The sequence below is a fragment of the Drosophila serrata genome, unplaced genomic scaffold, assembly GCF_035046125.1.
Source record: "Drosophila serrata isolate PLE 108 unplaced genomic scaffold, ASM3504612v1 contig_208, whole genome shotgun sequence".
NCBI lineage: Eukaryota > Metazoa > Arthropoda > Insecta > Diptera > Drosophilidae > Drosophila > Drosophila serrata.
Window position 1 is genome coordinate 261,995 of NW_028257106.1, and position 144,179 is coordinate 406,173.

A 144,179-nucleotide genomic window follows, 5' to 3' on the forward strand; every position below is an offset into this window, starting at 1 on the left:
GCTGGTATACATCTTTGTTCTTGGCAGCGAGAATCGCTCGTCCACTGAGCCAATCGTGATTCCTATAATTTATTCGAATATCGGGGAACACTTTTTGGATACGTCCTTCCTTAGATATAACTAAATTACAGAAATTCTCGGGCAATACTATTTTTCTCGACGTCTCATTGACTGGCAGCTTTCCGTTCCCAATGTCCAGTAGCTGTCGTGAGAATACGTCGGCTGAGTCATCGTTCTGTAACTGGACACGCATATTCGTCTTCAACTGTAAAGTAAGTACATGTTGCCGCAATATAGAATATTTTAGGCAAGCATTTATCTCGTCACCTGGTGTCGATCGGGATATCACAGGCAACGTTTGCCTGAAATCCCTTGCGAGCAATATTAACGTATTCCCAAATGGTTAGACAGCTCCATGCAAATCCCGCAATGATCGATCGAGAGCCTCCAGCGATTTTTTGTGTGCCATTGTGCATTCATCCCAAATAATGATATATTCCCAAACGCAGATAAGCTATCAACATCAAAAGTGGACAATAACCGAGCTGGAACCTCAACGCATGTTGTGTCAAAATTTGGGCTTAAACGGTTCAGAACTTTTCAAGTCTATAAAGGAAGTAGACACGAACAGGGCATTTTTATATATATAGATTTATTTATTTATTGAGTTATTTAGTTACATATTTGTTGCATGTGCATTTATTTATGTTAGGTTATTTATGCTTACATATTTATTTATTTTGTGAATAAAGTCGGTAGCGGTTAGGAATTAAAGAATTTGATTATGGACAGGGATAGGGGAAATAATTACCAGCTCAGGTCGAAGGGTCCTTCAACCCAGGAAGAGGAGTTGTGGTCCACAGATGGGGAGGGTGCTGTCGGGCACGCGCCGCCGCGGGCCTTTATGAGGTCATCCCCTTCTCGGCGGCAAGACCACCTGCTGGAGAAGCCGGGAGAGCAAACAAAGACAAAATTGCTAGACTTCGAGGCGATCGGGGCCACAGCTGACCATCTGATTGAAATGGATCCCGCTCAGAGGGCAGTACATTTCCAGAGTCCGCCCGTATATTCCACAGCCAAGTCGGCGGTGAACCTCATCCTGGCTCAGACGACGGAAACATACCGCAAGACCCAAGAAGATGGGATCAGCCAGAGCTTGCGGGACGAGATGCGGGCCGGGTTTCTGGAAATGATGAAGCTGATTAATGAAGTTTTGAGACCCGCCACAAAGCAGCACTTACCTGGAGGGATCGAGAGTCAGCAGCAGCAATCGACAGCAACAGGATAACAACAGCGCCCACAGCAGCCACCACCTCCGTTTGGACGAGCGAGGGAGCCCGTGGACGACGCCCGCGGAGCGGTACCCAGGCATGAACAGACGTCCGCCGGTCATGCAACGAGGCCTACGCCTTCAGCCCCGTCGGTTCCACCGAGGTTGAGGAGACGCGTCGGGATGACAGCGTTGGTCGGAACTGGCGTGTCGAGGACCACCGCGCCGGCGGATTCCGTGACGAACGGACGTACGTCAACTGGGATGCAGGAGTCAGTCCCCAGGTCACAAGGGTGGACGAGCGGAACCACATCGAAGGCTTCCTGTTTCACTTGGAGTCCCTCCAGAGGCAATCGCGTTGCTCGTGGGCCGAGGTGATGAGAAATTTCCACACACTGCTAACGGATAGGGCCCTGGAGTGATTTTGGATCCACGTGCAGCAGCACCGACTGGACAGCTGCTAGATCGATTCCAGAGCCATGAGACGAAGCATCAGCGGATGCATCAGCTACTGCAGCGGGAGCAGCAACCAGGGGAGAGCGTAGATGATTACCAGCATGCGATGCAAACCTTTGCTTCTCGCCTGAGGAAGCCGATGCCGGAGCGTCACCTGGTTAAAGTGATGAAAAAAGGGTTAAGATAGGATCGCTCGTTTCATGTATGCGATGGAGCTACTCACTGTGGATGAGTTACGGCAGGAGAGCCTCGAGGTGGAGCGTACCTTCGGACGCAGAGCTCGGGCCCAATTCCCACCACCAACGCGCTACCAAGGGCCGGAACGGAACCGAGTCAGTGAGGCGTTTGCTCCAGAGCCAGAGGAGGATGCAGACGAGCAACCACTGCAAGTGCAGGAAGTCCGGGAGCGGCCTCAAAATCCTTTCCGGGCTGGCTGCTGAAATTGTGGAGCAATGGACCACGGTTTTCGGGATTGCGGGCAGGAGCTGAACAAAGTTTTTTGTTTCCGTTGCGGAAAGGCCGACACCGTCGCTCCGAAGTGCCCGAATTGTATGGGAAACGGACGGCGGGGCGATCCCAGAGCGGAAGAGGCTCGCCCAACGCGGAGTTCCGCGCAGTAGGAGACCCTAAAAATAACAAGATAGGCGTTAAGGATAATTCTAAAAATAATTTAAGATACTTACCCTATGAAGAGCGCATGCGACGGTATTTAGAGGTCAGGAACTGTATCTTCGAGGAGCATCAGCTGAGCGGCATGCGTGAGGTCTCCCGGACGGTTCGAAAGGTACGAGATCGGTTCCGAAAACGCCAGCGGAAGCGCCGAGAAGTCGTCGCGGCCGTCAAGCGGGGCGGCACCCAGGATCCCAGACCGTTGGCCCGAGTAACGATCTCAGGCCAGCAGCTGACTGGTTTGTTGGACACCGGGGCGAGCGTCAGTCTGCTCGGAAAAGGCTGCAGGGAACTGGTGGACGGGATGGGTGTGCCGGTGCAGAGGTACTTCTCGATGGTGCGAACTGCCACTGGAGAGGATCGGTCGATCATCGGCCGGATAGAGGTACCTGTGCAGTATGAGGGAAGGGTAGAAAACATTTATTTCTATCTGTGCCCTTATCTGGAACAGGCGGCATACCTCGGCGTCGACTTTTGGCGGGCGTTTGACCTGACTCCGGCCGTAGTTGGAGATATCCCGGTTCAAGGGGTGAAGAAGGCCGAAGAAGTCCACGTCAGGAAGATGGAGCACTGCGCCGACCAGGAAGATGACGACGAGGAAAAGACGGACCCCGAATCCTGGACATTATCTGGAGCCGAGAACCGAGAGTTAGAGGAAATCAAGCAGAGGTTCCTCACCTTCGAGAAGGATGGTTTGGGAACGACTGGCCTGGAGAAACACTCCATAGAGCTGGTGGAAGGCGCCAAAATTTTCAAAGACCGACCCTACCCGATGTCTCCAGCGAAGCAAAAGGTGGTCGAGGACGAAGTCGACAAAATGCTAGCTTTGGGAGTCATCGAGGAGAGCAAGAGCCCTTGGAGCAACCGGACGACGATGGTGTCGAAGCCTGGAAAGGATAGATTCTGTTTAGATGCCAGGAAACTAAATGACGTGACCGTCAATGACGCTTACCCCTTGCCTAGTATCGATGGAATCCTGTCCAGAATCGATCAAACGCATTTCATCTCCAGCGTGGATTTGAAATTTGCGTTCTGGCAGATCGAACTGAACGAGATGAGCAAGGAGTTGACGGCGTTCACAGTTCCTGGTCGGCCCCTCTACCAATTCAGGGTGATGTCTTTCGGGCTCTGTAATGCGGCACAGAGGCTGGTGAGACTCATGAATCGAGTAATCCCAGCCGAGATCCGATCCAACGTATTTGTATACTTGGACGATCTGCTCATTCTGGCCCCGGACATCGAGACGCACTTCCGATACCTACGACGAGTCGCCGAATGCCTAAGAGAAGCAGGATTAACCATCGACATGAATAAATCTAAATTCTGCTTCAAGTCTTTGACTTACTTGGGTTTCGTCGTGGGTGGAGGTCGTTTGAGCATGGATCCCGGTAGAGTGGCGGCAATCGATGCCGGAGCCGAGGTTGATGAAGGAGGTGCGCGTTTCTGGGAACAGCAGGCTGGTATCGGAGATTCGTTCGAAACTTCGCAACGCAAGCAGCGCCGTTGACTGAATCCCTCAAGAAAACTGGGAACAAGTTTTCCTTGAGTCCGGAAGCGCAGCTGGCAATTGAAGCCTTGAAGATGGCGCTAACCACGGCACCAGGCCTGGTGCACGCCGATTTCATGCGGCACTTTTATATTCAGTGTGACGCATCACACATCACCAGGTGAATTACACCGTCACCGAGAAAGAGTGCCTGGCAGCCCTCCTGGCGATCCGGAAGTTCCGACCATACGTGGAAGGCATGCCGTTTACGTGCATCACGAATCACGCCAGCTTGAAATGGTTGATGTCCATGAAAGATCTGTCGGGACGCCTGGCCAGGTGGTCTCTGCAGCTCCAGGGGTTCAACTTTACAATCGAACACCGTAAAGGCAGCGAGAACGTGGTGGCAGACCTAACAGAGTTGCTGGGTTTTGAGACCACCGAATTTGCTGGAAAGGAGTACCAGGAGTTAGTCCAAGAGATCCTGGGAAACAAGGATAACTTACCGGATCTTTAGATTGAGGACGGGCTCATCTTTAAGCGAACCTCCCCGGGAATTTTGGACGACGAGGTGGACGGATCAGCGTGGAAGCTCTGGATACCGCCGAGTCTGACCCACAGCCTGGTAGAGCGAGCCCATACGGAGCCAAAGGTAGCTCACGGCGGAATGGGGAAGACACTGGAGATCCTTCGGCGGCAGTTCTACTGGCCCGGGATGGTGCTGCAGGTTCGGGAATTTGTTCGAAGATGTCAGGTCTGCAAGGAGTCGAAGCCGCCGAATCACCGTATGATGGTCGGAATCAGTGAGCGAGTAAAGACTGAGCGGTCATTCCAGAAGCTGTACATCGACTTCCTTGGCAAGTACCCGAGGTCGAAGAAAGGGCATGCCTGGATCTTCATTGTGGTGGACACCTTTTCCAAATACACGTTCCTGAGGGCCATGAAGGAAGCGAAAGCCTCAAATGTTGTGGATTTCCTCATAAACGAGGTCTTCTACAAGTTCGGGGTCCCAGAGATCGTGCATTCGGACAATGGACGACAGTTTGTGTCGAAGATCTTCGAGGAAGCCATGGAGAGCTTTGGGATTCGGCACTTAAAAATTCCGATATACTCTCCACAGAGGAACGCAGCGGAACGAGTGAATCGGAGCGTTCTGCGTCCGAGGGTTCCTGGAGAACGATCATAGAGAATGGGATGCCTACCTTCCCGAGATCGAAGTGACGAAGCACCGTTTTTCACGCTGTTCGGACACCACATGTTCCTACATGGTTCCAGCTACCGATTGGCCAGGAAGCTGCAGTCTCTGTGCGACCACGAGATGGCCGGTATGCCAATAGCTGACAAGCTCCGAGTCGTGCAGGAGAAGGTGCGCAAGTGTCTGGAGCCCTCGTACGATCGTTGTCGCCAACGCTATAACCAGAGGGCCAGAGAGTTTGCCGCAAAGCCTGGCCAGGAGGTGTATCGCCGGAATTTCGTTCTCAGCGACTTCGGAAGGCAAGTTAACGCAAAGTTTGCCAAGAAGTTCCTCAAGGCCAGGGTGGTGAGGACGATAGGCAGCAACACGTACGAGCTCGAGGACATGCAGGGCCGGAGTTTGTGTGTATACCACGCCAAAGATATCCGCGTGGGACCTGGAAGAGGGATCATGAAGTACACATGGACCAGACACTGGATAAAGGGTACTTCCCGTAAGACGTGGGCCCCGCGTTGGGCACCTTACGGAACTGCGCTGGAGATACAGATCTAAATGCTCCCAATGATCCTGTCGAGCTGCTGGAAGCCGGGAGCAACACCCCATATCCTTGGGCGGTGTTGCATTTCGGGTGGGAACGGGCTGAAGGACTATCGATATATCGATAGGGATAGGTAGAATTGGTAGGACCAGGAGGGGGCGAGGAAAATAAGCAAACCGTGAAGTTCGAATGCGGCCTAAGAGAAAGGGTTCTTGCCCTTTCTCTCGGCAAGGGCAATGTAAAAGTAACGGCTGGAGTCTGGAACGGCGGAAAAGAACCGTGCTATAAAGGGAGGTGCGAGTGAAAAAAACGAGGAGAAAAATCTGAATTCATAACGAGGGATTTTTGTGCGGTTAAAATCGGAACGAGAAAAACGTGATCACGGAATCGAGGTGGACGACGTGACCGAACGCCACCCAGCGCCGTTGCTTGAGCCGTCGCCTCAGAGCCACCCAGTGCCGTTGTCGGAGCCGTCGCCTCAGAGCCACCCAGTGCCGTTGCCTGAGCCGTCGCCTCAGAGCTGCTGGCCACCGCGTCGCCGAATCCGCCAAAGCTGCTGGTCACCGCGTCGCTGAATCCGCCGCGGTCAGAACGACCACCGGCCAGAGTCGCCGCAACCCAGGACCGCCGGCCAGAGTGACCGGCGCAGCCAAGTCCGCCGGCCAAAGCAAACGTCGGAGCCGTCGCCGCCGCCGCAGCCCAAAGACGACCCCCAGATCCGCCGAGCCGCCGCCGCAGCACAGGTCCGCCATCCAGAGCAGCCGTCCCCGCCACTGCAGGAGATTCCCATCAGCTGCTACCATCCGGTGATACCGTTCCGGATGGGACGATTTAAAGGGCGGATTGCATATTAGTTCCTGCCCAGGCAGCTGCCGCCGACCTGCCGGCAGCCCTTACTAATCGGCGCCAAACCAGAGCGAGCCGGAATAGAGAAAAATTAGTTTGTTATTATTAGGTGAAAGATATTAGTGTGTTTGTCTCGCCCTCCGTTTGATCGTATCCTGGGTCCGGGATAGGTGCAACACATGCGCTGCGACCAATAGGGGAACGGGGAAGAAGCCAATTAGTAAGCTCTCGTTTTTTTTTGAGCCCCGACCCTAGTCTATTTCTCTTGGAGCTCCAGCAGGGATACTAGGTGAAAGTGAGGGAAAAATTTTTGTTAGCCAGTCGTATCCAAATTGCGGCCGAATAGCTTCTTCTCCGCAAGACCGACAACGTTTCCCGATAAAAGGCAGCGCAAGCGCATCCCTGGCTGAGGCCACGTTCTCGCCGTGGATGAGTTGGCGCCTAATAACTATATTTGTTGCCTTGTTAAACTTAAAAAATAAATCAATGAAATAAATCAAAAAAATAATCAATAGTCATTAAAGCTTGAAATGAAAATAGAGTAAGTTTTACCTGGGGGGGAGATGAGCCGGTTGCCAGACCGCCTGGAGTAAGTTCTGCCCGCCGGAGATGGGTGATGCCCCGAAATGTCGAGGAGGCATCACTGGATGGGTGGGCGCATCGTGGCGGGACCAACCAAGCCACAAATTCGAGCGTGTGTTCAAGTGTTTCTCTTTTCCGATCTCATTCACAAACACTTGCTACATATCGATAGGGGCGCTTCCCACACCCTATCGATGAAAATCCGCCAGAAAATATTCCTATTGGCCATTAAAACAATTGTATGAAATAATCATGCCACATGGCGTTAAGGTCATTAGGAAGCCAGTGTTTGTGAATGAGGTCGGAAAAGAGAAACACTTGAATTTTTTCAAAATCTAACGGTTAGATCATGTTAAGATTTAATTCGAAATTAGAGAATATTTTTCCCTAACTTTTGGGATACGGTGCAAGTTTGCACGCGTTCATTTAAGAGAGTAAGATTTTTGTAAAAGTTTGCGTCGATTTTGCTTGTCGGGGAGCGGCATAACATGCCGCCGTGGTATATACTAAAATAATGTAAAAATAACGAAATAGATAATTTTCCCTGATTTAGATGAAAATCACACTAAATTGTTATGAATGGCTTCTCTATTTATTGGGCAGTCACTCTTCTTAATATTTTATTCAACAAATTGCTATTTTTATTAAATTTAGTATTTTTTTTTAAACATGGTTCCATGGTCTGGTTCAGCGAGTGGTTCTCTGCAGATTCCCATCTGGTTCCATTTTCATAGCTCGCGCCTTGGATATCAGCCCAAATACACCACCCACTGTTAATCGATTTTCTCGAAATCTGACGGTTAAAACAATTGAAATTTTTACCAAATATTCCTTAATCTTTCCCTAGTAAGCCTATATACCGTGCATATGTGCACGCGTTCGTAAATCGAAGTTATATGCCTTACTATTTTTGATGCCCTATTTTGTATGGAGCCGACCCCGAGGTAAGATCACTGTTATGCGATTTGCTCAAAAACTGACGGTTTAAAAATTTAAACTTGGTACGGTAAAACTAAAATAAATGTCCTTTCTTTTGGCGCATCGGGTATTGCTGCACGCGTTCGATTAGCCGAGATATTAAGAAATCCGTCAAAACACGACTTTTCACATGTTCTTTTTTTAATATATCGAAATGTCAAATACTTTCAAACCCAGTATAAAAGAATAGTAAATTCAGTTTTTAGCATTTAGAAACTTTATTTTATTCCAATTAGTGCCTTCATTACAAAATTAATAAAAAATTAAAGATCCCCTCCGTGTTCACTTTTTCCCACGGTTCCATTTCGACGCTAATTTGACGGACATCATATTTCATCAGTATTCCTTTATTTATCCGTTGGTTTTATTTTTATATTTATCGATATTTCAACCATCGATAAGTGCCACCACAAATCCATCAGTATCGCGAAAAGGTAGCGTACTAATCTTACTCTCCGTTTTTCCTGATCATGCTTGAAAAAATATTGCATCAACAATTATTTTTCATAAACAAAAAAAATTCATAATATCTGTTGAGGTTGGCTATTTTAGGCTATTTTGGTTGGCTTTCCAACCATATATGACGACCGATAGTTGCCAACACTGACTGAACTAGTTCGTTTGCAATAATTGCATAGAAACTCTGCATCTGTGGTTGAAGCTTGTTGGTATTTACAATAAATTCTTAGAAATTATAAAATATATTTACTCTGCTAATATTAAATTTATGCAAATGAATTTTGTACTATGCCCACACTATATGTATATAAGTTTTAAATTATATATATACATGCATTTGTAAATATCAAATCAATATGTTTCTTACAGTAATAAATTTGGGAAAAATTAAAGAAGTTCATAAATTTGTATATATAATTATAACATTTATCCCAGTGCAGACATATGAAAAAGTATCTTTGAAATTGTTTTGATATATTTACTTCTTGATATACATATATGTATGTATGTACATGCATATATGCATAGGTATGTATGTGTATTTTTATGTTTGGATTGCTGTGGAGTTTAATTAAAGTTTAATACAAACAATACGACAAATATTAAATAATAATATACCAATAAGTTTTTTCTATACAGAAAGCACATTTGAGCTATTGTAACCACGGATTTATTGACAAGTGTCATGTTAAGGAGCTGCGGAAATTCGGAAGTACACATCGGGAAAATCGTTCATCTTAAAAGATTGGAAGTTCAGAAAATTATTGCAAATCTCATAACCATGCTGAGACAGGCAAAGTTGAGTTATAATATTGCGGCTCTGATTTCCATACACCTTGTGGTAAATAATTTATCGGGAATTATTAAGCTACCGAAAATTTCAATAAGACGGAAGATCGCCTAAGATAAATAATTCGTCAAAAGTGTGACTATTTATTTTTAATAATTCAAAGTCACATTAATTGATAGTTAAAACAAATACAAAAAAAGTTCTATATTCTGGGACCTGAATATTTCTGAAATTAATAAATATTTCAACAAAAAATGAAGTTATTAGAGAGCTCACGTTTCGAGGCAATCAACAATGCTCTTTCTATTCAAACAAGCGGTGTAACAATCTTCGGACGCATTGAAAGTTATTCATGGTACGTATAATCAATAGCATGAATAATGATTTTGTTTTTTTAATTTTGTTGGTTGAAATATCTGCCCTAATGTACATATGTACATATACAAAGGTAGTCAAAAGTATTTACACTTCGACCATTTTCATAGCCAAATTTCTTTTAGTATTTATTCTTGTTGCTGACCGTTTTCCTTGAAATTTTTTTTATTGCGTAGATTGATCTACACTGAACCGCATATCTCTGCGTACACCCAAAAAAAATGTCAAATTCAAACTTTAAACACAAACTGTTCAGTTAACATAACATACGTATTTTTTTTAGAATTATGAAGCAATGCTTTATATTTTATTTTTAATTTTAAACTTAACACTGTAAAAAATGACCCCGCTAAGGTCTGCGTACAGCTGACGAAAAACTATTTTAACTTAATAATATACTTATTTTAATATCTGGTATGGTATCTATTCCTGTGTACAACCTCCGTAAGGCGTCTCGGCATGGAATCCACCAGATTTTTGGCTCCTCGCCTGTTATTTTGATCCTTTCCTCCACAATGACATCCTTAAGCATTTTTTTCGACTTTATTGTATGTTTCCGGATCTTCCGCTCCAAGAGATGCCACAAATGCGCAATTGGGCTAAGATCTGGACTCTGTGGAGCTATTCGCCACTGATTTTTAACTTTTAATAGAAAGTTAAGCTTTGTATTATGTGCCGTGTGCTTCGGATCATTGTCCTCTTGAAACCAATATTCATGTTCCAACCCTAATTTTACAGGACTTTCTGGGAAATTGTCTACCAAAATTGGTATATAGATTCCATGCCGAGACGCCTTACGGAGGTTGTACACAGGAATAGATACCATACCAGATATTAAAATAAGTATATTATTAAGTTAAAATAGTTTTTCGTCAGCTGTACGCAGACTTTTGCGGGGTCATTTTTTTACAGTGTTAAGTTTAAAATTAAAAATAAAATATAAAGCATTGTTTCATAATTCTAAAAAAAATACGTCATTGAAGACAATTTAATAAAGAGTATGCTAGCAAAAAAAATTGTCTAAAACGTTAATGATTAACTGAACAGTTTGTGTTTAAAGTTTGAATTTGAAATTTTTTTGGGGTGTACGTAGAGATTTGCTGTTCAGTGTATGCAGAAGCGAGCCAAAAAGGAATTCGAAAGTTAACGGTTCTTAGAAAAGTATAAGTAAAAGAATAGATGCACCTACAGTGTAATATTTACACATAATTTGTTTTTTTTTTAATGCTATTAAAATTAAACATTTTTTTTTTGTGACAGTCTCATAAGTTACTTTATTAATAGTTAAAAAAATTTGTTTAGGTATCGATGAAGGCTTTAACTTGAGTTTATTAAGCTACATATATCCAAAATAAATAGACATATTTTCTTTTGTTTTTAATATTGGCCTATGAACCGTTATCTTTTGTTTTCGTTTTCTGCTTGTTTCTGAATATATCAATTTATGCAATAAAAAAAATGTAATGGAAATCGGTCAACAAAAACAAGAATAATAACAACAAGAAAGGAAGCTAACTTCGGAACGCCAAAGTTTATATACCCTTGCAGATAGAACTTCTATGACTAGGAATCCATACAATATAAATTATATATTTTTGTGTTAAAAACAATGAAGTAATACCTGGTTTCATTTCATTCACCTATACATATTATATTTGCAGTTTTACATTCACAGATTTGCATTTTTCTTCTACATCAAACGATCGTTTGTATGGCACCTATATGATATAGTTGTCCGATTTTCATGAAATTTGACACAAAATTGTAGAGTATAATAAAATGGCTATATTTTAAATTTGATCCAATTCTATTGAAAACTGGAAATGTTAAAAAAAATGTTGTAAAAATTTTCCGATCATTCCTATGGCAGCTATATGATATAGTCGTCCGATCCGACCCGTTCCGACATACACTTGGACGTTGATGCACTAAGGTCAGTACATACAAGTGGCACGTGCCTTTTTGGGTTAGGTGTTAGTAGGCGCGATGGAAAATATAGGACAGAATACGAGGAAAATTGACTACCGGCGTGCTGCCAGATTGTTAGCTTGCATGCTTACTAAGTGTGTTAGTATTAAAGATTTTAATTTGGGAAGGGTATCTACGTTAGAGATTAGTGTGTACAAATCATTATAATTTGCACATAGCACTCTAAAAGGTTCATGCAGTTCAAAGGAGGCAATACTAATGGGATATAGGATCTAAGGAATGTACCGAAAAGAAACTGCACACTTTCTTTCTACTATAACTTTCATGTTTTTGATTCGATTTCAATTTTTCTTTTTGTTCTTTTTATAGCAAAACTTAAACTTTCAATTTTTATAAACAGAATTTTAAAAAAATTAACTTCTTATTTTTAAGCGAATTTTTCGCTTAACTCCTCGCTGCACACCCTCCTTGGTGACCTTGCCGGCTGCACGCATCCATTTTTTTTTCATTTCTTTGTTATTTTGGGAGAGACTACCATTTTTTATTAAATTTCGCTTAACGATGGCCCAATATCTCTCAATGGGACGCAGCTCTGGGCAATTTGGTGGGTTCTCCTCTTTTGAAACAAACTTGATGTTCTCCGCCTCAAGGAGCGCTAATGTTGACCGGGCATAGTGCGCTGACGCTAAGTCTGGCCAAAATATTGTCGACACGTTGTGCTTTCTATAAAACGGTATTAAACGTTTTTTAATGCACTCTTTTTGGTAAACCTCTGCGTTTATTGTGCCATTTGTGAAAAATGGGCTGGTTTTTAGGCCACATGTGCAAATTGCCTGCTATATCAGGACTTTCTCCCCAAATTTGTCCACTTCTATTTTGGTGTCCGAGTCGCTAATTGATTCACCTTTGGCTTTTGTGTAAAATTGGGGGCCTGGTAATGTTTTTGAGTCTAATTTTACATATGTTTCGTCGTCCATTACGACGCATTCCACTGCATCAGTGAGCAAGCGATCATAAAGCTTGTGTACTCTCGTTTTGCCGACTTCTCGTTGGCGCAAACTTTTTTTTGACACTTTTTGTTTTTTATAAGTCTTTAGGCCATGCCGTTGTTTTATGCGCTGCACCACACTTACACTCGTTCGCGCTTTTTTGGCCAAATCTCGAACTGACGTCGTGGGATTTTTCTCAATTAAAGCTAGCACCTTCTTATCGACGCTGGCATCCCTTGGACCTTTTTTTCTGCCAGTTTTTGGCAAATCTTTTAGAGAACATGTCTTCCCAAATTTGATAATAATATTCTTAACACTATTAACGCTTACTTTATAGCGTTTGGCTAAGTTTCGGTACGAAACACCGTTTTCTGTGCAGTAATTGTGCACAATTTTTTGACGGACGTGTTCTTCAATACGAGGCATTGCGAAATGTGCAAAACAAATAGTGAAAAGAGAACATGCAAACAACGCAGAATTAATAGAGCTTTCTAACGGTGCACCGCATGGCATGATCGAAAGCTCCCACTGAGAGCTTTTCACAATTGAAAGTGTGCAGTTTCTTTTCGGTACATTCCTTAGTGGTTCTACATGGTACATGGAAATTAAGCTGACTCAACAAGTCAGCACTTTCCACATCACCATGGATAAGGTTAAAAATAAAGGTTATCCCTAGCATCGTTCTACGATTGGCTAAGGACGGCAAGTTTATTAATAGGAGTCTACTAGAGTAGGAAGGTAATCTTTGGTTTGCATCCCAATTTAAACCGCGTAGAGCGAGAAGTAAAAAGTTCTTTTGAACCGACTCAATGCGTTTACTATGGACGCCGTACTGAGGGCTCCAAACGCAGCATCCATATTCTAGGATAGCACGAACTAAGGAAGTATATAAGGATTTAGTAACATAGGGGTCATTGAATTCCTTCGACCACCGTTTAATAAATCCAAGCACACCCCTGGCTCTATTCACCATAGACGAAATACGATCAATAAAGTCAAGTTTTGGGTCCAAGCGGACGCCCAAATCGTCAACTGTATTAATTCTTTCCAAAGAGCAGCAGTTCAGCGTGTAAGTAGCAAGCTTAGGAGCGACACGACAGAATGTCATTAGCTTGCATTTCGAGCCATTTAAGTATAATAAGTTTACACGGCACCAAATTTGAAAATTATTAAGATCTGTTTGTAAATCCGACTGGCAGGCAACGTCATTGTATTGCACGCAAAGCTTGACGTCATCCGCGTACATAAGTACTATGGAGTTAGTCAAGACTTTGGGCAGGTCATTTATGAACAATGTAAACAATAAGGGTCCCAAATGGCTTCCTTGCGGGACACCAGATGTAACGCTTAGAACATTGGATAAATTATTCTTAAAGAGGACCTTCTGCGCCCTGCCATTCAAATAACTAGAGATCCAATTAAGAAGATCACTTGGAAAACCCATTGAATCGAGTTTTCTAACGAGGAGAGAATGGTTAACAGAGTCAAATGCTTTACTGAAATCAGTATAGATTACATCTGTCTGACAATTATTATGGAAGCCCTTTATAATATAGGAAGAGAACTCCAAAAGATTTGTTGTTGTTGATCTTCGCTTAATAAAACCATGTTGACATGGAGAAATAACCGATCTACAAAGGTGCTGTAAGTGAGGGGTGATAATGTTTTCAAATAATTTAGGGATGGCCGACAACTTAGAGATTCCTCTATAATTGCTGGCATCCAATTTGCTACCTTTTTTGTGGAGAGAAACAAAAAACGATTCCTTCCAAATAATGGGAAAGTGGGAGGTTTCTAAGGACAAGGTAAACAATTTCAGAAGGGGATAGCACAGGGCGTCGGCACAATACCTGAGCGCACAGCCAGGAATTCCGTCGGGACCTGGCGAATAAACTGGCTTGACACGATGAAGATCTAAAAGGAGAGAGCTTTCGTTTAGGCTAGGACAGAAAATTAAGTTCGATTTGGGTATGTCGTAGGAATAAGTCTGGTATATATACGAAGAGCTAGAATAGGTTGTTTGAAAAAACTGCGAAAATAGATCGGCTATTGCCTGATCATTATTTGCAGTAGTATTTTCAAATGAAAGCGAGGAAGGATTTGTTTTAGGTTTACGTTTAGTGTTAACGAAATTATAAAACTGTTTTGGGTCCTGTGAGAACTGGGCCCTACAACGATTTAAATAGTTTTTATAACACTGCGCGTTCAGCACGGTAAAGTTTGACCGAGCTGATAAATAAAATGAAAGGGCAGATTGAGAACCGGTGATTTTAAATTTAGCATACAGTCTAGATTTTTTATTTTTAAGTCGGCTAAACTCTTTAGTAAACCACGGCGGTTTATTCGAGCTTGGCGGATAATATAACGGAACACATTCAGTAAAAAATGAATTCATGGCACTGTAAAAAATATCCACGGCAACTGCCATGTCAGTGCACATGTATAGATCGGACCAATTGAACTCGTTTATAAAATTATTCAGCCGTTCAAAGTCCGTTTTGCGAAAACATAGGACTTTATTGGCTGGACGGTCAGAAATATTCTGTACGTCACACCCAATATCAAGAGTCACATCGAAAGTTGGATGATAAGGATCCTCGGGCTGCGTCAGAGGCGCCACCCTTGCTAAACTAACTCTCGCAGGATCAGAGACGAAGCAAAGATCGAGCAAGCGCTGTAAGGAATTTCGCACATGGTTGACTTGAGACAGCGAAATGTCAAACAAGCCAGTGATAAAGTCATGTTGTGTAGAAGTTAGAAGAGTATTGTTGGAATTATTTGACCACCAAAAAGCACCAGGGATATTAAAATCACCTAGGTCTACAAACTGGTCTCTATCCAAAAATCTACTGGAAACCATCTGAATAGCGGAAGGGTAGTTCCAATAATGTGGAAGTTCCAACAATGGAGATATGTAGGAATAGGTAATAAAAATGGAGCTACCTTTGATAGATAGCTTCAGACAAAGGAATTGAACATCGTTGCATTCCTCGAAGGTTAATAATTCTGACGTGAGTGAGGAGTCCACCGCTATAAGAACTCCACCCCCGCGTCTGATAGGGCGATCTAGCCGATATACCGTGAACACAGCTGGAAAAACTTCGGAGCTCAGAATCTCCGGCTTTAACCAGGTTCCTGTGAGCACAATAACCTGAGATGCAAACGAAAGGCTATCAGAATACAAGTTAGGAAGCTTACTACGTAAGCCTCTTGCATTCTGAGAGGAAATACCTAAGAAGTAGGTTGGTTTTTTGGGTCGGGATTGGAAGACGTAGAAGGCGCAGTGGTAACGTCAGGCCTGGGAAGAGTTATTCCTACAGGCCGCTTTTTCTTTTTCTTCGTCTCGAACTCCTTAACAACTATGTACTCTGGCCAGAAGTTGGGAGAGCAAATAGTGTTAAAGAGCTCGTTAGGGACATTTATTTTGAAAGATGAAATGTCCCTTGCGTAAGAAAATTTGAACTTTTCCACCTTTATCTTAATTTTTTCGGCTCTGGTTTTGCCTTGTATAAAGGCGAGAACATCTTCCGATGTTTGGTCAGGGGAGAGCCGCGAGACAAAAATATGTCTCATTGGTGGAACCGCTATAAGGGCTTTTGGCAAGGCAGATTGGTTATCTGCCGTGCCATTGTCGGCCGGTATTCCGGGCCTAACACCCTGGGCAGATATATTTGTGTGCACGGGACTTTGAGGGGTCAATATTTGCGACCCCCCAGGGGATAAAACAGAAATCACCGGCGGTACGGGCACTCCCGCTGCATATTCGGGTACCGAATCTTTCCTAGCGCTCGATCTCAGCACTCTTGGAATTAATGCTGAGGTCGAGGGCTGTGCCGAGGGAGGCTGCTGCTGAGAGCCCGTTGCAGGTAGTTGGGGTCCGTCTACATGCTGCCCACCAGTAGCAGTTTTTTTGCGCCTAGGAGACTTATTTAATAGCGTAAGGCTATTAAATTGGGTGTCCAGCGCCAAGAACATATCAAGAGTTTTATGAAAACTCATTAAAATGCCCTTAAAACCGCTTTTGGTTTGCCGCATGAAAGACGTCATCTCCCTTTCTACATCGCGACAGGCCTCACAACAGTAACGCAGGCCGATGTTTTTTCTTACATCGTCCACCGTCCGAGCTGCAACTTCAATACACTTGGCGTGCATGACGTTGTCGCACAGCCAGCAGCCGATTGTAAGGTCACCTGCAGCAATTGCCTTTTGGCAGGTTTTAACAAAACAGACAATGTTTCCGGACATTATGAGGACTTACCACTGTACTTGTACTTGGAAAAAAAATAACAACAGAGCTATAAAGAAAGAAGTGAAGAGTCACAGCGAGAGCGGGAGAGCGTATTAGATTAGATAAGAAAAGAAGTGCAGCGGCACAGCTAAAGCGAGAGAGTTGGAGAGCGTGGGAGATAAATAGATAAAACGTTTAGCTGTTGCGACGGCGCAAACAAAAGCTAGACGAAGAAGGCACAAAAAGGAATTCAAAATATGCAAAAGCTAGCACTAGCAGCACAACTAAATTGGAAAATAAAACCAATTATATACACAAAATTAGAAAAGCTGCATGCACACGCAAAGTGAACGGGAAGTTATTAACACAAATTAGAAAAATTAAGTTAACCCCGGTGGTTGATTCAAACTTTAATACAAAACGAGAGCGCAAGAAAAAAACACGTCCGTTCACTTGGAAAGATGAATGAATACACTCCTGTTCATAATTATACGACACCTATGAAATTTTTGTTTCAGCGGTCGTAGGAGAATGGAAACACACAGTAGATCAAAATAAAGTATGACGAATAATAATAGCACAATTTTTGCGGCTAAAGAGGAAGGTTTAGTGTTTATTGGTTTTTTTATAATTTTGTAAAATATTTTATTCATTTTTTAATAAAATGCCGCATGGTAGCTTTTTAAGCGAAGAAGAGAAGGGAAAAATTAAGGCGTATAACGAGTCTGGCCTTAATGTTAGCCAAATATCCCGACTGATGGGTCGAACACGCTATATTATTGCCAAATTTTTGAAAAATGTGGATGGGTACGGTGTCAGGCGTAGCTCTCGAAGAAAGCCGGAGCTATCTGATCGCGACAAACGTCGAGTATTTAACAATGCAAGCAATTTTTATTCATAGTGTGCCTCACTTTCTGCGTGTTGCAGTCGTCCTGTGTCCCGTAGGACTATCTGACGAACATTGCTAAGCTTCGAAAATATTGTAAGAGTAGTTTTTAAAAAAATTCCGATATTAAAAACGCAGCCCAAAAGAGCACGACTACAGTTTGCCGAAAACAATTTGGAAACAAACTGGACCTCGATATGGAATTTTAACTCAATTTTGGTTATAAAGGTTTTTGTCAATATTTCACATTTTAGATAATTTTTTCTGATGAGAAAAAATGTAATCTTGATGGCCCAGATGGGTTTCGTCCTAATTGGCTTGATTTGGGTAAGGATCCCCTTATGTTCCTAACATGCAATTTTGGAGGCGGATCAGTTAAGGCTTGGGGAGCCTTTCATGCGTCTGGTACGCTTGAACTGTGCTTTACAAGCTCAGAAATTAAAAGTCCCGACTACAAAAATGTGTTACAAGATCGTCCTCTCTCATTTTCGGATCAGAATAAGGACCAAAATTATGTCTTTATGCAGGATAATGCGAATGCAAAGAGACGCAACGGTTCGTCAATGACAATAAAATAAATGTTTTGGATTGGCCGGCTTGCTCGCCTAACCTTAAACCGATTGAAAACATCTGGGGTATCTTAGCCAGGCGAGTTTACGCCAACAACAACAAATTTCAGACTGTTAAAAGTCTCAAAAATGATATTTTAAGACAATGGTCTCTCTTGGACCAAAATATATTAAAAAACCTTAAAAATTCAATGCCTAAAAGAATTTTTGAAGTAGGAAAAGCACAAGGCGCCGTTATAAACTATTAATATTTAGTTATAAACAATTAAACCAATAAAATATTAGCTGTAAACAAAAATAATTGAAATGTGAAATAAAGGCGCGTGTCTTTTTTTACCGTTACTTGAAAACAAGTGATGCAAGCAAGGATAAGAATAGCGCATTTTGTGCACAACTCCTTGTGCTATTATTCGTCATACTTTATTTTGATCTACTGTGTGTTTCCATTCTCCTACGACCGCTGAAACAAAAATTTCATAGGTGTCGTATAATTATGAACAGGAGTGTATATGCGAGTGAGAGTGTATAGAAGACTAACTACAAAGTTTCAGATAGCTTTAAAACTGAGAGACTAGTTTGCGTAGAAACGGACAGAAGGACTAACGGACATGGCTAGATCGACTTGGCTGTTGATCCTGATCAAGAATATATATACTTTATATGGTCGGAGGTGCCTCCTTCACTGCGTTGCAAACTTCTGACTGAAATTATTATACCCTGCAAGGGTATAAAAATAAGTTTGGCGGTGAAAATAATTGTGAATTTGTGTAAATACTTTTGACTACCCCTGTATATGTACAGCCCTTCAAACCTATGTAGATATGTAATTAGAAGACTTCTATGATGGCTAAGCGGAAGCTTTTATGGACCAGTAATATGACTTATGTATATCATCTACAAATATAATTTTTTGGTAATAAGAATTAACAAAATATCTCGCCTCTTCTTTCTCCACCACCACCGATCCAACTAATTCGAGAAAATTTAGACTTGTATAAACATTTTTTGTTTTTCCTATTATTTTTCAACCATGTTGCATTCCTTTTATTAATTTCGGCATATATAATTAATATTAGCTAACGTTTGTTGCATACAATCTCCCAATCCTGTACAGGATTAGGTCAAGTATTTGAATTAATCGTCGGCTTGATGAGCTCTTTAGCAGATCTGAGGTGGAAACTGTTTTGCACTTAACAAATATTTTTAAGTGTTTTGGCGCCAACTTATATTAAAAAGCCATAATAGTTATTGGAATATGTACATAATTTTTTCGGAATTTTGATGAGTTAATTCATATTATATTATTATGGAATTTATACAAAGTCAGCTACCAAAACTACCACTAATTATAAATGGCAAAATAAATAAAAGTATACCAATATGGATAAATAATAGAACAACAAATTTTTAAACAAGTCTTGAATCTTAAAACAGTGAAATTATATGGAAAAAGTGGAATTATGGAGGTAACCGTGGAATTATAAGGAAAACAGTGGAATTAAGTTTCTTTATGGGAGAAAAAGCTAAAAGTTTAAATTGAAAATTACGAACTAAATTATACAATTCACAGCGAATTATATTTTTTAAGTGCAAAAAAAATGCCAAAACCGACCAAAAATGTTAATGAATCGAAGATTAATTGTTCGTGAATTTTTTGATGAATCATTGATTATTTGTTGATGACAGTATAGGACATGCCCATGTTAAATTTATCAGTAATTTGTTTGGACATTAATTGGTGATTTATCAATAACACTGCTTTGACTGATACTTCACTGCAAACCATAAATAAAAATCTAATTTTTAGTTTTCACATTTCGTTTTCCTCGTTCCACTTCTTTTCATATAACTTTAATATTTTCGCACTAAAGTCTTAGTTTAGTACCGCATTTTCCTTCGCAATGACCGTTGGAAGAAAACCTGCGGAGCGGGGATAAAAAACACAATTTCACTTCAACACAACTCTTCTTGTATCATTCTCATTATTGATGGCAATGGATGTGCTCATCTGAAGCAGCAATCCAGAGTTTTTGACGATTTCCGTTACAAGCGCTCTCAGACTTGGTATTCAATAATGTTGCCGAATCTTGTCGTCTTGTCGTGGATGCATCGCAATACTCTACTATCATATACGTTATTCATTAGAAAGATAATCAATCGGATGCTTCACGTTTACTTATAAGTTTTTAAAAGCTTTGATTTGACCTTTCATTGGCGAGAGTTTGAAAATAGGGTTTTCCAGATAGCTTTGCACTTTCCTTTCCGTATACAACGTATGTCACCTGCAAACGCTTTCTCTTGACTAGTCTTGAAAGCGTAATGGATTCCATCGGTACCGTATACTGACGCGTTTCCTCCTCATGGTATAGTAGTTGACAATCGGTACACATGGCGGCTCTAGGTAGCGATGGCACTGCGTCACGTCGTGTTTGACAGCTCTTACTACAAAGCTACGAACTACTAGCCCAAAACAATGATATGTTTGATGGTTTTAATGGAACCACTCTGCTTTTTGATGCTAGCTTCAACGAATATTTGCAACTGCGCACTTTAGATCACTCAACTTGTAAAGTAAGTCCTGCCAAGCCATCCAGTCATTCTTATCCGATTCCTGAATTGCGTCATCCTAGCTCTCTTCAAAACTCCATATATGTATCTTGTATACATTTTCTCCATTTCTTCATAAGAATTTCAGTCTATGTGATATCGCTGATCCCCTTTAAACAGAGCTGCTCTTCAGGCCTATCTAAGCCCTGTTTATTAGCTAACTTGCTCTCCATTAACTTACTGGATGATCCTACGAAAGAACGAAAACATCCACGGAGCCTGTCTTATTATGCTAAGTTATTGGTAAATATCGGATCCACGCCTTCTTTTTCGATTTGTCAAGAAAAAAGAAAAACAGATTCACTGGTTACTTTATCGCTTACATTCTTCGCCGGCTCGATCTCGTCCTCGATCGAGTGAGAGATCGCGACATTGAGAGTCTTCTTTACCCTGCAGCTCCGGGAAATATGATTTTTAAAGCAACAGAAGCATATTCGTTTTGCTTTTATTAGTTCCAGTTTAGACTTGATTGACATCCTCAAAAATTTTTAACAATTCTCTAATTGGTGGTCACCTTCGCATCCTAGGCACCATGATTCTTGTGCCTCCTGTAATTTCTGCTTGTCCTTTTGATCAACTTTCACCGATCCGACCGATTATCAAAGATGAAAAATTTCCGCCACCTGTTGCCAAGCGATGTTTGCCCCAACCTAGCTTCAGATCGTTTGACAGCTTATCTAAAAGCTCACTCAGCAGAGCAAATTCGTTTAAATATTCCTGTAGCACCACTGACAACATAGTTGCACCATTATTCTGCACCGCAAAATCAAACGTAATACCGATTCCAAGTTAAACGGTTATTCGACCGGTTCATCCATAAGTTTACATACAGCATTTTCAACGTTCCGAACGTATACGGCACCATATCTGGAACCATGAGTTTGGTTTGTGCAGAATTTAGAGCTGATCATATAAGGCACTTCTGAAGTGCGATGAGATTTTCGTTGTTGCTAAATCTGCATCTTTCCGTTGACTGCTCATAATGGCTTACAAATTACAGTCACGCTCCGGGCTTATCAGAGAAAACAAGATAATTCGCGCGAAATAAGTCGGCGTCAACATGACTACTTTCTGCATGCGGAAACTGTGGGCCGACAAACTGCGGCATATATCCACCTGCTTTCCAAGTATATATTAAGTCCAGCACTGTAAGGTTGAGAAACGCCCGCTGTGTTGGAGTTGAAATGTGGCCTGAAACCCAACCACCAAGCTGACCACGCAAATCCCGCTATGACCTCCATAAATGGCTGCGTGGTTTACCACGAATTTGACAGCAACCAGTAGGTTGCTTCGCACCAATTATAATAAATCCTGATGTGCCCCTTGGTTGTACGGCGTGTGCTCCGTTATTTGCCATGAATCCGGCCGTATTTCATTGTAAAATCGGCCGCGTTATACCACTTTGCAGAAGTATAGCACCGCCAATTGGGTGGTGGGGCTTGCTCTAAGTTATTACCTTGGACTTAAATAGAGGGACCAGAAGGATCTCCCTGATTCGTATAGGGAGCCGTGGTCCATTGTGTATTTCCGATTCCATCGTAAAAGCCTACGAATGGGCCTGTGAAGCTGCACTCTGGGCTTTTAAAAGAACCACTAAATTCGAATGGCTTGCGCGCTCTGATGGCCAATCTCGTAAACCATTACGTTATCCATGACTACTCTGTTCAGGCCAGGAATTCTCAACCCTTCTGGCCTTTACCGGCTAAAGACATCTAAATCTGGATTCCGATTGTCACTATCCTATGTATTCCTCACTCCTTCACACTCTTGGTAAGGGATGCTTTCCAAAAGCTGTGCACCCTTGGCACAGAATTTCCAAATCACAAAGTATTTGTAATGTTGGGGCGCCCATGGGTCCTAGTGCTTTTCACATAAATCGAGCCTCTTGTTACATATACTATATTTGTCTCGTTTTCGCATATCACTGTTAATTAAATATAAATAAGTATAACATAAGTTTAGTTCAAATTCAAACAAAACGGTTTTATTTACTGAAATTACCGTCTTTTTAAATTGGGGCAACTAACTCCTGGCAGCGTAACCTTCGCCAGCCACGTATCACCAATGTTGTTAAAGTTGTCTTTAAAGTTTATTGTGGTATACTATGGTTGATTTTTCAAATATAATTATATTTAATATATATGTGCATTTTTGTTTTAAAAGCCTTAAATTAATTTATTATCTATATATATAAAAATGCTCTGTTCGTGTCTACTTTCTTCATAGACTTGAAAAGTTCTGAACCGTTTAAGCCCAAATTTTTAGAGAACATGCGTTGAGGTTCCAGCTCGGTTATTGTCTACTTTTGATGTTGATAGCTTATCTGCATTTGCGAATATATCACTTTTTTTCGCGTTTCCCAATGCCCCTACTGCTGCGCCCTCTACAGGCAGCCAGCTGAATCAAAGCATTTCCTGTCAAACATTCAAAACATATTGAAAGAAGAAATTGGAGATAAAAATTTTGTTTTTTGTTCAGGTAAGTAAGAAACGAAGTCATACTCGCAATACAGAAGCAAACAGACGTAAGATTACGAATATGACTGACGAAGAACGGGCCTCCATCCGAGAGACTGAGCGGCTGAAAGCAATGCAGATGCACAACGAGGAATCAGCAGAAAGACGAGCAGATAGGCTTGAGAGAAAACGATTGAGAGTTAGGCAGTCGCGTTCTGCAGCAATCGATGTGATTCACTCTCAAAATAATGAACGCGACAGGGCAAGGGTAGCTGAAGCGCATTTACAGCTTGCAGCAGATCAAAACCTGCAATACAACCGTCTTGCATTCAGATATAATCCAACTGTTGATTACAGCTCGAATCGCAATGTCGTTATTGGCCGGATGCATCAGGTCTGCATATACTGTCAGGTTCCTTCGATTGAATCAGACGAAACTTCGGTCCGAGGAATATATCCATTTGCGGGATGCTGTGATGAATGACCGTAATACAACCAACGTTGGAAAGCTCACGATTTTGCCATCCTCATACATAGGTAGTCCACGCCACATGCATGAATATGCTCAAGATGCCATGGCATATGTTCGTTGCTACGGCCGTCCAGATTTATTTATCACCTTCACATGCAATCCAGTTGGGACGAGATAGTACAGCTGTTGTTTCCTGGACAATAATATAGGAATAGGCATGACATCACAACCCGTGTTTTCAGACAAAAGCTCAAGTCACTGATGGATTTCATTGTGAAACATGGAATTTTTGGATCTGTGCGGTGCTGGATGTATTCAGTAGAATGGCAGAAGAAAGGATTGCCGGATTTGCATGAAGTTGTCATCAAGAACATGATCCATGGCCCTTGTGGTACCCTCAACCCATGTTCACCATGAATGGTAGACGGGAAGTGTTCCAAGCGATATCCTCGAGCATTTACAGCCAACACCGTAACAGGGGACGATGGATATCCTCTGTATAGGAGACGGTCAACTGAAGATGGAGGGAATTCGGCAAATTTAAACATGAGAATTGGTGAGGTAGACAATCGTTGGGTGGTTCCATACTCACCACTATTGTCAAAATCATACAAAGCGCACATCAACGTAGAATATTGTAATTCCGTGAAATCGATTAAATATATCTGCAAGTACGTGAATAAAGGCAGCGATATGGCAGTTTTTGGTGTTCAGGCAGAAAATGGTGACAACAATGCAGTACGAGTTGTCGATGAAATATCTCAATACCAGGCTGGAAGATACATAAGCAGCAACGAGGCTGCATGGAGAACTTTTTCATTCCACATTCATGAACGCTATCCAGCTTTAGTTCACTTGGCAGTCCATTTGGAGAATGGTCAACGTGTCTATTTCACAGAAAGAAATGTGCAAGAAAGAGTCCTGAATCCGCCAGCGACAACTCTGACTGCCTTCTTCACCTTATGCCAGGAAGATGATTTTGCCGGAACCTTGATGTATTCAGAAGTGCCCTCTTAACCACAATATGCCATAGAGAAACGTGGCAGGGTACAGCTAGTTTATTATAATAATCTTTCGTTTGCTTATCAGGATATTATGTTCACAGAAACCTTGTTAAAGCCGGCCTATCTGATGTGGAGTCCTCATAGCGGTTGACCCCTCACTCACGTCAGAATTCTTAACTTTCAAGAAATGCAACGATGTTAAATTCCTCTATATTTTAATTGTAGCTCAATTTTTATTACCTTTTTCGTCTATTGTTGGAACTTTCTATTTATTGGAATCACCTTTCCGCTATTCAGATGGTTTCCATTAGACTTTTGTATAGGGATCATTTTGTAGTCCTAGGTGATTTTAATATCCCTGAGGCTATTTGGTCTTCATATAATTCCACTGACTTCTTCTGCTACCCGTAGATCCCTATAATATTACTTTCTATGTGACTCGGCATTGGGTGTGACTTACAGAGTATATCTGACCGTCCAGCCAAAAAAGGGAGCTGTTTCCGAAAAACATACTTTGAACGCAGAATAACTTTATTTATAATTATATTTTTTACAATGTCATGAATTTATTTTTTAATAAATGTGTTCCTTTACACTATTCGCCAATCTCAAATAAGCCTCCGTAGATTACTAAAGAGTTCAATTGCCTTAAAAGAAAAATAGGTTCTCAAACTGCCCTCTTCACTTTTTTAACATCTCGGTCAATTTTTAGCGTGCTGAACCCGCAGTCATTTGAAAATACTACCGTAAATAATGACCACGCAATAGACGATCTATTTTCGCAGTTTTTTTAAACAACTTAATCAAACTCTTCGGATTCAAATTATTTTTACTTCTTCAGCATGCCCAAATCGAACTTAATGTTCAGCCCTAGCTTAAACGAAATCTCAAGACAGTTTATTCACCAGGTCCCGACGGAATTCCTGGTGGTGTGCTCAGGTATTATGCCCCACACACCACAACAAATGTTTTGGATATCATTTCCTATAATCTAAAGGGCTTCCATAATAACTTTTAGTCATATGTAGTCTATACTGACTTCAGTAAAGTATTTGACACTATTAACCTTTCCCTTTTAATTAGAAAACTCGATTTCCCGTTGATCTTCTTAGTTGGGTCTCAAGTTATCTGAATGGCAAGACGCAAAAGGACCTCTTTAAAAATTATTTTTTCTAATGTTCTAAGGGGCACTTCTGTTAATTATGTTAGTTAATGATTTAGGCGTCGGCTTAGATCCTAAACTTGACTTTACCGATCATATTTGTATACAGTGAATAAAGCCATAGTAAACGCATCATATCGGTTAAAAAACAAAAACTAATTTTTCGTTGTACGCTTGTTGAATTCGGTTGCAAACCCAAGTTAGAGTTCTATACTAATAGACTCCTCCTAATTAACTTACCTTCCTTAGCCAACCGTATAACGAAAGACTATACAATTTACAAGATGCCTGCGACCATACATTCGTTTTGCAATATGATGCTAATTTTTTGATTCAAACGACAATGGCGCTCTCCCTGCTCTCTAAAAATAGAATGCGTTTGCATGTATGAGTAAACACAGAACGATGTTTCATCAACAAATTTCTCAACGGTCGGCCCATGGTACTGCCGACGACTGCCGTCTAGACAACCGCCGTATCTGTATCGTGGGCAGAGCGTCGTAGTAGAAGTCGCAGTCGGCAGAGCGTCGCCTCGGTAGAAATCGCAGTCGATGCGTTGATGGCACGCGGTACTGCAGGGAACAAACAAGTCCGTATGTGTGCGTGAATATGTGTGTGCTTCTGTTCGCATGCGCAACGACGAAAAATTTTAATTTTATATTTTGGGCTGCTGACCGCTTGTTGGGTAGAGAGGAGGACGAGAACGGCAGCAAAAACAGCTGATGTATATATGTGCATATTGATGTGTTTGTTTGTTTTGATTTTAGTTTTTTTACTTTTTTTTTAGTGCTTGAGTCCCTTTATATTGTTCTTTTTTTTTCTTTATTTATTTTATTTTTATAAGTAATGCAAAAAATATAAATACTTCGTTTAATTCCAATATTTAATTTAAAATCTATACGTTTTTATGTCACAATAATAATATTAAATAAAATAATAAAATATAAAGTTTATAATAAATATTGGTTTAAATCGTTTCCACACCACCATAGAGGTAGACTTTCTCGCGCGTTTTATTTATTGTGGTATCCCTAATAGGCCTAGTCCACATTCATTATCAAATCATCATCAAAATCGTTGCCGTTTATTATTTATGACATAAAATACTGAGTTTAGCTTGCTTCTTCTGCCTATCAGCTATCACAGTCCATTAACAATGCTTAAAAAGTAAAACTATTACAAGTTTATTTAAGAGATCTATCTTATGTACATAACATTCATTATTTATATCGAACTATAATGAGTAATCAATACTTTCATTTGTGCACTTAATGCATTGTTCCACAATAAATTTTATAATATTATTTTGTTGTTTATTATTTTTGAAAATATTTTCAAAAACCCTTATGTGGATTTTACAGACATTAAAAAATATATCAGATGGTGCTTTTAATTTTCCAAAGTCCGAGTCGCTCCAGTAGTTTTTTTCATGTATAAAAAGCTCGGATGGAGCTGTTAATTGCTCGTCTTCTTTAATCAGTAACGATCTGCAATTATCACAACTAGATGCCTTTGCAATATATCCACAAAAATATCTACTCGAAGTTAATTGAATGGGTACATTATTGCTCAAAAAATTCAATATTTTTGTCAAAGTACTTCTCATTGTCTTGGACAATTTCTAAATATGATACAGAATACTCTTGCTTCTGTATTTCTTTCTTTTCAATGCCAGGCTGATATATAATAAAACTCTAGTGGCAACATAACATCATCTGATTCGCAATTTGTCTTTTGGAAAAATTTAAAAATATGCATAGATATTAGTTTGGCAATTATTACATTAAATTCATTAACTGAAGAGTTTTTGCAGTTACCACCTTTTGCACGAACGCACGAAAATATATATAAGCGGATCCTGGTTAACTCGACTAGTTATGAAGAAAAAGTGATCCGTGTGGTCTTTAAAAAGATCTTTAACGAGTCCAAATATAGCCTCAGTAGCTTGGAGCAAGCCATTAAGACAATATATATTATTTCCTTGGTATTTAACGTTCTTTAGGTATTCCTGCATTTCCTTCAGTTTGTTTCAAACCATATTATCAATTTGAAGTGCACATTTCATGGGGTTTTTGTCAGTTAATACTGCTACATATTCAGGCAATCAGAGTAATCATTAACTCTTTGGACAAATGCAGTAGAGGCTGCCACTTCTAAACTATTTCGTTGGAGCTGCTTGTTTTGATTACAAGCTTTAATTGCCGCAGAAACAGTGTGACTAAATGTCTGTGTTGCTATCTATTTGGATTAACGTGACTTTTTTGTTAATTTAGTCATTCTCGTTACTGATCCCTGCTCTAATTCGTATACCTCTCGTATAACATCGAAATCAACTATTCCGTCAGGGGTTTCAAACTTATCTTTAGTAAGTTATTTCTTATTGATTTGAAAATTTGCGGAATGTCATATAACATATAATATTTCTGATTATTGAAGCTAAAGTAAGGTTTCTCAGTTGTGACTTCAATTAACCGAGGTACATTTTCTATTGTTACCTCCTTGATCATACACAACACCTCTTACTTTGAACCCAATATTTTCAGCAATATTAATGTTTTTATAAATAAGGCTTTTACGGCATTCTCCTTTAATGTTTGTTTCTGGCACAAAAAAAAATTCAATATAAATTGCCTTTTTTTTTAATATAAGAAATACGCAAATGTGGCTTCCCATTTTATTTGAGCGTTCAAGTAAATGCTTTAAGCCATCAATTACGTCAACTGGGGAATTGTATGTTACATTTTTTTTATTGCAACTTCATCACAACATATTATGCATTCTTTTTCAGATTCTGTTATTTCCTTGATAGTGTTTTTAAGGGCTGAGTACATAGATTCGATGTCTCCCGGCTGGCTCTAGAGCGCTCTCTCGCCGGCGTTTGAACGAAATGTGAGAGCCTGGAGCCAGTTTAAAAGCCAGCACGAAAAAATCGTGTGCAAAAAAATCGTATGGCGTTACGAATCTTCCACTCTATACACTCTTTGGTATAACTATTCTAGGCATAAGCTTTATTTATAACCTCATCTGTGGAGAAGTGGAAAGTGCTGACTTGTTGGTCAGCTCAATTTCCACGTACCAAGTAGATATCCTAGATCCTATATACCCTTAGTGTTGGGTCAGTGTATAACATCCTTGGAATTCCATGAACTTTATAATCTTTTGTGCAAATTATAATGATTTGTACACCATAATGTCCTAATTTAAAAACTTTATTGTAGGGTGTTACAAATAAAATAATAATAATAAATAATAATTAATAATAATAGATAAATTATAAATGGAAACTTCGACTTCTCTCTCTCGTTTTCAAGTAACGGTAAAAAAAGGAAACACGCTTTGATTTAGGCTACGCTGCAAGTGTTTCAAAATTATAGAGAGGCTTAGTGCTGATTAGTTTTTTTTTATAATTTTGTTAAATATTTTATAAATTTCTTAATAAAATGCCGCATGGTAGCTTATTAACCGAAAGAGAGAAGGGAAGGATTAATGCATATAACGAAGCTGGCTTTAATGTTAGCCCAATATCCCGACTGATAGGTCGAACACGCTGTGTTATTTCCAACTTTTTGAAAAATATGGATGGGTACGGTGTCAATCATAGCTCTGGAAGAAAGCCGAAGCCGCAGCACAAAAGAACACGACTTCAGTTTGCTGAAAACAATTTGGAAACAAATTGGGCCTGGGTAAGGAATTTTAACTTAATTTTGGTTATAAAGGGTTTTATACCCTTGCAGGGTATTATAATTTCAGTCAGAAGTTTGCAACGCAGTGAAGGTGGCACCTCCGAACATATAAAGTATATATTGGGTTGGCAAGAAAGTCATGTCGTTTTTTTTCAATATTTTCAAAGATGATTTATTTATATCAGGACTTATAATTAATCAATTATGTATTGGCCGTTTTGTTCGACCACTAATGACCATCTCTCGGGCAGCTGCATAATTCCGCGCTCGAAGAACTTTTGATCTTTTCCAGCAAAGAATCGAGACAAGTGGTTTTCGACAGCCTTATCTGAATCAAAGTTTTGACCATTCAAAGAGTTTTGAAGAGAGCGAAACAAATGTTAATCTGAAGGTGCTAAGTCCGGACTATAAGGTGGATGTGGAAGCACTTCCCAATTCAGCTCCGTTAATTTTTGCCGAGTGACCAAAGATGTGTGGGCCCTAGCGTTGTCATGGTAATTGCGATTAGCTAGTGCCGGCTCCTTTTCCTTAATTTTATCCGCCAAATTGGATAGCTGGCGACAGTACACATCTGAATTGATGGTTTCATTCTGTCCCAGTAGCTCAAAATGCACTACACCCTTCCAATTCCACCAAACAGACAGCATAACTTTCCTCTGATGGATATCGGCCTTTGATGTGGCTTGGGCTGGCTCATCTTTCTTGCTCCATGATCTTTTTTGTGGACATTATTGTAAACAACCCACTTTTCGTCGCCAGTAATGATCGGCTTCAAAAAAGGATCGTTTTTAATCCGTTGCAGCAGAGAATAGCAGATGTTGATACGCTTAGTTAGGTGAATTTCCTTTAAGTTATGCGAAACCCAAACATCGAGCTTGCTTACGTAGCCAAGTTTCTTCAAATGGTTTTCAACCGTTGTATGCGACACACTGAGCTTCTCTGACATCTCCCGCGTTGAATAACGCCGGTTTTTATCCAGCAAAGCCTGAATTTGTTCGTCAAAAACGGCCGATGGTCGACCAGAACGTGGGGCGTCTTTAACTCAAAAATCTCCAAGCCTGAATTTGGCAAACCAGCGCTGACATTGGCGGTCACTCATGGCATCTTTACCATACACTTCGCACAATTTTTCGCGAGCTTCAACCGCTTTTTTTCCTTTTCGGAAGTAAAAAAGCAAAATATGCCGAAAATGCTCACTTTGGTCCTCCATGTTTAATTTGCTATAGCTTCCACAAATGTTATCGAATAAATACCAATTTTCGTCAATAGTACCTAAGATAATAAGCTTTCAAACGATACTAAAAAGTGTGACCCTGGTGCTCGATTAGTCGTAAATACATTAGATTAAAAACGATTACTAAAAAAGACATGACTTTCTTGCCAACCCAATATATTCTTGATCAGGATTAACAGCCGAGTCGATCTAGCCATGTTCGTCTGTCCGTTTCTACGCCAACTAGTCTCTCAGTTTTGAAACAATCTGAATGAAACTTTGTAGTAAGTCTTCTATATACTCTCACTCGTATATATATCGGAACGGGCCGGATCGGACGACTATATCATATAGCTGCCATAGGAATGATCGAAAAATTTTTACAAAAAAAACATTTTCAGTTTTCAACAGAATCGTGAGATATAGAGGAAAAATGCAAATTTGTGAATGTAAAACTGCAAATATAATATGTATAGGTGAATGAAATGAAAGCAGGTATTACTTCATTGCTTTTTAACATAAATATGTTTAATTTATATTGTATGGATTCTTAGTCATCAAAGTTCTATCTGCAAGGGTATATAAACTTCGGCGTGCCGAAGTTAGCTTCCTTTCTTGTTATCAATATTTCACATTTAGATCATTTTTCTGATGAGAAAAAATTTAATCTTAATGGCCCTGATGGGTTTCGTCCCTATTGGAGTGATTTGAGTAAGGATCCCCTTATGATCTCAACATGCAATTTTGATGGCGGATCAGCTATGGCTTGGGAGCCTTTCATGCGTCTGGTACGCTTGAGCTGTGCTTTGCAAGCTCAAAAATGAAAATTGAAGACTGCAAAAATATGTTATAATATCGTCTTCTGCAATTTTTGGATGAAAATAAGGACAACAATTTTATTATTATTATTATTATTTGGGTAAAGTTCACAAGTTACATTAATAGACATTTTTTAAAACGGAAAACTTCGGCTTTCGCAACTGGACTGGCCTCTTTCAGGTATTTGCAACGACTGACTCGGAATTGAAAAAGAGGGTTTGATTTTTGAATGAGAGAAAGGGTGATGGCACGAACTCTGATTTTTGGAACGGGATAGCACTACTACGAAATCTAGATGATGCAATCTTGGGGTTTATGGTGAAATCCGAAACAGTGTATGCACTCCCAGTTTTCTAGGTTTCCAAGTAACCTAACTTCTCCCAATCTCACATACATTTAACTCGTGTGCGCAGTGCTTAATTATTGCCTCGTTAAATTATAGTTTTTTTTTTTTTTTTTTTTTTAATTTGATCATGTATCTGTAGATGAGATTCCACTAATTTTTGTTTTAGTTATAATTTTGGCAGCCATAAAATTTGTGGTGCTTCCTTTGATATGACAGTGCTTTGAGACCTACTGTCTATCGTCATTAGCTGATTTTACTTTAATTCTTGCTGTTGCAAGTAATGCCTAAGCTGAAGTGACGCAACTATTGACTTTTTCTCTTTTTTAATATTGTATCGTATGATGCCCATTCTTACACTGCGAACCTAAATATTCCCCTAAACATTTTAAATGGTTCATCGTATATGTCGGGTTTTCCTCAGATTGATTATTATCCATGTTGTTTAATTATTTTCGAACTGTGCCAATTCTTGCAAGTTCCCTGGCGTCTGTACGTGTTGCTCGCAAAATTACTACTGCCGCTTCTTATTTCACAATCTGACGATCTGCCTCTCTCATATTGCAAACATATATAGTCATCTCTCTCGCACTAACATCACCAGGGACCTCGCACAGCAACAGCTCTCATAGTTTCTCCTCTCAATGTTCTCTCTCCATACTAATTTCACACGACCAAAACAAGGATGAGGATAGAAAGCAATAGCAACTAATAAACATAGAGAACAAAGAGCAATGATGAAAGAGCGAATTTACAGTTAAACTACATTCCATGTCACGACACGGCCATTCTGACTAACACACGTCCTCGTGTAGTTTTTGAATTCATTTGATTTATAACAAGATTTTTTTCTTCTTTTCTTTAATTACATTTCAGCAAAATACTTTCAGACACATTCATTTTGTTACATAAATCTTACATTTGACTTATTATAAAATTAACTCAACTCATTTTTTTTTTATTATTTTATTTATTTATTTTTTTTTTTTTTACCGCAAATCGGTCTTCTGCCAATAAACCATTGTTTACATCAATTTCATCGTCTCTCTTAGACGGATAACCATTTCATCGTCAAATCTGTTTGATAACACGTCCCACAAAGACGGTTCATACTTCGCCTCACATGGACGGTTCATACTTCGCCTCACATGGACGGCTCACACATCGTCTTGTATAGACGGATCACACATCATCGCACTTTCTGTCCCAATTGGACTTTCTGGCAGGCTCAAATCAATTTCTTCAATATCTAATTCTCTGGGTATTTGCCCATCTGGCATTTTTCGAACATCATCATGACAATATTTATACAAACGATTATTTTTCAATGACTTCAATGTGTACCTGTCGCCATCCAATACTTCTACAACCAAGAACGGGCCCTTAAATTTCGGATCTAATTTAGTTTGATGCCTTTCTTCGCTTCTTAACAGCACATAATCACCCACATTGTGCTTAACAACAGTCGCTTTACTTCTATCAAACCTGATCTTATCATAAGTGGCCAAGGATTTCATATTTTCAGATGCACGAGCTCTAACACTCACCAAATCGACCTCACACTCAGTTTCACAAGGGGGAACTAATCCTTCTTGAGCTTCTTTTCCAATCAGCATTTCTAGCGGGCTTGCCTCGGTTGCGCGACTAATTGTACAGTTCAATGCGAGTTGTACCTCGCCAAGAGCATTTTGCCACGATTGACCACTTGATTCAACTGCAGTTAATAAATTCTTCAGCGTGCTCATCACGCGTTCAACTTGACCGTTCGCGCGGCTCGCTCCTGTTGCAATTAAGTGGAGCTTCATTTTTTGCGAAGAACAGAATTCCGAAAACTTGGAACTAGAGAAGCACCTGCCCTGGTCAGCTATAACACGAGTAGGTACCCCAAACAAGGAAATAGAAGACTTTATGGCTTTAATACTGCTTTCAGCATCTAACTTCAAAGTGTGATATAAATAAACGAATTTTGTGAAAGCATCAATTTGTACAATGACATACTCTTTCAGATCGCTTTTGCCACTTAGCTTTCCTGTTATGTCAATATGAACTGTATGCCAAGGTATATTAACTTTCGGAATAGGATGAAGTTCTGCTTGGATTTTTCCAGTAGGAGATTTGGCGGATCTGCAAGTTATGCAATTAGAAACAAATTTACGAACATACTTATTCATTTTGTCAAACCAATAATATTGATAAACCTTATCAAGTGTCTTTTGCCATCCCAAATGCATGATTGATTCGTGTACTTGGTTTATAACTGACCATTTAAATGCTCGCGGCACAACAGGGAGACAACGTGTTTTACCAGCTCTTTGTACTTTAGCCAAATCCTCAGAGAACTCGTTCGAATTTAGTTTATTTACAATTTCAACTATATCAGGATCTAAACGCTGTTCGGCAAGAAGCCAATCACTAGATATCTCAGCCAAGTTTATACGTTTTTCAGGGACTTTCTTTAATATCAAGTTGGAATCTGGCGATAACGGATTCCTTGATAAAAAATCAACATGGGCCATACGTTTTCCTTCTCTGTATTCAATCTCAAAATTGAATGATTGTAAGTAAGCCCACCAACGATGAACCCTGGGAGTCAAATCACTTTTAGTGCGCGAGGCTTTTAGCGAATTACAGTCGGTATAAACCACAAACTTACGCCCAAGTAAATAATGCCGAAAATGTTTCACGGACTCAACAACAGCTAAAGTCTCCAGTTCATATGAATGATATCTAGATTCTGCAGAGGAGGTTGTTTTACTGTAATATTCAACCACGTGGGGCATATTTTGAATTCGATGTAAAAGCATAGCACCATACCCAAGAGCACTTGCATCTGTGTGCAACTCGATTGGGTATTGTGGATCAAAAATTACTAAGACTGGCTCATTTGTCAGAATAGTCACAATATTCTTTCTGGCTTTCTCCAACTCATCCGTCCAGGTAATATTGCCTTTTCCTGAGGAAATAGAGTACAAGGGTCATTATCTGAGAGAAATTGGGAACAAATTTACGAAAATATGATGCCAGACCGACGAACTGTCGTACACCAGAAACTGTTTGCGGAGGGGGCAAAGAGCTCAACGCTATTATCTTGCGTGAATTTGGTCGAACTTCCCCAGCTCGAACCTCATATCCCAAATAATTGACAGATGTTTTTAAGAAACTACATTTAGTCAAATTAAATGAGAAACCAGCTTGAATAAGGACATCTAAAACTATTCTCAGTCTCTCGAAGCCCAACTCTTTTGTTGGTGATACTACCAAAATATCATCCATGTAGACTATGACATACGAGTGAGCCAAATCCCCAAGTGCTTTCATAACTGCTCGCTGGAACACCGATGGCGCATTTTTGAGCCCAAACGGCATAGTCAAAAACTCGAATTGGCCATCAGGAGTCACGAAAGCAGTGCATTCCACAGAGTCAGCATGTATAGGAATCTGATAGAACCCGCTTGCCATGTCCAAACATGTGAAATAATTAGCGCCACGAAGTCTATCTATTTGGTCGCTAATGAGCGGCAAAGCGTATTTATCTGAAATTGTATTGGAATTTAATTCTCGGTAATCGACACACAAACGATCCGAGCCGTTCTTCTTTTTGACAAGCAAAATTGGACTGACAAAAGGGGAACAACTAGGGCGAATAATATTACACTTCATTAACTCATTCAATTTGCCACTATTTCCCTTTCCTCAGGACTAAGCCTATAAGGACGCCTCTGAACTGTTTTGTTAGGGTCAACTAAACGAATTTTCATTTCTCCTGTTCTGACTCGGGTACACGGTGTCCCTTTAATAAATGCTGTAGAATATGTTTCAAGTAATTTAATTAAGTCATTTTTGCCATTGGCGTTTAAATCGGTATCAACATTGGTTAAACTGGCAGGCTCTTCAATTGTGGAGCAAACATTTACATTTTTTGATTTTACAATTTCAAACTTGTTTGATGATACAATAGCATTAAAGCCCTGATTGAGAATCTCTCGTCCAATTATTATATCGTCTTTCAAAATTTTATCTTGTACAACATGAAATAATATTTCAATAATGTTTTCGTTTATTAAAACTTCACTTAAAATTTGCAATGTGCTGCATATGCCAGCATCACCTATACCCTTTAACACTACAATATTATTGATGCGTTTACCTGCTAATTTCTTACTGATATTTTCGCTTATCAAAGAACACTCTGCTCCAGAGTCAAAACTAATTGGGTAGATCTCACCTCGTTGTACCATGTTTCCTTTTGGTTGCGACACAATACATTGGTTGACTGTCTTCTGTTGTTGGATCGCTCCTTGTTTGGATGTTGATCCATTGTTGGAACACTGGCTTGAAATATGCCCTGGTTGGCCGCATCGGTAACAAGTAACGCTCGACTTTTCACGTTGTGATTTCGTCTCGCCGCTGTGTCGCATTTTAATTCGGCATTCCGCAATTTTATGTCCCGCTTTTCCACAAAAATGACATATTACAGACAGAGTTCTTCTTCTTTTGTGGTCAGATCCAGATCCAGCAACATCATCGCGGCCGGTATGGCGCTTCTTATCAAATGTGAATGCCTTCAATTCCGATTGTAATTGGCTTCGTGTATGCACATTGGATGTAAAAATAACACGTTGCAAGCGATGATCTATATTTGCCATGTGCGCAAATACAACAGAGACAGCAATTTGCTCAGCATTCATATTTCGCCACTTCGAAGACAGGGCAGTAGACTGCATGACATTCGCCGTCAGTCGGGCGACTATTCAGAAAATTAAGGAGCATAGCCGCTGGCGTCTCGTCACTTGCGAAACGTTGTAGAAACAATTCTTGGAACTCCTTCCATTGCATGCCTGGGTACGAAATTTGTGTCAACCATTGCGAAGCAGTGCCATCCATGGAATTGCTAAGTGCCATAATTAGCTCACTGCCTTCCAAAGGCCGCTCCGATAATATTATGTTAGCGGTTGCACACCATTTCGAAGCGTCTGCGCCAGCAGTTTCAGGGTTGTATTTCGGCAAATTAACGCCACGTTTTTGCTGGTCGCGACCCACAGTATGCATAGTTTTTGCAAATTCCATCAAACTTCGGCTTTGCATTTCCAAGACAACGCGCCACTGCTCTTCCGAAAATGTAGGGGGTGGCACAGATCCCACTTCTGATGTCGGGTTTTCCTCAGATTGATTATTATCCATGTTGTTTAATTATTTTCGAACTGTGCCAATTCTTGCAAGTTCCCTGGCGTCTGTACGTGTTGCTCGCAAAATTACTACTGCCGCTTCTTATTTCACAATCTGACGATCTGCCTCTCTCATATTGCAAACATATATAGTCATCTCTCTCGCACTAACAGCACCAGGGACCTCGCACAGCAACAGCTCTCATAGTTTCTCCTCTCAATGTTCTCTCTCCATACTAATTTCACACGACCAAAACAAGGATGAGGATAGAAAGCAATAGCAACTAATAAACATAGAGAACAAAGAGCAATGATGAAAGAGCGAATTTACAATTAAACTACATTCCATGTCACGACATATACATCATTGTATCTTTTTTACGAAGTCTAGTCATTCTGTGGGATTTATCCCTTTTTATTTATGACATTGTGTTGTCGTGAGTCCCTTTACTTTACAAATAATGCATTTATCGTTTAAGTTTTGGAAATTAACAATTTTCCAAGAACTGCTAATTTTTATATATTTCCTCCTGTATCGAGTAAGTTATACCTAATCTCTACTGCAAAAAGTCCATTACATCCGACAGAGTCTAGACGTATTTGGTATTTTTTATAAAAATAATTGAAGAGTCTGAGAATTAAATCGGAAGTACTATGTGCGCAAATAAAGGTGGGTATATCTAGAATTTTACCTACACTCTCCGTATTTACTTCAACTTTCTCCTTCATCTTGTCTCTTATTTCAGATGAAGGGGTTAACTCAAAATCTACGCTTCTGGATCCTACTTTTCTCTTAATGTCAGCAATGTTTTGCCAGAGGAAAATAATTTTATTTTTCCCTAGTTCTTAAAGTTTATCGTTTCTCGTTCTAAATCTAAAATTAAAAATCTGTGCTCTTGATGACTGACTCATATGCTAAAAATTCAGTCTCGCATAAAAATGATTTGTTTTCTTTTGTTACCAATTCCTCACAGACCTTGTTTATCTCAGCTTGCCTTTTTAGCAGGCTTATTATCTCGGACATCTCGATAAATACTTTTCCTATTATAAAGTTGCCTTCGCTGCTGCTATAGTTGCTGCCGCTGATTGTGGGTGTAGACGTTCTAGATGCTGCTGCTGTTGAAGGTGCCGCTGATATCGTTGCTGCCGCTAAGCCAATGCTGTAGTCGTCCCACGGCTCAGAATTGTAATTTTCCCAAACACTTTTCTGGGCAGCTATTTTGTTTTATTTTTTTTTCAAACTTTTTCTTTTATGCCTATTGCTTCTGATTTAGGCACTTGGTCACTGTGAGCATTTAATTCTTCTCACTTCTTAGATTTTGAAATGTTATATTTTTATAATATTTTGATGTTTGCATACTCACTTCTGATGTTTTGGCCTCAGGACGCTTTACCATAAACATTAAAGAAAACAAGAAAGGAAGCTAACTTCGGCACGCCGAAGTATATATACCCTTAGAACATAGAACTTCGATGACTAGGAATCCATACAATATAAATTTTATATATTTATGTAAAAAAACAATGAAGTAATACCAACAATGAAATAATACAGATTTGCATTTTTGCTCCATATCTAACGATCGTTTATATGGCACCTATATGATATGGTCGTCCGATTTTCATAAAATTTGACACAAAATTTAAGACTGATATAAAATTGTTATATATAAATCTGCTGAAAACGGAAAACGTTATAATTTTTAATTGTATTAATTTCTCGATCGTTCCTATGGGAGCTATATGATATAATTGTCCGATTTTCATAAAATCTTACACGAAATTGTAGAATAATATAAATTGGCTAAAATTTTGGTCCTTATTTTCATCCAAAAATGGCAGAAGACGATATTGTAACATATTTTTGCAGTCTTCAATTTTCATTTTTGAGCTTGCAAAGCACAGCTCAAGCGTACCAGACGCATGAAAGGCTCCCAAGCCATAGCTGATCCGCCATCAAAATTGCATGTTGAGATCATAAGGGGATCCTTACTCAAATCACTCCAATAGGGACGAAACCCATCAGGGCCATTAAGATTAAATTTTTTCTCATCAGAAAAATGATCTAAATGTGAAATATTGATAACAAGAAAGGAAGCTAACTTCGGCACGCCGAAGTTTATATACCCTTGCAGATAGAACTTTGATGACTAAGAATCCATACAATATAAATTAAACATATTTATGTTAAAAAGCAATGAAGTAATACCTGCTTTCATTTCATTCACCTATACATATTATATTTGCAGTTTTACATTCACAAATTTGCATTTTTCCTCTATATCTAACGATCGTTTTTATGGCACTTGACACAAAATTTAAGTCTAATATAAAATGGCTATATCTCAAATTTGATGAAAATCTTTTGAAAACTGATCTCGATCGTTCCTATGGGAGTTATATGATATGATAGTAGTCCGATTTTCATAAAATTTTACACAAAATTGGGCTATAGCCCAAATTTGATTAAATTCTGTTGAAAACTGAAAATGTTATAATTTTTTTTGTACAAATATTCCGATAATTCTTATGGCAACTATATGATATAGTCGTCCGATCCGGCCCGTTCCGATATACTTATATAAGACTTACTACAAAGTTTCATTCAGATAGCTTAAAAACTGAGAGACTTGTTTGCGTAGAAACGGACAGACGGACATGGCTAGATTGACTCGGGTGTTGATCCTGATTAAGAATATATATATTTTATATAGTCGGAGGTGCCTCCTTCACTGCGTTGCAAACTTCTGACTGAAATGATAATACCCTGCAAGGGTATAAAAATTAAGGGATAAAAAAAATGTTAGAGATTTTTAAGTGGCTTTAAGAAAAATCATTATCGACAATTAAAAAAAAAACAAATTGTAGCTCTAAGTGTCTAGTTTTTGGGTTTAAGCTCGATAGTTTCCCAAGTAATTTTGAATAAATTCTGATACCAATTTTTTTATGTCTAGAGACAAAAAGGTTTTTTTCAAACAAACCCATAAAGTTATATGTATTGTTTTCTTGTTTATTATATTCTTTGTTCTCTTCCATGATTAAACGGAAACAAAAAAAACTCTGAACCTCTTTCCACATCACTATGTGGAATTTGACCCGTTTTCGTGGCCAAAATTAAAAATTTTGAAATTATTAACATTTTTCAATGCAGGTTTCTTATATAATGATGGTTATGGACTATAGGAAGCTATTTTAGAAAAGTGGGCCTCCACCCACAGAATCGAATATTTAAAGCAATTTTCAAGTTAGAGACCCCAATGATGATTTTCTTATTTTAAATGTGTCGTGTAAATTTGGTTCAGATCGGATAATAAATGTAGAAGTTATTTAAGAATAACATTATTTTTGGTTTTATTATTCTACATATTAATTATTAACTTCATCATTGTCATTAATTTCATTATTATTATAAAAAATATGTATTGTCGTCTTCTCTAACGTCGATATCAGTTTTAACGGTTAAGAAAACCTCATATTCTGCGGAGTTTGATTGTTCCACAATATATTTCCGGAGGAATTTAAACTCCCTTGCTTACGCCACACTACCAGCAGTTCAAAAAACGCACAATGAGCCTATATATTTTGAATTCAGAATTGACAAACCTACAACATGTATATGGACACTCACTGATACAATTTGAACCTTTTTTTAAAACCCTTTGGAAAGTTCAACTTTCTTTCCAAAAGTGACAAATGGACACCACTTGCTAAATGTACGAATTTTTAGAAAAATACGAATGCAACAAGCAACATATTAGTATCAACACATAGTTATAACCTGAAGAATTAATATTCAGTTTGAACTTGGTTATTTAATGATTTTTTGTCAGAGATATGCCAATTTGAAACTGCACCGCAAAGTCAACTTTTAAGACAGCCCGTGGTGTTTGCTTGCAACAGCTGACTTTAACAGCTGTTATTTTAACATTGAACTGTTAAGTTAACATTTTAGGTATGTAGCATTGCTTTGTGATATCAGTTCTTGTTTGCGGTTTTTGTCGAAGTTGGGCCAACAATACTTCGCTCTCCTGTATTGACTCATCCGTGATTGGCCTTGTTTTTGTAGTGTTTGTGGCTCGTCGACTGGTCGGCGTTTAGCTGTATTAATATCTCTTTACTGTTGCTGCGCCCAGCTGAGCCCTCTGTCATTGTGTCCTAGATCCAAGTTATTCTTACGTTATTATCTCGGGCAAGTTAATTTAGGAGTTCCTTGCATTCTGTCACTAACTGCGAGTTAGTTCTGACCACCTCTAGAGCTTTGATAGCCGCTTAGCAATCAGAGTAAATTCTCACCTTCGTATTTCTTAGGCTTTGCTGAATTGAGAGTCATGTTGCCTCCAATGTAGAAAGTACCTCGGCCTGGAAGACGGTCGCTGATGCTGGGAGGCTGAAAGTCGATTCAGCCCCCCAGCTCTCAGCGAAAATCACAACCCCCACACCGCAACTCACCCTAGAGCTCTTTCTCTAGTCTCTAGTCCATTCCCCTCGATGGGTAAGACCCCTTTTCGAATTTTATTGCAGTTATTTTGTAGTCTGTGTTTTCGTCTTCTAGTGATGTGACCTCATCAAGAATAGTGCGATACCCTATGCGGTAATTTCTCCAGCAATCGATCTCATTCAGCCTCACCGTAGGTGATTGCCATTTTTTCATTCATTTTCATTCATAACCGCTGCGCTTTGCTCGACCTGGAGAGCGCGGCGCGCCAGAGGGGTTGTGGGGCATTGGAGGAGTCGACAGTGACTTCGCCACAAATCATGTACATATTTTATTTCTAACTAGACCAACGCAATTGCAATGTTTCCCAGGAAGGGATGAACATTTCCAGATATATGTCTGCAGCGGATCAATAGTTTTATATCAAATGTCTTATACATAATATATTCGTGTTCATGTGTAAATTTTTGAATTTCTGGAATGTAGTAGGACTTCCAGCTCGGTGTTCCACTTTGAACTCGAATTCCTGCAATGACATGGCTCACCTTTGATCGTCTTTTTTAATGGTCATTGCAAAAGAGTTGCAATCATTGACTACTGTGAAAGATTTTTCCAACAAATACATTTTTTAATTTTTTTAATGCATACACAATGGCTAAAATCTCAAGTTTATAAATTCTGTTGGGTGAAATTACTCGCATCTGTGTGAATTTCCGTAATAGCCAAAGGATTGAACAGTTTGAGTATTAGCGCTGATACCAATAGATGTTTTAAGTGGTTGAATGAAGCGATACCTTTCCAGTCATCACAAGGTTTTTATCGTACTTCTGATTACCTTTCCTCCGAAGCATGTCACTCAAAGGTTTTGCTGCTTTTGATAAAGCGCCGCATATATGACGTTAAGCCCAAGTATCTCTGCAAAGGTTGTCTGCTCTGGAGAATTGGAAAATTAACGACAGATTTTATTTTCTCGTTAGTAGGGGACACGGTTCTGTTTTCAAGGGTATAAAAAATGTACCCCTTCAAAATCTTTGCCTTTTACAAAGCCTCGATTCCATCGTTTTCGTCCTTGCTTGGCACCATTATATCGTCCATGTATACTAAGATTATCTGATTTTGAATATGTTCTTGCAAGACTGCTGAGACGACCTAACACAGCCGGAGAATTTAAGATTTCAAATAAATCATGCGTAAACTGATACTATTTGTTATGAGTCAAAAATAATGTAAACTTTCTTGAATCTCTATCAAACGGTACATACAAAAATTCGTTCATTATGTCGAGAGTGGTAAAGATTTTACACCTCCCAACTATTCCAAAGCATTGTCAATTAGGCTCATTAGTAAGTTGTATTTCTTAATATTTTGGTTTAGTTTCGGAACAAAATCTTTTTGATCCATTCACTTTTGAAAGTCATGCATCTGCTTGTCTATGAAGCATTTGTTCTCGTAGAAAGTGCACCTTGGCCGTCTGGAACATCATCTTCTAATACGTCCTTTACAATAACAAGAGACACAATGGCTGCTTACTCCACCTTATTCTGTTTAACTACATGAAAAGTTGTGGTAAGAGATCAAAGCATTTAATCGGTTTAAACCTTTAAATCTTCTAAAAATTTGTTATAAACGTTAGTCAGTCACTGCAGATATTTGAACTACTTTAGTCTAGGTTTTATAATTTTTGGTAAAGTAATAATAATAGATAAATTATAAATGGAAACTTCGACCCATTTATAATTTAAATATTATTATTATATCTATTATTATTCTAAAAGTCAGTCAGTCGCTGCATTTGAACAAGGCCACTCGGGGCTACTTGATTTTTGGTAAAGTTATAATAATAGATAAATTATAGTGTTAAAGTGTTATTAAGTTTGATTGCGGGTAACATTCATACTTCATATTTGTACAGCCGGCTATCAGTATACCAAAATTTGTATGCATTCTAGCACTATACAGTGTCTTGATGCTCAATTTACTTTCTGTAAAGTGAAAGAAACTCTATGACAGGTATGTCATATCTTATAAGTTACTGCTATCGAAATTTTTGCTTATTAAATTTTTCGCAACCTAAAAACCTCTTCGGATACTGCACTGGGCACCGAAGCTGCAAATATTCACCAATTTTTTTTGGAAGTAAAGGAAAACACTTTGAAGACTCTGCTTTCGGCTATTGGTGTTTATGTAGCACTTCTGTTTGGTCAAATTCGATGTGCTTTTGTCCTATTTGTAAACGATTTTGTCAGCACTGCATCAATAGTCTCTATGCCGTTTTCATCAAAAACTTGAGAAAAGAACAAACACAGTAATTATGAATAGAACAGTCATTCTCATTATAATTAAGAACCCTAGAAATTTAGTGCTATCTTTTCTGAACTATAGAGTTTGTACAATTAAATGCGTGTACCAGAAGATTAGAAGGCTGAAGAACCGGAAGAGTCCTGTAGCGGATAAGATCTCTAATCGAATGGTGGAGCTGCTAGATTGAGCCGTCCGCCCCTCTTCGATGAAACAATGCAAAACTTGTCATGATCCATTAGATCGGGAGAGCTTACGTCCGATTAGCCTACTACCCGCATTCGGAAAGATCCTAGAGAGATGCCTGCTGGATCGGATACTAGTAAGCCGAGAGTCTAAGCGACGATACCAAATAACCAAATTTGGCTTCAGGAAGCGGCATGGGACCTCAGAGAAGCTGCACCGGGCCAATACATCCTGAACCGCTTTCAACGGAAGTAGAACGGTGGCTTCCTTGATAGGTAGCATCACCGAATCTGGCATCCTGGCCTGATGTCGAAGGTCAAGAGACTGCTGCACTTCCGCCTCTACGATATCACCAGCAATTTTTGAAGGGCAGGACATTCCAAGTGGATCAGGTTGGAATCAGCACCTCCTCCAGATTATAAGGTGTAAAGTTCCACAAGGCAGTGAGCTGGGACCTACGCTACAGCCTACGCACGACGCTACGTTGAAGAACTCGGAAGGCAGGAATTATGTTTGCATAGCCACCTAAAATACGCTAACGACACCGCCATGCTCTCCATATCCGAACGTGCGTTTGAGGCCACTGGCGCTCTTCAACAACTTCTGAACAAGAAAGTGGCTATTAGTCCCGAGAAGTGCGCAATGTTCACATACGAGCTAAGGAAAGAGACTAGCCCCGGAATCTTCTTTCATGGCCAGCCTCTTCTCGATCAAAAAAAAAAACAAGGGGCAACCTGGAGGAAGCTGGGAAGCGTGTACGATGGCTCACCAGTTCGAAAAGCAAACCTGACAAAGGATCTTCTTGTCCATCCTAGCTCCTACTTGGAAATATGGCCTACCAATTTACGGGTCAACGTCCAAAACAAACATGTAAAATATCAAAGCGTTCCAAGCTAAGTTCATGTGGCGAATTAACGGCGTGGAATGATACATCCGACATCCACACTCTTACATCCACTGAAAGCTGTTGATACCGATGGTCGGAGACAATCTTAACCAAGCAGCGAAGAGGCAATGAACATGGCTACAAAAACACCATAAGCCCCTGGCGAGACGCGAGTACGAACTATAGAACCCGCAGACTCAAGAAAATCACATTCGGGCAGCTGTTGGCCCGAAAAATATAATAAAAACGTGTTAATTAAAAAAAAAAAAAAACAAATTGCTAATAAATTGGTTTATTTATTAGCTTCTTTATATTTTAAACTACTTTTAATTTCCTAAAATCCTAGCTTATGTAGTTTCACATAATCCTATCTCTAAAAATACCAACGCAGTGGTCATATGTTCCCAAGCCATCTCTCTTACCCTTAAAAGACAAATGCTTGGCAGGGCACTGCTGCACCGGTTAAATTCTTTACTGAACAGTACTGTATTTACATTTTTGATCGATCAATAATCGAGTCGAGCTAGCCGTGTCCGTCTGTCCGTTTCTACGCAAACTAGTCTTGGTGTGAATGAAATCGAATCAGGCCAGATCAGACGACTAAACCATATAGGTGCAATTGGAACGGTTAGAAAATTTAAAAAAAAATATATATATACAAAGGTATTCAAAAGTATTTACACTTCGACCATTTTCATAGCCAAATTTCTTTTAGTTGTTAATCTTTTTGTTGTTGACCGTTTTCCCTCAAATTTTCTTTATTGTGTAGATTGATCTATGCAGAAACGAGCCAAAAAGGATATCGAAAGTTAACGGTTCATAGAAAACTGCTATACGTAAAATAATAGATGCATCTACAGTGTAATATTTACACGTAATTTGTTTTCGTCTTAATTTTAATGCTATTAAAATTAAATAATTTTTTTGTGACAATCTCATGTTACTTTATTAATAGTTAAAAAAATTTTCTTAGGTATCGATGAAGGCTTTTAATTGGTTGGAATTGTGTTTATTAAGCTATATCCAAAATAAATAGACATATATTCTTTTGCTTTTAATATTGTCCTATGAACCGTTATCTTTTGTTTTCGTTTTCTGCTTGCTTCTGAATAGATCAATTTATGCAATAAAAAAATTTCATGGAAATCGGTCAACAAAAACAATAATAACAACAATAACAATAGAATAATAACAAAAATAAGTTTGGCTGTGACAATAATTGTGAATTTGTGTAAATACTTTTGACTACCCCAGTATAACTTTTCCAATTTTTAACACCTTTCTTGAGATTGTGTCATTTTGTCTTAGAATTTCTTTTTTTTCCTCATTTTATGAAATCGGACTACTATATCATAAAGCTGGAATTGGAACGATCGGAAATTTAAAGAAAAAAATTCGTATTTGGTCGTTTTTCAACATTTTTTCATTTTCTCAGAGAAATATACATTTTCTAATGACAACTGTGACAGTTGTAGAAGCTAGAAACGAAATTAAATAATTTCGTCCAAATTAAAATAAAACAAGAAAGGAAGCTAACTTCGGCACGCCGAAATTTATATACCCTTGCAGATAGAACTTCTATGAATAGGAATTCATACAATATAAATTATATATATTTGTGTTAAAAAATAATGAAGTAATACCTGCTTTCATTTCATTCACCTATACATATTATATTTGCAGCTTTACATTCACATATTTGCATTTTTCTCCACATCTAACGATCGTTTGTATGGCACCTATATGATATAGTTGTCCGATTTTCATTAAATTTGACACAAAATTTAAGACTAATACAAAATGGCTATACCTCAAATTTAATGAAAAGCAGCTGAAAACTGAAAAAGTTATAAATTTAATTGTATTAATTTCTCGATCGTTCCTATGGGAGCTATATGATATAGTAGTCCGACTTTCATAAAATTTTATGCAAAATTGTAGAGTATAGTAAAATGGCTATATCTCAAATTTGATCCAATTTTATTAAAAACTGAAAAAGTTAAAAATTTTTTTGTAAAAATTTTCCGATCATTCCTATGGCAGCTATATGATATAGTCGTCCGATCCGGCCCGTTCCGACATATATACGAGTGAGAGTATATAGAAGGCTAACTACAAAGTTTCATTCAGATAGCTTTAAAACTGAGAGACTAGTTTGCGTAGAAACGGACATACGGACAGACGGACATGGCTAGATCAACTCGGCTGTTGATCCTGATCAAGAATATATATACTTTATATAGTCGGAGGTGCCTCCTTCACTGCGTTGCAAACTTCTGACTGAAATTATACTACCCTGCAAGGGTATAAAAATAGTGAAAACTGGAGCACCATCTATATTAAATTAAATAAAACAAAAAACAAATATTTTAGTCAACTGATAATGACATAAAAATTACTCAGTTTACATACCTTTATTGTTTTGAATATTTATTTAATTTGACGATTGGACACGATTTAAATTAAATTTATTTTGTGTAAGTTAAGCTATAAGCTGCGTTCACTGCCACCAAGGAAAGAGAACAAAAATGAAAATATATGTATAATAAAATCATTTTGACCTTTCCCCATTTTTCCAAAACAATGAATTAAAATAAATTAAATATTAAATATAAAGTTAAAACAAAAAAGAAGAAAGAAAGCTATCTTCGCAACCCCAAAGTTTATATACTCTTGCATATAGAACTTCGATCACTTGGAATTTATTCAATATAAATTAAAACATATATTTATCTTAAAAAACAATGTAGTTATGCCTGCTTTTGTTCATTCACCTATACATATTACATTTACAGTTTTACATTCACAGGTTTGCATTTTTGTCTATATCTAACGATCGTTTGTATAGCAGCTATATGATATAGTCATCCGATTTTCATAAAATTAAAACCGCGAAAGTTCCTATTGCAGCTATATTATATAGTAGTCCGATTTTTTATAAAATTTTAAACAAAATTGTAGAATAATTAGAAATTTATTGAAAAAGTTATACTTTTTAACGTATTTCGATCGTTCCTGTGGCAGCTATATGATACAAGGTGAGTTCCAAAGTAAACAGGACTTTTAAAAAAAGACAGAAAAAATAGTTTTTTCGGCAAAATCTATTTATTTTATTCAAAATAGTCTCCTTCTGCTTTATTACAGCGTTTTTCACGGCCCAACAGCGTTTTAGCTCGTTGCCCGGTATGGCCGCAAGTATGCCGGTGCAAGCCTTTTGAATAACCTCTACGTCTGCATAACGCTTTCCTTTCATCGGCAAATGCATTTTTCCGAAAAGGTAGAAGTCGTACGGTGCCATATCAAGTGAATACGGGGAGTGGTTGATGGTTTAAATGTGATTTTTGGTCAAATAGTCGAACACAAGCGTCGATCGATGAAAGGAAAGCGTTATGCAGACGTAGAGGCCATTCAAAAGGCTTACACCGGCATACTGTTTACTTTGGAACTCACCTTGTAAAGTCGTCCAATTCGGCCCGTTCCGACATATGTACGAGTGAGAGTATATAGAAGACTTACTGCATATAGCTTAAAAACTGAGAGACTAGTTTGAGTAGAAACGGACAGACGGACGGACGGATGGACATGGCTTGATCGACTCGGCTGTTGATGCTGATCAAGAATATAACATTAAATTTTTTTTTTTTGGAAAACAATGATTCGATTGTACTTATTTATTTTACGTACAACCTGTTACAAATCTTGCAGTCAAAACAGCAAAAAAAATTTTATTTTTAAATGTTCCGCATGCAAAATTTTAAAAAAGTTGTCCTAGTGTTCTATCAAATAGTTTTATTTAAATTTATGGAAAATATTTTTTGTTGTTTTAAATATGGTGTTATTCATCTGATAGCTAATGACAAGAAAGTATGGAAAAATTCGTAACTGAAAACTGAAACTGAGGCACCTCCGACTATATAAAGTATATATATTCTTGATCAGGATCAACTGCCGAGTCGATCTAGCCATGTCCGTCTGTCCGTCTGTCCGTTTCTACGCAAACTAGTCTCTCAGTTTTAAAGCTATCTGAATGAAACTTTGTAGTTAGCCTTCTGTATACTCTGACTCGTATATATGTCGGAACGGGCCGGATCGGACGACTATATCATATAGCTGCCATAGGAATGATCGGAAAATTTTTACAAAAAAAATTTTAGTTTTTTCAGTTTTCAATAGAATTGGATCAAATTTGAGATATAGCCATTTTACTATACTCTACAATTTTGCATAAAATTTTATGAAAATCGGACTACTATATCATATAGCTCCCATAGGAACGATCGAGAAATTAATACAATTAAATTTATAACTTTTTCAGTTTTCAGCTGCTTTTCATCAAATTTGAGGTATAGCCATTTTATATTAGTCTAAAATTTAATGTTAAATTTCATGAAAATCGGACAACTATATCATATAGGTGCCATATAAACGATCGTTTGATGTAGAGGAAAAATGCAAATCTGTGAATGTAAAACTGCAAATATAATATGTATAGGTGAATGAAATGAAAGCAGGTATTACTTCATTGTTTTTTAACACAAATATATATAATTTATATTGTATTGATTCCTATTCATAGAAGTTCTATCTGCAAGGGTATATAAACTTCGACGTGCCGAAGTTAGCTTCCTTTCTTGTTATAAATAAATTTAATTAACTGATAAAAGAGCAAGAAAAAAATAACTAACTAGAATTGAAACTGAATGCAACAATTCAAATTTGTATTTACTTATAGTAAAATGGTTGCTGCAGAAAAAGCTTTGTATAAGCGATTTACGGCTGAAACTCATGGACATGATCTTCAGGCACTCTCGCCTCCTCAAACTTTGACCGACTTTTCACCAAACTTCTGTCGAAACAACAGCCAATCGGGAGATGAGGGCAAAACTCTTTGTGATACCATCTCTAGAAAAACATTGTTTTATCTAATTGCAACTTTAAACGCATCATTTGAGCCGGATTATGACTTTACTGAAGCAAAGGTAAGAAATAATTAAGTTATTCATTCACATTAAATTTACTAATTTTTCATGGGGTAAACAAGGAGGAAAAATGTGGTTCAAAGCTATAAAATAATTAATGGACTTTAAAAAACGAATTTTTTTGGGGCATCAGTCCGTACAAAAAATAATATGTTAAAAATAATAACAAATCGTTGAATTTTGTTTATATAAGCTACGGTTTTCACGCAATTTTGCAATCGTTTTATCGAAATATTTTTTTTTCAGCTTTGATTGATTGTTTTTGTTAAAAAGCCTAGTAAAATATGTTTTAATTGTTAAATTGTTAGTCCAGAAGTAATGTAAAGATATGTAAAAGGGGCTGAGTACTTGATTGCAGTTTTAATTATATGCACTCGATTTATTTTTCCCGCGCTTTTATCATTTATTGAATTAAATAGTTTTTTTTTTATAAAAACAAAGGTACTTTTTTATATAAGGTTGTCAAAAAAAAGTCTTGCAGTATTTTCGCTAGTTGTCGCTGCAAGCGCGTAATTCTTGTTTTAATTGTCGGTTCTGGACATACTATACCTTTTTGGAAAGCTCTTTTCACACGGAAAATCGATTGATTGATTGTTAATTTTTTTGAGTAGTTCGATAGTTATAGCTTCGCAAACATGGAGCAAAATAAAGAGAAAATATGGAATATTTTACAGTACTACGATAAAGGCAAAAATGCATCTCAAGCCGCTTATAAAATTTGTGCAGTTTATGGACCTGACACAGTTTCCATTTCCACCGCACAACGATGGTTTCAACGTTTTCGTTCTGGTGTGGAGGTGGTCGAAGACGCACCACGCTCCGGAAGTCGTGTCGTGGAAAATGGCGATAAAAGCGCTGAATGGTCGAAAGAGATCAGCATAGTAGCAGCCGTAGCATTGGTGAAGCTTGGATTCACTAAGAAGCTCGATGTATGGGTGCCACACGAATTGACGCAAAAAACATTTTTGACCGTATCGATGCATGCGAATCGCCTCTGAATCGCAACAAAATCGACCCTTTTTTGAAGCGTATGGTGACTGGTGATGGAAAGTGGATCACTTACGACAACGTAAGGCGCAAACGGTCGAGGTCGAAAATCGGTGAAGCGTCCCAGACGGTGGTCAAGCCTGGATTGACGGCCAGGAAAGCTCTTCTGTGTGTTTGGTGGGATTGGTAGGGAATCATCCAATATGAGCTGCTCCCCTATTGCCAAACGCTCAATTCTGAGCTGTAATGCCAACAACTGGACCGCTTGAAGGCAGCACTTATGCAGAAGAGGCCATACTTGAGCAACAGAGGCCGAATTGTCTTCAATCAGGACAACGCCAGGCCACACACATCTTTGATGACGCGGCAGAAGCTCCGGGAGCTCGAATAGGAGGTTCTTTTGCATCCACCTTATGATATAGTTCGAATCTCGCACCTAGTGATTACCACCTATTTCTGTCCATGGCGAAAGCGCTTGGTAGCCTAAAGTTGGCCACCAGAGAGTCCTACGAAAATTGGCTCTGCGAGTTTTTTGCCCACAGGGGAGCGAGTTTTTAAGAAATAAACAGCTTAAGATATTTATTTAGTGCAAAGGTGAGCATTAAATTGAAAAATTTAATACTTTTTATAAATAAATTTAATTATCTGATAAAAGAGCAAGAAAAAAATAACTAAGACCACTGGAATTAAAACTTTATTTAACATCTAATGGTGTCCATCTATGTTGGCAGTATTCTCGGATGATTTTTTCTGTAACAAAGAGCAAATGCCTTGAAGAGTGTACATAGTGATGGTAGGTAGGCCCATTGCTGGGGCCTCCAATTAGAGCTAAGCTCCTTTTTGTTCCACTCCCTCTGTTTGTTGTTCACTATTAGTATCACCCAGAGTCAGTAAGGAAACCTAGGATTGCTGAAACTTTTAGCTTTCCTATACTTCCCAGTGACTCCATCTGGTAGTCACCAAAGTGGCGTTGGGCAGAAGCAGAGCAGATGTTCCGGTGTCTCTTGCTCTGTAGGTTGCTTACAGCTTCTACAGATTGCATTGTACGGCAGTCCCAACTTCATTGCGTGCGAACCGATCGCTCAATGTCCCGTTGTGAGTGCCGTGAACCTGCTAATATCCCGCTTGCTGTTGGATAGCAGTTCACTGGTTCGTTTCTTGTGGCAAACATTTTTTTGACCTTCTGTGCTCGGTCTTACTTAGCCATTCTTTGCTAGCTCTCGACTGCTTCCCTTATGGCTAGTGACTCAGCCTGAAAGAACGTCGCTGAGTTAGAGAGATTGAAAGTCTTTTCAATTCCCCAATTTTCAGCGAAGATCCCAGCCCCTGCGCCGCAGCTTATTTTTGAGCCATCGGTGTAGAGGGACACCTCCACTACTACTTTAACCCTACTCCAGTCTTCCCTTGATGGGTATGAGGTCGAGAATACGTTCCCGAATTTCATCTCCGCGATCATGTAGTCGGTCTTAACGTCAGTGTTAATGTCGCTGCTTCCAAGGATCTTACCGTGCCCGGCGTCGTAATCCCACCAGCAATTGCTTGCCTTCAGTCTTACTGCGCTCTGTGCTGCAATCTCCTTCACGAACAGCTCTATCGGCATTATATCTAGGATAGCGTTGAGAGCAGCCGCGGGGCATGAGCGCTTTGCACCCACGGCCCCCGCACTCGCCCGTTGTATCCGTGTCAGCTTTGTTCTGTTGTAAGCCCTAGTTAGTGCCGGCCACCATACTAGGGTTCCGTAAGTTAGTGTTGGCCGTACCACTGCTGAGTAAAGCCAATTGTTCCCAAACATTCTTCTGCAGGAGTAGAATGCAATGCGTTTATATTTGTAAGCCAAAGTAGGGGCGATAATACCCCGCCGTAGGTGTGCCTCTCTTCACAGTCCGCGTGAGGTGAGTGCCACTCAGTTCGGCTGTGATTGTCCTGCTCTTTAGCATGACCTCGATCCACTCTGATGCCTCTCTCAATACCTAACAAGTTGAGGGAGCCCAGGATAGAGTCGGGGTTCACGTTATTGAACGCGCCTTCGATGTCTAGGAAGCCGGCAATCGTTTATTGCTTGTGTTGTAATGTCTTCTCGACATGATGTAAAACTACGTGTAGCGCTGTTTCCGTAGATTTTCCCTTGCGGTACGCATGCTGCTCATCCGAGAGTTGATGTCCTTCTAGAGACTCCCGGATGTGGACGTCCAGGAGTCTCTCTAGTGTCTTCAGGGCGAAGGAGGTGAGACTTACCGTTCTATAATAAACCCCCTTCTTCCCGGTTTCGGTATAAAAATGACTTGCCTCCCTCCACAGGAGTGGGATGTGCGTCAGTCTTAAACAAGCTTCGTAAATGGCTTTTAGCCATTTGCAAATGGTATCCTTGGCTGATTGTAGCATTGCCGGTATTAAGAAGTCTGGGCCCGGGCTTTTGTACTTATCGAAAGAATCTATTGCCCACTGAATTCGCTCAGTGGTGATGATGTCTTTCGGAGGCGTATTCATTTGAGCGTTCGTTCCCTCCTCGGGTTCTGAGCTCACTCTTAGGCTTCCTGGGGGTTCTTCTTCTTAGTGGGTGTCAACTAGTAGCTCTAGTGACTCCTCAATTGTCGTCGTAGCAGAGCCGTCTGCTCTGTTGATCAGGGTAGGGCTTATGTGCCCTTTGGCGAGAAGTTTGCTTACTCTCGCCGTGTCCTTTATGCCTTCCAGTGACTCGCAGTAGTTTTGCCAGGACTCTTTCTTGGCCTTGTATACTGCCTTCTTGTAAATTTTTTGTTCTTTGTATGTTCCCCAATCCCGGGTTACATAGCTGTTGTTGAAGGACTTTCTCGCGCTCTTTCTGAGCTCGCTTAATTCCTTTGTCCACCACGGTGGGTATTGCTTCTTCGAGAATGTTAGCTTACAAGTCTTTTTGAAGGCGTTGTTCAGAATATTTCTTAGGTCCTCCACCTCTTTGTCGAGTGCCTTTGCAGTGGATATAGTCTTGATCCTCCTGCCGTTTACTTCAGATTGGAAAATTTCGCTGAAATTGTTACTGGTGTTTCTTCTTGGCACCTGTTTCTTAACTGGTGTCGTTATTTCAAAGAAAATGTATCTATGGTCTGAGAAGGAGTGTTCTGTCGATACCCTCCAGTTCTCGACCCTGTAATTATTCTGTTCTATATGTAAGGTGAGGTCTAATACCTCTTCCCAACCTTGAACATTTTCCGTGCTCGGAAAGATGAAGGTCGGCGTATTGCCCTTATTACATATTGTAACATTTCTACAAATAATATTGTCAAAGAGTGACTCACCTCTTTCGTTAGTCTCCGAACTCCCCCAGAGCGTGTGCCTCGCATTCGCCTCACACCCGAGCACCAGGGTCGTCTTCATCACTTCCACCCATTGCAGCAGCTTGACCTACCGGCTCAGGCGGGGCCGGCTCGTCATGGGCCATGTACGCCACTGCTAGGTCAGGTGTGCTGAGATTGGGACATAGGAAAGCATTAAAATGATTCTTAATTACTTTGCAAGCTCTCGACCTACCATTCGAGTTTGTGCACAGTAGTGTGTATCCTTGGATCCTTAGTCCAGCGATTTGCCCGTCCCTGGTCCAAGGTTCCTGTATAAAACCGATGCCAGCTGCGCTTCAGATTTTCGCCATCTCTGAGGTGGTGCCCAGCTGAGCCCCACCCGTGTGCTTAGATTGGGAAGTGCTTCGTCGGTCTCTGATGCAATGTGAGATGCAGCGACCAATCTCGGCCTCTGCATCTCCTTCTCGTCCTTCGTTGACAGTTTTTGGGGTTTATCCTCTCCCAAGAGTTTCGAAGCTCGGTTTGTGGAGGTCATCTCGATTCATGAACGCCCGCTTTGCTCTACCTGGCAAGCGCAGCGGGCCAGAGGGGGCTTGGGGCTTTGAAAACAGGTCGACCGCAGCTTCGTCCCAAAACTGCGGCAAGGCCACTTACGACCCAGGGTTGCCTGGCCCTGGGAAGGCTCCGTGCAGACACAGCTGGATTAACCCCTCAGCTGCGAACCTGGAAGTCAGTGTGCACAGGTCGCATAACACACCTGACTTGAGGGGAGGCTGACTAAAGACTTGCCTAAGTCCGCCCGACTAAAATTGGTCAGCATCCCCGGTCGAGCCTCGACTGGGGACCTGCTTCCAGCCGCCCTCGCTTGGAGAGTATAGTCGCACTACCGATGGTGTACACAGTTACGGCAGATGACACTGTCATCCGTTGATCCCCCTGTGCACCCTATCGGCTGACGGTCGTACATAGTGATAGAAGTGTAAAAAAGCTAATCAAATTAACTAAAAGTAGGCGTTTATATGAAGATGTTTAATATAATATATTTTTACATGTATTTCTCGGCGCATAAACAACGAAGACGACTTTCCAAAACGATAATTTGCCGTCAAAGTTTCAGTATTGAAATTGAACAGCGCTGACTTAGCGATACCGAATCACAAACAAAATAGGCTTATGATCGTTGTTAGTTGCTGGTATGTTCGGAAGCAATTTCGAAAAATTTGACCATTATATATTTTCATAATATTGATATGCCACATAAATAGTTGATTGGGTTGTATTTCCATAGAGAAGCGGATATAATGACTCTGGTGGATGCATCAAAACGGGCAAACTTTACTTTGCCAGCGGCGAAACGTAATCCATTGCAATGCTGACATATGACAGACAATGAACCAATAACAATGCATCTGAGATCTTTGTGGGAAAAAAAAAACTTCGGCGCCTTCCTATTTCAATTGTTTTTGCCATCTTCGTTTACATTTTTGCAATGAACGGTTAAATTTTCACCGACAAGAAGAACGGAAAACAAGACAGGAAGCTAAATTTGGCACGCAGATAGAATCTTACTAAGTGTATTCAAATAAACTAGAAATCTGAAAAAAAGCTGGTCCGGCGAACCTTGACTCGCCCCTAGTTGGAACTCGTGAGAGGAAATCCAAGACTCTTCTTTGAATTTACCCTTGATAATCGTTGCTGGAATTACATTGTTCAATATGTTATTGACGTACAACAGGGAGTTCAAAAATTCAATTGGTCACGCCGTCGACGGATTTGTTTGAATGCAGTTCTCCAACAATTTGACTTTGAATAATGGTTTTCAAACTATCGACGTCCTCATTATTCGCTGCTTGTATTGCTCGATCATTAATTGATTTTTTTTTATAATTTTGGGCAATGCCGGTAAAAACTTTGTTGATGAGTTCTTTCATTGATGACGTTAATTCATAAAAATTTACCGGGAACGAAGCATCAACAGGAATATTGATATTGATTCATTCATCTTGGCGTGGATGAACTGTAAATTTTTTTCCTAGGGCATCAGTCGAATACGCATAAGCGAAGCCAGCAACACCGTCACCTTTCCTCCAGCGTTGATATTCTTTCGATGCATATTTAATAGCGTGACATTTCAAAATAAAGTTTTTGAAAACGGATCGCTGTTGTATGTGGAAATGGAATACGAATGAAATGCTCTTTCCTCTGCATTTGCAATGTAAACTACACGCGCTAGTAGTTCTCCAAGTAAATCGATAAATGAATCGGAAATGAAAATAGCTGCCAAATAGCCTCACCAAAACTCACGTAACGTCCAATGTGAAATTTTGTCACCTTATTTTTGCCAAAATACCAAAAATCGCAATGTCGCTACCTTTGTTCTTATATTTGCATACGTATTTGATGGAGTTGCAGTAGTCAACATAGCAGTGAGCTGAAAAAGTTTTCAACAAAATTTAACAATATTGAATGGTCCAGCTATTTTAGACATGGTTTCCGTTGGTGACCGTGAGCTACCTGCCATTATCATTTCGAGAGTGACGCCGATAAAATGGATATCCGTCATGTACACTGATTTTGTAAACACAAATAGACGGGTAAAACGCTTTGTGCATTTTCCGCTTTCCATACTTTTTTTTGCCTCGAACTCAGCAAGGGACATGGATCATGTATTTTGACAGAAATAATTGCATCAATTTGGTCTGGTCGGATCTTGTCGAGCTTCCTCGCGTGTCCTTCAGCAATGGCTTCGCGCAAGTGTATGTATTTGTCTGATTGACACGAATAAAATTAAGACGCTCCGTTTCTACTTTCACGTACATGCCGACACAATACTGTTGAAAGTAACGGCGTTATCTCGACAAGTGATTGTCAACATTTTGCCGAATCATCAATCTATACGCATAAAAATTCATTGAGCTGATGTTATTCGTTTCATCTCCTGAAATATTAATTCAAACTTATTGTGGATCGAAAAATAAATGATGACTATTAAGCAAACCTTTCGTCAGATTGACCATCTTTATATTATTAATTGTTTATTATCTCGACGTTAAGAATAATATCCCGTGATTCCACATTTTCGGCAACAAGTACCACTGCCGCTTTATTGATTGTGGAAGCATTGAATTGTCTTGCATGGCTTCCAGCGGGTCTTTATATTATAATGCAATAGCCATCAGTATATCTCTATATTAATGGGAGAGCCATCTACTACAGAAAATCAATAGAAATTAAAGTGCATCATATGATCGATCGTTCTCGTTCACGCGATGCAATTGTTCACTATACCGAAGTTTAAGAATAATATCCCGTTATTCCACATTCCACAGCGGGTCTTTTATCTACTCTGATAATGATTTGGTGGTCATCTGCATGCATTGTATATAACGGGTTTTTAAACACTCTGATCGATTCATTATGTTCATGGAGAAGATTTTTCAATTCCTCAATAAATTGTCGTCTAGTTTCAGTAAAGATTGCTGATTTAGCTGTATCACCAACACAATACATCTGAAGGAATTTATGATCTTTGTTAGTTAATGATAATAAAGTGCACGCTCGATGGTGAATTTGTCCTTGAATCTGAATGTCTGGAAGCAATTTCGCAATTCGAAATTTTAATTAATGTATTTTATGTTTATTTTTTTTTATTATTATTATGTCTAAAGAATATTGTGCCAAAATTTCAAGTCAATTAACATAAAATTGACGAAGTTATGGGTATTTTTATACTTGCCGGATTTTCGTTTTACACTGGACTTTTTTGCACAGCTCACGTTTTCAAAGTCGGTGCCAATCATAAATTCAAAACTACTGCACCGGTCCTTTTGAAATTTTAAACGCTATTTCTGTACATATTTTGCGAGGTAACGCTGTCGAGTTTTTTTGTTCTTAAATCAGGCGGTTAAAAATAAAAAAAAAATCGAAAGCGTTACCTGGGGTATTCTATAATCTAACGAATGATTTCCGATGATCCAGCAGTTATGATTGGCATCGCAATTAAATTTTTTCGAGACACGTCCGGACAATTGCTACCATTGCCTTATTTTTTAATATTTCTTTATAAAAATTGTATAAGACATTTTTCGAATGTTATGCTTTAATGTACCATTCGTTAAATAAATACATTTTAACTGTATCATCGAGAAAAAATCACAAAAACATGACATTTTTTGCATTATTTGACCTATCACATAGCTTACTTTGATAGTTTTGATCTCCAATGCTACTGTGTACGTTAAAAGTGTGTTGCCAACATCTGTTGAGGCCCTAAAGAATTTTCGGGAGGGTTTTCCAAAATTTTTTAGCAACAAAAATTCGCTTGGCAAATTTTAAACAATTTAAAAAAAAAGAGGTTGCAAATCGGTTCAGCCGTTCTCAACTGATGTAAGAATACCAAAAATGTACTGTATTTTACAATTTAGGAAAGAGTATACCGAAGAAGACCGACATTTTTTTTGGGTCTACTTTTAACTTTTGCGCCTTCCTATTTCAATTGGTTCTGAAATCTTTGCTTATATTTTAGCATACAATGGTTAAATTTTCACCGACAAAAAGAATTTAGAGTTGCACAGAAAAATATCGCCCAATGATGAAAAAGAAAATTAGACTACAGACTTCTACGGATAGTGATTGAAAAATGAATTTCTGTGGGAAAATACTATAAAAGCAAAAAATAAAATTTTTTAAACATTTCGATAACAAACCGATTGCAAAAATTAAGTGAAAACAGGAGAAGATAAAACCGAAATCGTAAAATTTGCTAAAAATAATAATGAATATAACGTTTGATGATTTGTATTTTAGTAAAAAGCATGTAAAGTAATTTGAACGCACACTATTGTGTATAATATTCTTGTTTATCATCCAACAGATATTACATTAAAATGTTTGTCAAAATTGATGAACAACTGTAATAGGAAAAACAGGAAAGTGGCCTGTTTCAGTCTTTACTCGAAGTTTATAACATTATGAATTTTTCTTGAACAAATAGATTAAAGGGTATTTTATCCGATATAATATTCGGCTTCCGAAGTTTTTTTTCTTTTCTAGTTTCTTAGACGTTTTATACATTTTATTTAAAGTCGCATGAATTTAGCAAAGAGCCATCATTACAGTGGGTTATGAACTCAATCCATTCGAATTTATCGGCATTAGCTGGAGATCAGTACCAAGTTTTACGCCAGCCGTTATGGTCAGCTGTGGATGACGAAGTAAATTTATCAGATTGTGACATATACAGTTATAATCCGGATCTAAGCTCCGACCCATTTGGGGAGCCAGGCTGTTTATGGTCTTTTAATTATTTCTTTTACAATAAGAAATTAAAACGGATTGTGTTTTTTACAAGCAGAGCAGTAAAGTATGTACATTTGTTTGTAGTTTAAAAATTTAACTATTCTGAATATTCTCATTTCAGCTCACTTTATGCTAGTGAAACCTTGGATTTTTCGATGGAAGACGAAGTATATTAATTTATTGATTAGAATTGGTTAAAATTGTTTAATGTACTCGTGCTAATAAATATAATGTATTCTCTAAAAAAGAGCCAGGAAAAATATATTTAGAGTAAAATAAAGAATAAGAGAAAAATTAAAAAAAAAAAAAAATTATAAACATAAACATGCCTACCTCGGCCCAGCCCTTGACCTTAGCATTAATTTAAAGGGTGCTGAGATCGAGTGCTAGCAAAGATTCTGTGCCCAAATGTGCCGCGGGTGATATCTGTTTTGTCCCCTGGGGGGTCCCAAACACTGAACCCTCAAAAACCCGTAACTATAAAATATCCGACCAGGCCCGGACTACCGGCCGACAATGGTACGGCAGATAACCAATCTGCCTTGCCAAAGCTCTTAAAGCTGTTTCACCTATTAGTCATACATATATCTGTTTCGCGGCACTCCCCTGCACAAACATCGGAATATGTTTATCCAAGACAAAACTAGAGCCGAACGTCTCAAAATAAAGGTGGAAAAAATTAAAAAAAAAAAATTTTAATGCTAGAGACAATTAACCTTTTAAAATAAATGTCTTTCACTAACTTTTTGGCACAACTGGCTTTAACAAATTCTGGCCAAAAGACGTTTTTGTCAAGGAGTTCGAAGTTATGGAAAAGCGGACTGTAGAATTTACTCTTCCTAAGCCTGATCAGACCACTGCGCCTTCTACGTCTCCCAATCCTGATCCAAAAAACTAACCTCACTCAACCCCTCACTCACTCCAGAATTATTATCTTTCGAGGAATGCAACGATGTTGAATTCCTTCGTGTGAAGCTATCTATCAATGGTAGCTCCATTTTTATTACCTGTTCCTACATACCTACATTGTCGGAACTTCCTATTTATTGGAACCACCTTTCCGCTATTCAGATGGTTTCCAGTAGACTTTTGGATAGAGGCCAGTTAGTAGTCCTAGGTAATTTTAATCTCAAATAATTCCATCAATACTCCTAACTTCTACCACTAAGCAAGAAACACATAGAGGTGTCAAACAGTACCAAAAAGTACTATCACAAAAACGGCTGAGCCTGGAACCCCAGAGCACCCGAACGATATGTCTAGAACCCCAGAGTGCCTTCGGCTTTTTCGAGTTCGAAGCAGTCGTTCGAAACCGAGCACAACAAGAATTCACTTTTCAGTGGCAGATCGACCGTGGAAGGATGAGCAGGGGTGCGTTTCTTTGCGATGTGCTTTCGTTTCTGTGTATATGTGTATATGTGTACAAGCGCTCACACGTTTGCATGCGTGTTCAAATTTCAGCATGCAGAGTCTTTTTCAAAGATTTTGGACGACCACAGCCAGTGGGCCGAAGCGGTGGCTCACTTGCTTATGACGTCACAGCAATACTTAGCCTCTAGCGCTTGCATTGGGGGACAAATTATTTAAGTTATTTCACTATAATTACTACTTATTTTAATTTAAGTTTCTTTTCTGACTATATTTCCCAAAAGGCATTTTGTTCATGAATCATCGATGAATTGTTCATGAATTTGTTAATGAATTGTTGATGAATCATCGATGAATTGTTGATGAATGATCGATGAATTGTTGATGAATCATCGATGAATTGGTAATGAATTTTTATTGATGACAGCCTATGACATGCCCATGTTAAATTCATCAACAGTTTGTATGGCCTGTCATCGATGAATCATCAACAGCACACTTGACTGTTGATGAATTACTGATGACAGGTACTGCAGGGTATGTTGCTGTTGTCTATGCAAGTGATTTGCGCGTGTCACTTTTTGTTTTGTTTTGATTTTCTAAGATTCTTTGATTTGTTTTGATTATGCTTACATACATATGTATGTCAATATCTATGTATGTATTGATGTACAGATGTATGCATATTTGGGCGCGCTTTTTTTTTGGCGCACTTTTTTGTTGTTGCTTAGCAAATGAAAAAAAATTAAATTAAATAAATAAATACTTTAATAAAAATGCATTAACAATTCATCGATGATTCATGAACAAAATGCCTTTTGGGAAATATAGTCAGAAAAGAAACTTAAATTAAAATAAGTAGTAATTATAGTGAAATAACTTAAATAATTTGTCCCCCAATGCAAGCGCTAGAGGCTAAGTATTGCTGTGACGTCATAAGCAAGTGAGCCACCGCTTCGGCCCACTGGCTGTGGTCGTCCAAAATCTTTGAAAAAGACTCTGTATGCTGAAATTTGAACACGCATACAAACGTGTGAGCGCTTGTACACATATACACATATACACAGAAACGAGAGCACATCGCAAAGAAACGCACCCCTGCTCATCCTTCCACGGTCGATCTGCCACTGAAAAGTGAATTCTTGTTGTGCTCGGTTTCGAACGACTGCTTCGAACTCGAAAAAGCCGAAGGCACTCTGGGGTTCTAGACATATCGTTCGGGTGCTCTGGGGTTCCAGGCTCAGCCGTTTTTGTGATAGTACTTTTTGGTACTGTTTGACACCTCTATGTGTTTCTTGCTTAGTGCTTCTACACGACATGACTTTATAGCTGGATTCTTTGACATTTCGCTGTCTTAAGTCAACCAGGTACGAAATTCCTTACAGCGCTTGTTCGATCTTTGTTTTGTCACTGATCCGGCAAGAGTCAGTTTCATTCATTAATTTCTTCCCATAGTTCAATTGTTCTCATAGGTTACTTGCGCACAATAAAGTCAGCAGACAATCTCACTTGTCATTGGATATATGGGAATGTGGTAACGCTGTTAAAAACCCTTGCATCGTGGACTGCAGCTCCTATAGAGCCTGACTAGACTCTTGGAATATGGAACTCAAGTTAAAAAAGAGCTTGAGTTAGCTGTTGTATAGAAGTCGTTTATTTGGGAAACGGTCTTGAAGCGCTTACCACGCCGAAGTGAAATCGTAATTCGTAAGCGAGGCCGTTGGCTGGGTTGCGGTCGTTGGCTGGTCTGAGGATGCCATTTTCTTGCTAATTGCGCGTGTCACCCTTAGTAACTCATTTCCGAAAGTGGAGGGATTCTCTGGCTTTATTGCGAGCGAAGATTGGCCAGGTGCTTTCCCCAACGGTTGGGAAATGACAGTTCGAGGTGTGGTCTTCGGACTTGTCGATGGATCCCTTCCTTTAGGAGTGGAACGCTGAGGCAGTTTTTACTTTCGGACTTGCATGCTGGCTTAGCGCTAGACGATAGCGTAGTGGATTTGTTGGCTTTGGCTTCTTTTCCTGGCGCCTGTTTTCTACATTTTTTAATTTATTTATTCATTTAAAAAACTTTAAAATTTGTTCAATGATTACCACAATTTTTCTTAGCATAACTTTTTGCATTTCCCCTAAAAGTATGTTACGTGTCTTTCCTTCCGGCTGTTGCCTCGTCAATCTATAATTAAAATTCATATGTATACACATATGGATATTAGAATCAAATGGACAATATTAAATATATACCCCAATTAAGAAGAAAACAAATATTAAAAAAGAGTCCAGGTTCAAAAGCAATTCTGTAAATGAATTTATTAACTGAATACAAATAAGTCACTTAGCAATATTTAATAAATTACATTGGAAAACACTTGTGAATACTTCAGCTGTCATTAGAGCTGTGAAAAAATCGATTTCACTAACGAGACTATCGATTCTTTTTTTTTCGTTAAATAATATTTTTCATCATCTCAATCTAATTTCGGAACCACTGCTCCGAATTCCTTCAAAAACAACAATTAATTGTTTGGCAGTATTCGAATTTTCATTGCCTACTATGTTTCGGAGTTCTCTTACCGAAACCCATGAGATTTGTTTTTGTTTTTAGAGCAAGGCACCAGGAATCGGACAGGAAAGGAATTTTGGTACTAATGGGTATGTTCTGACTAGACGCACGGCACCGGTAACCGGTCTACTGGAACAATAATAGGGCCTCCAATTAGAGCTAAGCTCCTTTTTGTTCCACTCCCTCTGTTGTTGGTGGTCCTGATCACCATCAGTACTAGAAGGCAAGTTTAGGTTACAGTGGTGAGGCCCAATACTAGGGCCTCCAATTAGAGCTAAGCTCCTTTTTGTTCCACTTCCTCTGTTTTTTATTGGTGGTCCTGATCACCATCAGTACCAATCAGAGTCAGTAAGGAAACCCAGGATTGCCGAAACTTTCAGCTTTCCTATACTTCCCAGTGACTCCATCTGGTAGGCACCAAAGTGGCGAAGTCTGATATGATTAAGCGCTGGGCAGAAGCAGAGCAGATGTTCCGGTGTCTCTTGCTCTGTAGTTTGCTTGCAGCTTCTTCAGATTGTATTGTGTGGCAGTCTCATCTTCATTGCATGCAATCCGGTCGCCAAATGTCCCGTGGTGACTGCCGTGATCCTGCTGATATCCCGTTTGCTTTTGGATAGCAGTTCACTGGTTTGTTTTTTGTCGTACCTCGGCCAACATTCTTTTGACCTTCTGTGCTCACTCTTACTTAGCCATTCATTGTTAGCTATCTGCTTGAAGTGGTCATGGATCCTTGTCTGGATCGCGTTTAGGGAGATCGGTAATTCGAAGTCTGATCCCTGCCGAGCCTTGTCATTTCCCGGGACTTCGTTGTGTCCCGGTACCCAGGTTACTTGTACCTCATTAATATCAGCAAGCCGTGAGTTTTCTTCACGGCAGTTAGGGATTTTATAGCCGCGTGGCTATCCGAATAGATCCGCACTCTGGTGTCCCTGGGGTATTGTCTGAAGGAGAGTTCGACTGCTTCACTTATGGCTAGTAACTCAGCCTGAAAGACCGTCGCTGAGTTTGCGAGATTGAAAGCCTTTTTAATTCTCCCAATTCTCAGTGTAGATATGAGTTCGAGAATGCGTTCCCGTATTCGCCGTATTCCCTCCAGCAATTGCTTGCCTTCAGCTCTGTGCTGCAATGTCCTTCACGAACAGTTCTATCGGCATTATATTCAGGATAGCATTGAGGGCAGCCGCGGGACATGAGCGCATTGCACCCGCTCTCATGCTCGTTGTATCTGTGTCAGCTTCGTTCTGTTGTAAGCCCTAGTTAGTGCCGGCCACCATACTAGGGCTCCGTAAGTTAGTATTGGCCGTACCACTGCTGAGTAGAGCCAATTGTTCCCAAACATTTTCCTGCAGGAGTAGAATGCAATGCTTGCCTTACTCTTTCTGCAATGTTTTCTTTCCATGAGAGCTTTAACGTTTAGACAGTTTGCTCGCTCCGATAGTTTTGGTTCCATGCCGTTTACGCTGGTCATGTTGAAGGGTGGTATCTTCGTTCTTCTTGTGAAGGGAAGCAATAGTCATATTTATACCGAAACCGGGCAGAAGGGGGCACATCCAAGCAAAGGATTATGGACCACTAAGTCTCACCTCCTTCGTCCTGAAGACACTAGAGAGACCCCTGGACTTCACCTGGCACTCACCTCCCGCGGACTGTGAAGAGAGGCACACCTACGGCGGGGTCCTATCGCCCCTACTCTGGCTCAAAAATATGAACGTTATATTGACAGATCTCAATACGGGTGGAGTTAAAGCAGTTGCATACGCATACGACGTAGTACTGCTAGTATCAGGACCATAACCTGACGTTATTAGCGAAATAATGACAGATGCGCTGGGTCGCTTAAATAAATGGACAAAAACCTGCGGACTAGGTATCACTCCCACTAAGACGGAACTTATGCTCTTCAGACGAGAAGGCAAAGGCACTAGAAAATTCGAAAAGTGCGGCGCACATGCCTCAAGGAAACGCGGTTATAAGATTGTGACCAAGGTGCTTTACATATGACCAACAACGTAGCTTGACCTTTAACGGAAGTCAAGAATCTATTCCAAAGCATAGAAAACAGACAATTTCTCGATTCAAACAAAACTACTGGAAATTAGTTTCAATCCCTGCAGGCCATAGGTTTCACAACGGTGAACCAGCAGAACAGCCCAGCTGTAAATATATTCACACATCAGGTCATAGGTGTCGTCCCGCAGGGATTCCGATTTTGGCAGGCAGAAAATTTTGCAAATAAAGTGGATTTGGCGGTGGTTGACAAGAAGCTTTCCCGAATGGGACTGAAGCTGACGCTTCAGCGTAATTAGACCAGTGACGGCAGTGACAAAAACTATTTTGAGTACTCGAGTCCACGTACATACTCCCAAGGCTACAGAGCGATGATTTGTATTTGGCGTTGCGGCATACGTGGTCGGCGCTTCTGGCTTTAAGCTATGCTATATATTCTTACAAATTAGGCAGCCCGACCAAACTTTTGCTTCATCCTTATCCTAGAATAATGGATTGCCAGATTGCTTGCCTGCATATGTACTTAGTGGGTTAGAATTAAAGTTTTTAGTTTAGGAAGACCATCTACGTTACAGATTAGTGTGTACAAATCATTATATTTTGCACAAAATACTTAAAATGCTTTATTATTAAGTCAAAGGTGGTTCTACAGTGGCGCAACACTAAAGGTATATAGGATCTAGTATTTCTACTTGGTACGCGGAAATTGAGCTGACTCAGAAAGTCTGCACTTTCCACGTCACTATAAATGAGATTATAGATACAGGTTATGCTAAGCATAGTTCTACGGTTGGCTAACGATGTTAAGTTAATTAGGAGGAGTCTATTAGAGAAGAAGGTAATCTTTGGTTTGCATCCCAACTTAAACCGCGTAGAGCGAAAAGTAAAAAGTTCTTTTGAACCGATTTGATTCGTTTACTAAGATAGCACGAACTAAAGACAGATATAAGGATTTAGAAACATAGGGGTCATTGAATTAATACGACCTCCGTTTAACAACTCTCCCTGGCTCTATTTACCATAGACGAAATATGATCGACAAAGTCAAGCTTAAGGTAATAGATCTATTGTGTGTGATTGTCCTTTCGTCGTGCTGGTTTCATAATCTATCAAACATTTTGAGTTGTTAATAAGTCGACTTTGCTTTATCGTTATGCATTGAATGACTTAAGGCGCAACATACGGTGTGAATTTTTGGCCTTTGATGACCGGAAAATATAATTATTTGCCTAAAAGTCCAATAGAGACAAACACACACTTTATTTATGTAGTTCTAATATTGTTAATTAGCTCGGCTTATCTGCTTGAAGATTTGTAAGAGAAGACGGAAGCTAGGACTGAATAATGGAGAGCATGACAAAATTAACTTCAAGCTTAGTGAGGTTTTATTTATGTCAAATGCTGCGTTTATTTTACTCATCATTATTATACCCTTGCCTTGTATTATTATTTCAGTCAGAAGTTTGCAACGCATTGAAGGAGTCATCTCCGACCATATAAAGTATATATTCTTGATCAGCATCTACAGTTGATTCGATATAACCATGTCCATTCTACGCAAACTAGTCTCCCTCTTTTCAAGTTAGTATTCTATATTTCATTTTTTGCATTCCTTCTTGTGCCTTCTTCGTTATGCTTTTGTTTCCGCCGTCGCAACAGCTTAAGCTTTTTGTTATTTATCTAGCCAAGTGTATCGGTGTTGCAGCTCGGACGGTGGACGAAGTGAATAAAAAACAAAATGATGTCTTTCATGCGGCAAACCAAAAACGGTTTTAAGGTCATTTTAACGAGTTTTCGTAAAACGGTTGAAATGTTCTTAGCGCTGGACATCCAATTTAATAGCCTTACGGTATTAAACGAGTCTCCGAGGCGCAAAAAAAAACTGCTCTTGGTGGGCAGCACGTAGACGGACCCCAACTGCCTGCAACGGGCTTTAAGCAGCAGCCTCCCTCGGCACAGCCCTCGACCTCAGCATTAATTCCAAAAGTGCTGAGATCGAGCGCTAGGTTCGTTTCCCGAATGCGCCGCCGGAATGCCCGCACCGCCGCCTATTTCTGTTTTGTCCCCTGGAAGGTCGGAAATATTGACCCATCAAGGCCCCGTGAATACTGATACATCGTACCTGGGTGTTAGACCCAGAATACCAGTCGAAAATGGTTTCACCGACGAGACATATTTTTGTCTCGCGGCTCTCCCCTGATCAAACATCGGAAGATGTTCTCGCCTTTATACAAGGCAACACCAGAGCCGATAAATAAAGATAAAGGTGGAAAAGTTTAAATTTTCTTACGATAGGGATATTTCATCCTTCAAAATAAATGTCCCTAACAAGCTCTTTAACAATATTTGCTCCACCAACTTCTGGCCAGAGTACGTTAATGTTAAGGAATTCGAAGCGATGATAAAGAAAAAGCGGCCTGTAGGAATAACTCTTCCCAGGCCTGATCATACCACTGCGCCTTCTACGTCTTCCAATCCCGACCCAAAAAACTAACCTACTCCCTAGGTATTTCCTATCAGAATGGAAGAGGCTTACGTAGTAAGCTTCCTAAGTTGTATTCTGATAGCCTTTCTTTTGCATCTCAGGTTATTGTGCTCACAGAAACCTGGTTAAAGCCTGAGATTCGGAGCTCCGAAGTTTTTTAAGACGTGTTCACAGGGGGTGGAGTTCTTATAGCGGTGGATTCCTAAGTTACGTCAAAACTATTAACTTTCGAGGAATCCAACGATGTTGAACTAAAGCTATCTATGAAAGGTAGCTCCATTTTTATTACCTGTTTCTACATACCTCCATTGTCGAAATTTCCTATTTATTGGAATCACTTTTCCGCTATTCAGATGGTTTCCAGTAGACTCTTGGATAGAGACCAGTTGGTTGTCCTAGGTGATTTAAATATCTCTGGTGCTATTTGGTGCTTAAATAATTCCACCAATACTTTCCTAACTTCTACACAACATGACTTTATCGCTGGATTTTTCGATATTTCGCTGTCTCATGTCAACCATGTGCGAAATTCCTTACAGCGCTTGCTCGATCTTTGTTTCGTCTCTGATCCTTCGAGAGTCAGTTTAGCCAGGGTGGCGCCTCTGACGCAGCCCGAAGATCCGTATCATCCAACTTTCCATGTGACTCTTGATATTGGGTCTGACGTACAGAATATATCTGACCGTCCCGCCAAAAAAGTCCTATGTTTTCGGAAGACGGGCTTTGAACGGGTGAATTATTTTATATACGAATTCAATTGGTCAAATCTATACAATTGCACTTACATGGCAGTTGCCGTGGATATTTTGTACAATACCATGCATTCGTTTGAGTTGAGCTGACTAAAAAATAAAAAATTTGGCTGTATGCTAAATTTAAATTCACCGGCTCTCAATCTGCCATTTCATATTATTTATCAACTCGGTCAAACTTTACCGTGCTGAACGCGCAGTGCTATAAAAACTATTTAACTCGTTGTAGGGCCGAGTTCTCACAGGACCCAAACCATGATTATAATTTTGTTAACACTAAATGTAAGCCTAAAACAAATCCTTCCTCGCTGTCATTTAAAAATACTACCGCAAATAATGATCAGGTAATAGCCGATCTATTTTCGCTGTTTTTTCAAACTTATTCAAGCTCTTCGAATTTACACCAGACTTATTCTTACGACAATCCCAAATCAAACTTAATTTTCTGTCCTAGCCTAAACGACAGCTCTCTTCTTTTAGATCTTCGCCGTTTCAAGCCAGCTTATTCGCCAGGTCCCGACTGAATTCCAGGCTGTGTGCTCAGGTATTGTGCTGACGCCTTGTGCTATCCCCTTCTGAAATTGTTTACCTTATCCTTAGAAACCTCCCATTTCCCCATTATTTGGAAGGAATCGTTTATTATTCCTCTCCACTCTTGAAGCACCTTTGTAGATCAGTTATTTCTCCATTTCAACATGGTTTTATTAAGCGAAGATCAACAACAACAAATTTTTTGGAGCTCTCTTCCTGTATTATAAAGGGCTTCCATAAAAATTTTGAGACAGATGTAATCTATACTGATTTCGACTTTGTTAACGATTCTCTCCTCGTAAGAAAACTCGATCTAATGGGTTTTCCAAGTGACATTTTTAGTTGGATCTCAAGTTATTTGAATGGCAGGACGCAAAAGGTCCTCTTTAAGAATAATTTATCCAATGTTCTAAGGGTTACATCTGGCGTCCCGCAAGGAAGCCATTGGGTCCCAAATTATTGTTTACATTATTTATAAATGACCTGCCCAAAGTCTTGACTAACTTCAGAATGCTTATGTACGCGGATGACGTCTAGCTTTGCGTGCAATACAATGACGTTGTCTGCCAGTCGGATTTACAAACAGATCTTAATAATATTCAAACATGGTGCCGTGTAAACTTATTAAACTTAAACGGCTCGAAATGCAATCGATCCGTTTGGACCCAAAACTTGACTTGTCTATGGTGAATAGAGTCAGGGGTGTGCTTGGATTTATTAAACGGTGGTTCAAGGAATTCAATGACCCCTATGTTACTAAATCCTTATATACTTTTTTATTTAGTCCTATCTTAGAATATGGATGCTGCGTTTATACCCCTAGTACGGCGTCCATAGCAACCGCATCAAGTCGTTTCAAAAGAACATTTTACTTTTCGCTGTACGCGGTTTAAATTGGGATGCAAACCAAAGATTACCTTCCTACTGTAACAGACTCCTATTAATAAATTTACCGTCCTTAGACAATCTTAGAACGATGCTAGGAATAACCTTATCCATGGTGATGAGGAAAGTGCTGACTTGGTTAGTCCATTTAGAACTACTAGATCCTATATTCCATTAGTGTTGCGCCACTGTAGAACCTCCTTTGAACTGCATGAACCTTTTAGAGAGTTATGTGAAAATTATAATATTTAAATTGGGATGCAAACCAAAGATTACCTTCCAACTCTAGTAGACTCCTATTAATAAACTTGCCGTCTTTAGCCAATCGTAGAACGATGCTAGGGATAACCTTTATTTTTAACCTTATCCATGGTGATGTGGAAAGTGCTGACTTGTTGAGTCAGCTTAATTTCCATGTACCATGTAGTACTAGATCCTATATCCCATTAGTGTTGCGCCACTTTGGAACCTCGTTCGAGCTGCATGAACCTTTTAGAGTCTTATGTGCAAATTATAATGATTTGTACACACAAATCGCCAATGTAAATATCCTTCCCAAATTAAAATTTTTCATACTATCACATTTAGTAAACATGCAAGCAAACAACCTGGCAGCACGCTGATAGTCAATTTCCTCGTATTCTGTCCTATAATTGCCATCGGGTCTACTAACACCTAACCCAAACAGGCACGTGCCTGGTGTCATACGGGCCACTTGAATGTTCTGACCGTAGTGCATCAACGTCCATATCTCTCTCAAGTTCAAGTCAGATATATTCTTTTCTACGCTGGCTGCACCTGCTGCGCTCTTAGCTCTTCTCTTTGTTTATCTATTTCTCTCTCTCTCTTCTTCTGTCGCCTTATCTATGCTAAGCTACATTTTTAGATTATATATGTTGAAGTCAATAATTCGGTCGGTAGTTGCAGCTCCGACCAGAGAAGTGAAAACGAAAATATACACAGAATATAATAACCTATTCGTGCGTATTATTATTGCTTAAGGGTGGCAAATTCGTTGTCTTCCCCATAAACATTTTGGTGACCCCGACGTGATTCTTTGGTTCGGAGCCTGCAACCCGGTGTTCGTTGTTTAATATCGTTTAAACAAATCGCTTTGCTTCGCTGTCGCTTACTGGCATTCGGTCATAAGCACACAAGCAAACTCACATACACACATACCTTGTACATAACAAGCTGAGTGAATATAGCCGTCCGCTGATTTTCGGTTAAATCGCGCTGATAAACAAAAGCTGTGTTGTGCCAAATATTGTATAGAAAGGTCGCTCGCGCTTAAGCGTCGTTAATAGCGCCTACTGAACATATATATATACCTATGCATATATAGCATAGACGTGCGTGTGCCAAAACTCCGTTGTTTCGAGGCAGACAATTGCAACAACAACATTGTCGAGGTTCCGTTGCATCTCGGTGACGCTGATTAACCTCTAATTTGCGCGGTGAAAACTAAACGGGTTCCTATATACCGAAGCGGTCAGACATTTTCTCTTTATTAATTCTTTTCGCGTGAGAAAATAAAGATGTCTAACACGGAAAACTCGGTTCCGCATAAAAATGAGCCGCTAAGTGACGTGGACTTCTACCGAGCCAAGGCCCAATCCCTCGATGAATTATTATATAAATCCGGAGACTGTAGATCAGTTTGATGAAGCTGATTTACTGGCGCGACTGGAGTGGATTAATTCATTAAATTTGGCCTTTAATTCCGCACAGACTTCGCTGGAAAATTTGACTTTTCGGAGATAGCAAGCGACCATCGGATTGAGTTCTCCACGGCGTTCATGGATGTGAAGGCGAAGATAAATCGAGGTTTAGCGGCGCTTCGCAAATCTCAATTGCCGGCTGCAACCGCTGCAAATTCAACTTCCATAGACAATTTTAATCATCCGGATCTTTCTTTCCGATCTAGGAAGCCTCGGTTGCCAATTTTGGAGATAGCTCGGTTCCATGGATCCTACTCTGATTGGCCGGATTTTATTGCAACGTTCAGCACGGTCATTGGAAATGATGTAGAACTTAGTGATATTGAGAAATTACAATATCTAAGGTCAAGTTTAGGCGGTGCGGCTCTAGAGACCATACGTTCGCTTGAGCCCTCGAATGCCAATTATAAAAAGGCTTTGGATTTACTTACAAATCGATTTGATAATAAAGTTCTCCATTTTCAGGCACACGTACAGGCAATATTTGGGCTAAAAGGTGTCGAGAAGGGATCAGCCAAGGGTCTTCGTGAGTTAAGCGATTGCATGAATTCGCATCTGCGAGCAATCCGTACCCTGGCCACTACGCAACAAATCTTGGACGGATTGCTGATTCACATCGTCGCACGGAAGCTCGATCAGAGGACGCGGGAAAAATGGGAAGAGGATTTGTCCATCAACAACCTAGCTACGTGGGATTTTATGGAGTGAAAGGAGGTGTAGGATTATGGAAAATTCGGATCAAGCCTTGGTAACGCAAACACCAAGTCGGCAGGTGGGAAAAGCCCTGCATGGGTATAGCTTCATTGCTTCAGTTGGTAGCTCAAATCTTCCCCTATGTACGTTTTGTGATGCGAGGGATCATTATTTGCCAAAATGCTCTCGATTTCTAAATTTGAGCGCGAATCTTCGATTTAGAGAAGCATAGAAGTTGCATCTGTGCCTCAACTGTTTGCGCAAGGGGCATAGTTTGCAGCAATGCAAGTCAACGCACTGCAGATACTGACGAATGAAGCACCACTCATTGTTGCATTTTAATCAGGACCCATCTGTACCATCCACCACCTCATCTCTATCATCCGATCCATTTCCCAACTCTCAGCCATCAACATCATTTTCATCAGCATTAGCATCATCACATTCATCATCACATTTATCATCGCATTCATCATCGCATTCATCATTCCAACCTAATCACCGTTCATCGAACCCTCCACCAAGCCCCACAGATATTTTGCCTGTTGATTACGTGTTGCTTCCAACCGCGATCATATATTTGAGAAACAAGGCTGGAGAATTTATGCCTTTGCTAGCAATCTTAGACTCGGCGTCTCAACTAAACTTCATAACGTCTCGTCTAGCGAATCAACTAAATTTGAATTATCGAAAGTTGAAAACGCAAGTCTCTGGCATTGGGGAATCCTCTTTGAATTCTGATATGGCAGTCGACATTCTAGCGCAATCCCAGGATGCAAACTATCGTGCCTCATTCTCCGCGGTTGTGACTGACAGTATCGCTGATTATCAGCCTCATTTCAACATAAATGCCACATCATGGAAAATTCCGGAAAATATATCGCTCGCTGATCCTCACTTCAATCGATCAGATCGAATAGATCTCATAATTAATAATGGCTACGGGACAAATTCATTTGGGTAGCGCGTTGCCAACCCTTCAGAACACCAAACTTGGTTGGATCGTGTCTGGAGGGCTGCCGAGTGCGTCAACTCCTCAGTCTGTCTCAGCTGCCGTCGTCAAGGATCCTACGAATCATTTTGATGGTGACACACTTGCTGCCGTAGGAAAGCCAGCTGCCTTCTTGAAAAGTTGTTGGCCAATTGGAGGCCACAAAATCGCAAAGCTAGCCGTTCTGCCCCACGATGCCGATGAAGTTGAAACAGTACCTCTTCCAACGGGGGGAGTATGTTCGAAACAGACCGCTAGCGCCTAATCATGCGCGCATGGGTGTATGGCTGCACCTGCTGCGCTCTTAGCTCTTCTTTTTGTTTATCTATTTCTCTCTTTCTTCTTCTTCTGTTGCCTTATCTATGCTAAGCTACATTTTTAGATTATATATGTTGAAGTCAATAATTCGGTCGGTAGTTGCAGCTCCGACCAGAGAAGTGAAAACGAAAATATACACAGAATATAATAACCTATTCGTGCGTATTATTATTGCTTAAGGGTGGCAAATTCGTTGTCTTCCCCATAAACAATCATGTTAAGCCAATTTATTCACCAGGTCCCAATGGAATACCAGGCTGCGTGCTAAGATATGTGCCGAGGCTCTGTGTCTCCCCCTTCTTAAGTTGTTTACCTCATCTTTAGAATCCACAGAATTCCCCTTATTTGATAGGAATCTTTTGTTATTCCTCTCCACAAAAAAGGTAGCAAATCGGATGGCAGTAACTATAGGGGTATCTGTAAGTTATCGACAATCCCTAAAGTCTTCGAGAACGTAATCACTCCTCACTTGCAACACTTATGCAGATCCGTCATTTTTCCATATTAGCGTGGTTTTATGAGGCGAAGATCAAACACAACTGATCCTTTGCAACTTATCTCATTTGTTAATGGAGGCTTTCAATGTAACCTTTAAAGCGATGTGATCTACTTGGCATTTAGTAAAGCTTTCGAAACGGTTAATCAATCCCTTCTTGTAAGGAAACTCGATTCTTTAGGATTTCCTGGTGATCTTCTTATGTGGATTTTAAGTTATCTTAGTGACAGGACTCAAAAGGTTATGTTCAAAAATGCTCTATCCGTTAGCCTCAGTGTCACGTGTGGCGCCCCACAAGGTAGCCACATGAGACGATTGTTATTCACACTGTTTATCAATGACCTGCCGCAGGTTCTAACAAAATCTAGAGAACTTATGTATGCTGATGGCGTTAAACTTTGTGTGCAGTATAGGGATAGTTCAAGCCAGTCAGAGTTACAATTGGATCTTAACAACTTTCACTCGTGTTGTCACGATAACTCTTTACATCTCAACAGCTCTAAATGCAAACTGATGACATCCCTGTTTTCCACATATATGCTTAACGACTGCGCTTTGGAAAGAATCTCTCTTGATGACGATATAGATGTCCGACTAGATCCTAAACTTTCGTTCTCTGAATATATATTTTGGATGGTTAACAAAGCCACAAACTTGCTGGGATTCATTAATTTGTGATCGAAGGTGGTCTCCTTATGTAACAAAGACGCTCTTCACGTCATTATTGACTCTTTTATTGGAGTATGGTTCATGCCTTTGGAGTCCTCAATTTTGAGTCTATAGTAACCGCATTGAATCTGATTGCCCTCCGTGGCTTAACTTGGGATGCTGATTTAAGATTGCCGTCTTACTCAAGTAGACTTCTCTTAGTTAATTTTCCCTCCCTAGCTGACCGTGGAACGATTCACGGGGACGTGGAGAGCCCCTGTCTGCTTGGTCAGCTCAATTTCCATGTTCCCCGACTAACATCTAGAACTTATTTTCCTTTTGTAGTACATCAGTGTAGGAGAGAGTTTGAGGTACATGAACCATTCAGGGTTTTATGTACCGATTACAATCGCCTCTTTAAGTATGTTGATGGCATTGAAAGCCTCTCTAAATTAAAAACCTTATTACTTGTAGAATTAGCTTGTAATGTATCCTAATTTTTCTCGTTATATCAATTATTTCCCGTCCCTCGCGTCTATCTATTTCGTAAACGTACCGTACGTCACACGGTTGGGCGGAAGGTGGACTTGGGATTCGCGACCGAAAAAACGAAATGAAATAAAATGTTTCGTTTTCAAACATAAAACAAAAAACAATATTTTTCCTCTTTTAATCACCAAACAAAATGTTACATTAAAGGAAGCCATCTGGTGGCGAAACGGAGTTCGCCGGGCTTGATAGTATATGAATGAAATGAAAGAAGGAATTACTTACATATTTTTGAACATAAATAAGTAAAATTTTTATTGTATTAATTCCTAGTGATCGAAGTTGTATCTGAAAAGGTATATAAACGTGTCGATTGGCGCTGATACACTATAGAGGCAAGTCTAGCTCAAGCTCTATATAAAGCGGACCACAGACGTATTTCGGCATTCAGGCGGGCGGAAATTGGATAAGATAGGCTTACAACATCCAGTAGTCAGGAGCAAAGGGCAAAGGCTTCATTGTAGTTAGTTCCCTAGGTGATTTTCTTTCGTGGGTGATTTTTGAGTCTCTGTGGGACGACTTTTGATTCCAACAACAACTTCTTTCGTGGATGACTTTTCGAGTCCAACAATTGCTTCTTCCACTTTGCTCGCGGATGACTTCCGGGTCTGACAACCGCAAACCATCGGGTTCCTAGCCGACACTGCGGACGGGATCGCACCGGTGTTATTCTTCTCTCTCTTCCACAGGTGCGTCACGACAACCAGAGCCAACCAAGACGAGCGAAGTCGAACGACGACCAACAAACCCAACTGCTGTAGCCGAAGCACTCCGTTAGATTTACTTCTTGTAACCACCTACAAGTAATAAACTAATTAACTACTACTTACGGCATAAATCCGCGGTGTTTGGCTTGGAAAATCGGGTCGGAATCTCTTTCAGAAACTATGCCTGAAGCAAATATTTTCCTAAGAGGTATCTTGTTCGTCCCTCTGCTACCTAAACAACGACAGATCGTTACAACTAATTGACTTTGGAGAAGCCGCCACCGAAACTACAGGTTGGCTTATATACATTGTTTATTTTGAAAATAAAAGAATACATATTGAATTAAATAATTAAGTTCTTAATTTCTTAGGCAAATGCGCACAAAATTGTTAAAATAAGTACATAAAATGCATCCGCCAATGATATATTGCCCCTTTGAACAGCTGCTGGATGGTCTCCTAGATAATACAAAAAATTATTATTTATATACATATTTAAAAGATTTTCCTTGACTGACCTTTTAAAATGTGGACATTTACCGACTTTGGATTTGCGTTTGATGGTAAGCAGGAATATTTCCCTGAATCAGAAATTCGAGCACATTGAATTAAAAGGTAAGATGTTGTTATGTCTCCCTTTTCTGTGATAACGGAAACTCCTCCCCGAGGGGAGTCATAGTTTATCTCCTGGAAATATAGCATTAAGGTTAGATAATATGTGAAATTGTTTGCATTTTACAAATTCAAAATGAAAGGTTTTTAGGTTTTGCTTTTTTTAACTGCCTAAGTGAATACATTAATTTTAATTATATGAAAAACACATACTTTATAGAAGCTGGTTAAAAGTTTAGAGCTACTACTCCTACTACTACTATTGAAAGAGCTGTGCCAAATAAAACACGTCTTCATTTGCTGAGTTATAATTTCAAACTGATTTTATTTTCTTAAAGTCCTAGCTTAGGTGGCTAACATGAATATCGCATAGATTTATTTTTAGATAAACCCACTCAGGTACAAGCGGGAAATTTCCGCTGCCCGATATCCTTATCTACACAAACATCTGGTGACCACTCGCAGGAGGTCCCATTGCATCGCATTGCCTGCTTATATTACACTTACGTAACGAATATATAATCAAAATTAGTACAATAATTATACATATAATTAATGAGGTATTTAACATTTAACCCATTTAATTCGATGTGACTTTCATTTAACTGTTTTATTTTCTTAGCAAGTCTATCAATCTCTACTGTATGGTTTATATACTTGGCCTCGAATGGGCTCCGAACAATTTTCGGCGTATCTGTAATTTCACTTATATATGTATGCTGATGATAGAGTCCGAGCCTGCAATCAGACCTTAGAGTTAAAATTCCTTCCTCTGGCAAATTAATTAAATCTATATTTGGACATCTTAGATCCACCTCTTGTTAACCTTTTTGGTTTGGGTTCTTCTTCATTTTATTTGGCAGCTTTTATGCCGATGAGAGGGCAAATCTTACTGATCGGCCGAGAAATGCTTGCATCTTGCATCTTAACTTTCACTACACGAACCTTCTCATCTTTACCCTTGTGTATTTCTTCGACCTTCCCTAATGGCCATCTTGATGGATGACAATTTTCATTCTTTATCAAAACTACTTGTCCTTTTTATATATTGGGCATATTTTTTCTCCATTTATATCTCTGTTGAAGGGTATGCAAATAGTCCTCTTTCCATTTTACCCAAAAATTTCTTTTAATTTTTTTAATTAATTTCCACCTGTCTAAATTTCCTATTTTTTCATTTTCCTCTATAGGTTCAATTACTTCCAACGGTGGTCGTCCTATAAGAAAGTGACCTGGTGTCAGAACTTCAGTCTCTGCTATATCGTTGTCTGATAAATATAGAGGACGTGAGTTCAAAACTCTTTCAATCTGGCATAACAAAGTTGACATCTCTACGTACGTCAAACTGCCGTCCCCAATAACTCGTTTAAGATGGTATTTGACTGATTTTACTCCAGCCTCCCAGATACCTCCAAAGTGAGGTCCTGCCGGGAGAATAAAATGCCACTCAATTCCTTCTTTCCCGAGGTTGGATGCAACTGCGGAATCTTCTTGAATTGCCTCTGCCAACTGTTCATCCAACTTTCTAGCGGCGCCTACAAAATTTGTTCCATTAATAAAATTATTCTTGCAAATTTCTGTTTCAATATCAGATTTTTCTTTGTTTTCCACTTCAATAGTAGTTGCAACTATTGAATGGGTGCCCTTAGATTTGGTGCACCCAGAGATAATCCACCTAAAATTCGTATTTTGGCATAACAACCCATTAATTTTTGCCAAACCTCTCTTTACTATATGTGTATACAAATCCGCTCCAATAATCACATCAAATCGACTTGGCTTATTAAAGTCTGGGTCAGCTAATGCAAAGTTATGCCATTTTGATTTGTCTACATTTATCTCATTTTCAGGCAGGGTTTTCATTAACTTTGGCAATATTATTGCCTCAGTCACCAATGGCTTCTTTGAGTTGAAGCCGTTTATCACAAGTTTCATTTTGTATTTTGACACACTTGTTCCTGTAGACGAAATTCCACTAATTTCAGTTTTTGATTTGATTCTTGGCAGCTTTAAATTCTGTGCTGCCTCCTCTGATATTATGGTTTTTTGTGAGCCACTATCTATTAGTGCCCTTAAAATTTCAAAATCGCCTTTAGCCGATTGGCCCACAAGGTAGCCACATGAGACGATTGTTATTCACACTGTTTATCAATGACCTGCCGCAGGTTCTAACAAAATCTAGAGAACTTATGTATGCTGATGGCGTTAAACTTTGTATGCAGTATAGGGATAGTTCAAGCCAGTCAGAGTTACAATTGGATCTTAACAACTTTCACTCGTGTTGTCACGATAACTCTTTACATCTCAACAGCTCTAAATGCAAACTGATGACATCCCTGTTTTCCACATATATGCTTAACGACTGCGCTTTGGAAAGAATCTCTCTTGATGACGATATAGATGTCCGACTAGATCCTAAACTTTCGTTCTCTGAATATATATTTTGGATGGTTAACAAAGCCACAAACTTGCTGGGATTCATTAATTTGTGATCGAAGGTAGTCTCCTTATGTAACAAAGACGCTCTTCACGTCATTATTGACTCTTTTATTGGAGTATGGTTTATGCCTTCGGAGTCCTCAATTTTGAGTCTATAGTAACCGCATTGAATCTGATTGCCCTCCGTGGCTTAACCTGGGATGCTGATTTAAGATTGCCGTCTTACTCAAGTAGACTTCTCTTAGTTAATTTTCCCTCCCTAGCTGACCATGGAACGATTCACGGGGACGTGGAGAGCCCCTGTCTGCTTGGTCAGCTCAATTTCCATGTTCCCCGACTAGCATCTAGAACTTATTTTCCTTTTGTAGTACATCAGTGTAGGAGAGAGTTTGAGGTACATGAACCATTCAGGGTTTTATGTACCGATTACAATCGCCTCTTTAAATATGTTGATGGCATTGAAAGCCTCTCTAAATTAAAAACCTTATTACTTGTAGAATTAGCTTGTAATGTATCCTAATTTTTCTCGTTATATCAATTATTTCCCTTCTCTCGCGTCTATCTATAACGTAAACGTACCGTACGTCACACGGTTGGGCGGAAGGTGGACTTGGGATTCGCGACCGCAAAAAACGAAATGAAATAAAATGTTTCGTTTTCAAACATAAAACAAAAAACAATATTTTTCCTCTTTTAATCATCAAACAACATGTTACATTAAAGGAAGCCATCTGGTGGCGAAACGGAGTTCGCCGGGCTTGATAGTATATGAATGAAATGAAAGAAGGAATTACTTACTTATTTTTGAACATAAATAAGTAAAATTTTTATTGTATTAATTCCTAGTGATCGAAGTTGTATCTGAAAAGGTATATAAACGTGTCGATTGGCGCTGATACACTATAGAGGCAAGTCTAGCTCAGGCGACGGGTATACTATACCGCGCCAAGCTCTATATAAAGCGGACCACAGACGTATTTCGGCATTCAGGCGGGCGGAAATTGGATAAGATAGTCTGACAACATCCAGTAGTCAGGAGCAAAGTTACTATTGGCTTCATTGTAGTTAGTTCCCTAGGTGATTTTCTTTCGTGGGTGATTTTTGAGTCCATTAATAAAATCTCTGTGGGACGACTTTTGATTCCAACAACAACTTTTTTCGTGGATGCCTTTTCGAGTCCAACAATTGCTTCTTCCACTTTGCTCACGGATGACTTCCGGGTTTGACAACCGCAAACCATCGGGTTCCTAGCCGACACTAGGGACGGGATCGCATCGGTGTTATTCTTCTCTCTCTTCCACAGGTGCGTCACGACAACCAGAGCCAACCAAGACGAGCGAAGTCGAACGACGACCAACAAACCCAACTGCTGTAGCCGAAGCACTCCGTTAGATTTACTTCTTGTAACCACCTACAAGTAATAAACTAATTAAGATACTACTTACGGCATAAATCCGCGGTGTTTGGCTTGGAAAATCGGGTCGGAATCTCTTTCAGAAACTATGCCTGAAGCAAATATTTTCCTAAGGGGTATCTTGTTCGTCCCTCTGCTACCCAAACAACGACAGATCGTTACAACCAATTGACTTTGGAGAAGCCGCCACCGAAACTACAGGTTGGCTTATATACATTGTTTATTTTGAAAATAAAAGAATACATATTGAATTAAATAATTCTTAATTCCTTAGGCAAATGCGCACAAAATTGTTAAAATAAGTACATAAAATGCATCCGCCAATGATATATTGCCCCTTTGAACAGCTGCTGGATGGTCTCCTAGATAATACAAAAAATTATTACTTATATACATAATAAAGATTTTCCTTGACTGACCTTTTAAAATGTGGACATTTACCGACTTTGGATTTGCGTTTGATGGTAAGCAGGAATATTTCCCTGAATCAGAAATTCGAGCACATTGAATTAAAAGGTAAGATGTTGTTATGTCTCCCTTTTCTGTGATAACGGAAACTCCTCCCCGAGGGGAGTCATAGTTTATCTCCTGGAAATATAGCATTAAGGTTAGATAATATGTGAAATTGTTTGCATTTTACAAATTCAAAATGAAAGGTTTTTTAGGTTTTGCTTTTTTTAACTGCCTAAGTGAATACATTAATTTTAATTATATGAAAAACACATACTTTATAGAAGCTGGTTAAAAGTTTAGAGCTACTACTCCTACTACTACTATTGAAAGAGCTGTGCCAAATAAAACACGTCTTCATTTGCTGAGTTATAATTTCAAACTGATTTTATTTTCTTAAAGTCCTAGCTTAGGTGGCTAACATGAATATCGCATAGATTTATTTTTAGATAAACCCACTCAGGTACAAGCGGGAAATTTCCGCTGCCCGATATCCTTATCTACACAAACATCTGGTGACCACTCGCAAGAGGTCCCATTGCATCGCATTGCCTGCTTATATTACACTTACGTAACGAATATATAATCAAAATTAGTACAATAATCTATATATATAAAAATGCTCTGTTCGTGTCTACATCCTTCATAGACTTGAAAAGTTCTGAACCGTTTAAGCCCAAATTTTTACACAACATGCGTTGAGGTTCCAGCTCGGTTATTGTCTACTTTTGATGTTGATAGCTTATCTGCGGTTGCGAATATATCAATTTTTTTAGCGTTTCCCCGTGCCCCTACTGCTGCGCCCTCTACAGACAGCCAGCTGAATCAAAGCATTTCCTGACAAACATTCAAAACATATTGAAAGAAGAAATTGGAGATTAAAATTTTATTTTTTTGTTCAGGTTCAGTAAGAAACGAAGTCATGCCATCAAAGAAGTCGTGATTGGGTCGCCGTATTCGCAATACAGAAGTAAAAAGACGTAAGATTACGAATATGACTGACGAAGAACGGGCCTCCATCCGAGAGACGCGGCTGCGCGATGAACTTTTACTCATACAGGTTAATGGTTAGGAGGACCGATTGCAATCATATATTGAAATGTCGTCAGTTGTTTCATCAGTACATTGTCGATATGTATGCAAAAATTGAAACAACATTTGCTGTTCCTCCGATTGAATCAGAAGAACCTTCGGTCCGAGGAATATATCCATTTGCGGGATGCTGTGATGAATGACCGTAATACAACCAACGTTGGAAAGCTAACGATTTTGCCATCCTCATACATAGGTAGTCAACGCCACATGCATGAATATGCTCAAGATGCCCAGGCATAAGTATGTTCGTTGCTACGGCCGTACAGACTTATTTATCACCTTCACATGCAATCCAGCTTGGGACGAGATAGTACAGCTGTTATTTCCTGGACAATCGTATATCACAGCCCGTGTTTTCAGACAAAAGCTCAAGTCACTGATGGATTTTATTGTGAAACATGGAGTTTTTGGATCTGTGCGGTGCTGGATGTATTTAGTAGAATGGCAGAAGAGAGGATTGCCGCATGCGCACATACTGATTTGGCTGTATGATAAAATTACTCCAGACGAAATCGACGATGTTATATGCGCTGAGATTCCACGGGCCGAGGTTGATACGGATTTGCATGAAGTTGTCATCAAGAACATGATCCATGGCCCATGTGGTACCCTCAACCCATGTTCACCATGAATGGTAGACGGGAAGTGTTCCAAGCGATATCCTCGAGCATTTACAGCCAACACCGTAACAGGGGACGATGGATATCCTCTGTATAGGAGACGGTCAACTGAAGATGGAGGGACTTCGGCAACTTTAAACATGAGAATTGGTGATATTGAGGTAGACAATCGTTGGGTGGTTCCATACTCACCACTATTGTCAAAATCATACAAAGCGCACATCAACGTAGAATATTGCAATTCCGTAAAATCGCTTAAATATATCTGCAAGTACGTGAATAAAGGCAGCGATATGGCAGATTTTGGTGTTCAGGCAGAAAATGGTGACAGCAATGCAGTACGAGTTGTCGATGAAATATCTCAATACCAGGCTGGAAGATGCATAAGCAGCAACGAGGCTGCATGGAGAACTTTTTCATTCCACATTCATGAACGCTATCCAGCATTAGTTCACTTGGCAGTCCATTTGGAGAATGGTCAACGTATCTATTTCACAGAAAGAAATGTGCAAGAAAGAGTCCTGAATCCGCCAGCGACAACTCTGACTGCCTTCTTCACCTTATGCCAGGAAAATGATTTTGCCGGAACCTTGATGTATTCAGAAGTGCCCTCTTAACTACAATATGCCACAGAGAAACGTGGCAGGGTACAGCTAGTTATACATATAATTAATGAGGTATTTAACATTTAACCCATTTAATTCGATGTGACTTTCATTTAACTGTTTTATTTTCTTAGCAAGTCTATCAATCTCTACTGTATGGTTTATATACTTGGCCTCGAATGGGCTCCGAACAATTTTCGGCGTATCTGTAATTTCACCTATATATGTATGCTGATGATAGAGTCCGAGCCTGCAATCAGGCAAATTAATTAAATCTATATTTGGACATCTCAGATCCACCTCCTGTTAACCTTTTTGGTTTGGGTTCTTCTTCATTTTATTTGGCAGCTTTTATGCCGATGAGAGGGCAAATCTTACTGATTGGCCGAGAAATGCTTGCATCTTGCATCTTAACTTTCACTACACGAACCTTCTCATCTTTACCCTTGTGTATTTCTTCGACCTTCCCTAATGGCCATCTTGATGGATGACAATTTTCATTCTTTATCAAAACTACTTGTCCTTTTTATATATTGGGCATATTTTTTCTCCATTTATATCTCTGTTGAAGGGTATTCAAAAAGTCCTCTTTCCATTTTACCCAAAAATCTCTTTTAATTTTTTGAATTAATTTCCACCTGTCTAAATTTCCTATTTTTTCATTTTCCTCTATAGGTTCAATTACTTCCAACGGTGGTCGTCCTATAAGAAAGTGACCTGGTGTCAGAACTTCAGTCTCTGCTATATCGTTGTCTGATAAATATAGAGGACGTGAGTTCTAAACTCCTTCAATCTGGCATAACAAAGTTGACATCTCTACGTACGTCAAACTTCCGTCCCCAATAACTCGTTTAAGATGGTATTTGACTGATTTTACTCCAGCCTCCCAGATACCTCCAAAGTGAGGTCCTGCCGGGAGAATAAAATGCCACTCAATTCCTTCTTTCCCGAGGTTGGATGCAACTGCGGAATCTTCTTGAATTGCCTCTGCCAACTGTTCATCCAACTTTCTAGCGGCGCCTACAAAATTTGTTCCATTAATAAAATTATTCTTGCAAATTTCTGTTTCAATATCAGATTTTTCTTTGTTTTCCACTTCAATAGTAGTTGCAACTATTGAATGGGTGCCCTTAGATTTGGTGCACCCAGAGATAATCCACCCAAAATTCGTATTTTGGCATAACAACCCATTAATTTTTGCCAAACCTCTCTTTACTATATGTGTATACAAATCCGCTCCAATAATCACATCAAATCGACTTGGCTTATTAAAGTCTGGGTCAGCTAATGCAAAGTTATGCCATTTTGATTTGTCTACATTTATCTCATTTTCAGGCAGGGTTTTCATTAACTTTGGCAATATTATTGCCTCAGTCACCAATGGCTTCTTTGAGTTGAAGCCGTTTATCACAAGTTTCATTTTGTATTTTGACACACTTGTTCCTGTAGACGAAATTCCACTAATTTCAGTTTTTGATTTGATTCTTGGCAGCTTTAAATTCTGTGCTGCCTCCTGTGATATTATGGTTTTTTTGTGAACCACTATCTATTAGTGCCCTTAAAATTTCAAAATCGCCTTTAGCCGATTTAACTTTAATTTTTGCTGCGTTTGAGCAGAAGTCACGCAAGTATTGACTTTTTCTCTTTTTTGAGCATTGATATGCAGCATAGAATGATGTCTTCTATTACATTGCGGACATAAATATTCGCTGGTACATCTTTCACTGTCAGAATGTTTAAGACATCTTGTGCAAATTTGTAATTTCTTTACGATTTCTAATCGCTCTGTGGGATTCATCCCTCTAAACTTGTAACATTGGTTTAATAAATGTCCCTTCACTTTGCAGATGTGGCACCTTTCACTTGTATTAAGCACATTATTTCCATTTGTAACATTAAAATTTTTGGGAGAGTTAAAGTTTTTTGATAAATTTTTATTTTTAGGTTTTTCTTTCTGTACAGAACTAGTCGAACTAAGTCGCTGCTCCAAAAAATCCATAACATCCGATAATTTCTGGATGTCCTTGGTCTTTTTTACATGGCTCTCATATAATTGAAGAGTATGTGTATTAAATTTTCTGAGCACCATATGAGCAAATAACACGTCCACCTCATCTGTTAGATTGGCCTTGAGTTTAAGGATGTGTATTGCCTCATTAATGGTGTCAATAAAATATTTGATCTGTCTGACGGAATCAATATTTAAAATTGTCAAATCCATCAACCGATTAAACTGCTCCGAGAAAATGTTACGATTATTTTCGTACCGCTTGGTTAGAAGGTCCCAAGCGGCATCGTAATTTTCTGCAGAGCCCATTAAAAGATGAGCGACCACGTTTCGCGCTTAATTTTTTAAGGCCGATTTCAAATAATTGAATTTTAAGGAGGTACTGAGACTCTCCCTTGAATGTATTAATTCAACGAATAATTCCTGAAAAAGGTCCCATTCTTTTGAATCGCCGCCAAATGTGGGTACCTCGATTTTTGGTAGAATAAGTAAATCTGAAATTTTACTCATACTCTCCAATTTTACATCTACTTTTTCCTTCATCTGTTCATTAACTTCAGATGATATATTCTGAATATCAAATTCTAACTCGCTAAGGGTTAATTCGACCTCAAGGCTACAAGATCATATTTTTGTTTTAAGTCCAGCAATGTTTTGCCAGAGGAAATGAATTTTGTTTTTTCTTATTCTCAAGGCCTCTCGTTTTTCATTTTGAATTTCTAAATATGTTTCTTCTAAATATGATTTTAGCTGATTACCTTTTGTTCAAATATGGATTGCGCCTCTTTTGTTGTTGACCTACTTTGGTCATAAGCGGCTCTAAATTCCTTTAATAAATCCATTACCTTTTCATATTTTTTCTTAGTGAAATATTCATGGTCTATGGGCCCTAGCCTTACCAACATATTGTGGTTCGTTTAAAACTCCCTCTCTAAGTCATTTAACAACTGCACATCATTGTTTGAAATTCTCCTACCTTCATGGCAATTGGATACTATATCCACATATATGTCTTATTTAATTCAGCCTACCTTTTTAGAAGGTTTAAAATTTGTTCTGACAGCATTTTTCTTTTTAATATTATTTTTAGCGGACAAAATTGAGATTTTTCCTTTAATCTTTGTTTAAATTTAGTATGTTCTTATATATTGCTTATATATACTAAGTAACAATTTAAATATTAATATAAGTGAATATTTTAAAGTGGGACTTATCCGGTGCTGTCACTGCTGTTACTGTAGTCGCCGCTGCTGATTTGTCGCCGCTGTTGATTTGTATCTACGGCTGTCCCTGCTGCCGCTGTATTTTTGCCGCTGTTGTGGGTCGTTGGTGTTTTTGGTGCCGCTTCGTTACTGCTGTAGCTTTCAGTAGATTTTATGTTTTTAGCTGCCGATGTTATTATCTTTTTGCGGCCCAATTTTTCACTTTTCGATATCCACTTGCATTGGAAATTGTTTTCACAATTTTTTATTTTATGCATCCGTTAGCCTCAGTGTCACGTCTGGCGCCCCACAAGGTAGCCACATGAGACGTTTGTTATTCACACTGTTTATCAATGACCTGCCGCAGGTTCTAACAAAATCTAGAGTACTTATGTATGCTGATGGCATTAAACTTTGCGTGCAGTATAGGGATAGTTTAAGCCAGTCAGAGTTACAATTGGATCTTAACAACTTTCACTCGTGTTGTCACGATAACTCTTTACATCTCAATAGCTCTAAATGCAAACTGATGACATCCCTGTTTTCCACATATACATATGCTTAACGACTGTGCTTTGGAAAGAATCTCTCTTGATGACGATATAGATGTCCGACTAGATCCTAAACTTTCATTCTCCGAACATATTTCTGGCATGGTTAACAAAGCCACAAACTTGCTGGGATTCATTAATTGGTGGTCGAAGGTGGTCTCCTTATGTAACAAAGACGCTCTTCACGTCATTATTGACTCTTTTATTGGAGTATGGTTCATGCCTTTGGAGTCCTCAATTTTGAGTCTATAGTAAGCGCATTAAATCTGATTGCCCTCCGTGGCTTAACCTGGGAAGCTGATTTAAGATTGCCGTCTTACTCAAGTAGACTTCTCTTAGTTAATTTTCCCTCCCTAGCTGACCGTGGAACGATTCACGGGGACGTGGAGAGCCCCTGTCTGCTTGGTCAGCTCAATTTCCATGTTCCCCGACTAACATCTAGAACTTATTTTCCTTTTGTAGTACATCAGTGTAGGAGAGAGTTTGAGGTACATGAACCATTCAGGGTTTTATGTACCGATTACAATCGCCTCTTTAAATATGTTGATGGCATTGAAAGCCTCTCTAAATTAAAAACCTTATTACTTGTAGAATTAGCTTGTAATGTATCCTAATTTTTCTCGTTATATCAATTATTTCCCTTCTCTCGCGTCTATCTATAACGTAAACGTACCGTATGTCACACGGCTGAGCCCCTCGGTCGGTTGGGCGGAAGGTGGGCTTGGGATTCGCGACCGAAAAAACGAAATGAAATAAAATGTTTCGTTTTCAAACATAAAACAAAAAACAATATTTTTCCTCTTTTAATCACCAAACGAAATGTTACATTAAAGGAAGACATCTGGTGGCGAAACGGAGTTCGCCGGGCTTGATAGTATATGAATGAAATGAAAGAAGGCTTACTTACTTATATTTGAACATAAATAAGTAAAATTTTTATTGTATTAATTAGTGATCGAAGTTGTATCTGAAAAGGTATATAAACGTGTCGATTGGCGCTGATACACTATAGGGGCAAGTCTAGCTCAGGCGACGGGTATACTATACCGCGCCAAGCTCTATATAAAGCGGACCGCAGACGTATTTCGGCATTCAGGCGGGCGGAAATTGGATAAGATAGGCTTACAACATCCAGTAGTCAGGAGCAAAGTTACTATTGGCTTCATTGTAGTTAGTTCCCTAGGTGATTTTCTTTCGTGGTAGATCTTTTTCACTAAGTAGGGTCATTAATTTGATATTAGAAATTAGTGTTATCTTTAACCTGCCATTCTCTTAAAAGGGTTGGTTAATAAAAATTAATAATAGGGGTAGATGATTGAATGGTGTGAGGTCACGTGAAAAACGTTTGTGAAAGTGGTATCGGCTCACTCGATACGGATACGAGTGCGACGGAGCAATATCGCAACGCGTTCAATCATTTTCTCGTGATCGCATACCACATAAACAAATGATGAAGGATGATTTACGCTTCTGTCTGTTAAGGAAACAAAAAGGAAAAGCCGTGCGATCTTTACCAAAATAGGATCATTTCTGTGTTATCACCTTCCACTAAAGGACATTCACCGGAGATCAAAAGCTAAAAAGGGATGGATGGTAAAAGGGTGCATTTATTTCATCCCCAAAAATATATTAGGCCTTTCACATATACCATTTACATTCTTCTTCAGCGTTCGCAAACAGTAACGACATGATTGAGAAGTCAGGGGTTCAACGTAGAAGAGCCTATACAATGCACCCATTAATTAACATTTCTGACTCCTGAAGAATGAAAGTAGCTCGCCCAATCTTTCATACCTCCACAATGGTATGTGTCCGCACTCAAGAATAAAACGCTTTATACAAAAATTGTCCCTTCTTCTTTATCGTATGAACAAATATTGTAAAATCATGCATTCTACCGCCACCATGCTTGACTGTAGGTTTTCGATTTTTATCGTGCAGCTCTGTATTTAGTTGACGCCAATAATGCTGCATTACATCCGGCCCAATGTTAACCGAAAATGTTAATCTTGAACTCGTCTATTAAAATAAGATCATTCCAGAACGATAACGGTTGAGTTAAATTGCCATTGACAAATTTAAGCCTGCGCTTCTGATTATTCTGAGTAATAAAATGCTTTGTTAAAAGTTGTCTTTCCGCTATACGCGGCGGACGTTTTCCACTGGACTCCTTTTTCCATTTCATCCTCAAATCTAAAGAACGTTTTGGTGCCCAATTTTTGCAATTAATTAATTAATTTTTGCGTATAATTTCGCCTCTTCTCCATCTCTGTAAAATATTTTTTCTGAGCATTTTAGCCTTTATCTCAAAAACGATTTTCTTGAATGAAGCATTGGATGATATATTGGACAGTACTAGTGCTCAGATTGACCATTTCAACAATACTTAGATTAGTTTTTTCATTTTTTACATATATTGACGTTGTTGCACTACGGTCAGTACACTCAAGTGGCCGTATGACACCAGGCACGTGCTTGTTTGGGTTAGGTGTTAGTAGGCGCGATGGAAAATATAGGACAGAATACGAAGAAATTGACTACCAGCGTGCTGCCCCAGGTTGTTAGCTTGCATGTTTACTAAGTTTAATAGTATTAAACATTTTTATTTGGGAAGGGTATCTACGTTGGAGATTAGTGTGTACAAATCATTATAATTTTCACATAAAACTCTAAAAGGTTCATGCAGTTCGAAGGAGGTTCTACAGTTGCGCAATACAAGTGGTATATAAGATCTAGTACTTCTAGATGGTACGTGGAAATTGAGCTGATTCAACAAGTCCGCACTTTCAACATCACCATGGATAAGATTATAAATATACGGTAAGTTTATTAAGAGGAGTCTATTTGAATAGGAAGATAATCTTTGGTTTGCATCGTGGAAATTGAGCTGATTCAACAAGTCCGCACTTTCAACATCACCATGGATAAGATTATAAATATACGGTAAGTTTATTAAGAGGAGTCTATTTGAATAGGAAGATAATCTTTGGTTTGCATCGTGGAAATTGAGCTGATTCAACAAGATCGCACTTTCAACATCACCATGGATATGATTATAAATATACGGTAAGTTTATTAAGAGGAGTCTATTTGAATAGGAAGATAATCTTTGGTTTGCATCCCAATTTAAACCGCGTAGAGCGAAACGTAAGAAGTTCTTTTGAACTGACTCGATGCGTTTACTATGGACGCCGTACTGAGGGCTCCAAACGCAGCATCCATATTATAAGGACAAACTAAAGAGATTGTAATAAAGTTTAATAATTAGATCAATTTCTTGGTTTGCGCATTAGTGAATATTTATTTAACCATTCTGGTCAGGGCTCATTTCGTGAATGCCCTGCTTAACTTAAGAATATATTGGCTTGGCTTCCAATTGACAAAGCTGGACGAGCAGCGCTGCGGCCAACGCTTATGTATCTAAATATGTATATTATGTATATATACCACTGCAGAGCAGCGGTCAAAGCTTATGCATAGGTGTATATAGGCGGCGCAAGCAGCGGCCGCGCATGAAAGAGAGAGTTATATGCTCACATGATAATCGAATGATCGGCCGCGCATGCAGACATGGGAATATTTGGACATAAACAAATGCCACAATGTTGCAGTGATGTAAGTGGTACAGTGTGTACCCGTTAAGTGAGCATACTACATCTCCCTCCTTTTGAAAAATAACGTAATCTATTTATTATCTATATTATTTTGAAAATTATAAAACTAGTAATTTGTTTTTTTTTTTTTTTGGTTAATATAGTAAATATTAAAAAAATTTAGTAAAATCGAAACTTGAAAAATTTATGCGACTATTTCCTATTATATATATATTGTTCGTATTTGTATTTCTATATTCATTATAATAGTAAAGAACATTTCTTTTTTTTGGAAAAGAAAAATTTGATGAAATTTTATTTTTTTTCTTACAAATGGAGGATGGCCATCCTACAAAATCTATTCTATAGAAATTTTTAATCTATCCTTATGAAATGTCTGAGTTTTGTTTTTTTGTATTTAAAATTGTTATATTATTATTAGGTTCTATCTTCTTTACCGTATAGGGTCCTGTATATTTAAAGTCTAGCTTATGATCTTTTTCATTATACCCTTGCAGGGTATTATAATTTCAGTCAAAAGTTAGCAACGCAGTGAAGGAGGCACCTCCGACCATATAAAGTATATATATTCTTTATCAGGATCAACAGCCGAGTCAATCTAGCCATGTCCCTCTGTCCGTCTGTCCTTCTGTCCGTGTGTCCGTTTCTTCGCAAACTAGTCTCGCAGCTTTGAAGCTATCTGAATGAAATTTTGTAGTTTTGTAAAAAAAATATTATAACATTTTCAGTTTTCAACAGAATTTGATTAAATTTGAGATATATCCATATTATTATACTCTACAATTTTGTGTAAAATTTTATGAAAATCGAACCACTATATCATATAGCTCCCATAGGAACAATCGAGAAATTAATACAATTAAATTTATAACTTTTTCAGTTTTCAACTGATTTTCATCAAATTTGAGGTATAGCCATTTTATATTAGTCTTAAATTTTGTGTCAAATTTCATAAAAATCATATAGGTGCCATACAAACGATCGTTTGATGTAGAGGAAAATGCAAACCTGTGAATGTAAAACTGCAAATATAATATGTATAGGTGAATGAAATGAAAGAAGGTATTACTTTATTGTTTTTTAACACAAATATATATAATTTATATTGTATTTATTCTTAGTCATAGAAGTTCTATCTGCAAGGGTATATAAACTTCGGCGTGCCGAAGTTAGCTTCCTTTCTTGTTTTTTAATAAAACCTGGTCCCCTTTTTTTAATTCAAAATCTAAGCTATTTTTGTCGTATCTATCTTTTTTTTTTTATTAGTTTCTAGCATTATTCTGGCTCTTTTATATGCCTGTTCTAATCTAAATTTAGATTCCTTAGCATAATCTTCTATATTATATAATGGTTCTATTCTATTTATGCTATTGAAATTGTTTGGTAAGTTTGGAGTTTTCCCAAATACCAATTCGAATGAACAAAAATCATGTGCCATAGAGGGGGTTGTGTTAATACAGTATACGAAGTATTGTAGCCATACATCCCAATCTGTTTTATCAACTGTGATATACATATGTGCGTATGAACTCGTTAAGTGTTTTATAACTTCGCTCCACTGTTTCGACAGTCTGGTGATAGTGTGCAGTAAATTTATGTTTTTGATATTCAAATTTTTACATAAATCTTCAATTATAGAATTTTTATATTCTTTTCCCATGTCCGTAATGAACGTCTTCATTGGACCGTACTTCAGAATAAAATCTTCAAATACAGCTTTGGCTATTGCTTTTGCAATTTTATTTGGAATTGGTATTGCTACAAGGTATTTTGTTAAATCGCAGATAAAGGTAACTGCGTATTCATTCTCTTGTTCAGACTTAGGTAGTGGACCAATCGTGTCTACGATTACCCTGTCGAAAGCTGATTGTGGCGTTTCAGTAATGGTTAATGGGGTCTTTGTATGAGTGGTTATTTTCGCTTTTTGGCATTTAAGACATTTTCGTATGTACTCTGTAATATATCGAGTCATACCTTTTCAAAAGTAATGCCTTTTGACCTTGGTCAAGGTTTTGGTAATGCCTGTATGACCTCCTTGAATTGGTTCATCATGGTATGTCGACATAATAGCTTCTTTTTCTTTTTCAGAATTTATTAGGGTCACCGGGTTGAGTAGCGCTACGCTCAATGTTTTTAATATTTTATTGCCCATTTTCTTGAAATTATCTATTGAAACGTGTTGATTTTATGTATACCGGCTTGCGGAAAACTGACCTAAGTCAAGGACTCCATTGGTATATAAATCGCTAACATCATATCTTGCAGTAATTTTTTTTCCATGTTTAAATAGACAGCATATTTTTTCGTGCAAGGTCACTACTTTACATACTTCGCCATTGTGTATGACTCCGTATACGGTGGGCTTTGAAGCTCTTTCTATAGATTGCCTAGGCAAGTCTATTTCTTTTTCTCCTGCGCAGGATTTCTGTCTACTTCGGTATCTTGTAGTAACTTTATTTATATTTCCGGTTATATTTTGTAAATCTTTGATAGTTATTCTTGATAACGCATAGGCTACCTGATTGTCTTTCCCCTTTAAATATTCAACTGTGAGGTTGTATTCTTCTAATTCTAGCCTCATACGTGTCAGTTTGGAACTTGGGTTTGTCATTGAGAACAAGTATGTTAAAGGTCTATGATCTGTTTTGATAGTGAAATGTTTGCCATAAATGTATGGTTGAAAATGTAATATTGCCCAGTGTATTGCAGTTAGTTCCTGCTCGGTAGTACACATATTACATTTCCCTTTGGTAAAGGCTCTTGGTGCATATGCAATGGGAAGTTGGAGTCCGTTATGGTTTTGGGTTAAAACCGCTCCACATGCTTGCTTACTTGCATCAGTTCAGCTGTCCACTTAAAAGGTCATTCTTTTTACATAATCGTGTTATGTGCCGTGAATAGTCGGCGAAATTTGTTATGAATCGTCTGTATTCTCTTCGTCGTATTTCTTGCCGTCTGGAAGTATTCCTTTATCTGTGCACTTATGACCTAGAAAAGTCACCTCATGCATAAAGAGTGGACATTATTGTGGATGTAACTTTAGGTTATATTTCCTACATTTCTTAAAAACTTCTGTTAAGTTTTAAGCATATATTTTTCGGAGCAACCTATAACTATTAAGTCATCCATATAGAGGAATGCTTGTGAAGGTTCAAGTCCAGAGAATGCAATAGTCATCATTCTCTGAAATTAATTTGGAGATATTTTTAAACCAAAACGTAATCGCGTGAAGCGATACGACCCATTGCTCGTTGAAAATGAAGTTATATCTCTTGAGCTTTTTTTCAAGTTCTATTTGGTGAAATCTTGACAATAAATCAAGACATGAAAAGTATTTTGGTCGACCTAGTTGATCTAAAATATCATCAATTCTAGGAGTGGAAATTTATCGGACAGTAATTTTTTATTAATCTGACGATAGCCAATCACTAATCGCCACTTCTTTTCTTCGGAACATAGAGCTGGGACAATTAATAATAGGCTATTGTATTTAGATACAGAGTGTTCGACAATCCCGTCGGTGATTAATTTTCCGACTTGCTTTTGAATTTCATTCACCTGACTATGTGGGCTTCTATAGTTTTTTATGTATACGGGTTCATCATCTTTTAATCTCAGTTTTTGTTTGCTCTGGTACTTGCTATATAAATTCCATGCTCAATTTCTTGAGTTGGAATTAATACACTGTCCTCTTTTGAATTTAATTTTGGCAAAAGAATTGAGTTATTGCCAGAACTGTATGTTATTGGAACATTGGAAATTTTAAATTGTTTGGTCTTATTCTTATCTTATATCTTCAGATGGCTGAAAGTCTAGTTGACAGTTGAAGTTTTTAATGAAATCAATTCCTAATATGTCATCACAAGGGACAGCTAAGTTTAAGTCTACGATATGAAAATCGTGTGGAATTATGTACTTTGTAGTCTGTATTTCAATTGATGTTTGTAATTTCTTGGCTTATTCCCGGTATATCTATTATGTTATTTTTTTGTGTTTTGAAATATATCGGAATTTTCTTTTACTATGGAGATTTCGGCACCTTTGTCTACCAAAAATACAAGTTCTTTTCCGGTAGCCACATGGGTGAATGAGACGAATATATTCAGGCTGAGATGAATAGTATGAACTGTTACGTTCTCTACTGTTGAGTATTTAAAGGGTTTTGGGAGTTTCCCGAAGAGTCATTGGCTACTCTTACATTATTTTTATTGTTGTTATTGTAGCCTCTGTTGGAGTTGCCACGGCCCCTTGAGTTTCCTCTGTAGTTGCCGCGACCATTGTTATGGTTAGTATTATTGTAATAACTATAATTGTTACTACGACCACGGAAATTACCTCTATAACTTCCGCGTCTGTGGTTTCCGCCGCGCTGTGTAAAGTTATTGTAATAAAGAACCGAGTTTGGTTGTCCAGTTGCTTCTGTGCAACTGTTTAAAAATTTTAAAACGGCGTCATTCATTGTGTTGAAATTGCCGGCTTGCATGATAAGTTTTACCTTATCAATCGTGCAGCTTTTATTCATTGCTTTCACTGCGTGCTGTGTGGAATAACTTCTTGCTAATTCTAGTGTTAAGCCGTCTGTTATGTACGCACTTTCTAAAGCCTTCGTCATCTGCTCAATCTCTGATGTGTATGATTCGCAGTTTTATTGCGTTGCTGTAGATTCATCAGCTTTTTTGACAATACTTCTAAAGTCTCGCCTTTGACGTAACTTTTTAATTTGGCAATTACTTCACCTACCGTTGTTTCGTTTTCTATCAGATTTCTGACTACACCCTTTAGCTTTGCCTTTATTATAGAGACAGCTAGGTTTTCGTGTTCGCCTTTTATTGACTCTATTATATGTAATGCATCAATGAAACTGGTTAAATTTTCTCCTTTACCATCGAAAACTGCTTTGATGCAGTGTTAATGAAGTCAATATTTGTTTGTGCCATTTTGAAGTTATTGTTGTCAGTTATGCTTGCGCTTGAGTCTGAGTCTGAGTCTGAGTCTGAGTCTGTGGTATTATCTACGTTTGATAATAAAACGGCTGGGATAGTAAGGTATTTAAATCTTCTTCCCTTATTTCCACGTTGAACTCTTCTGACTTTGTCTGATCGACGCCAGTTGGCTCTTCTAATGTTAATTGTTCATCGGTTTCAACTGTTATTGCGGTATTAAGAATGGTCGATACAGAGATATCTAAATTGAATTTTTTCTTTTATCGATATTAGATTTTCTCAGAGCCTTAGCAACAATTTGTATACTTTTGACCAATTATCATCATTTAATTTTTCTCGTAGCCCATGTATTAATGTACGCGCCTCGTTAAAGCCGTTTAATATTATTTCTGCATGTTTCTTTATTGTGCTCCCTTGAATTGGTCTATTTTAATTAAGGGATTTGTATGATTTATCGAATTCTGTTTTTATTTTATTCAGTTTCGCATACAAATTGTTCCATTCCATAGTAATCTTATCTATGTAGTTTTACCATAAGGATCGTGGTTTTACCGAATATAGGATGGTAATCCACGAACACGACCATCGACGTCCGAAAAGTACAATTTTTTCAATAATTTCTTGGATATTCATATTATTATTATTATTATTATTAAGAGTATATGCACCCAATATAGGTCTTTATTGTTTGGTTCTACTTTGTTAATAACATTAGCAGTGGAGTCCACTGACTTAACGTCTACAATTACCATTTTGGGTAGATATACTCCTAATATATAGGAATTATTATAATTACTATGATTTTCTGTAGAGAATTTAATTATTTTATTATTTTTGATTCAATTCAAGAAATTTTAAATAGATATATATGAATATTCCTATATTTGCATATTTCCCATTCTTTTTCTCCAGGGGCCACTGAGAAATCTCATCAGAATAAAGACAAAAAAAAAAAAATTTGCATTGTCTGCCAGTCGGATTTACAAACAGATCTTAATAATATTCAAACATGGTGCCGTGTAAACTTATTAAACTTAAACGGCTCGAAATGCAAGTTAATGACATTCTCTCGTGTCGTTCCTAAGCTTGCTACTTACACGCTGAACTGCTGCTCTTTGGAAAGAATTAATTCTGTTGATGATTTGGGCGTCCGCTTGGACCCAAAACTTGACTCGTCTATGGTGAATAGAGCCAGGGGTGTGCTTGGATTTATTAAACGGTGGTTCAAGGAATTCAATGACCCCTATGTTACTATATCCTTATATACTTTTTTATTTAGTCCTATCTTAGAATATGGATGCTGCGTTTATACCCCTAGTACGGCGTCCATAGCAACCGCATCAAGTCGTTTCAAAAGAAAACATTTTACTTTTCGCTCTACGCGGTTTAAATTGGGATGCAAACCAAAGATTACCTTCCTACTGTAACAGACTCCTATTAATAAATTTACCTTCCTTAGCCAATCTTAGAACGATGCTAGGAATAACCTTATCCATTAATTAATTTCCATTAATTTCTTAATTTCCATGTACCATGTAGAACTACTAGATCCTATATCCCATTAGTGTTGCGCCACTGTAGAACCTCGTTCGAGCTGCATGAACCTTTTAGAGTCTTATGTGCAAATTATAATGATTTGTACACACTAATCGCCAATGTAAATACCCTTCCCAAATTAAAATTTTTAATACTATCACATTTAGTAAACATGCAAGCAAACAACCTGGCAGCACGCTGATAGTCAATTTCCTCGTATTCTGTCCTATAATTGCCATCGGGTCTACTAACACCTAACCCAAACAGGCACGTGCCTGGTGTCATACGGGCCACTTGAATGTACTGACCGTAGTGCATCAACGTCCATATCTCTCTCAAGTTCAAGTCAGATATATTCTTTTCTACGCCCAGTCCGAACTTATTCTTCAGTCCCATCTTGAACGGAAGCCCATATATTTTAGACCTTAAACATGTTAAGCCAATTTATTCACCAGGTCCCAATGGAATACCAGGCTGCGTGCTAAGATATGTGCCGAGGCTCTGTGTCTCCCCCCTCTTACGTTGTTTACCTCATCTTTAGAATCCACAGAATTCCCCTTATTTGATAGGAATCTTTTGTTATTCCTCTCCACCAAAAAGGTAGCAAATCGGATGGCAGTAACTATAGAGTTATCTGTAAGTTATCGACAATCCCTAAAGTCTTCGAGAATGTAATCTATCCTCACTTGCAACACTTATGCAGATCCGTAATTTTTCCATGTTAGCGTGGTTTTATGAGGCGAAGATCAACCACAACTGATCCTTTGCAACTTATCTCATTTGTTAATGGAGGCTTTCTCTTGGACGTTGATGCACTAAGGTCAGTACATTCAAGTGGCCCGTATGACACCAGGCACGTGCCTGTTAGGGTTAGGTGTTAGTAGGCGCGATGGAAAATATAGGACAGAATACGAGGAGAATTGAACTACCGGCGTGCTGCCAGATTGTTAGCTTGCATGCTTACTAAGTGTGTTAGTATTAAAGATTTTAATTTGGGAAAGGTATCTACGTTAGAGATTAGTGTGTACAAATCATTATAATTTGCACATAACACTCTAAAAGGTTCATGCAGTTCAAAGGAGGTCCTACAGTGGCGCAACACTAATGGGATATAGGATCTAGTGGTTCTACATGGTACATGGAAATTAAGCTGACTCAACAAGTCAGCACTTTCCACATCACCATGGATAAGGTTAAAAATAAAGGTTATCCCTAGCATCGTTCTACGATTGGCTAAGGACGGCAAGTTTATTAATAGGAGTCTACTAGAGTAGGAAGGTAATCTTTGGTTTGCATCCCAATTTAAACCGTGTAGAGCGAAAAGTAAAAAGTTCTTTTGAACCGACTCAATGCGTTTACTATGGACGCCGTACTGAGGGCTCCAAACGCAGCATCCATATTCTAGGATAGGACGAACTAAGGAAGTATATAAGGATTTAGTAACATAGGGGTCATTGAATTCCTTCGACCACCGTTTAATAAATCCAAGCACACCCCTGGCTCTATTCACCATAGACGAAATATGATCAATAAAGTCAAGTTTTGGGTCCAAGCGGACGCCCAAATCGTCAACTGTATTAATTCTTTCCAAAGAGCAGCAGTTCAGCGTGTAAGTAGCAAGCTTAGGAGCGACACGAGAGAATGTCATTAGCTTGCATTTCGAGCCATTTAAGTTTAATAAGTTTACACGGCACCAAGTTTCAAAATTATTAAGATCTGTTTGTAAATCCGACTGGCAGGCAACGTCATTGTATTGCACGCAAAGCTTGACGTCATCCGCGTACATAAGTACTCTGGAGTGAGTCAAGACTTTGGGCAGGTCATTTATGAACAATGTAAACAATAAGGGTCCCAAATGGCTTCCTTGCGGGACACCAGATGTAACCCTTAGAACATTGGATAAATTATTCTTAAAGAGGACCTTTTGCGTCCTGCCATTCAAATAACTAGAGATCCAATTAAGAAGATCACTTGGAAAACCCATTGAATCGAGTTTTCTAACGAGGAGAGAATGGTTAACAGAGTCAAATGCTTTACTGAAATCAGTATAGATTACATCTGTCTGACAATTATTATGGAAGCCCTTTATAATATAGGAAGAGAGCTCCAAAAGATTTGTTGTTGTTGATCTTCGCTTCATAAAACCATGTTGACATGGAGAAATAACCGATCTACAAAGGTGCTGTAAGTGAGGGGTGATAATGTTTTCAAATAATTTAGGGATGGCCGACAACTTAGAGATTCCTCTATAATTGCTGGCATCCAATTTGCTACCTTTTTTGTGGAGAGGAATAATAAACGATTCCTTCCAAATAATGGGAAAGTGGGAGGTTTCGAAGGACAAGGTAAACAATTTCAGAAGGGGATAGCACAGGGCGTCGGCACAATATCTGAGCACACAGCCAGGAATTCCGTCGGGACCTGGCGAATAAACTGGCTTGACACGATGAAGATCTAAAAGGAGAGAGCTTTCGTTTAGGCTAGGACAGAAAATTAAGTTCGATTTGGGTATGTCGTAGGAATAAGTCTGGTATATATACGAAGAGCTAGAATAGGTTGTTTGAAAAAACTGCGAAAATAGATCGGCTATTGCCTGATCATTATTTGCGGTAGTATTTTCAAATGAAAGCGAGGAAGGATTTGTTTTAGGTTTACGTTTCATGTTAACGAAATTATAAAACTATTTTGGGTCCTGTGAGAACTGGGCCCTACAACGAGTTAAATAGTTTTTATAACACTGCGCGTTCAGCACGGTAAAGTTTGACCGAGCTGATAAATAAAATGAAAGGGCAGATTGAGAACCGGTGATTTTAAATTTAGCATACAGTCTAGATTTTTTATTTTTAAGTCGGCTCAACTCTTTAGTAAACCACGGCGGTTTATTCGAGCTTGGCGGATAATATAACGGAACACATTCAGTAAAAAATGAATTCATGGCACTGTAAAAAATATCAACGGCAACTGCCATGTCAGTGCACATGTATAGATCGGACCAATTGAACTCGTTTATAAAATTATTTAGCCGTTCAAAGTCCGTTTTGCGAAAACATAGGACTTTATTGGCTGGACGATCAGAAATATTCTGTACGTCACACCCAATATCAAGAGTCACATCGAAAGTTGGATGATAAGGATCTTCGGGCTGCGTCAGAGGCGCCACCCTTGCTAAACTGACTCTCGCAGGATCAGAGACGAAGCAAAGATCGAGCAAGCGCTGTAAGGAATTTCGAACATGGTTGACTTGATACAGCGAAATGTCAAACAAGCCAGCGATAAAGTCATGTTGTGTAGGTGTATGGAGAGTATTGGTGGAATTGAGCACCAAATAGCACCAGGGATATTAAAATCTCCTAGAACTACCAACTGGTCTCTATCCAAAAGTCTACTGGAAACCATCTGAATAGCGGAAAGGTGATTCCAATAAATAGGAAGTTCCGACAGTGGAGGTATGTAGGAACAGGTAATAAAAATGGAGCTACCTTTGATAGATAGCTTCACACAGAGGAATTCAACATCGTTACATTCCTCGAAGGTTAATAATTCTGACGTGAGTGAGGAGTCCACCGCTATTAGAACTCCACCCCCGCGTCTGATAGGGCGATCTAGCCGATATACTGTGAACACAGCTGGAAAAACTTCGGAGCTCAGAATCTCCGGCTTTAACCAGGTTTCTGTGAGCACAATAACCTGAGATGCAAACGAAAGGCTATCAGAATACAAGTTAGGAAGCTTACTACGTAAGCCTCTTGCATTCTGATAGGAAATACCTAAGGAGTAGGTTAGTTTTTTGGGTCGGGATTGGAAGACGTAGAAGGTGCAGTGGTAATTTCAGGCCTGGGAAGAGTTATTTATGTATGTATTCTGGCCAGAAGTTGGGAGAGCAAATAGTGTTAAAGAGCTCGTTAGGGACATTTATTTTGAAAGATGAAATGTCCCTTGCGTAAGAAAATTTGAACTTTTCCACCTTAATTTTTTCGGCTCTGGTTTTGCCTTGTATAAAGGCGAGAACATATTCCGATGTTTGGTCAGGGGAGAGCCGCGAGACAAAAATATGTCTCGTTGGTGGAACAGCTATAAGGGCTTTTGGCAAGGCAGATTGGTTATCCGCCGTGCCATTGTCGGCCGGTATTCCGGGCCTAACACCCTGGGAAGATATATTTATGTGAACGGGACTTTGAGGGGTCAATATTTGCGACCCCCCAGGCGATAGAACAGAAATCAACGGCGGTACGGGCACTCCCGCTGCACATTCGGATACCGAATCTTTTCTAGCGCTCGATCTCAGCACTCTTGGAATTAATGCTGAGGTCGAGGCCTGTGCCGAGGGAGGCTGCTGCTGAGAGCCCGTTGCAGGTAGTTGGGGTCCGTCTACATGCTGCCCACCAATAGCATTTTTTTTGCGCCTAGGAGACACATTTAATAGCGTAAGGCTATTAAATTGGGTATCCAGCACCAAGAACATATCAAGAGTTTCACGAAAACTCGTTAAAATGCCCTTAAAACCGCTTTTGGTTTGCCGCATGAAAGAGATCATCTCCCTTTCTACATCGCGACAGGCCTCACAACAGTAACGCAGGCCGATGTTTTTTTTACATCGTCCACCGTCCGAGCTGCAACTCCAATATACTTGGCGTGCATGACGTTGTCGCACAGCCAGCAGCCGATTGCAAGGTCACCTGCAACAATTGCCTTTTTGCAGGCTTTGACGAAACAGACAATATTTCCGGATATTGTATAGACTTACCACTGTACTTGTACTTTGAAAAAATAAAAACAGAGCAATTAAGAAAGAAGTGAAGAGTCTCAGCGAGAGCGAGAGAGCGGGAGAGCGAATAAGTTCAGATTAGATAAGAAGTGCAGCGGCACAGCTAAAGCGAGAGAGTGAGAGCGTGGGAGATGGATAGATAAATCGTTTAGCTGTTGCGACGGCGCAAACAAAAGCTAGACGAAGAAGGCACAAAAAGGAATGCAAAATATGCAAAAGCTAACACTAGCAGCACAACTAAATTGGAAAATAAAGCCAATTATGTACACAAAATAGTATAGCTGCATGCACACGCGAAGTGAACGGGAAGGTATAAACACAAATTAGAAAATTTAAGTTAACCCCGGTGGTTAGAATCAATCTTTAATACAAAACGAGAGCGCAAGAAAAAAACACGTCCGTTCACTTGGAAAGATGAAATATCAATGTAACCTTTAAACCGATGTGATCTACTTGGCATTTAGTAAAGCTTTCGAATCGGTTAATCACTCCCTTCTTGTAAGGAAACTCGATTCTATAGGATTTCCTGGTGATCTTCTTATGTGGATTTTAAGTTATCTTAGTGACAGGACTCAAAAGGTTATGTTCAAAAATGCTCTATCCGTTAGCCTCAGTATCACGTCTGGCGCCCCACAAGGTAGCCACATGAGACGATTGTTATTCACACTGTTTATCAATGATCTGCCGCAGGTTCTAACAAAATCTAGAGTACTTATGTATGCTGATGGCATTAAACTTTGCGTGCAGTATAGGGATAGTTTAAGCCAGTCAGAGTTACAATTGGATCTTAACAACTTTCACTCGTATTCTCACGCTAACTCTTTACATCTCAACAGCTCTAAATGCAAACTGATGACATCCCTGTCTTCCACATATACATATGCTTAACGACTGTGCTTTGGAATGAATCTCTCTTGATGACGATATAGATGTCCGACTAGATCCTAAACTTTCGTTCTCCGAACATATTTCTGGCATGGTTAACAAAGCCACAAACTTGCTGGGATTCATTAATTGGTGGTCGAAGGTGGTCTCCTTATGTAACAAAGACGCTCTTCACGTCATTATTGACTATTTTATTGGAGTATGGTTCATGCCTTTGGAGTCCTCAATTTTGAGTCTATAGTAAGCGCATTGAATTTGATTACCCTCCGTGGCTTAACCTGGGATGCTGATTTAAGATTGCCGTCTTACTCAAGTAGACTTCTCTTAGTTAATTTTCCCTCCCTAGCTGACCGTGGAACGATTCACGGGGACGTGGAGAGCCCCTGTCTGCTTGGTCAGCTCAACTTCCATGTTCCCCGACTAACATCTAAAACTTATTTTCCTTTTGTAGTACATCAGTGTAGGAGAGAGCTTGAGGTACATGAACCATTCAGGGTTTTATGTACCGATTACAATCGCCTCTTTAAATATGTTGATGGCATTGAAAGCCTCTCTAAATTATAAACCTTTTTACTTGTAGAATTAGCTTGTAATGTATCCTAATTTTTCTCGTTATATCAATTATTTCCCTTCTCCCGCGTCTATCTATAACGTAAACAAACCGTACGTCACACGGCTGAGCCCCTCGGTCGGTTGGGCGGAAGGTGGGCTTGGGATTCGCGACCGAAAAAACGAAATGAAATAAAATGTTTCGTTTTCAAACATAAAACAAATAACAATATTTTTCCTTTTTTAATCACCAAACGAAATGTTACATTAAAGGAAGACATCTGGTGGCGAAACGGAGTTCGCCGGGCTTGATAGTATATGAATGAAATGAAAGAAGGCTTACTTACTTATATCTATATATATAAAAATGCTCTGTTCGTGTCTACATCCTTCATAGACTTGAAAAGTTCAGAACCGTTTAAGACCAAATTTTTACACAACATGCGTTGAGGTTCCAGCTCGGTTATTGTCTACTTTTGATGTTGATAGCTTATCTGCGGTTGCGAATATATATTAATTTTTTTAGCGTTTCCCCGTGCCCCTACTGCTGCGCCCTCTTCAGGCAGCCAGCTGAATCAAAGTATTTCCTGTCAAACATTCAAAACATATTGAAAGAAGAAATTGGAGATACAAATTTTATTTTTTTTGTTCAGGTTCAGTAAGAAACGAAGTCATGCCACCAAAGAAGTCGAGATTGGGTCGTCGTATTCGCAATACAGAAGCAAAAAGACGTAAGATTACGAATATGACTGACGAAGAACGGGCCTCCATCCGAGAGACTGAGCGGCTGCGCGATGAACTTTTACTCATACATGTTAATGGTTAGGAGGACCGATTGCAATCATATATTGAAATGTCGTCAGTTGTTTCATTAGTACATTGTCGATATGTATGCAATAACTGAAACAGAACGTTTGCTGTTCCTCCGATTGAATCAGAAGAAACTTCGGTCCGAGGAATATATCCATTTGCGGGATGCTGTGATGAGTGACCGTAATACAACCAACGTTGGAAAGCTCACGATTTTGCCATCCTCATACATAGGTAGTCCAAGACGCCCAGGCATATGTTCGTTGCTACGGCCGTCCAGACTTATTTATCACCTTCACATGCAATCCAGCTTGGGACGAGATAGTACAGCTGTTATTTCCTGGACAATCGTATAGGGATAGGCATGACATCACAGCCCGTGTTTTCAGACAAAAGCTCAAGTCACTGATGGATTTCATTGTGAAACATGGAGTTTTTGGATCTGTGCGGGGCTGGATGTATTCAGTAGAATGGCAGAAGAGAGGATTGCCGCATGTGCACATAGTGTATGATAAAATTACTACAGACGAAATTGACAATGTGATATGCGCTGAGATTCCACGGGCAGAGGTTGATACAGATTTGCATGCAGTTGTCATCAAGAACATGATCCATGGCCCATGTGGTATCCATGAGCGATATCCTCGACCATTTACAGCCAACACCGTAACAGAGGAAGATGGATATCCTCTGTATAGGAGACGGTCAACTGAAGATGGAGAGACTTCGGCAACTTTAAACATGAGAATTGGTGATATTGAGGTAGACAATCGTTGGGTGGTTCCATACTCACCACTATTGTCAAAATCATACAAAGCGCACATCAACGTAGAATATTGCAATTTCGTGAAATCGATTAAATATATCTGCAAGTACGTGAATAAAGGCAGCGATATGGCAGTTTTTGGTGTTCAGGCAGAAAATGGTGACAGCAATGCAGTACGAGTTGTCGATGAAATATCTCAATACCAGGCTGGAAGATACATAAGCAGCAACGAGGTTGCATGGAGAATTTGTTCGTTCCCCATTCATGAACGCTATCCAGCTTTAGTTCACTTGGCAGTCCATTTGGAGAATGGTCAACGTATCTATTTCACAGAAAGAAATGTGCAAGAAAGAGTCCTGAATCCGCCAGCGACAACTCTGACTGCCTTCTTCACCTTATGCCAGGAAAATGATTTTGCCGGAACATTGATGTATTCAGAAGTGCCCTCTTAACCACAATATGCCACAGAGAAACGTGGCAGGGTACAGCTAGTTTGAACATAAATAAGTAAAATTTGTATTGTATTAATTAGTGATTGAAGTTGTATCTGAAAAGGTATATAAACGTGTCGATTGGCGCTGATACACTATAGAGGCAAGTCTAGCTCAGGCGACGGGTATACTATACCGCGCCAAGCTCTATATAAAGCGGACCACAGACGTATTTCGGCATTCAGGCGGGCGGAAATTGGATAAAATAGGCTTACAACATCCAGTAGTCAGGAGCAAAGTTACTATTGGCATCATTGTAGTTAGTTCCCTAGGTGATTTTCTTTCGTGGTAGATCTTTTTCACTAAGTAGGGCCATTAATGTGATATTAGAAATTAGTGTTATCTTTAACCTGCCATTCTCTTAAAAGGGTTGGGTAATAAAAATTAATAATAGGGGTAGCTGATTGAATGGTGTGAGGTCACGTGAGAAACGTGTGTGAAAATGGTATCGGCTCACTCGATACGGATACGAGTGCGACGGAGCAATATCGCAACGTGCTTAATCATTTTCTCGTGATCGAATACCACATAAACAAATGATGAAGGATGATTTACGCTTCTGTCTGTTAAGGAAACAAAAAGGAAAAGCCGTGCGATCTTTACCAAAATAGGATCATTTCTGTGTTATCACCTTCCACTAAAGTGTCCACCGGAGATCAAAAGCTTAAAAGGGATGGATGGTAAAAGGGTGCATTTATTTCATCCCCAAAAATATATTAGGCCTTTCACATATACCATTTACATTCTTCTTCAGCGTTCGCAAACAGTAACGACATGATTGAGAATTCCGGGGTTCAACGTAGAAGAGCCTATACAATGCACCCATTAATTAACATTTCTGACTCCTGAAGAATGAAAGTAGCTCGCCCAACCTTTCATACCTCCACAATGGTATGTGTCCGCACTCAAGAATAAAACGCTTTACACAAAAATTGTCCCTTCTTCTTTATCGTAAGAACAAATATTGCATTCTACCGCCACCATGCTTGACTGTAGGTTTTCGATTTTTATCGTGCAGCTCTGTATTTAGTTGACGCCAATAATGCTGCATTACATCCGGCCCAATGTTAACCGAAAATGTTGATCTTGAACTCGTCTATTAAAATAAGATCATTCCAGAACGATAACGGTTGAGTTAAATTGCCATTGACAAATTTAAGCCTGCGCTTCTGATTATTCTGAGTAATAAAATGCTTTGTTAAAAGTTGTCTTTCCGCAATACGCGGCGGACGTTTTCCACTGGACTCCTTTTTCCATTTCATGCTCAATACTAAAGAACGTTTTGGTGCCCAATTTTTGCAATTAATTAATTAATTTTTGCGTATAATTCGCCTCTTCTCCATCTCTGTAAAATATTTTTTCTGAGCATTTTAGCCTTTATCTCAAAAACGATTTTCTTGAATGAAGCATTGGATGATATATTGGACAGTACTAGTGCTCAGATTGACCATTTCAACAATACTTAGATTAGTTTTGTTACGGAACTGCTTTCTTGGGCAACGCCGGGCTAGCTCAGGAGGCCCAGGGCTGGGTTCGACCCAATGCCCGCAGTCCGCACAATAAAATACCGGACCATTCGGACGTCTCACTAATACTCATCACTAACAAAACTATCATCTCTAAACACAAAACAAAAGTAAACAAACGACAAATATAAGCTGACGACACTGCTGGTACAAATTGGTGGCATTGGTGTTATTGCCACGACGCACCCACCCATCCTGTGATGCCTCCTGAGTATCTCGGGGCATCACCCATCTCCGGCTGACCGGAGCCTATTCCAGGCGGTCTGGCGACCGACCCATCTCCCCCAGGTATTGACTGCCTGCCTCTCGCTATCGATACATCGATAGCCTCTTGCCCATCCGAACTCCGAAATGCAACAGTTTTTTCATTTTTTACATATATTGACGTTGGTGCACTACGGTCAGTACACTCAAGTGGCCGTATGACACCAGGCACGTGCTTGTTTGGGTTAGGTGTTATTAGGCGCGATGGAAAATATAGGACAGAATACGAGGAAATTGACTACCAGCGTGCTGCCCCAGGTTGTTAGCTTGCATGTTTACTAAGTTTGATAGTATTAAACATTTTAATTTGGGAAGGGTATCTACGTTAGAGATAAGTGTGTACAAATCATTATAGGAGGTTCTACAGTTGCGCAATACAAGTGGTATATAAGATCTAGTACTTCTAGATGGTACGTGGAAATTGAGCTGATTCAACAAGTCCGCACTTTCAACATCACCATGGATAAGATTATAAATATACGGTAAGTTTATTAAGAGGAGTCTATTTGAATAGGAAGATAATCTTTGGTTTGCATCGTGGAAATTGAGCTGATTCAACAAGTCCGCACTTTCAACATCACCATGGATAAGATTATAAATATACGGTAAGTTTATTAAGAGGAGTCTATTTGAATAGGAAGATAATCTTTGGTTTGCATCGTGGAAATTGAGCTGATTCAACAAGATCGCACTTTCAACATCACCATGGATATGATTATAAATATACGGTAAGTTTATTAAGAGGAGTCTATTTGAATAGGAAGATAATCTTTGGTTTGCATCGTGGAAATTGAGCTGATTCAACAAGTCCGCACTTTCAACATCACCATGGATAAAATTATAAATATACGGTAAGTTTATTAAGAGGAGTCTATTTGAATAGGAAGATAATCTTTGGTTTGCATCCCAATTTAAACCGCGTAGAGCGAAACGTAAGAAGTTCTTTTGAGCCGACTCGATGCGTTTACTATGGACGTCGTACTGAGGGCTCCAAACGCATCATCCATATTATAAGGACAAACTAAAGAGATTGTAATAAAGTTTAATAATTAGATCAATTTCTTGGTTTGCGCATTAGTGAATATTTATTTAACCATTCTGGTCAGGGCTCATTTCGTGAATGCCCTGCTTAACTTAAGAATATATTGGCTTGGCTTCCAATTGACAAAGCTGGACGAGCAGTGCTGCGGCCAACGCTTATGTATCTAAATATGTATATTATATATATATACCACTGCAGAGCAGCGGTCAAAGCTTATGCATAGGTGTATATAGGCGGCGCAAGCAGCGGCCGCGCATGAAAGAGAGAGTTATATGCTCACATGATAATCGAATGATCGGCCGCGCATGCAGACATGGGAATATTTGGACATAAACAAATGCCACAATGTTGCAGTGATGTAAGTGGTACAGTGTGTACCCATTAAGTGAGCATACTACATCTCCCTCCTTTTGAAAAATAACGTAATCTATTTATTATCTATATTATTTTGAAAATTTTAAAACTAGTAGTTTGTTTTTTTTTTTTTTGGTTAATATAGTAAATATTAAAAAAATTTAGTAAAATCGAAACTTGAAAAATTTATGCGACTATTTCCTATTATATATATATTGTTCGTATTTGTATTTCTATATTCATTACAATAGTAAAGAAAAATTAATTTTTTTGAAAAATAAAAATTTGATGAAATTTTATTTTTTTCTTACAAATGGAGGATGACCATCCTACAAATCTATTCTATAAAAATTTTTAATCTATCTTATGAACTGTCTGAGTTTTGTTTTTTTGTATTTAAAATTGTTATATTATTATTAGGTTCTATCTTCTTTACCGTATAGGGTCCTGTATATTTAAAGTCTAGCTTATGATCTTTTTCATTATACCCTTGCAGGGTATTATAATTTCAGTCAGTCAACGCAGTGAAGGAGGCACCTCCGACCATATAAAGTATATATATTCTGTATCAGGATCAACAGCCGAATCGATCTAGCCATGTCCGTCTGTCCTTCTGTCCGTGTGTCCGTTTCTACGCAAACTAGTCTCTCAGCTTTGAAGCTATCTGAATGAAACTTTGTAGTTTTGTAAAAAAAATATTATAACATTTTCAGTTTTCAACAGAATTTGATTAAATTTGAGATATATCCATGTTATTATACTCTACAATTTTGTGTAAAATTTTATGAAAATCGGACCACTATATCATAAAGCTCCCATAGGAACGATCGAGAAATTAATACAATTAAATTTATAACTTTTTCAGTTTTCAGCTGATTTTCATCAAATTTGAGGTATAGCCATTTTATATTGGTCTTAAATTTTGTGTCAAATTTCATAAAAATCATATGGGTGCCATGCAAACGATCGTTTGATGTAGAGGAAAATGCAAATCTGTGAATGTAAAACTGCAAATATAATATGTATAGGTGAATGAAATGAAAGAAGGTATTACTTTATTGTTTTTTAACACAAATATATATAATTTATATTGTATTTATTCTTAGTCATAGAAGTTCTATCTGCAAGGGTATATAAACTTCGGCGTGCCGAAGTTAGCTTCCTTTCTTGTTTTTTAATAAAACCTGGTCCCCTTTTTTTAATTCAAAATCTAAGCTATTTTTGTCGTATCTATCTTTTTTTTTTTATTAGTTTCTAGCATTATTCTGGCTCTTTTATATGCCTGTTCTAATCTAAATTTAGATTCCTTAGCATAATCTTCTATATTATATAATGGTTCTATTCTATTTATGCTATTGAAATTGTTTGGTAAGTTTGGAGTTTTCCCAAATACCAATTCGAATGAACAAAAATCATGTGCCATAGAGGGGGTTGTGTTAATACAGTATACGAAGTATTGTAGCCATACATCCCAATCTGTTTTATCAACTGTGATATACATATGTGCGTATGAACTCGTTAAGTGTTTTATAACTTCGCTCCACTGTTTCGACAGTCTGGTGATAGTGTGCAGTAAATTTATGTTTTTGATATTCAAATTTTTACATAAATCTTCAATTATAGAATTTTTATATTCTTTTCCCATGTCCGTAATGAACGTCTTCATTGGACCGTACTTCAGAATAAAATCTTCAAATACAGCTTTGGCTATTGCTTTTGCAATTTTATTTGGAATTGGTATTGCTACAAGGTATTTTGTTAAATCGCAGATAAAGGTAACTGCGTATTCATTCTCTTGTTCAGACTTAGGTAGTGGACCAATCGTGTCTACGATTACCCTGTCGAAAGCTGATTGTGGCGTTTCAGTAATGGTTAATGGGGTCTTTGTATGAGTGGTTATTTTCGCTTTTTGGCATTTAAGACATTTTCGTATGTACTCTGTAATATATCGAGTCATACCTTTTCAAAAGTAATGCCTTTTGACCTTGGTCAAGGTTTTGGTAATGCCTGTATGACCTCCTTGAATTGGTTCATCATGGTATGTCGACATAATAGCTTCTTTTTCTTTTTCAGAATTTATTAGGGTCACCGGGTTGAGTAGCGCTACGCTCAATGATTTTAATATTTTATTGCCCATTTTCTTGAAATTATCTATTGAAACGTGTTGATTTTATGTATACCGGCTTGCGGAAAACTGACCTAAGTCAAGGACTCCATTGGTATATAAATCGCTAACATCATATCTTGCAGTAATTTTTTTTCCATGTTTAAATAGACAGCATATTTTTTCGTGCAAGGTCACTACTTTACATACTTCGCCATTGTGTATGACTCCGCTCCGCTGACTTTGAAGCTCTTTCTATAGATTGCCTAGGCAAGTCTATTTCTTTTTCTCCTGCGCAGGATTTCTGTCTACTTCGGTATCTTGTAGTAACTTTATTTATATTTCCGGTTATATTTTGTAAATCTTTGATAGTTATTCTTGATAACGCATAGGCTACCTGATTGTCTTTCCCCTTTAAATATTCAACTGTGAGGTTGTATTCTTCTAATTCTAGCCTCATACGTGTCAGTTTGGAACTTGGGTTTGTCATTGAGAACAAGTATGTTAAAGGTCTATGATCTGTTTTGATAGTGAAATGTTTGCCATAAATGTATGGTTTTAACCCTGTTTAGCTGTCCACTTAAAAGGTCATTCTTTTTACATAATCGTGTTATGTGCCGTGAATAGTCGGCGAAATTTGTTATGAATCGTCTGTAGTAATTGCAGAATGCTACAAAACGTCTTTCGCTGTCTGCATCGTGTAGAACTGGATAATTCAGTATGACGTCGTATTTCTTGCCGTCTGGAAGTATTCCTTTATCTGTGCACTTATGACCTAGAAAAGTCACCTCATGCATAAAGAATGGACATTATTGTGGATGTAACTTTAGGTTATATTTCCTACATTTCTTAAAAACTTCCGTTAAGTTTTAAGCATATGTTTTTCGGAGCAACCTATAACTATTAAGTCATCCATATAAAGGAATGCTTGTGAAGGTTCAAGTCCAGAGAATGCAATAGTCATCATTCTCTGAAATTAATTTGGAGCTATTTTTAAACCAAAAGGTAATCGCGTGAAGCGATACGAGCCATTGCTCGTTGAAAAGGAAGTTATATCTCTTGAGCTTTTTTTCAAGTTCTATTTGGTGAAATCTTGACAATAAATCAAGATATGAAAAGTATTTTGGTCGACCTAGTTGATCTAAAATATCATCAATTCTAGGAGTGGAAATTTATCGGACAGTAATTTTTTATTAATCTGACGATAGCCAATCACTAATCGCCACTTCTTTTCTTCGGAACATAGAGCTGGGACAATTAATAATGGGCTATTGTATTTAGATACAGAGTGTTCGACAATCCCGTCGGTGATTAATTTTCCGACTTGCTTTTGAATTTCATTCACCTGACTATGTGGGCTTCTATAGTTTTTTATGTATACGGGTTCATCATCTTTTAATCTCAGTTTTTGTTTGCTCTGGTACTTGCTATATAAATTCCATGCTCAATTTCTTGAGTTGGAATTAATACACTGTCCTCTTTTGAATTTAATTTTGGCAAAAGAATTGAGTTATTGCCAGAACTGTATGTTATTGGAACATTGGAAATTTTAAATTGTTTGGTCTTATTCTTATCTTATATCTTCAGATGGCTGAAAGTCTAGTTGACAGTTGAAGTTTTTAATGAAATCAATTCCTAATATGTCATCACAAGGGACAGCTAAGTTTAAGTCTACGATATGAAAATCGTGTGGAATTATGTACTTTGTAGTCTGTATTTCAATTGATGTTTGTAATTTCTTGGCTTATTCCCGGTATATCTATTATGTTATTTTTTTGTGTTTTGAAATATATCGGAATTTTCTTTTACTATGGAGATTTCGGCACCTTTGTCTACCAAAAATACAAGTTCTTTTCCGGTAGCCACATGGGTGAATGAGACGAATATATTCAGGCTGAGATTAATAGTATGAACTGTTACGTTCTCTACTGTTGAGTATTTAAAGGGTTTTGGGAGTTTTCCGAAGAGTCATTGGCTACTCTTACATTATTTTTATTGTTGTTATTGTAGCCTCTGTTGGAGTTGCCACGGCCCCTTGAGTTTCCTCTGTAGTTGCCGCGACCATTGTTATGGTTAGTATTATTGTAATAACTATAATTGTTACTACGACCACGAAAATTACCTCTATAACTTCCGCGTCTGTGGTTTCCGCCGCGCTGTGTAAAGTTATTGTAATAAAGAACCGAGTTTGGTTGTCCAGTTGCTTCTGTGCAACTGTTTAAAAATTTTAAAACGGCGTCATTCATTGTGTTGAAATTGCCGGCTTGCATGATAAGTTTTACCTTATCAATCGTGCAGTTTTTATTCATTGCTTTCACTGCGTGCTGTGTGGAATAACTTCTTGCTAATTCTAGTGTTAAGCCGTCTGTTATGTACGCACTTTCTAAAGCCTTCGTCATCTGCTCAATCTCTGATGTGTATGATTCGCAGTTTTATTGCGTTGCTGTAGATTCATCAGCTTTTTTGACAATACTTCTAAAGTCTCGACTTTGACGTTACTTTTTAATTTGGCAATTACTTCACCTACCGTTGTTTCGTTTTCTATCAGATTTCTGACTACACCCTTTAGCTTTGCCTTTATTATAGAGCCAGCTAGGTTTTCGTGTTCGCCTTTTATTGACTCTATTATATGTAATGCATCAATGAAACTGGTTAAATTTTCTGCTTTACCATCGAAAACTGCTTTGATGCAGTGTTAATGAAGTCAATATTTGTTTGTGCCATTTTGAAGTTATTGTTGTCAGTTATGCTTGCGCTTGAGTCTGAGTCTGAGTCTGAGTCTGAGTCTGTGGTATTATCTACGTTTGATAATAAAACGGCTGGGATAGTAAGGTATTTAAATCTTCTTCCCTTATTTCCACGTTGAACTCTTCTGACTTTGTCTGATCGACGCCAGTTGGCTCTTCTAATGTTAATTGTTCATCGGTTTCAACTGTTATTGCGGTATTAAGAATGGTCGATACAGAGATATCTAAATTGAATCTTTCTTTTATCGATATTAGATTTTCACAGAGCCTTAGCAAAAATTTGTATACTTTTGACCAATTATCATCATTTAATTTTTCTCGTAGCCCATGTATTAATGTACGCGCCTCGTTAAAGCCGTTTAATATTATTTCTGCATGTTTCTTTATTGTGCTCCCTTGAATTGGTCTATTTTAATTAAGGGATTTGTATGATTTATCGAATTCTGTTTTTATTTTATTCAGTTTCGCATACAAATTGTTCCATTCCATAGTAATCTTATCTTTGGACGTTGATGCACTAAGGTCAGTACATACAAGTGGCCCGTATGACACCAGGCACGTGCCTGTTTGGGTTAGGTGTTAGTAGGCGCGATGGAAAATATAGGACAGAATACGAGGAAAATTGACTACCGGCGTGCTGCCAGATTGTTAGCTTGCATGCTTACTAAGTGTGTTAGTATTAAAGATTTTAATTTGGGAAGGGAATCTACGTTAGAGATTAGTGTGTACAAATTATTATAATTTGCACATAACACTCTAAAAGGTTCATGCAGTTCAAAGGAGGTCCTACAGTGGCGCAACACTAATGTGATATAGGATCTAGTGGTTCTACATGGTACATGGAAATTAAGCTGACTCAACAAGTCAGCACTTTCCACATCACCATGGATAAGGTTAAAAATAAAGGTTATCCCTAGCATCGTTCTACGATTGGCTAAGGACGGCAAGTTTATTAATAGGAGTCTTCTAGAGTAGGAAGGTAATCTTTGGTGTGCATCCCAATTTAAGCCGCGTAGAGCGAAAAGTAAAAAGTTCTTTTGAAACGACTCAATGCGTTTACTATGGACGCCGTACTGAGGGCTCCAAACGCAGCATCCATATTCTAGGATAGCACGAACTAAGGAAGTATATAAGGATTTAGTAACATAGGGGTCATTGAATTCCTTCGACCACCGTTTAATAAATCCAAGCACACCCCTGGCTCTATTCACCATAGACGAAATACGATCAATAAAGTCAAGTTTTGGGTCCAAGCGGACGCCCAAATCGTCAACTGTATTAATTCTTTCCAAAGAGCAGCAGTTCAGCATGTAAGTAGCAAGCTTAGGAGCGACACGACAGAATGTCATTAGCTTTCATTTCGAGCCATTTAAGTATAATAAGTTTACACGGCACCAAGTTTGAAAATTATTAAGATCTGTTTGTAAATCCGACTGGCAGGCAACGTCATTGTATTGCACGCAAAGCTTGACGTCATCCGCGTACATAAGTACTCTGGAGTTAGTCAAGAGTTTGGGCAGGTCATTTATGAACAATGTAAACAATAAGGGTCCCAAATGGCTTCCTTGCGGGACACCAGATGTAACGCTTAGAACATTGGATAAATTATTCTTAAAGAGGACCTTCTGCGCCCTGCCATTCAAATAACTAGAGATCCAATTAAGAAGATCACTTGGAAAACCCATTGAATCGAGTTTTCTAACGAGGAGAGAATGGTTAACAGAGTCAAATGCTTTACTGAAATCAGTATAGATTACATCTGTCTGACAATTATTATGGAAGCCCTTTATAATATAGGAAGAGAGCTCCAAAAGATTTGTTGTTGTTGATCTTCGCTTAATAAAACCATGTTGACATGGAGAAATAACCGATCTACAAAGGTGCTGTAAGTGAGGGGTGATAATGTTTTCAAATAATTTAGGGATGGCCGACAACTTAGAGATTCCTCTATAATTGCTGGCATCCAATTTGCTACCTTTTTTGTGGAGAGAAACAAAAAACGATTCCTTCCAAATAATGGGAAAGTGGGAGGTTTCTAAGGACAAGGTAAACAATTTCAGAAGGGGATAGCACAGGGCGTCGGCACAATACCTGAGCGCACAGCCAGGAATTCCGTCGGGACCTGGCGAATAAACTGGCTTGACACGATGAAGATCTAAAAGGAGAGAGCTTTCGTTTAGGCTAGGACAGAAAATTAAGTTCGATTTGGGTATGTCGTAGGAATAAGTCTGGTATATATACGAAGAGCTAGAATAGGTTGTTTGAAAAAACTGCGAAAATAGATCGGCTATTGCCTGATCATTATTTGCGGTAGTATTTTCAAATGAAAGCGAGGAAGGATTTGTTTTAGGTTTACGTTTCATGTTAACGAAATTATAAAACTGTTTTGGGCCCTACAACGAGTTAAATAGTGTTATAACACTGCGCGTTCAGCACGGTAAAGTGTGACCGAGCTGATAAATAAAATGAAAGGGCAGATTGAGAACCGGTGATTTTAAATTTAGCATACAGTCTAGATTTTTTATTTTTAAGTCGGCTCAACTCTTTAGTAAACCACGGCGGTTTATTCGAGCTTGGCGGATAATATAACGGAACACATTCAGTAAAAAATGAATTCATGGCACTGTAAAAAATATCCACGGCAACTGCCATGTCAGTGCACATGTATAGATCGGACCAATTGAACTCGTTTATAAAATTATTTAGCCGTTCAAAGTCCGTCTTGCGAAAACATAGGACTTCATTGGCTAGACGGTCAGAAATATTCTGTACGTCACACCCGATATCAAGAGTCACATCGAAAGTTGGATGATAAGGATCCCCGGGCTGCGTCAGAGGCGCCACCCTTGCTAAACTGACTCTCGCAGGATCAGAGACGAAGCAAAGATCTAGCAAGCGCTGTATGGAATTTCGCACATGGTTGACTTGAGACAGCGAAATGTCAAACACGCCAGCGATATAGTCATGTTGTGTAGGTGTATTGAGAGTATTGGTGGAATTATTCGAGCACCAAATAGCACCAGGGATATTAAAATCTCCAAGAACTACCAACTGGTCTCTATCCAAAAGTCTACTGGAAACCATCTGAATAGCGGAAAGGTGATTCCAATAAATAGGAAGTTCCGACAGTGGAGGTATGTAGGAACAGGTAATAAAAATGGAGCTACCTTTGATAGATAGGTTAACACAGAGGAATTCAACATCGTTGCATTCCTCGAAGGTTAATAATTCTGACGTGAGTGAGGAGTCCACCGCTATAAGAACTCCACCCCCGCGTCTGATAGGGCGATCTAGCCGATATACTGTGAACACAGCTGGAAAAACTTCGGAGCTCAGAATCTCCGGCTTTAACCAGGTTTCTGTGAGCACAATAACCTGAGATGCAAACGAAAGGCTATCAGAATACAAGTTAGGAAGCTTACTACGTAAGCCTCTTGCATTCTGATAGGAAATACCTAAGGAGTAGGTTAGTTTTTTGGGTCGGGATTGGAAGACGTAGAAGGTGCAGTGGTAATTTCAGGCCTGGGAAGAGTTATGTATGTATGTATTCTGGCCAGAAGTTGGGAGAGCAAATAGTGTTAAAGAGCTCGTTAGGGACATTTATTTTGAAAGATGAAATGACCCTTGCGTAAGAAAATTTGAACTTTTCCACCTTTATTTTAATTTTTTCGGCTCTGGTCTCGTTGGTGGAACAGCTATAAGGGCTTTTGGCAAGGCAGATTGGTTATCTGCCGTGCCATTGTCGGCCGGTATTCCGGGCCTAACACCCTGGGCAGATATATTTGTGTGCACGGGACTTTGAGGGGTCAATATTTGCGACCCCCCAGGGGATAAAACAGAAATCACCGGCGGTACGGGCACTCCCGCTGCATATTCGGGTACCGAATCTTTCCTAGCGCTCGATCTCAGCACTCTTGGAATTAATGCTGAGGTCGAGGGCTGTGCCGAGGGAGGCTGCTGCTGAGAGCCCGTTGCAGGTAGTTGGGGTCCGTCTACATGCTGCCCACCAGTAGCAGTGTTTTTGCGCCTAGGGGACTCATTTAATAGCGTAAGGCTATTAAATTGGGTGTCCAGCGCCAAGAACATATCAAGAGTTTTACGAAAACTCGTTAAAATGCCCTTAAAACCGCTTTTGGTTTGCCGCATGAAAGACGTCATTTCCCTTTCTACATCGCGACAGGCCTCACAACAGTAACGCAGGCCGATGTTTTTCCTTACATCGTCCACCGTCCGAGCTGCAACCCCAATACACTTGGCGTGCATGACGTTTTCGCACAGCCAGCAGCCGATTGTAAGGTAGCCTGCAGCAATTGCCTTTTTGCAGGGTTTTAACGGAACAGACAATATTTGAGGACATTATAAAGACTTACCACTGTACTTTCAATTGAAAAAAATGAAGAAAGAAGCGAGAGCGAGAGCGAGAGAGCGGGAGAGCGTAATAGATTAGATAAGATAAGAAGTGCAGGGGCACAACTAAAGCGAGAGAGTTGGAGAGCGTGGGAGATAAATAGATGAAACTTTTAGCTGTCGCGACGGCGCAAACAAAAGCTAGACGAAGAAGGCACAAAAAGGAATTCAAAATATGCAAAAGCTAGCACTAGCAGCACAACTTAATTGGAGAATAAAACCAATTATAGACACAAAATTAGGATAGCTGCATGCACACGCGAAGTGAACGGGAAGTTATAAACACAAATTAGAAAATTTAAGTTAACCCCGGTGGTTAGATTGAAACTTTAACACAAAACGAGAGCGCAAGAAAAAAACACGTCCGTTCACTTGGAAAGATGATGGATGTGATGGATATTATCTATTTAGTTTTACCATAAGGATCGTGGTTTTACCGAATATAGGATGGTAATTCACGAACACGACCATCGACGTCCGAAAAGTACAATTTTTTCAATAATTTCTTGGATATTCATATTATTATTATTATTATTATTAAGAGTATATGCACCCAATATAGGTCTTTATTGTTTGGTTCTACTTTGTTAATAACATTAGCAGTGGAGTCCACTGACTTAACGTCTACAATTACCATTTTGGGTAGATATACTCCTAATATATAGGAATTATTATAATTACTATGATATTCTGTAGAGAATTTAATTATTTTATTATTTTTTATTCAGTTCAAGAAATTTTAAATAGATATATGTAAATATTCCTATTTTTGCATATTTCCCATTCTTTTTATCCAGGGGCCACTGAGAAATCTCATCGGAATAAAGACAAAAAAAAAAAAATTTGCATTGTCTGCCAGTCGGATTTACAAACAGATCTTAATAATATTCAAACATGGTGCCGTGTAAACTTATTAAACTTAAACGGCTCGAAATGCAAGTTAATGACATTCTCTCGTGTCGTTACTAAGCTTGCTACTTACACGCTGAACTGCTGCTCTTTGGAAAGAATTAATTCTGTTGATGATTTGGGCGTCCGCTTGGACCCAAAACTTGACTCGTCTATGGTGAATAGAGCCAGGGGTGTGCTTGGATTTATTAAACGGTGGTTCAAGGAATTCAATGACCCGTATGTTACTAAATCCTTATATACTTTTTTATTTAGTCCTATCTTAGAATATGGATGCTGCGTTTATACCCCTAGTACGGCGTCCATAGCAACCGCATCAAGTCGTTTCAAAAGAACATTTTACTTTTCGCTCTACGCGGTTTAAATTGGGATGCAAACCAAAGATTACCTTCCTACTATTAATAAATTTACCTTCCTTAGCCAATCTTAGAACGATGCTAGGAATAACCTTATCCATGGTGATGAGGAAAGTGCTGACTTGGTTAGTCAGCTCAATTTCCACGAACCATTTAGAACTACTAGATCCTATATCTCATTAGTGTTGCGCCACTGTAGAACCTCCTTTGAACTGCATGAACCTTTTAGAGAGTTATGTGAAAATTATAATATTTAAATTGGGATGCAAACCAAAGATTACCTTTCAACTCTAGTAGATTCCTATTAATAAACTTGCCGTCCTTAGCCAATCGTAGAACGATGCTAGGGATAACCTTTATTTTTAACCTTATACATGGTGATGTGGAAAGTGCTGACTTGTTGAGTCAGCTTAATTTCCATGTACCATGTAGAACTACTAGATCCTATATCCCATTAGTGTTGCGCCACTTTGGAACCTCGTTCGAGCTGCATGAACCTTTTAGAGTCTTATGTGCAAATTATAATGATTTGTACACACTAATCGCCAATGTAAATACCCTTCCCAAATTAAAATTTTAAATACTATCACATTTAGTAAACATGCAAGCAAACAACCTGGCAGCACGCTGATAGTCAATTTCCTCGTATTCTGTCCTATAATTGCAATCGGGTCTACTAACACCTAACCCAAACAGGCACGTGCCTGGTGTCATACGGGCCACTTGAATGTACTGACCGTAGTGCATCAACGTCCATATCTCTCTCAAGTTCAAGTCAGATATATTCTTTTCTACGCCCAGTCCGAACTTATTCTTCAGTCCCATCTTGTACGGAAGCCCATATATTTTAGATCTTAAACATGTTAAGCCAATTTATTCACCAGGTCCCAATGGAATACCAGGCTGCGTGCTAAGATATGTGCCGAGGCTCTGTGTCTCCCCCCTCTTACGTTGTTTACCTCATCTTTAGAATCCACAGAATTTCCCCTTATTTGATAGGAATCTTTTGTTATTCCTCTCCACAAAAAAGGTAGCAAATCGGATGGCAGTAACTATAGGGGTATCTGTAAGTTATCGACAATCCCTAAAGTCTTCGAGAATGTAATCACTCCTCACTTGCAAAACTTATGCAGTTCCATAATTTTTCCATGCTAGCGTGGTTTTATGAGGCGAAGATCAACCACAACTGATCCTTTGCAACTTATCTCATTTGTTAATGGAGGCTTTCAATGTAACCTTTAAACCGATGTGATCTACTTGGCATTTAGTAAAGCTTTCGAAACGGTTAATCACTCCCTTCTTGTAAGGAAACTCGATTCTATAGGATTTCCTGGTGATCTTCTTATGTGGATTTTAAGTTATCTTAGTGACAGGACTCAAAAGGTTATGTTCAAAAATGCTCTATCCGTTAGCCATTGTTATTCACACTGTTTATCAATGACCTGCCGCAGGTTCTAACAAAATCTTGAGTACTTATGTATGCTGATGGCGTTGTATAGGGATAGTTCAAGCCAGTCAGAGTTACAATTGGATCTTAACAACTTTCACGCGTGTTGTCACGCTAACTCTTTACATCTCAACAGCTCTAAATGCAAACTGATGACATCCCTGTTTTCCACATATATGCTTAACGACTGCGCTTTGGAAAGAATCTCTCTTGATGACGATATAGATGTCCGACTCGATCCTAAACTTTCGTTCTCCGAACCTATTTCTCGCATGGTTAACAAAGCCATAAACTTGCTGGGATTCATTAATTTGTGATCGAAGGTAGTCTCCTTATGTAACAAAGACGCTCTTTACGTCATTATTGACTCTTTTATTGGAGTATGGTTCATGCCTTTGGAGTCCTCAATTTTGAGTCTATAGTAAGCGCATTGAATCTGATTGCCCTCCGTGGCTTAACCTGGGATGCTGATTTAAGATTGCCGTCTTACTCAAGTAGACTTCTCTTAGTTAATTTTCCCTCCCTAGCTGACCGTGGAACGATTCACGGGGACGTGGAAAGCCCCTGTCTGCTTGGTCAGCTCAATTTCCATGTTCCCCGACTAACATCTAGAACTTATTTTCCTTTTGTAGTACATCAGTGTAGGAGAGAGTTTGAGGTACATGAACCATTCAGGGTTTTATGTACCGATTACAATCGCCTCTTTAAATATGTTGATGGCATTGAAAGCCTCTCGAAATTAAAAACCTTATAACTTGTAGAATTAGCTTGTAATGTATCCAAATTTTTCTCGTTATATCAATTATTTCCCTTCTCTCGCGTCTATCTATTTCGTAAACGTACCGTACGTCACACGGTTGGGCGGAAGGTGGACTTGGAATTCGCGACCGAAAAAACGAAATGAAATAAAATGTTTCGTTTTCAAACATAAAACTAAAAACAATACTTTTCCTCTTTTAATCACCAAACGAAATGTTACATTAAAGGAAACCATCTGGTGGCGAAACGAAGTTCGCCGGGCTTGATAGTATATGAATGAAATGAAAGAAGGAATTACTTACATATTTTTGAACATAAATAAGTAAAATTTTTATTGTATTAATTCCTAGTGATCGAAGTTGTATCTGAAAAGGTATATAAACGTGTCGATTGGCGCTTATACACTATAGAGGCAAGTCTAGCTCAGGCGACGGGTATACTATACCGCGCCAAGCTCTATATAAAGCGGACCACAGACGTATTTCGGCATTCAGGCGGGCGGAAATTGGATAAAATAGGCTTACAACATCCAGTAGTCAGGAGCAAAGTTACTATTGGCTTCATTGTAGTTAGTTCCCTAGGTGATTTTCTTTCGTGGGTGATTTTTGAGTCCATTAATAAAATCTCTGTGGGACGACTTTTGATTCCAACAACAACTTCTTTCGTGGATGCCTTTTCGAGTCCAACAATTGCTTCTTCCACTTTGCTCGCGGATGACTTCCGGGTCTGACAACCGCAAACCATCGGGTTCCTAGCCGACACTAGGGACGGGATCGCACCGGTGTTATTCTTCTCTCTCTTCCACAGGTGCGTCACGACAACCAGAGCCAACCAAGACGAGCGAAGTCGAACGACGACCAACAAACCCAACTGCTGTAGCCGAAGCACTCCGTTAGATTTACTCCTTGTAACCACCTACAAGTAATAAACTAATTAAGATACTACTTACGGCATAAATCCGCGGTCTTTGGCTTGGAAAATCGGGTCGGAATCTCTTTCAGAAACTATGCCTGAAGCAAATATTTTCCTAAAAGGTATCTTGTTCGTCCCTCTGCTACCCAAACAACGACAGATCGTTACAACTAATTGACTTTGGAGAAGCCGTCACCGAAACTACAGGTTGGCTTATATACATTGTTTATTTTGAAAATAAAAGAATACATATTGAATTAAATAATTAAGTTCTTAATTCCTTAGGCAAATGCGCACAAAATTGTTAAAATAAGTACATAAAATGCATCCGCCAATGATAGATTGCCCCTTTGAACAGCTGCTGGATGGTCTCCTAGATAATACGAAAAATTATTATTTATATACATATCTAAAAGATTTTCCTTGACTGACCTTTTAAAATGTGGACATTTACCGACTTTGGATTTGCGTTTGATGGTAAGCAGGAATATTTCCCTGAATCAGAAATTCGAGCACGTTGAATTAAAAGGTAAGATGTTGCTATGTCTCCCTTTTCTGTGATAACGGAAACTCCTCCCCGAGGGGAGTCATAGTTTATCTCCTGGAAATATAGCATTAAGGTTAGATAATATGTGAAATTGTTTGCATTTTACAAATTCAAAATCAAAGGTTTTTTAGGTTTTGTTTTTTTTAACTGCCTAAGTGAATACATTAATTTTAATTATATGAAAAACACATACTTTATAGAAGCTGGTTAAAAGTTTAGAGCTACTACTCCTACTACTACTATAAAATATTGGAAGCCATGCAACCGGGACAGGTTAGATCTTTTTCACTAATTAGGGCCTTAATTGGATATTAGAAATTAGTGTTATCTTTAACCTGCCATTCTCTTAAAAGGGTTGGGTAATAAAAATTAATAATAGGGGTCGCTGATTGAATGGTGTGAGGTCACGTGAGAAACGTGTGTGAAAATGGTATCGGCTCACTCGATACGGATAAGAGTGCGACGGAGCAATATCGCAACGTGCTTAATCATTTTCTCGTGATCGAATACCACACAAACAAGTGATGAAGGATGATTTACGCTTCTGTCTGTTAAGGAAACAAAAAGGAAAACCCGTGCGATCTTTACCAAAATAGGATCATTTCTGTGTTATCACCTTCCACTAAAGGACACTCACCGGAGATCAAAAGCTAAAAAGGGATGGATGGTAAAAGGGTGCATTTATTTCATATATTAGGCCTTTCACATATACCATTTACATTCTTCTTCAGCGTTCGCAAACAGTAACGACATGATTGAGAATTCAGGGGTTCAACGTAGAAGAGCCTATACAATGCACCCATTAATTAAGATTTCTGACTCCTGAAGAATGAAAGTAGCTCGCCCAACCTTTCATACCTCCACAATGGTATGTGTCCGCACTCAAGAATAAAACGCTTTACACAAAATTGTCCCTTCTTCTTTATCGTAAGAACAAATATTGTAAAATCATGCATTCTACCGCCACCATGCTTGACTGTAGGTTTTCGATTTTTATCGTGCAGCTCTGTATTTAGTTGACGCCAAGAATGCTGCATTCCATCCGGCCCAATGTTAACCGAAAATGTTGATCTTGAACTCGTCTATTAAAATAAGATCATTCCAGAACGATAACGGTTGAGTTAAATTGCCATTGACAAATTTAAGCCTGCGCTTCTGATTATTCTGAGTAATAAAATGCTTTGTAAAAAGTTGTCTTTCCGCAATACGCGGCGGACGTTTTCCACTGGACTCCTTTTTCCATTTCATGCTCAAATCTAAAGAACGTTCTGGTGCCCAATTTTTGCAATTAATTAATTAATTTTTGCGTATAATTCGCCTCTTCCCCATCTATGTAAAAGTTTTTTTCTGAGCATTGGATGATATATTGGACAGTACTAGTGCTCAGATTGACCATTTCAACAATACTTAGATTAGTTTTTTCATTTTTTACATATATTGACGTTGGTGCACTACGGTCAGTACACTCAAGTGGCCGTCTGACACCTGTTTGGGTTAGGTGTTAGTAGGCGCGATGGAAAACACAGGACAAAATACGAGGAAATTGACTACCAGCGTGCTGCCCCAGGTTGTTAGCTTGCATGTTTACTAAGTTTGATAGTATTAAAAATTTTAATTTGGGAAGGGTATCTACGTTAGAGATAAGTGTGTACAAATCATTATAGGAGGTTCTACAGTTGCGCAATACAAGTGGTATATAAGATCTAGTACTTCTAGATGGTACGTGGAAATTGAGCTGATTCAACAAGTCCGCACTTTCAACATCACCATGGATAAGATTATAAATATACGGTAAGTTTATTAAGAGGAGTCTATTTGAATAGGAAGATAATCTTTGGTTTGCATCGTGGAAATTGAGCTGATTCAACAAGTCCGCACTTTCAACATCACCATGGATAAGATTATAAATATACGGTAAGTTTATTAAGAGGAGTCTATTTGAATAGGAAGATAATCTTTGGTTTGCATCGGGGAAATTGAGCTGATTCAACAAGATCGCACTTTCAACATCACCATGGATATGATTATAAATATACGGTAAGTTTATTAAGAGGAGTCTATTTGAATAGGAAGATAATCTTTGGTTTCCATCCCAATTTAAACCGCGTAGAGCGAAACGTAAGAAGTTCTTTTGAGCCGACTCGATGCGTTTACTATGGACGTCGTACTGAGGGCTCCAAACGCATCATCCATATTATAAGGACAAACTAAAGAGATTGTAATAAAGTTTAATAATTAGTTCACAGCCCTGCTTAACTTAAGAATATATTGGCTTGGCTTCCAATTGACAAAGCTGGACGAGCAGCGCTGCGGCCAACGCTTATGTATCTAAATATGTATATTATATATATTATATACTGCTGCAGAGCAGCGGTCAAAGCTTATGCATAGGTGTATATAGGCGGCGCAAGCAGCGGCCGCGCATGAAAGAGAGAGTTATATGCTCACATGATAATCGAATGATCGGCCGCGCATGCAGACATGGGAATATTTGGACATAAACAAATGCCACAATGTTGCAGTGATGTAAGTGGTACAGTGTGTACCCATTAAGTGAGCATACTACATCTCCCTCCATTTGAAAAATAACGTAATCTATTTATTATCTATATTATTTTGAAAATTTTAAAACTAGTAGTTTGTTTTTTTTTTTGGTTAATATAGTAAGTATTAAAAAAATTTAGTAAAATCGAAACTTGAAAAATTTATGCGACTATTTCCTATTATATATATATTGTTCGTATTTGTATTTCTATATTCATTATAATAGTAAAGAACATTTCTTTTTTTTGGAAAAGAAAAATTTGATGAAATTTTATTTTTTTCTTACGAATGGAGGATGGCCATCCTACAAAATCTATTCTATAGAAATTTTTCCTTATGAACTGTCTGAGTTTTGTTTTTTTGTATTTAAAATTGTTATATTATTATTAGGTTCTATCTTCTTTACCGTATAGGGTCCTGTATATTTAAAGTCTAGCTTATGATCTTTTTCATTATACCCTTGCAGGGTATTATAATTTCAGTCAAAAGTTAGCAACGCAGTGAAGGAGGCACCTCCGACCATATAAAGTATATATATTCTTTATCAGGATCAACAGCCGAGTCAATCTAGCCATGTCCGTCTGTCCTTCTGCCCGTGTGTCCGTGTGTCCGTTTCTACACAAACTAGTCTCGCAGCTTTGAAGCTATCGGAATGAAACTTTGTAGTTTTGTAAAAAAAATATTATAACATTTTCAGTTTTCAACAGATTTTAATTAAATTTGAGATATATCCATGTTATTATAATCTACAATTTTGTGTAAAATTTTATAAAAATCGGACCACTATATCATATAGCTCCCATAGGAACGATCGAGAAATTAATACAATCAAATTTATAACTTTTTTAGTTTTCAGCTGATTTTCATCAAATTTGAGGTATAGCCATTTTATATAAGTCTTAAATTTTGTGGCAAATTTTATACAAATCGGACGACTATATCATATAGGTGCCATACAAACGATCGTTTGATGTAGAGGAAAAATGCAAATCTGTGTATAATATGTATAGGTGAATGAAATGAAAGCAGGTATTACTTCATTGTTTTTTAACACAAATATATATAATTTATATTGTATGGATTCCTATTCATAGAAGTTCTATCTGCAAGGGTATATAAACTTCGGCGTGCCGAAGTTAGCTTCCTTTCTTGTTTTTTTATTAGTTTTTAGCATTATTTTGGCCCTTTTATATGCCTGTTCTAATCTAAATTTAGATTCCTTAGCATAATCTTCTATATTATATAATGGTTCTATTCTATTTATGCTATTGAGATTGTTTGGTAAGTTTGGAGTTTTCCCAAATACCAATTCGTATGGACAAAAATCATGGGCCATAGAAGAGGGGGTTGTGTTAATCTATATATATAAAAATGCTCTGTTCGTGTCTACATCCTTCATAGACTCGAAAAGTTCTAAACCGTTTAAGCCCAAATTTTTACACAACATGCGTTGAGGTTCCAGCTCGGTTATTGACTACTTTTGATGTTGATAGCTTATCTGCGGTTGCGAATATATCTATTTTTTTAGCGTTTCCAAGTGCCCCTACTGCTGCGCCATCTACAGGCAGCCAGCTGAATCAAAGCATTTCCTGTCAAACATTCAAAACATATTGAAAGAAGAAACTTGAAAAGTTCTGAACCGTTTAAGCCCAAATTTTTAGAGAACATGCGTTGAGGTTCCAGCTCGGTTATTGACTACTTTTGATGTTGATAGCTTATCTGCGGTTGCGAATATATCTATTTTTTTAGCGTTTCCAAGTGCCCCTACTGCTGCGCCATCTACAGGCAGCCAGCTGAATCAAAGCATTTCCTGTCAAACATTCAAAACATATTGAAAGAAGAAACTTGAAAAGTTCTGAACCGTTTAAGCCCAAATTTTTAGAGAACATGCGTTGAGGTTCCAGCTCGGTTATTGACTACTTTTGATGTTGATAGCTTATCTGCGGTTGCGAATATATCTATTTTTTTAGCGTTTCCCCGTGCCCCTACTACTGCGCCCTCTACAGGCAAGTCAAAGCATTTCCTGTCAAACATTAAAAACATATTGAAAGAAGAAATTGGAGATACAAATTTTATTTTTTGTTCAGGTTCAGTAAGAAACGAAGTCATGCCACCAAAAAAGTCGAGATTGGGTCGTTGTATTCGCAATACAGAAGCAAAAAGACGTAAGATTACGAATATGACTGACGAAGAACGGGCCTCCTTCCGAGAGACTGAGCGGCTGAGAGCAATGCATGGGAACGCGTTAATATTGCTCGCAGGGGATTTCAGACAAACGTTGCCTGTGATTTCCCGATCGACACCAGCTGACGAGATAAATGCTTGCCTGAAATATTCTATATTGTGGCAAAATGTACGTATATTACAGTTGAAGACAAATATGCGTGTCCAGTTACAGAACGATGACTCAGCCGACGTATTCTCACGACAGCTACTGGACATCGGGAACGGAAAGCTGCCAGTCAATGAGACGTCGAGAAAAATAGTATTGCTCGGGAATTTCTGTAATTTAGTTACATCGAAGGAAGAACTTATCCAAAAAGTGTTTCCCAATATCCGAATAAATTATAGGAATCACGATTGGCTCAGTGGACGAGCGATTCTCGCTGCCAAGAACAAAGATGCCTACCAGCTCAATCATGTAATCCAAAAAAGCATAGAAACTGACGAAATTACATATAAGTCGATAGATACCGTTGTGGAGGCAGATGAAGCAGTTAATTACCCTACCGAATTTCTAAACTCACTTGATCTGCCTGGAATGCCACCACACATATTGAAATTAAAAATAGGTGTGCCGATTATCATGCTCCGGAATATAAAACAGCCGAAACTCTGCAACGGTACGCGACTCGCAGTCAAGAAATTGATGAACAACATAGTAGAAGCAACGATCATAACTGGTCCTTTCAAAGGTGAAGATGTCCTCATTCCTAGGATTCCTATGATCCCGACAGATACACCGTTCCAGTTCAAGAGATTGCAGTTTCCCATTCGTTTGGCGTTTGCAATAACCATAAATAAAGCTCAAGGTCAATCTCTGGAGTTGTGTGGTCTGGATTTGGATGAAGATTGTTTTTCACACGGACAATTATATGTTGCGTGTTCACGAGTCGGAAAACCAAAAAGTCTTTATATTTACGCGGAGAATGGAGAAACAAAGAATATTGTATACCAACAAGTATTACAGAATTAAATTAATTTGAAAATGATTATTTTTTGTTTGACTTATTTCTTATGCGTTCAACCACAATATGCCACAGAGAAACGTGGCAGTCCATTTGGAGAATGGTCAACGTGTCTATTTCACAGAAAAAAATGTGCAAGAAAGAGTCCTGAATCGGCCAGCGACAACTCTGACTGCCTTCTTCACCTTATGCCAGGAAGATGATTTTGCCAGAACCTTGATGTATTCAGAAGTGCCCTCTTAACCATAATATGCCACAGAGAAACGTGGCAGGGTACAGCTAGTACAGTATACGAATTTTGAAACCATACATCCCAATCTGTTTTATCAACTGTGATATTGCCTAGGCAAGTCTATTTCTTTTTCTCCTGCGCAGGATTTCTGTCTACTTTGGTATCTTGTAGTAACTTTATTTATATTTCCGGTTATATTTTGTAAATCTTTGATAGTTATTCTTGATAACGCATAGGCTACCTGATGTCTTTCCCCTTTAAATATTCAACTGTGAAGTTATATTCTTCTAATTCTAGCCTCATACGTGTCAGTTTGGAACTTGGGTTTGTCATTGAGAACAAGTATGTTAAAGGTCTATGATCTGTTTTGATAGTGAAATGTTTGCCATAAATGTATGGTTGAAAATGTAATATTGCCCAGTGTATTGCAGCTAGTTCCTGCTCGGTAGTACACATATTACATTTTCCTTTGGTAAAGGCTTTTGGTGCATATGCAATGGGAAGTTGGAGTCCGTTATGGTTTTGGGTTAAAACCGCTCCACATGCTTGCTTACTTGCATCAGTTCAGCTGTCCACTTAAAAGGTCATTCTTTTTACATAATCGTGTTATGTGCCGTGAATAGTCGGCGAAATTTGTTTGAATCGTCTGTATTCTCTTCGTCGTATTTCTTGCCGTCTGGAAGTATTCCTTTATCTGTGCACTTATGACCTAGAAAAGTCACCTCATGCATAAAGAATGGACATTATTGTGGATGTAACTTTAGGTTATATTTCCTACATTTCTTAAAAACTTCTGTTAAGTTTTAAGCATATGTTTTTCGGAGCAACCTATAACTATTAAGTCATCCATATAAAGGAATGCTTGTGAAGGTTCAAGTCCAGAGAATGCAATAGTCATCATTCTCTGAAATTAATTTGGAGCTATTTTTAAACAAAAAGGTAATCTCGTGAATCGATACGACCCATTGCTCGTTGAAAAGGAAGTTATATCTCTTGAGCTTTTTTCCAAGTTCTATTTGGTGAAATCTTGACAATAAATCAACACATGAAAAGTATTTTGGTCGACCTAGTTGATCTAAAATATCATCAATTCTAGGGAGTGGAAATTTATCGGACAGTAATTTTTTATTAATCTGACGATAGCCAATCACTAATCGCCACCTCTTTTCTTCGGAACATATAGCTGGGACAATTAATAATGGGCTATTGTATTCAGATACAGAGTGTTCGACAATCCCGTCGGTGATTAATTTTCCGACTATGTGGGCTTCTATCATACCCATCAAGGGAAGACTGGAGTAGGGGCAGAGTAGTAGTGGAGAACGAGGTGTCCCTCTACACCGATGGCTCAAAAATGAGCTGCGGCGTAGGGGCTGGGATCTTCGCTGAAAATTGGAGAATTGAACAGGCTTTCAATCTCTCTAACTCAGCGACGGTCTTTCAGGCTGAGTTACTAGCCATAAGGGAAGCAGTCGAATTTTCCTTAAGGCAGGACCTCAGGCGCAAAAGGGTTCGAATCTACTCGGATAGCCAAGTGGCTATAAAATCCCTATCTGCCGTGAAAACGAACTCACGACTTGTGGCTGAATGCAAGAAGGCCCTTAATAGACTTGCAGACAAAAATAAGGTACAAGTAACTTGGGTACCGGGACACAACGAGATCCCAGGAAATGAGAAGGCAGACGAACTAGCCCGTGCAGGCTCGGCAGGGCTAAGTTCTGACTTCGAATTACCGATCTCCCTAAACGCGATCCAGACAAGGATCCATGACCACTTTAGGCAGATAGCCAATAAAGAATGGCAAAGCAAGAGTGATCACAGAAGGTCAAGGGAATGCTGGCCGAGGTACGACGAAAAACGAACCAGGGAACTGCTATCCAACAGCAAGCGGGATATCAGCAGGTTCACGGCACTCACCACGGGACATTGGGCGATCGGTTCGCACGCAATGAAGTTGGGACTGCCATACAATGCAATCTGTAAGCAACCTACAGAGCAAGAGACACCGAAACATCTGCTCTGCTTCTGCCCAGCGCTAAACCACATCAGATTTCGCCACTTCGGTGCCTACCAGATGGAGTCACTGAGAAACATAGGAAAGCTGAAAGTTTCGGCAATCCTAGGTTTCCTGGCTGACTCTGGATGGTACTGATAGTATATAACAACAACAAACAGAGGGAGTGGAACAAAAAGGAGCTTAGCTCTAACTGGAGGCCCCAGCAATGGGCCTCACCACTGCAACCTACCATGTGGGCTTCTATAGTTTTTTATGTATACGGGTTCATCATCTTTAAATCTCAGTTTTTGTTTGCTCTGGTACTTGCTATATAAATTCCATGCTCAATTTCTTGAATTGGAATTAATACACTGTCCTCTTTTGAATTTAATTTGGCAAAAGAATTGAGTTATTGTCAGAACTGTATGTTAATGGAACATTGGAAATTTTAAATTGTTTGGTCTTATTATATGCCAATCTTCAGATGGCTGAAAGTCTAGTTGACAGTTGAAGTTTTTAATGAAATCAATTCCTAATATGTCATCACAAGGGACAGCTAAGTTTAAGTCTACGATATGAAAATCGTGTGGAATTATGTACTTTGTAGTCTGTATTTCAATTGATGTTTGTAATTTCTTGGCTTATTCCCGGTATATCTATTATGTTATTTTTTTGTGTTTTGAAATATATCGGAATTTTCTTTTACTATGGAGATTTCGGCACCTTTGTCTACCAAAAATACAAGTTCTTTTCCGGTAGCCACATGGGTGAATAAGACGAATATATTTAGGCTGAGATTAATAGTATGAACTGTTACGTTCTCTACTGTTGAGTATTTAAAGGGTTTTGGGAGTTTCCCGAAGAGTCATTGGCTACTCTTACATTATTTTTATTGTTGTTATTGTAGCCTCTGTTGGAGTTGCCACGGCCCCTTGAGTTTCCTCTGTAGTTGCCGCGACCATTGTTATGGTTAGTGTTATTGTAATAACTATAATTGTTACTACGACCACGGAAATTACCTCTATAACTTCCGCGTCCGTGGTTTCCGCCGCGCTGTGTAAAGTTATTGTAATAAAGGACAGAGTTTGGTTGTCCAGTTGCTTCTGTGCAACTGTTTAAAAATTTTAAAACGGCGTCATTCATTGTGTTGAAATTGCCGGCTTGCATGATAAGTTTTACCTTATCAATCGTGCAGTTTTTATTCATTGCTTTCACTGCGTGCTGTGTGGAATAACTTCTTGCTAATTCTAGTGTTAAGCCGTCTGTTATGTACGCACTTTCTAAAGCCTTCGTCATCTGCTCAATCTCTGATGTGTATGATTGGCAGTTTTATTGCGTTGCTGTAGATTCATCAGCTTTTTTGACAATACTTCTAAAGTCTCGCCTTTGACGTTACTTTTTAATTTGGCAATTACTTCACCTACCGTTGTTTCGTTTTCTATCAGATTTCTGACTACACCCTTTAGCTTTGCCTTTATTATAGAGACAGCTAGGTTTTCGTGTTCGCCTTTTATTGACTCTATTATATGTAATGCATCAATGAAACTGGTTAAATTTTCTGCTTTACCATCGAAAACTGCTTTGATGCAGTGTTAATGAAGTCAATATTTGTTTGTGCCATTTTGAAGTTATTGTTCTCAGTTATGCTTGCGCTTGAGTCTGAGTCTGAGTCTGAGTCTGTTGTATTATCTACGTTTGATAGGGGATAGTAAGGTATTTAAATCTTCTTCCCTTATTTCCACGTTGAACTCTTCTGACTTTGTCTGATCGACGCCAGTTGGCTCTTCTAATGTTAATTGTTTATCGGTTTCAACTGTTATTGCGATATTAAGAATGGTCGATACAGAGATATCTAAAATGAATTTTTTTTCTTTTGTCGATATTAGATTTTCTCAGAGCCTTAGCAAACAATTGTATACTTTTGACCAATTATCATCATTTAATTTTTCTCGTAGCCCATGTATTAATGTACGCGCCTCGTTAAAGCCGTTTACTATTATTTCTGCATGTTTCTTAATGTGCTCCCTTGAATTGGTCTATTTTAATTAAGGGATTTGTATGATTTATCGAATTCTGTTTTTATTTTATTCAGTTTCGCATACAAATTGTTCCATTCCATAGTAATCTTATCTATGTAGTTTTACCATAAGGATCGTGGTTTTACCGAATATAGGATGGTAATCCACGAACACGACCATCGACGTCCGAAAAGTACAATTTTTTCAATAATTTCTTGGATATTCATATTATTATTATTATTATTAAGAGTATATGCACCCAATATATGTCTTTATTGTTTGGTTCTACTTTGTTAATAACATTAGCAGTGGAGTCCACTGACTTAACGTCTACAATTACCATTTTGGGTAGATAAACTCCTAATATATAGGAATTATTATAATTACTATGATTTTCTGTAGAGAATTTAATTATTTTATTATTTTTTATTCAGTTCATGAAATTTTAAATAGATATATGTAAATATTCCTATTTTTGCATATTTCCCATTCTTTTTCTCCAGGGGCCACTGAGAAATCTCATCGGAATAAAGACAAAAAAAAAAAAAATTTGCATTGTCTGCCAGTCGGATTTACAAACAGATCTTAATAATATTCAAACATGGTGCCGTGTAAACTTATTAAACTTAAACGGCTCGAAATGCAAGTTAATGACATTCTCTCGTGTCGTTACTAAGCTTGCTACTTACACGCTGAACTGCTGCTCTTTGGAAAGAATTAATTCTGTTGATGATTTGGGCGTCCGCTTGGTCCCAAAACTTGACTCGTCTATGGTGAATAGAGCCAGGGGTGTGCTTGGATTTATTAAACGGTGGTTCAAGGAATTCAATGACCCCTATGTTACTAAATCCTTATATACTTTTTTATTTAGTCCTATCTTAGAATATGGATGCTGCGTTTATACCCCTAGTACGGCGTCCATAGCAACCGCATCAAGTCGTTTCAAAAGAACATTTTACTTTTCGCTCTACGCGGTTTAATAATATTATTAATATTGGCCGTCAGCCGATAGGGTGCACAGGGGGATCAACGGATGACTGTGTCATCTGCCGTAACTGTGTACACCATCGGTAGTGCGACTATACTCTCCAAGCGAGGGCGGCTGGAAGCAGGTCCCCAGTCGAGGCTCGACCGGGGATGCTGACCAATTTTAGTCGGGCGGACTTAGGCAAGTCTTTAGTCAGCCTCCCCTTAAGTCATGTGTGTGATGCACACTGACTTCCAGGTTCGCAGCTGTGTCTGCACGGAGCCTTCCCAGGGCCAGGCAACCCTGGGTCGTAAGTGGCCTTGCCGCAGTTTTGGGACGAAGCTGCGGTCGACCTGTTTTCAAAGCCCCAAGCCCCCCTCTGGCCCGCTGCGCTTGCCAGGTAGAGCAAAGCGGGCGTTCATGAATCGAGATGACCTCCACAAACCGAGCTTCGAAACTCCCGGGAGAGGATAAACCCCAAAAACTGTCAACGAAGGACGAGAAGGAGTTGCAGAGGCCGAGACTGGTCGCTGCATCTCAAATTGCATCGAAGACCGACGGAGAAGAGTCGCAATCCGAGGGGGGAGCGAGTAGCACTCCCCAATCGAAACACACAGGTGGGGCTCAGCTGAGCACCACCTCAGAGATAGCAAAAATGTCTCACCATCAGAGACGAGCGAGGGTCAACAGAGCCCGCTTCGTTCTCGGCAAGATAGCCAAGAACGAGGCTGAGGGCAAAACAGACCCTCGGGATGCCGAGAACAAGGCCAAATTCCTTGCGGAGATCGCGGAATTTGAGCAGTACAAAGCGGCAAACCCGGCGGCGTTCCAGCCCTCGAAGGTAAAGCGAATTCGCTCACAGGAAGTGAGTGAAAGCGCACCTAAGAGAGCGAAGGACCCACAGGGTAAGCCGCGAGCGACGAACTTTGTCAGCCAGGCAAAGAAGTTTAGCGAGGTGGCCAGAGACAGTCTGGCTATGGCACTGGTGGACGAGCTCCATGACGACGGTCGCCTGCTGTCGGAGAAGTGGGAGGAGATTGAGGCCAAGTTGGCCGACATGGTGACCGACAGGTTGGTTAGCATGCCGACCGGCCCCATCCCCTCCTTCGACTCCTCAGACGTGGTCAGAGGGCACCGGGTCATCAGGTGCGACGATGGGTTCTCCCGAAGCTTCCTGGCGGAGTGTGTGGCTAAGATCAGCGACACATGGACTGGCCTTAAGATTAGGCTAGTCCACGCCAGGGAGATAACAAGGAGACCCAGAGCTCGCATCTGGTTACCAAAGGGCCAAACTGACCATGCTAGGGTGATCGCCTGTCTGAAGGCTCAGAACCCAGACATACATACGGAGGACTGGACCATCCTCAGAGCAGAGCAGGAGATGAAGGCGAGTCAGCCTTTCCTCCTGCTGATCAACCAGCGCTGTCTGCCCCAGCTGGAGGCAACGGACCACAAGGTCAGGTACGGCATCAGAAAGGCCAAGATTAAGGTCTTCCTGGCCGAGCCGGACGAGATTCTGGAGGAGGTCGATGACACCAACAAATTGTTGGACGACATGGTCATCGACGACAAATCTCCAGACGCCACCCCCACCAACATCGATGTCGAGAATCGTGCAGATTAACCTGAAGCGCAGCTCGCACGCTTCAGCTAATCTCACGATCCTTCTAAGGGAGAGGGATATCGACATCGGCCTGATACAGGAGCCTTGGACCAGGGACGGGCAAGTCGCTGGACTGAGAATCCAAGGATACACACTACTGTGCACAAACTCGAATGGTAGGTCGAGAGCTTGCATTGTAATTAAGAATCACTTTAATGCTTTTCTCTGTCCCAATCTCAGCACACCTGACCTAGCAGTGGCCAGATTCGTGGCGGCGGATGGGAGCGGAGTCATCATAACATCGGCATACATGGCCCATGACGAGCCGGCCCCGCCTGAGCCGGTAGTCAAGCTGCTGCAATGGGCGGAAGCGAAGAAGACGACCCTGGTGCTCGGGTGTGATGCGAACGCAAGACACACGCTCTGGGGGAGTTCGGAGACTAACGAAAGAGGTGAGTCACTCTTTGACAATATTATCTGTAGAAACGTAACAATATGTAACAAGGGCAATACGCCGACCTTCATCTTTCCGAGTACGGAAAATTTTCAAGGTTGGGAAGAGGTATTAGACCTCACATTACATATAGAGCAGAACAATTACAGGGTCGAGAACTGGAGGGTTTCGACAGAACACTCCTTCTCAGACCATAGGTACATTTTCTTTGAATTAACGACACCAGTTAAGAAACAGGTGCCAAGAAGGAACCCCCGTAGGACGGATTGGAACAATTTCAGCGAGATTGTCCGATCTAAAGTTAACGGCAGGAGGATCAAGATTATATCCACTGCAAAGGCACTCGACAAGGAGGTCGAGGACCTAACTAATATTCTGAACAACGCCTTCAAAGAGACTTGTAAGCTAACATTCTCGAAGAGGCAATACCCACCGTGGTGGACAAAGGAATTAAGCGAGCTCAGGAAGAGCGCGAGAAAGTCCTTTAACCACAGCTATGTAACCCGGGATTGGGGAACATACAAAGAGGCACAAAAAATTTACAAGAAGGCAGTATACAAGGCCAAGAAAGAGTCCTGGCAGAAGTACTGCGAGTCACTGGAAGGCATAAAGGACACGGCGAGAGTAAGCAAAATCCTCGCCAAGGGGCACATAAGCCCTACCCTGATCAACAGAGCAGACGGCTCTGCTACGACGACAATTGAGGAGTCACTAGAGCTACTAGTTGACACCCACTTCCCAGGAAGCCTAAGAGTGATCTCGGAACCCGAGAAGGGAACGAACTCTCAAATGGATACACCTACGAAAGACATCATTACCACGGAGCGAATTCAGTGGGCAATAGATTCTTTCGATACATATAAAAGCCCGGGCCCAGACGGCTTAATACTGGCAATGCTACAATCACATCGCATTCTACTCCTGCAGGAAAATGTTTGGAAACAAATGGGGACTGCACCCAAAGATAATTTTATGGCTCTACACTGCAGTGGTACGACCAATTCTTACATACGGAGCCCTAGTATGGTGGCCGGCACTAACTAGGGCTTACAACAGAACGAAGCTGACACGGATGCAACGGGCAGCGAGTGCGGGGGCAGTGGGTGCAATGCGCTCATGCCCTGCGGCTGCCCTCAACGCCATCCTGGATTTAATGCCGATAGAGCTGTTTGTGAAGGACACTGCGGCACAGAGCGCAGTAAGACTGAAGGCGAGCAATTGCTGGAGGGACTACGGCGCCGGGCACGGCAAGATCCTTGGAAACAGTAGCATTAATACAGACGTCAAGACCGACTACATGATCGCGGAAATGAAATTCGGGAATGCATTCTCGACATCATACCCATCAAGGGAAGACTGGAGTAGGGGCAGAGTAGTAGTGGAGAACGAGGTGTCCCTTTACACCGATGGCTCAAAAATGAGCTGCGGCGTAGGGGCTGGGATCTTCGCTGAAAATTGGAGAATTGAACAGGCTTTCAATCTCTCTAACTCAGCGACGGTCTTTCAGGCTGAGTTACTAGCCATAAGGGAAGCAGTCGAACTTTCCTTAAGGCAGGACCTCAGGGGCAAATCGAATCTACTCGGATAGCCAAGCGGCTATAAAATCCCTATCTGCCGTGAAAACGAACTCACGACTAGTGGCAGAATGCAAGAAGGCCCTTAATAGACTTGCCGACAAAAATAAGGTACAAGTAACTTGGGTACCGGGACACAACGAGATCCCAGGAAATGAGAAGGCAGACGAACTAGCCCGTGCAGGCTCGGCAGGGCTAAGCTCTGACTTCGAATTACCGATCTCCCTAAACGCGATCCAGACAAGGATCCACGACCACTTTAGGCAGATAGCTAATAAAGAATGGCAAGGCAAGAGTGATCACAGACGGTCAAGGGAATGCTGGCCGAGGTACGACGAAAAACGAACCAGGGAACTGCTATCCAACAGCAAGCGGGATATCAGCAGGTTCACGGCACTCACCACGGGACATTGGGCGATCGGTTCGCACGCAATGAAGTTGGGACTGCCATACAACGCAATCTGTAGAAGCTGTAAGCAACCTACAGAGCAAGAGACACCGGAACATCTGCTCTGCTTCTGCCCAGCGCTAAACAATATCAGATTTCGCCACTTCGGTGCCTACCAGTTGGAGTCACTGGGAAACATAGGAAAGCTGAAAGTTTCGGCAATTCTAGGTTTCCTGGCTGACTCTGAATGGTACTGATAGTGTATAACAACAACAAACAGAGGGTGTGGAGCAAAAAGGAGCTTAGCTCTAATTGGAGGCCCCAGAAATGGGCCTCACCACTGCAACCTACCTACCTACGCGGTTTAAATTGGGATGCAAACCAAAGATTACCTTCCTACTGTAACAGACTCCTATTAATAAATTTAACTTCCTTAGCCAATCTTAGAACGATGCTAGGAATAACCTTATCCATGGTGATGAGGAAAGTGCTGACTTGGTTAGTCAGCTCAATTTCCACGGACCATTTAGAACTACTAGATCCTATATCTCATTAGTGTTGCGCCACTGTAGAACCTCCTTTGAACTGCATGAACCTTTTAGAGAGTTATGTGAAAATTATAATATTTAAATTGGGATGCAAACCAAAGATTACCTTCCAACTCTAGTAGACTCCTATTAATAAACTTGCCGTCCTTAGCCAATCGTAGAACGATGCTAGGGATAACCTTTATTTTTAACCTTATACATGGTGATGTGGAAAATGCTGACTTGTTGAGTCAGCTTAATTTCCATGTACCATGTAGAACTACTAGATCCTATATCCCATTAGTGTTGCGCCACTTTGGAACCTCGTTCGAGCTGCATGAACCTTTTAGAGTCTTATGTGCAAATTATAATGATTTGTACACACTAATCGCCAATGTAAATACCCTTCCCAAATTAAAATTTTAAATACTATCACATTTAGTAAACATGCAAGCAAACAACCTGGCAGCACGCTGATAGTCAATTTCCTCGTATTCTGTCCTATAATTGCCATCGGGTCTACTAACACCTAACCCAAACAGGCACGTGCCTGGTGTCATACGGGCCACTTGAATGTACTGACCGTAGTGCATCAACGTCCATATCTCTCTCAAGCTCAAGTCAGATATATTCTTTTCTACGCCCAGACCGAACTTATTCTTCAGTCCCATCTTGAACGGAAGCCCATATACTTTAGACCTTAAACATGTTAAGCCAATTTATTCACCAGGTCCCATTGGAATACCAGGCTACGTGCTAAGATATGTGCCGAGGCTCTGTGTCTCCCCCTTCTTAAGTTGTTTACCTTATCTTTAGAATCCACAGAATTTCCCCTTATTTGATAGGAATCTTTTGTTATTCCTCTCCACAAAAAAGGTAGCAAATCGGATGGCAGTAACTATAGGGGTATATGTAAGTTATCGACAATCCCTAAAGTCTTCGAGAATGTAATCACTCTTCACTTGCAACACTTATGCAGATCCGTAATTTTTCCATGTTAGCGTGGTTTTATGAGGCGAAGATCAACCACAACTGATCCTTTGCAACTTATCTCATTTGTTAATGGAGGCTTTCAATGTAACCTTTAAATCGATGTGATCTACTTGGCATTTAGTAAAGCTTTCGAATCGGTTAATCACTCCCTTCTTGTAAGGAAACTCGATTCTATAGGATTTCCTGGTGATCTTCTTATGTGGATTTTAAGTTATCTTAGTGACAGGACTCAAAAGGTTATGTTCAAAAATGCTCTATCCGTTAGCCATTGTTATTCACACTGTTTATCAATGACCTGCTGCAGGTTCTAACAAAATCTTGAGTACTTATGTATGCTGATGGCGTTGTATAGGGATAGTTCAAGACAGTCAGAGTTACAATTGGATCTTAACAACTTTCACGCGTGTTGTCACGCTAACTCTTTACATCTCAACAGCTCTAAATGCAAACTGATGACATCCCTGTTTTCCACATATATGCTTAACGACTGCGCTTTGGAAAGAATCTCTCTTGATGACGATATAGATGTCCGACTCGATCCTAAACTTTCGTTCTCCGAACCTATTTCTCGCATGGTTAACAAAGCCATAAACTTGCTGGGATTCATTAATTTGTGATCGAAGGTAGTCTCCTTATGTAACAAAGACGCTCTTCACGTCATTATTGACTCTTTTTTAGTGGAGTATGGTTCATGCCTTTGGAGTCCTCAATTTTGAGTCTATAGTAAGCGCATTGAATCTGATTGCCCTCCGTGGCTTAACCTGGGAAGCTGATTTAAGATTGCCGTCTTACTCAAGTAGACTTCTCTTAGTTAATTTTCCCTCCCTAGCTGACCGTGGAACGATTCACGGGGACGTGGAAAGCCCCTGTCTGCTTGGTCAGCTCAATTTCCATGTTCCCCGACTAACATCTAGAACTTATTTTCCTTTTGTAGTACATCAGTGTAGGAGAGAGTTTGAGGTACATGAACCATTCAGGGTTTTATGTACCGATTACAATCGCCTCTTTAAATATGTTGATGGCATTGAAAGCCTCTCTAAATTAAAAACCTTATAACTTGTAGAATTAGCTTGTAATGTATCCAAATTTTTCTCGTTATATCAATTATTTCCCTTCTCTCGCGTCTATCTATTTCGTAAACGTACCGTACGTCACACGGTTGGGCAGAAGGTGGACTTGGGATTCGCGACCGAAAAAACGAAATGAAATAAAATGTTTCGTTTTCAAACATAAAACTAAAAACAATACTTTTCCTCTTTTACCCACCAAACGAAATGTTACATTAAAGGAAGCCATCTGGTGGCGAAACGGAGTTCGCCGGGCTTGATGAAATGAAAGAAGGAATTACTTACATATTTTTGAACATAAATAAGTAAAATTTTTATTGTATTAATTCCTAGTGATCGAAGTTGTATCTGAAAAGGTATATAAACGTGTCGATTGGCGCTTATACACTATAGAGGCAAGTCTAGCTCAGGCGACGGGTATACTATACCGCGCCAAGCTCTATATAAAGCGGACCACAGACGTATTTCGGCATTCAGGCGGGCGGAAATTGGATAAGATAGTCTGACAACATCCAGTAGTCAGGAGCAAAGTTACTATTGGCTTCATTGTAGTTAGTTCCCTAGGTGATTTTCTTTCGTGGGTGATTTTTGAGTCCATTAATAAAATCTCTGTGGGACGACTTTTGATTCCAACAACAACTTCTTTCGTGGATGCCTTTTCGAGTCCAACAATTGCTTCTTCCACTTTGCTCGCGGATGACTTCCGGGTCTGACAACCGCAAACCATCGGGTTCCTAGCCGACACTAGGGACGGGATCGCACCGGTGTTATTCTTCTCTCTCTTCCACAGGTGCGTCACGACAACCAGAGCCAACCAAGACGAGCGAAGTCGAACGACGACCAACAAACCCAACTGCTGTAGCCGAAGCACTCCGTTAGATTTACTCCTTGTAACCACCTACAAGTAATAAACTAATTAAGATACTACATACGGCATAAATCCGCGGTGTTTGGCTTGGAAAATCGGGTCGGAATCTCTTTCAGAAACTATGCCTGAAGCAAATATTTTCCTAAAAGGTATCTTGTTCGTCCCTCTGCTACCCAAACAACGACAGATCGTTACAACTAATTGACTTTGGAGAAGCCGTCACCGAAACTACAGGTTGGCTTATATACATTGTTTATTTTGAAAATAAAAGAATACATATTGAATTAAATAATTAAGTTCTTAATTCCTTAGGCAAATGCGCACAAAATTGTTAAAATAAGTACATAAAATGCATCCGCCAATGATATATTGCCCCTTTGAACAGCTGCTGGATGGTCTTCTAGATAATACAAAAAATTATTATTTATATACATATCTAAAAGATTTTCCTTGACTGACCTTTTAAAATGTGGACATTTACCGACTTTGGATTTGCGTTTGATGGTAAGCAGGAATATTTCCCGGAATCAGAAATTCGAGCACGTTGAATTAAAAGGTAAGATGTTGTTATGTCTCCCTTTTCTGTGATAACGGAAACTCCTCCCCGAGGGGAGTCATAGTTTATCTCCTGGAAATATAGCATTAAGGTTAGATAATATGTGAAATTGTTTGCATTTTACAAATTCAAAATCAAAGGTTTTTTAGGTTTTGTTTTTTTTAACTGCCTAAGTGAATACATTAATTTTAATTATATGAAAAACACATACTTTATAGAAGCTGGTTAAAAGTTTAGAGCTACTACTCCTATTACTACTATAAAATATTGGAAGCCATGCAACCGGGACAGGTTAGATCTTTTTCACTAATTAGGGCCTTAATTGGATATTAGAAATTAGTGTTATCTTTAACCTGCCATTCTCTTAAAAGGGTTGGGTAATAAAAATTAATAATAGGGGTCGCTGATTGAATGGTGTGAGGTCACGTGAGAAACGTGTGTGAAAATGGTATCGGCTCACTCGATACGGATAAGAGTGCGACGGAGCAATATCGCAACGTGCTTAATCATTTTCTCGTGATCGAATACCACACAAACAAGTGATGAAGGATGATTTACGCTTCTGTCTGTTAAGGAAACAAAAAGGAAAACCCGTGCGATCTTTACCAAAATAGGATCATTTCTGTGTTATCACCTTCCACTAAAGGACACTCACCGGAGATCAAAAGCTAAAAAGGGATGGATGGTAAAAGGGTGCATTTATTTCATCCCCAAAAATATATTAGACCTTTCACATATACCATTTACATTCTTCTTCAGCGTTCGCAAACAGTAACGACATGATTGAGAATTCAGGGGTTCAACGTAGAAGAGCCTATACAATGCACCCATTAATTAACATTTCTGACTCCCGAAGAATGAAAGTAGCTCGCCCAACCTTTCATACCTCCACAATGGTATGTGTCCGCACTCAAGAATAAAACGCTTTATACAAAAATTGTCCCTTCTTCTTTATCGTAAGAACAAATATTGTAAAATCATGCATTCTACCGCCACCATGCTTGACAGTAGGTTTTCGATTTTTATCGTGCAGCTCTGTATTTAGTTGACGCCAAGAATGCTGCATTCCATCCGGCCCAATGTTAACCGAAAATGTTGATCTTGAACTCGTCTATTAAAATAAGATCATTCCAGAACGATAACGGTTGAGTTAAATTGCCATTGACAAATTTAAGCCTGCGCTTCTGATTATTCTGAGTAATAAAATGCTTTGTTAAAAGTTGTCTTTCCGCAATACGCGGCGGACGTTTTCCACTGGACTCCTTTTTCCATTTCATGCTCAAATCTAAAGAACGTTTTGGTGCCCAATTTTTGCAATTATTTAATTAATTTGTGCGTATAATTCGCCTCTTCTCCATCTATGTAAAAGTTTTTTTCTGAGCATTTTAGCCTTTATCTCAAAAACGACTTTCTCGAACGAAGCATTGGATGATATATTGGACAGTACTAGTGCTCAGATTGACCATTTCAACAATACTTAGATTAGTTTTTTCATTTTTTACATATATTGACGTTGGTGCACTACGGTCAGTACACTCAAGTGGCCGTCTGACACCAGGCAACTGCCTGTTTGGGTTAGGTGTTAGTAGGCGCGATGGAAAACATAGGACAGAATTCGAGGAAATTGACTACCAGCGTGCTGCCCCAGGTTGTTAGCTTGCATGTTTACTAAGTTTGATAGTATTAAAAATTTTAATTTGGGAAGGGTATCTACGTTGGAGATAAGTGTGTACAAATCATTATAGGAGGTTCTACAGTTGCGCAATACAAGTGGTATATAAGATCTAGTACTTCTAGATGGTACGTGGAAATTGAGCTGATTCAACAAGTCCGCACTTTCAACATCACCATGGATAAGATTATAAATATACGGTAAGTTTATTAAGAGGAGTCTATTTGAATAGGAAGATAATCTTTGGTTTGCATCGTGGAAATTGAGCTGATTCAACAACAACACTTTCAACATCACCATGGATAAGATTATAAATATACAGTAAGTTTATTAAGAGGAGTCTATTTGAATAGGAAGATAATCTTTGGTTTGCATCCCAATTTAAACCGCGTAGAGCGAAACGTAAGAAGTTCTTTTGAACCGACTCGATGCGTTTACTATGGACGCCGTACTGAGGGCTCCAAACGCAGCATCCATATTATAAGGACAAACTAAAGAGATTGTAATAAAGTTTAATAATTAGTTCACATTTTGGGCATAGGAATATTTATTTAACCTCATTTCGTGTGCCCTGCTTAA

The 144,179-nt window shown here is 39.2% G+C and overlaps 2 protein-coding genes, 9 long non-coding RNA genes and 1 pseudogene across 55 annotated transcripts; 5 read left to right on the top strand and 7 right to left on the bottom strand.

Moving 5' to 3' along the window:
- Positions 1-1,065: 1,065 nt before the first annotated feature.
- On the bottom strand, positions 1,066-4,029 carry LOC147644249 (uncharacterized; annotated as a pseudogene). Its single transcript, XR_015270897.1, has 7 exons — positions 3,741-4,029; positions 3,348-3,674; positions 2,856-3,282; positions 2,410-2,784; positions 1,950-2,352; positions 1,242-1,880; positions 1,066-1,183 (listed from the first exon to the last, which is right to left on the bottom strand). The product of XR_015270897.1 is annotated as an uncharacterized LOC147644249 (transcript).
- A 4,317-nt stretch (positions 4,030-8,346) lies between these two features.
- Maf1 (repressor of RNA polymerase III transcription Maf1) lies at positions 8,347-60,242 on the top strand. 33 transcript variants are annotated; one of them, XM_086829433.1, is made up of 6 exons: positions 8,441-8,684; positions 8,849-9,007; positions 9,105-9,624; positions 49,707-49,953; positions 59,300-59,577; positions 59,635-60,242. In XM_086829433.1, the coding sequence occupies exons 3-6, from the start codon at positions 9,524-9,526 to the stop codon at positions 59,687-59,689; spliced, it is 681 nt and encodes a 226-aa protein (XP_086685559.1). In that variant the 5' UTR covers positions 8,441-8,684; positions 8,849-9,007; positions 9,105-9,523; the 3' UTR covers positions 59,690-60,242. The 33 variants fall into 33 exon arrangements, with proteins under 33 accessions (XP_086685571.1, XP_086685561.1, XP_086685582.1 ...); XM_086829442.1 differs by having other exon boundaries at positions 59,333-59,577; XM_020956588.2 differs by having other exon boundaries at positions 9,119-9,624.
- LOC147644250 (uncharacterized) lies at positions 51,339-58,970 on the bottom strand. 2 transcript variants are annotated; one of them, XR_015270873.1, is made up of 5 exons: positions 58,151-58,970; positions 57,952-58,087; positions 57,504-57,725; positions 57,214-57,425; positions 51,339-57,153 (listed from the first exon to the last, which is right to left on the bottom strand). It is a non-coding gene; the product is annotated as an uncharacterized LOC147644250 (long non-coding RNA). The 2 variants fall into 2 exon arrangements; XR_015270872.1 differs by having other exon boundaries at positions 57,214-57,725.
- Positions 60,243-76,522: 16,280 nt separating the features above from the next.
- LOC147644251 (uncharacterized) lies at positions 76,523-77,141 on the bottom strand. The gene is made up of 2 exons (XR_015270874.1): positions 76,743-77,141; positions 76,523-76,683 (listed from the first exon to the last, which is right to left on the bottom strand). It is a non-coding gene; the product is annotated as an uncharacterized LOC147644251 (long non-coding RNA).
- Positions 77,142-80,891: 3,750 nt separating this feature from the next.
- Positions 80,892-81,406, bottom strand: LOC147644252 (uncharacterized). Its single transcript, XR_015270875.1, has 2 exons — positions 81,109-81,406; positions 80,892-81,051 (listed from the first exon to the last, which is right to left on the bottom strand). It is a non-coding gene; the product is annotated as an uncharacterized LOC147644252 (long non-coding RNA).
- Positions 81,407-104,133: 22,727 nt separating this feature from the next.
- Positions 104,134-105,977, bottom strand: LOC147644253 (uncharacterized). Its single transcript, XR_015270898.1, has 3 exons — positions 105,795-105,977; positions 105,116-105,576; positions 104,134-105,055 (listed from the first exon to the last, which is right to left on the bottom strand). It is a non-coding gene; the product is annotated as an uncharacterized LOC147644253 (long non-coding RNA).
- Positions 105,978-107,116: 1,139 nt separating this feature from the next.
- On the top strand, positions 107,117-108,427 carry LOC147644254 (uncharacterized). 7 transcript variants are annotated; one of them, XR_015270884.1, is made up of 6 exons: positions 107,117-107,393; positions 107,777-107,851; positions 107,919-107,974; positions 108,042-108,097; positions 108,165-108,220; positions 108,294-108,427. It is a non-coding gene; the product is annotated as an uncharacterized LOC147644254 (long non-coding RNA). The 7 variants fall into 7 exon arrangements; XR_015270880.1 differs by lacking the exon at positions 107,117-107,393 and adding an exon at positions 107,431-107,627 and having other exon boundaries at positions 107,725-107,851; XR_015270878.1 differs by lacking the exon at positions 107,117-107,393 and adding an exon at positions 107,431-107,627.
- A 14,142-nt stretch (positions 108,428-122,569) lies between these two features.
- Positions 122,570-125,198, top strand: LOC110187189 (uncharacterized). Of its 5 annotated transcripts, none has more exons than XR_015270887.1 (5): positions 122,570-122,613; positions 122,692-122,935; positions 124,670-124,744; positions 124,812-124,867; positions 125,064-125,198. It is a non-coding gene; the product is annotated as an uncharacterized LOC110187189 (long non-coding RNA). The 5 variants fall into 5 exon arrangements; XR_015270889.1 differs by having other exon boundaries at positions 122,692-122,883; positions 124,661-124,744; XR_015270885.1 differs by having other exon boundaries at positions 124,670-124,867.
- On the bottom strand, positions 122,615-123,145 carry LOC147644255 (uncharacterized). Its single transcript, XR_015270890.1, has 2 exons — positions 122,839-123,145; positions 122,615-122,779 (listed from the first exon to the last, which is right to left on the bottom strand). It is a non-coding gene; the product is annotated as an uncharacterized LOC147644255 (long non-coding RNA).
- Positions 125,199-134,553: 9,355 nt separating the features above from the next.
- LOC147644256 (uncharacterized) lies at positions 134,554-140,344 on the top strand. The gene is made up of 2 exons (XM_086829492.1): positions 134,554-135,501; positions 140,267-140,344. Exons 1-2 carry the CDS (start codon positions 134,554-134,556, stop codon positions 140,342-140,344), a joined length of 1,026 nt encoding a protein of 341 aa, XP_086685618.1.
- A 1,194-nt stretch (positions 140,345-141,538) lies between these two features.
- Positions 141,539-144,034, top strand: LOC147644257 (uncharacterized). The gene is made up of 4 exons (XR_015270891.1): positions 141,539-141,606; positions 141,685-141,928; positions 143,726-143,921; positions 143,995-144,034. It is a non-coding gene; the product is annotated as an uncharacterized LOC147644257 (long non-coding RNA).
- LOC147644258 (uncharacterized) lies at positions 141,608-142,003 on the bottom strand. Its single transcript, XR_015270892.1, has 2 exons — positions 141,832-142,003; positions 141,608-141,772 (listed from the first exon to the last, which is right to left on the bottom strand). It is a non-coding gene; the product is annotated as an uncharacterized LOC147644258 (long non-coding RNA).
- Positions 144,035-144,179: the final 145 nt, after the last annotated feature.

Coding starts and splice junctions, on each gene's coding strand:
- Maf1 (XM_086829435.1), top strand. CDS start 9,524: ATGAAGTTATTAGAGAGCTCACGTTTCGAGGCAATCAACAATGCTCTT. Junction 9,625..49,706: donor CGCATTGAAAGTTATTCATG/GTACGTATAATC, acceptor ATTTACTTATAG/TAAAATGGTTGCTGCAGAAA. Junction 59,578..59,634: donor TTTACAAGCAGAGCAGTAAA/GTATGTACATTT, acceptor TTCTCATTTCAG/CTCACTTTATGCTAGTGAAA.
- LOC147644256 (XM_086829492.1), top strand. CDS start 134,554: ATGTCTCACCATCAGAGACGAGCGAGGGTCAACAGAGCCCGCTTCGTT. Junction 135,502..140,266: donor CCACCCCCACCAACATCGAT/GTCGAGAATCGT, acceptor TTCCCTCCCTAG/CTGACCGTGGAACGATTCAC.